Raw genomic sequence first — 144,179 nt, forward strand, 5'->3', positions numbered from 1 at the left:
ATCCACTAAACATCTAGGAATATACATTCGGAGCTTTTTCTGTCAGAAGGACTACATAAAGCTAACAGAAGTCAGCCTGTGATTCATTGGAAGACTCATCAGGAAATGTAGTTCACCTACTAAGGAGACAGCTTGCAAAACCCTCGTTCGACCATTACTTGAGTACTGCTCGTCAGTCAGCGATCCGTACCGAAGAGGATCGATAGAGAAAAGAAGAGGAGCGCGTTTCTTTACAGGTTCTTTTAGTAAGCACGAATGCGTCACGGAGGTGTTCAGTCAACTCCAGAGACAGATGCTACAACAGAGGTATCAAATGTCACACAGAGATTTGCTGTTAACATTTCGACATCATACACACATACATCTGTTGCTTCCTCTACAGTATTCCCATATAAAAACCTAAATACGCACGTTTTCGCTGTGACATATCTCTGTACTAATTGATTCTATTACAGCGGCGCTCTTCGAGTCACATTTAGATCCATCCAGTTTCAACTCCGATGTACTCCAAACTCTCAAATGCTCCTTAGCGCTCTCATCTCGCTCCGATGTCTTGAACCTCATAGACGTAAATGAGATAAGCGCATACTCACGCTGTTGTAATAATTTATTGTTTTAAATAATACATTCTCTACCGCCATACCGGAGACACACTACTGGCCATTAAAATTGCTGCACGAAGAAGAAATGCAGAAGATAAGCGGGTATTCATTGGACAAATATATTATACTAGAACTGGCATGTGATTACATTTTCACGCAATTTGGGTGCGTAGATGCTGAGAAATTAGTACCCAGAACAATCACCTCTGGCCGTAATAACGGCCTTGATACGCCTGGGCATTGAGTCACACAGACCTTGGATGGCGTGTACAGGTACAGCTGCCCAGGCAGCTTCAACACGATACCACAGTTCATCAAGAGTAGTGACTGGCGTATTATGACGAGCCATTTTCTCGGCCACCATTGACCAGACGTTTTCAATTGGTGAGAGACCTGGAAAATGTGCTGGCCAGGGCAGTAGTCAAACATTTTCTGTATCCAGAAAGGCCCGTACAGACCCTGCAACATGCGGTCGTGCATTATCCTGCTGAAATGTAGTGTTTCGCAGGGATCGAATGAAGGGTAGAGCCAAGGGTCGTAACACATCTGAAATGTAACGTCCACTGTTCAAAGTGCCGTCAGCGCGAGCAAGACGTGGCCGAGACAGGAAACCAATGACACCATATACCATCGCGCCGGGTGATAGCCAGTATGACTTCCAATGTGCGTTCACGCGATGTCGCCAAATATGGATGTGACCATCATGATGCTGTAAACAGAACCTGGATTCATCCGAAAAAATGACGTTTTGCCATTCGTGCACCCAGGTTTGTCGTTGAGTACACCATCTCAGGCGCTCCTGTCTGTGATGCAGCGTCAAGGGTAACCGCAGCCATGGTCTCCGACCTGATAGTCCATGCTGCTGCAAACGTCGTTGAACTGTTCGTGCAGATGGTTGTTGTCTTGCAAACGTCCGCCTCTGTTGATTCAGGGATCGAGACGTGGCTGCACGGTTCATTATAGCCATGCGGATAAGATGCCTGTCATCTCGACTGCTAGTGATACGAGGCAATTGGTATCCAACACGGCGTTCCGTATTACCCTCCTGAACCCACCGATTCCATATTCTGCTAACAGTTATTGGATCTAGACCAACGCGATAAGCAATGTCGCGATACGATAAACCGCAATCGCGATAGGCTACAATCCGACCTTTATCAAAGTCGTAAACGTGATAGTGTGCATTTCTCCTCCTTACACGAGGCATCACAAGAACGTTTCACCAGGCAACGCCGGCCAATTGCTGTTTGTGTATGAGAAATCGGTTGCAAACTTTCCTCGTGTCAGCATGTTGTAGGTGTCACCACCGGCGCCAACCTTGTGTGAATGCTCTGAAAAGCTAATCATTTTCATATCACAGCATCTTCTTCCTGTCGGTTAAATTTCGCGTCTGTAGCACGTCACCTTCGTGGTATAGCAATTTTAATGGCCATTAGTGTATTTAAATATTAAGGCATTTCATATCCACATCGATCATTTTTGCCAACACTAATTCAAACAATTTTTCTTTTCTTCAAAGCAGTCATTATGAAGTATTTCCCTTAATTGTTTCGTATTTTATCAGATAAGCGGATGATCGAGAATCTTGCCGCTGTATCGTTATCTTATTATTGAATTCAAGTCCGCTTCTTTTGGTGACATTGTCTTTGGGTTTAATTGTGATTTTGACTTTTTGCTAAAACAACTTCTTTTATCATCCACACCACCCGTTATTTCATGTAACCAAGACCAGTACTGGGATCCAGGAGTGTTACATTAATACCAGGGGGTTGCACATGAGTAAGGGAATAATATTCTCTGCAACATTTTAATTTTATTAGAAAATTTAAAGCCTGTCAGCATTTATAAAAAGATTTCTTTGTGAATAGCCATTTCCCATAGAATTTCATGCCATTTCATTTAAGCAGATCAATTAAAATTAACGTGACTTCATCTGTTTCGGTTGATTACATTTTTAGGGACGTTATCCACCTCTTATGTACTTTTACATCTCATGAAACACAATCAAGGGACAATTAATGCTGTTCGAGTTCACACAAAGTTTTACCAATAATTGTGCTTCGTCCGGATGGCTTTGGATAGGAACAGGAAGTAGTGAGGGGTAGGGGGTATACAAAGTACCCTTGAAAGATGGCTGTCTAAGACCACTTTCATTTTTATTGAACGTGTTGTCGGGTAAACATGTTAAAGTGCTGCTCGGATGGATTTATTTCTGCATTTCTGTAGCCCACTGGGAAGAGGACATTTCTTCTTTCTTTTTTTAACTTCAGATTCCACTCCTTATCAAAGAATAATCTGTGGAAGTACTAATGCGTGGGTGTATGAAGTTCAGATCTGCCGGTGAGGCAAACACAGACTTTCTTATGTTTTCTGGTAGTACAGTACCAATCATGCTACGTGAAGAGGCTTGGCAAAGGGCTTATTTTCGAAGCAGCCGTTGTAGTTTCTTTCTTTCCCTTAAGCAAAGATTAGTCTTCATCACGGATACCACAGTTGGCTGGCTTATTTGATCGGTTGGCGAAGTTGCTTTATCGGCGAAAGAGAGCTTCCCTCACTTTTCCAGCTAACCGAGCCATTGGTTATCCAACCCTACACTCTTAAAACAACGAGTCAGGGCAGTGGCCACAGGGTGGCGCCTCGGGTAAGGACAGTCTTGGACGGTACGCCGATGTTGTAAGCACGGATATTCTTCAGAACATGCTGTGGTACATTTTCTGTTTCGCTTCGTGAGGACAGACACTTGTCATTACTTAGTAAACTATTTCCTTAATTGAGTTAAATGTTCGAGGATGTTATAGGTTTCGAATTGCGGAGTTTGTTCGAGTAGTTCTTGCGAGTGATGTCTGTACTTGAGTGCTCCCATTGTTCGTACCAGTATGGACAACGTGTAATCAGCACTGGTGCTTCTTTAAGCGAGAATCACTTCGAGTTTATATTAAAAGCCGTGCTTTTTTTAAATCTAATTTCTTGTCGATATTAATATAAATTAATTTCTTGGCACTAGCAGGTTGGGAATTTCGAGTAATGTGCCTCGTACAGAACCTAGTTAAAGTTTGCGTCAGCTCGGTCAGAGTACTCATAATTAGAGCCTTTAGAGGCTAGCTCGTATTTCTGAAGTGAATTTAATCCTGTTCCTGTATTACTGGAGTAGGGACTTTAGCGTAGTTCGACCGCCACAAGTGCACAGAGTGATGATACAGCGTATAAATTACCTGTTAATGAGTAGGTCTAATATTTCCGTGCATTCTGCTCTTTTTCTTTCTTTGGCTGTTTTTTTTTTCTTTATTCAATTATCATAAATCTCGCCCCCCCCTCCCGCCACCCCACGGAATGGCATCCACGCACGCGCCACAGCTGCCCTACCCTAGTCGTGTCACTGCAGTGTTACGATCCTTTTCACTTCCGAAGAGCTGTTGACTCATTTAAGCACAGTGGATTATGTCAAAGAGCTACGCAACGACTACAGCACAGCAATCAAGACAAAATACCTCGAATAAAATAGAATACTTTAGCATTAAAGTCAGTTTATACTGTAATTTAATAGTCTCGAGTTTTAACCGAAAGGGATTATCCCAGCAATAGATACTAGTACCTAGGAAGACGGGTAATATTTTCTACACTACCATATTAGCTCTAGCAAACTGTAAGTTGTACTTTGAACTCGTCGGCACCACTGCCCGCTGCCAATTCAAATGTATTATCCCTTATTAAATATGGCTTTAACCATAAACTTTCAGGTCACATTGTAATCACGTGATAAATTTTCTGTGGCTCGCGAGTATTAGCAACGAAATAGCGGAGTATGTGAAGTGGCCAAAAATATTGCCGTTGGTCCTATTCGCAAGTGTGTAGCCATTGGGAGAAGTTATGCATTTCTCTCGAGCGTTGTTCCGGTTTATTAGAGTCATAGCTCACTAAGCACTTCATGGGTGAAATTCATATCTTACTAGGAAGTTCTAAGAGAAATAGAACATTGAATCTTTCATTTTACCCTTTATATTTAACTATCAGCGAGCAGATTCCGGCCCTCTGTTTAGATCTGTCATCTCATGGATCCTTTCGACAAATATGCAGAGAACATTCAATGTGTGAAAATGACTATATGGTAGTTATCAGGATAAATGTCTAAAGAAAGGTCTAAGCGTACTGATGGATCAGTGTCAACACTATGTAAGAACCATCTGGGGTGATGTGATTGCAGCTAATGGTAGTTAATAGGAAATTTCAACACTGAAAATAATAGTCATGATCCTATTCGTGTTTGTAATCAAATTTTGAAAAGATTTTTTTAGTGGGTTAATTGTACTCAGCCACCAACATTACCTACTGTTGGGTGCTAGATGAGGTGAAAGGAGGCACCAGTTTTATAAACAGCACCACCGGGGTCAATGATGTAATGTACGTGAGAAGCAGGTTGATTAACTAACTGTTCCTGTCATGGACATCATATCTACATCTAGCTTTTAAAAGATTATTAGTCGTTGCAGTCCCAGTGCCTCCTGAATGGATGGGTATCGAATTCCTACTTGGCCATCTCAAATGATGGTTGAAGTGTTCGTCCACATCACCTTTTTGCGACCTTTTTGCGGAAGGGTGGGAGGCTATGGTCGTTCAACTCCCCCCCTCCCTCCCCCCTCCCCCCGAAGTCGTAGCTAGATTTTCCATTAGCACAGGTACCTGCCCTGTCTTGGGCGTAGGATTGGCACATTGAATCCCTGTGTCATTTGAATTCTCACACTTACTGGTCTCTTCGTATCTGTGTTCCAAACACTGCTAACACTAAGAGGCGGTGGTGCCGTCTATCTTACGACAAGTAGCCGACCATTAACAACACGTGCTTGCTAATGGCCAAATTTCTCGTGTCTTATGTTCTTAGATACACGTGTAGTGGCGTAGGGTTGTTCTTATTCCAGAATTTACTTACGTACTTTAGTGAGTTCCGTAGAACCATAGTCTGCTTTGAAGCGACGTATACTATGGTTCAACCACAGATGCTGTTTAAAATTCAGGTTACATTATACGTATAACAAGGTGCATAAATTGTTCTGTCGCATGATCTGGGAGAGGACTAGTTCTGTCAAATCTGACGGAAGGTACTAAAAAGCAAGTTCTTGTTTGAAATGTCTGTGATATATATCCTCTCTTTGGATATATATATTGCTACCAAGTCTATCATAGAATTCCTAATGTACAAGTAGGGGCCTGTATACAGTTTGTGCTTTTTCGTTTAGTTACATAGTACATTCTCTCTGAAGTATAGAACAGTTGGAAAGCTCACATGATTGTAATTGGTTTAGTATCCTCGCACAATACTACACAGTTCATCAATATTCACTAATCTGAAGTTTCTGAAATACGACTGCATTGCACGCTACGCGATATTCTCTAGCTCGTCAGAAGAAAGTCGCAGTTTTCTGTACGAATCCTAAAACTTACGGAAACGTGACTTACAATGGATGTCCTCAGCTACGGAAGCGTTAAGCGTTTGAGGAAAAACAAATTGCCTCACTTTTACAAAAGAACTAGAACAGCGAAAGGACATTACGACTCCTCGAAACAAGCGCGTACGGAACTCTCCTGAATCCTGAACACACGATCGTTCTCTCGGATTAGCTGGAATCTTTTTTTCGCCAACCGGCTTAATAGTTTTTGCGAACAGCACGGTAGTTTCATACGATCATTAACGATTAATACTTAACGAATTGCAACGTTTATACGGCACATACACTGTCCAATCACATTAATGTGACCACCCGTCAAAAGCCTCACCACAGCGAGACATACAGGTAGAGAGTCAATGAGACTTTTTCTTTTACTTGCTGCCATTCGTTTAGTTACCCACCGTCTAATTGCTTATGGCGGGTCTATAAGAGTCTCTTGACCGCTGTGACGGGGTTAGGGGTCCGAGGTGGCTGTGTAATTCCAGACCGGTTCCCGTCTCCACCCACACCGTTGCCCGTGTTCCGCCACGTGGAGGCGGGCTCTTTACACTTTAATTTTTTTTATTTTTTTAGTTTGCAGTGTTTTAAAGTGATGATTAAGAAGATAGGAAAAGATAGAGTGTAGAGGTACCCGCCACCAGGTTGTGGGTGGAAGCCAGGGTCTTGGAATGAACTTCAAGTCGCTGACCGCCACCCACGATTCCATTTTCTATGCCCACTTTTCCAGGAACTGGCAATTCATGCCTATTTTAAATTACTCCCATCGTCCAATGATCGGGTGGTCAGCTCCTGTCAGCTAAGCAAGTGACACAGCCTTTCCAGTGGTTTTCCCCGATCTACCAGATTCGGTTCTACACAGAGGAACCACAATTAAGATCCTTGTGTCCAGGCTTGTCGCTGCTTCCCAAGAGCCACAGGTCCCTTAAGGAACTACCTGACATTAAGCTCCTTCCCAATTATTGACCAGGTGAGATTACATCATACTCAGGGCATGGACGTACAACTAATATTTATGTAGGTGTATACAATTTGGTGGTTAGTGCTCATCATTGTGTTTAGTTTTAGCACCTTTATTAGACTGTTCTGGTCTTGTTGGCTGTGCTGTGTTGCAGGATGCTACTTTGGATCATCAGCGTGAGACGCCTCAAGTTCTGCTTCGTTGTGAGAGTCGATTACGGTGTCCTCGTGGCTGGTGTTTTCACATCCCGTGGGCACTCTGCTGTCTTTGTATAGCGGCTTGCATTCTGATATGTATTTTACGTAGATATTCTGTGTGCAAGATCTTAGAAGTTTTGTCAGTGTGTTTTGTTCTGTCCACTGGTCAGGATTGCGTAGCTTAGCGTACAGTGTGTTATTTGTGTTCATTTGGATTACGTGTAGTGTTGTAAGTAGGCTGTTTAGGTTCTTATATTGGTAACGCCGCCGCCACGTAGCGCTCTCTGTATGAAAATCACTGGCTCTGCCGTGTGCAATCTGTGGCTAGTTTGCATTGTTGTCTGCCGTTGTAGTGTTGGGCTGCTGGACGTGAACAGCGCGTAGTGTTGCGCTTTGATGACCCACAGTACCATTATTTCTACAAGGACTGCAGTGGGTCTGCACCTCTGGTGACCCACCAATACCGTAATCTCTACCAAGACTACAGTGGGTCTGCTCTGTGATGACCTACCTACCAATATTCTTCAAAACGTCGAATGACTCTGCTGTGGGTTTGCTCTGTTGTAGCCCATTACCTGTCAGCATGTCAAGAGTCAGCATTGTCTTTCTGTTGGAAGGACAACACTACTTCTTCAAGGCTGCATGGAAATCCACTACTTCTGTGTGCAATTTCTTTTACTAATGAGACTTTGTGAAAAAAAAACTGTAATTACTACTATGATGAATGATCAGGACTATCTTTATGGACTGTGAGAAAATTTTAGCTTTTGACCAACATTGTATCAATAAGTGTGTGCATTTGATTTCTTTGTTATTGTATTTACGATTATGAAAAATTTTAACAAATATGCATTGCCCAGTGCCCAAAACAATTTGTAAAATTTTTTGTGGGGAGCATGGGGGCTATGTAAATAGGCTGTTTAGCTTCTTATATTGGTAACGCCGCCGCCACGTAGCGCTCTCTGTATGAAAATCACTTGCTCTGCTGTGTGCAATCTGTGGCTAGTTTGCATTGTTGTCTGCCATTGTAGTGTTGGGCAGCTGGACGTGAACAGCGCGTAGCGTTGCGCAGTTGGAGGTGAGCCGCCAGCAGTGGTGGATGTGGGAAATGAGATGGCGGATTTTTGAGTTCAGAATGGACGTCATGAACTGCTATATATATTATGACTATTAAGGTAAATACATTGTTTGTTCTCTATTAAAATCTTTCATTTGCTAACTATCCCTATCAGTAGTTACTGCCTTCCGTAGTTTGAATCTTTTATTTAGCTGGCAGTTGTGGCCCTCGCTGTATTGCAGTAGCTTGAGTAACGAAGATTTTTGTGAGGTAAGTGATTTGTGAAAGGTACAGGTTAATGTTAGTCAGGGCCATTCCTTTGTAGGGATATCTGAAAGTCAGATTGCGTTGCGCTAAAAAAATATTGTGTGTCAGTTTAAGCACAGTCTTAAATAATTGTTGAAAGGGGACGTTTCAGTGCGTGTCTTATATTTGTGCACTGCCTGCAGAAAAGGCAGTGTGTTGAGGAGAACCTTCTTCCCCGCATGTGCACCTAGTTGTCTGTTGTAGATTCACGCGACGCAGATGCGTGGGATAAGGGCCACGACCTGTGAGAAAATGTACCATACCGCGGATGGTGTCGATATGTTTTAGTTTTAGTATTTCCCTGATATCATGGAAGAAATTGTAAACTCTTCGGCCCTTATCATTATTGTCCCACTCGCCCTGCCAGGTATCCACTCGCCATGCTCTGAGTTGGCGTATTGTTTCATGTGGTACACCAGTGATCTGCAGAACCTGGTCTGGTCTCGCCATCCTAAGCTAGTATATAGCCGCACGGTATCTGATAGTTCTGTCTATCCGGAAGACCCCCATCACAACGCACAGTGCATCAACCGACCTTGTGCCGAACGCCCCCGACGCCCCCGACAGTCGAAGCAGAACGCTTCTTAGTTCTGTTGGTGGAAAGACTTACTCTTTGGGTCCACGTATTAGCGGCGAAGCACAGTACTGACTCGAGCAGAGCGCAATGGGATGTTCATTTAACTGACAAGAGCAGTCTGAATTGTTCCGAATTTAATCTTTTCAGTTTATGAAGTATCTTTTATGGCCGGCCGCGGTGGTCTAGCGGTTCTGGCGCTGCAGTGCGGAACCGCGGGACTGCTACGGTCGCAGGTTCGAATCCTGCCTCGGGCATGGGTGTGTGTGATGTCCTTAGGTTAGTTAGGTTTAAGTAGTTCTAAGTTCTAGGGGACTGATGACCTAAGATGTTGAGTTCCATAGTGCTCAGAGCCATTTGAACCATTTTTTATCTTTTATGCTTTGTCTGTGAATTCATGAAAGTTCAAGCATTCGTCGATGTGTACTGCAATGTAGCGCGTTACTAATGATCTTTTGATGTTTGATGAGGTTCTGAAAGGTGCTGACGGGGGTGTTGGAGCGTTGCTGACTCAATTGCTGTGGCCAGCTGTTGTTTTTTTTTCTTCTTTTTACTCAATTGAGGATCCAAGGGGCGAACAGCTCAGTCGAGGTGCTCCAAAAGAATCTGGATTTCCTCGACTAGGTTTATAACCGGTGAGTTTGCTGGACAGAGAAGTACGGTTAATCTGGTCCTGGTGCTCTCCGAATTACGCACGTGCACTACGATCTGAGTCGTCCTGCTGGTAGATGCCATCGAGCTGAGGAAAAACAAACTGCATGTATGGATGGACATGGGCCTCAAGGATAGATGCGTACTTGTGCCGATCCATTGTGCCTGCCAGAATGACGAGATCACCCAGTAAATGCTACGGAAATATTCTCCCTCCTCTGCCGGAACCCTTCCGACGATTGTTGCAGGATATTCGCTTTCAGACGTATCACGCCGTTCGCACCGATGCTCCGATGGAGCATAAAACGCGATTCGTCTGAAAAGGTCACCTACTGGCGTGCTAACTCCAGCCTTCGCCACCGATGAACTGCAGTCAGTACGGGTGCCTGCTGCGGATGCCCGTACACGTCAACATTCTCCGTGTGGTCGTTGAGGAGACGCTGTTGGTAGGCACTCGGTCCATCTGGACGGTCAGTTGCTCGGCAGTCGCCCATTTATTCGCTCGTAGACATCTCTGCAGCCGTCGTTCACCTCTGTTACCTGTGGCCCGAGGTGTACCACAGTTGCCTCGGTGCCGGTTTTGGATAGCGTAATTTGGACACACACAGTGTACCTACAAGGGAACCTCCCCATCACACCCCCCTCAGATTTAGTTATAAGTTGGCACAGTGGATAGGCCTTGAAAAAATGAACACAGATCAGTCGAGAAAACAGGAAGAAGTTTTGTGCAACTACGAAAAAATAAGCAAAATATACAAACTGAGTAGTCCATGTGCAAGATAGGCAATATCAAGGCTAGCGTGGTTAGCGTGAGCAGCTGCGGATCGAGAGGTCCCTGGTTCAAGTTTTCCTTCCAGTGAAAACTTTAATTTTTTTTACAGTTTTGTGTGACATACTCTTATGTTTTCAACACTTTTTTGGGAGTGATTATCACATCCACAAGAAAACCGAAATCGGGTAAGCTAGAATAATCTTTTTACCCATTCGCCAAGTGTACAAGTTACGTGGCTCAGTAACATATTCCTGTCATGTGGCGCACATGCCGTCACCAGTGTATAGAATATATCAGACGCGTTTTGCTGTGGAGGAATCGGTTGACCTATGACCTTGCGATCAAATGTTTTCGCTTCCCATTGGAGAGGCACGTCCTTTCGTCTACTAATCGCACGGTTTTCCGATGCGGTCGCAAAACACAGACACTAAACTTATTAAGTGAACAGAGACGTCAATGAACGAACGGACAGATCATAACTTTGCGAAAATAAAGAAATTAAACGTTTCACTGGAGGGAAGACTTGAACCAAGGACCTCTCGCTCCGCTAACCACGGGACCACGGCGCTCCTGAGCCCAGGTTTTACTTGATGTTGCCTATCTTGCGCATGGACTACTTAGTTTGTATATTTTGCTTATTTTTTCATAGTTCCACACAACTTCTTCCTGTTTTTTCGATTGATCTGTGTTCAGTTTGTCAAGGCGTATCCAGTGTGCCAACTTGTATCTAAATCTGAGGGGGTTGCGATGGGGAGGTTCCCTTGTTAGTACCTTAACCACGGCGGCAAGGTTCGCAGGAGAGCTTCTGTAAAGTTCGGATGGTAGGAGACGAGGTACTGGCAGAATTAAAGCTGTGAGGACGGGGCGTGAGTCGTGCTTGGATAACTCAGACGGTAGAGCACTTGCCCGCGAAAGGCAAAGGTCCCGAGATCGAGTCTCGGTTCGGCACACAGTTTTAATCTGCCAGGAAGTTTCATATCAGCGCACACTCCGCTGCAGAGTGAAAATCTCATTCTGGAAAAAATTGAAATGTTCTGTTTGCTCAGTAAGAGCATCTATATATTCGATGCTGTCCCGGTCGTTATTATGGTCCCATCACTGATTACACCTCCTCCGTTCAGATAGTTAATGCTATGTTGTGTGGAATTGGGTGAAGGCTCGGCACTCAATATGTAACAAATTTTCAGAAGAATTAATAAAATAAAATGATTTCACCACATCCGCACCGGCTTCCCATTGCAGTCTTTATTGCATTACGCAGCAAACATTTTTTACATCGACCTAGCATTACTACTTTTGAAAAAAAAATGGTTCAAATGGCTCTATGCACTATGGGACTTAACATCTGTGCTCATCAGTCCCCTAGAACTTAGAACCACTTAAACCTAACTAATCTAAGGACATCACACACATCCATGCCCGAGGCAGGATTCGAACCTGCGACCGTGGCGGTGCGCGGTTCCAGACAGAAGCGCCTAGAACCGCTCGGCCAACTACTTTTGAGATGAAAATAAAATAGTTCGTATACGACGAATATCCTGACCATCATACGTAGTTCACCTAAATGTTTTGTGACAAACTCCGATCGTTTCTTTTAACCTTCACGCGCTCGCGCGGGCGGTGAAGTGACAACCTACTTGCAATTTCGCGCCATAATTGCTCCTCAATGGTAACGAGGTGGCGGGAGGGACATATATTCTCTAGTTGCACCTTTTTCCGACAGATGCTGCTCAAAGTTCGTCTCTGCCTCTCAGGACAAGTTCAAATAAGTCCGAACACGTTCGGCGGTCAGTTTACCGCCTTGCAAGCGCTTACGGCACTTACAAACACGGTCAGTTACCGCCTTGCGAGCGCTTACGAGACTTTGTTCTGCTCGTCTACTTCGGAATGTAAGTATTTCTTTTTGTAATTCCCCTATAATTCCTCAATTTTATAGACTCTTCCAATTCTCTAGTGAATGTGCATGTGCTCCAGAATTTCAACATCAAGGAGAACACAAAGGTGGCCTGCATGTATATTTTTCCACTTACTTGACTTGGCAGGAATAAGTTCGTTACGCATTTTTCAATTCAACACAGGTAATATGAAAGATAAAACGAGAAGACAATTCTTACATGCGTTGTCTTTGGAATTGATAAGCGAAAACCTGAAAGAAAGAGCTAAATTGAAGCATTTACCAAAAGATTTGCTAGTATTTTTGGAAAATTACAGAGAGAGTGACGTAGTTTATCCAGCTGTATCAACCCCTTCAAGGAGGGGAATATGTTATTTGTGTGGCTCGAAAAAGAATATAAAAACAAAGCGAGAATGCGGTGAATGTGGAAGAAACATCTGTCTACGACATTCAACCCCGACAGTTAGTGCAATAATTGTTGTCAGCCTCAAAATGAAATGCATAGAGACTGATCAGCATTTTTCATCTGACAAAAATGTTAGTGACGTTTTCAATCAAAATTTCTTTTTTCGAAGCAAAATTAGCTTTTCTTGTGACGAGTTAAGACAGTGAATAATTCTAGTCTTAAGTATTACATTATATAGTCCCAAAACATTGCAATTAAAAAAATGTTCTTATATTTCATTTGGGTTTTTGGCGTCCTTTTCGTATTCCATTGTGTATTTTATTGTTAAATAAATAATTCTGATTACAAGTGTGTTTGAAATATTGTGTATGATATCCTATGTCGATATTTTATGGAAATATGACCTTTAAAAACGGAAAACCTCAAGAGAATGATGAAAACTCTCGGGCGGTCGGCCGACCGCCAGCGCCAGCGCTCGCGTGATTATTTCTAGCGCGAGCGGATCAAGGTTAACCACATCTTTGATCAACTGTTTATGTACTCCGTCACTGTTGATCCCGATGTCGACGAGACGTCCAACTTAAAGCTGGCTTCCTTTTTTTCTGTGTTGTATTAATGGGAGAGCCGTGCCATGAAGGCTTTGTTTTCGCTGCGGTTATCGTCTCTGGCTCACCACAGCACAGCGATCGCGGAACACGGGGGGTGGGGAGGCGTACGTGACCCGGCGGTGGTGGCCGGCCGAATGGGCCCCACGTGCGGCGCGCGTTCAAGGCCGGGATGCGACGCGACGGCAAACAGCAGCCGCCGCCGCTGCCGCCGCGGCCGCCCCTACAGCGCGTCTTCATTAGAAGCGGCACACACTCGGCGCCCGCCGGCTCGGCACACCACTTGCACTGCATACGAGAGCGCCGGCCACGTGTGTGACGCGCCCAAGGTCGGGCAAACACCGGGCCGTGTGTTTGCGCCGGGCAAACGGCGCGGGCCGCGCAGCGCAGCGCGGAGGCCCGCCCCTCCTGCGGGCCCTTAATTGATGCCAGCTCCTGCTTAAAACACCGCCAACAGCCCACTTTGCTCATCTGAGCAGCCATCGCACGACGCTGAGGATACGGCGGGCTCTCCTTACTACAACACAAGGAACAGGAGAACTTACACGACACGTATAGATTCACTAACACTGTCCGTACCTTGGTACGTTAGATAAGCATTGCTCACCCGTGACAGTTAGCCATTCTATTACCATTCTTTTTTTGTTTCACTTGGTACCACTGGCGTCATAAAGACACCAAGCAATCTACACGGGATATACTGGCAGTATTTTATGGGACTAACATAAAAATCGTACATTACAGCTGCTAGCAGGGACCCAAAATTTCATCAAAATGAAATATTTGTTGGTGCAGGTAAATCAACTAAAGAGTTGTTGTACATTACAGCTGTTCAACATAACAGTCGGCATTCTATTTTCATTAACGTTACACTCAAGAAACAAACAATCAGTTCAAATTGTGGTCATACTGACACCAGTGGTATTCAGCAAAAAAGCTATGAATTAAATTTAATGTGTTTGAGCCGTGGTAAAATTAGCTGTTTTGAAGAGCGCGCCGCAGCGCGTAGTGTGAAGCAGTCGCCCTCCGTTTCTGGCGGTGGCGCCGCTGTGGCAGTCGCAGCTTTGGTGTCTCCCTCTGGTGGAAAAGGGGAAAGGTATCCTGCTCGCGTGCATTTAAGGGGCGCTATGAGCTCGCTAGGTTCAAATGGTTCAAATGGCTCCGAGCACTATGGGACTTAATATCTGAGTCTGGTCCCTTTAATCCCGCAAACCACACTTAATATCTGAGGTCATCAGTCCCCTAGAACTTAGAACTACTTAAACCTAACTAACCTAAGGATATCACATCCATCCATGCCCGAGGCAGGATTCGAACCTGCGACCGTGGCGGTCACACGGTTTCAGACTGAAGCGCCTAGAACCGCTCGGTCACACCGGCCGGCAGTTCACTAGGGGGCGAGTCTGGGCAGTTGGTCAGTTGGAGTGAGGCTAGCTCAGTCTCGCGTCACCAGTTGCTGGTATGTCTCTCGTCCGCATTGGTGAGTCAGTTACTGTCTGTCTGTCCGGAGAGCTAGTATGTGTTAGGCCGCCAGTCTGCTCGAGTTTGTTCAGGCGATGGTCATTGGCGGTTGGACCGATCGGTTGATCGGTCCGGCACCGAGACACAAGATGACTTGTCAGTCTGGAGCGTCGGCGCATGTGAGGTCACCACGTGAGTCCAGTGGGCCGCGTCGTATAGCGAGCGGTAGTGGCTTCGTGGCCGACACGAGAGCAACAGGAATCAACCCACGACATCGGTCTGGCCGGGGCGAGCTGCGACGCCGTGAGATGGGAGATCGGAGAGCCTTCCTGCGTCCGTTGAAGCAGCTGGCAGCGGACGGTTCGGGAGAGCGTTTTGGGTGTGCTGCGCCAGGTCTTCGCCAGACATCGCAGTTTATTAGAAGTTAAGTGATTGGTGATATGTTGTTTCATTTACTTGTTAAATTCTACTTGTTTTCGTGGTTGGTCTCTCGTTCCCAGATTGCTCGGCTGTTTCCCGTCCGCATTTGTTAGGCAGTTAGTGTCTGTCTGTCGGTCTGCCGTCGTTAATAGCTGCCTATCTCATGTTTGTCGGATTCGGTGTTAACGAATTATTACTTAAAGTGTAAAGGCCGACTTCCTGAAATATGTTTTTATCTTGCCTATCATCTTGAGAGGCGGTATATGTGTAATGTAGAGCACGTTTGTACATTTTATGCAAGCTGCATTTCAGAGTTTTTTATTTAAAAGGTCATTTTAGCATATGAAGTTGCCACCCTTTCACCGTAAGAGTTTTCTTTTAAAAACAAGTTGCACTATCGGCGGCAAGTAATTTTTTTTTAATGTGAGTGGTATGTACCATTTACATCCCTCCTACGGGGTGCATAGTTTATGTGTTTGTGTGAGTTCTTAAAATTTTTTAGTTTAAAGAAATCTAGTGTGTTGCAGATTTGTACCAGTGTAGCCTTTCAGAGGTTGTTGTGAGCGGTCGTGACTACGGCCGTGTTAAAAGGGAGCGGCAAGCTTCTCAGCCCGAAAGCTCATACTGTCAAAAAAAATTGTTATTTCTGCCTCTGAATAAATTGTAACTTGATATTTAGAGGGTGCTTTCTGATAATAATTTTTAAATCTGTTTTTTTTTAAGAAAGGGGTTTTAGGAATAAAATTTCCATTTGTTGAAAGAAATTTGTTTTCATCAGTTACCCACTGGCAACTACTTCCACGCTCACATAGTGTGATAAAATGTGTTAATGTTCTTCATGAATCGCTAGTAAATAAAGTAAATTCTTTAAGAAAAGATTTTGAAAGTAAATCCACGGTTCAGTGTAGTAAACATAAAAACGAAAACAGCATCACTGGAAAAAAAATGGCAGGGCGAGGAAGTCATGTATTTCAAAAGTACGAGGGACGATCAAAAAATAATCCAACACATTATTTTTCTGATGGCAGATTGGTTTTATTCAGGATTCCAATACTCCATATTATCCCCCTCCATTTTGACTACAAAACCTTATTTTTCAACATGATCTCTATTCAATGCGACGGATTCAATGCGACGGACATACTTTATCTTAATGGGAGGGCCTGTTTGCTCGTATGGTACCACTTTTTTTGTCGATGACAAAACCAACGTTTTGCTGCATCAATAATCGCCCCTCCATCCATGTACTGCTTCCTCCGAAGTGCATTCCTCGGAAGGTGCGAGATGAGGGCTGTAAGGTATCCAAAACCGCGCCAGTGAAGCTCTGTGAGCTCCTCACCGGTGCGCAGACTTGTCTGAGGCCTCGCCTTGTCGTGGAGAAGTCCGTTCGCGTTTTTGTGGCGACGAACACAATTGCTCAATTTCCTGAGAGTAGCAGCGGGAGGGAGAACATCAGAATAACCACTGCAGCGTCCCGGCATACCGTCACTATGACTTTACTGGCTGAGGGTGCGGCTTTGAACTTTTTCTTGGGAAGACAGTGTAAGTAGGCTGTTTAGATTTTTACATTGGTAATGCCACGTAGCGCTCTGTATGAAAATCACTGGCTGTGCTGTGTGCAGTCTGTGGCTAGTTTGCATTGTTGTCTGCCATTGTAGTGTTGGGCAGCGGCAGCTGGATGTGAACAGCGCGTAGCATTGCGCAGTTGGAGGTGAGCCGCCAGCAGTGGTGGATGTGGGGAGAGAGATGGCGGAGTTTTGAAATTTGTCATGAACTGCTATATATATTATGACTATTAAGGTAAATACATTGTTTGTTCTCTATTAATATCTTTCATTTGCTAACTATCCCTATCAGTAGTTAGTGCCTTGCGTAGTTTGAATCTTTTATTTAGCTGGCAGTAGTGGCGCTCGCTGTATTGCAGTAGGTCGAGTAATGAAGATTTTTGTGAGGTAAGTGATTTCTGAAAGGTATAGTTTAATGTTACTCAGGGCCATTCTTTTGCAGAGATCTTTGATAGTCAGACTGCGTTGCGCTAAAAACATTGTGTGTCAGTTTAAGCACAGTCTTGTATAAATTGTTCTAAGGGGACGTTTCAACAGGTCGTGTGATGCCACTTCATGGATTGTACAGAAAAACGGGAACATTTCCAGAATCCAATAAAACTAGAAGTGATGGAGGAAAGAAATTGAATTCATAGTAACTGAAACGTTACAACTGTTCCATTTACGAAACAGTGATGGCATTTGCCATTTTTCAAAAATTACGTCCTCTAGATGGCGTCCTCCTGTACGAATAACATTGATGATATCTCCTGTTGTGATTCCACGATTCCACATTGACCGCTGCAACACCTCAGCTGGGATACTGTGAATTGCATCCAGAATTCTCTGTTTTAACTCATCCGGGGTCTTGGTCGATTTGTGTAGACTTTGCTCTTGAGGTAGCCCCACGAGAGAAAACATGAACGGATAAATCTGGCGATGTACGGGGTCAGGGAATGTTACCGAATCGTGAGATCATACGGTTGCCAAACAATTCTTGCACGTATGCTCAAAACGTTCAAATGTGTGTGAATTTTTAAGGAATCAAACTGCTGAGGTTATCGGAAGCTCATGAACGTTATTTCCATTTCTGTTTGGGCAGTAACGGTAGTTCTGTTTATTCACATAACCTGTGAGATGAAAATATGCCTCATCTGACATCCACAACTCTTTTAGAAATTCATCGTCATTGTTTATTTCTGTTATCATTTCTTGACGGAACCCTAATCGTAGCCGGTAGGCCTAATCGTTGTCCTTCAATTGCAGCACCATCTGTAGTTTGTACGGATGAAATTTTAAATCAAGATGAAGAATTCTGCGAACACTCTCCCGGGGCATTCCAACCACTGCTGCTGGAACGCCGTGGGCTCCGTAAGACAGACCCGCGTACAACATCAATGTTCGCTGGAGAAGGCACACTTCTTGGTCGTCCTGTTGGTTTCTTCTTGAGGTCAGATCCGGTTTCTTCAAAGTTATTAATCCAACATTTTATCTATATATGACGGTAGTATCTGTTCCCGAAAGAACTGTTACCGTGGATGACCATGCAGCTTTGCTAGAAATGAAATGATAATTAAATGACACCGTAGCTGCTAGCTGCTTGCAGCTAGGGTGTCCATTTAATTATCATTTCATTTCCAACATTTTATCGCATGTTTCGACGGAACTGCATCATGACGTCCTAAATCATAAAAATCTCTAAATTCCCTATGCGCCGCTACCAAACTATCATTGTTTTTATAAAACATTTTTATGACTAACGCACGCTGTTGTCCCTTCCACTGACAAATGATTATTGAAAAGGCGGACTGCTTACTCGCTATCACGAACTCGCAGTACGACCTGCCCATTTCAAACATTCCCATTACTTTGTGTCACAAGCAGTTACGCACAGATGATCCTTCGTTGCTCTTTATGCTCTTCTGTTAGGCGAGGAACACAAGGAGCACACACATTTGAGTAGCCCAGCAGGTGGATGAGTGTGCCAGCAATACAAACAAAGCCGTCCAGTTGAGCAGCGAGCCACCGATCACTGTGAATAAAAGTGTTCGCACGTTCCAGCATTGCAGGAGTCACAGCTGGGTGCGGCTAGCTGCCACACGGAAGATCTGATAGGCTACAGTGACCATGTTCCTATGATGACACTCGCTTCGCTCAAAGGCTCACCGTGCTTTTGTTCACTGACATGTCTCCGTAGACATTCTGCAGTTTCCTATGAATGCTATGCTCTGGTTTTCCTCCAAAAGGAACTGAATGATAGCTCTCTAATTGGAAAGCATCTTCGTTACAGACGCCATTTTGGAGGCTACTTATAGGCATGCACCAAACTATAGGGTCTATGGTTCAAATGGCTCTGAGCACTATGGGACTTAACATCTATGGTCATCAGTCCCCTAGAACTTAGAACTACTTAAACCTAACTAACCTAAGGACAGCACACAACACCCAGCAATCACGAGGCAGAGAAAATCCCTGACCCCGCCGGGAATCGAACCCGGGAACCCGGGCGTGGGAAGCGAGAACGCTACCGCACGACCACGAGATGCGGGCTATAGAGTCTGAAGCGGCAATATTCCACGATGTCCTACGACAAATTCCGCAGTTTTTTCACGCTAAAAATGTGTTGCATTACTTACTGAACGCCCGTCGTAATAATTTTGAAATCAAGGCGCATGATATATATATTGTGTTTATGAGGTCATATTGACCGCAGTAGTACTAAAAGGGTTAAATCAGGAAGATAAACAAAATCTGAAGCTATCATCATCCCGAATGTTGGTTTGAGCACCACAGTTCTCCAGGATACCAACAATCCCAAAATTTTCGGCTCAGCCAACCAGTAATCGAAAGGCCGTTATAGTAACACTAAATATTAACAGCAATATAGAGAAAGATAGCAAGTAATTTTTGCTTAGAAAAAACGACAAGGGACAGATTTAAGATTATCTGAGCGATCAACATGAAAATATAAATGCTGAGCATCAATGGCGAAAGTTCAACATGACTGTAGGCTACATTTTAGATAGGTATGCTAAACAAAGTTGTGAAGAACGGAAAAGACGCGCCGTGGCTCGATAGCTGTGTCAGAAAGGAGCTGCGATATTAAGGAGAATTTCACGGTAAATTAAATGTAACCAAACCCCCACAGAAAAATAAACAAATTCAAATTAGTGTACAGGGTGTCACGGGTGAAGTTCTGGTCTCACGTCAAACCTAGAATACTAAACCCTCGAAAAATATACGATTGTGGTTGCTATCAATTCGCGATTCCCACCAATTTGGTATTGTCAGTACAGGATGTAAAATAGGACATTTTGTACTTATCTTGTGTTATATGCCATTGGAGACCTTATAATAGTAATTAACTAGTGCATAACTGCAAATTATGACGTCCTAAGACTACACACTCTGTCAATCTCCTCCTGCCCATCTCTTTGTCTGTCTCCTCCCCCCCCCCCGAATTACCTCTCTAAATCTGCTCCTCCTACCTCCATCCATCTGCTCCTTTGCCCTCTATCTCCTCCTCCCTCTCTTTCTGTCCATCCCCTCCTCCTCCTCCTCCTCCTCCTCGTCCTCCTATTCATATCCTCCTCCTCTCTCCGTTCATTTCATCCTCTTGCCTTTCTATGTATATTTCTTCCTCCACTTCTGGTCATCTCCTCCTTTCTTTTGCTCTCGTTCTCTCTCTCTATTTTTTCCTCACCCTATGTCTGATCATCTCCTCCTCCTTCTCCTCCTCCTCCTCCTCCTCCTCCTGTCTGCCTATCTCCATCTTCCCCCTCACTGTCTAATCATCTCCTCCTCCACCCTTCTCCATGTTATTATGGTAATCCCTCTACCAAGTTGGTGGTTCTTACCCCTACACTATTTCTTTCCAGATTGTAACTAATATGTGTACCAAATTTGATTGAAATCATTCCAGGGCTTAAATATGTGCTTTTGCCAGTGCCTTTGCCTGCATATGCATATGTCATATATGTTTAATACTTTTCACAGGTATTTGTACACATGTGCCACTTGTATGTCTAATGAGTTTCGCCCTGCAGTTTCATTTTCACGCAGCTCAATGTTTATGACGTTGTAATTGGAAAACGGCGAAATTGACGGTTTCGTTGACTTGGACATCATCGACAACTGAGACGCAAATTATATAGATTGATATATAGATCGAATTAATTTGATTTGAAAATCATACATTCCTTTATTATTAGCCAGGGTTATCCAGTAGTGACAGACAGGCAGCAGATCAAAGCAGGTCAAACGCCGCCATTAACTTAACGTAGGTTGTAACAGGAGACGCCAAGGCCTAGTAGAACAGCGTTCGCCGAAGGCTGTTGCGTGCACTGGACAGGACGAGGAGATGCCCGTCACGAGACGACACAATACGGACACCAGGTGACTCTGCGGCAGTACAAATGGCCACAGAGGAGTCCTTCAAATTCTGCATGGCATGACCACAGTTCCCACGTTATGAAAGTGTTTTTCTGTGGCGAGGGGTTGTTAAGTACAGTAAAATTCCTGGAAGGTGGGCGACAATGAGCCTTGGGCGGAGAATGCAGAGAAGACGGTGCCACTCTAGCTGTATACATATTAGGGGGTTTTGGGAAACAGCCTGCTGTAACTCAACAATGCACTCCGTTGAGGCACAGATAGGACAGAGCCAAAACACATTTCTTTCTTTAGCTGTAGGCTTCTGGGCATGAAGATGGGGGAATTGCAATGGTCAGCCAGGTCCGATGTAGGTTTGGAAAACTGTCGAGAGGCTAGGATTGGACCCAAAGAGAGGGCGAATGTTATAAAAGAGGACAAGAGGAGCTAAGGCTGTACTGCTAGTGAGAGACTCACTTGAAATTCTGCTCCCTGAATTCAGTGTGAGAAGTAGTCATTTCGCTTTGCAGCTCCATCTGGAACACGATACAAAGTTTGCATTAGGCAACTTTTAGGGATTCACAGGCATTGTCTGACACAGTGCTGTCTAAAACAGCAGCACTGGCAGACAACACAACGACGCTGTTAGAAAAATGGTAAATTCAGCGTTCGGATTCGGCGTATATAGTTGACAATGTACAAAGTAAACTTTATAGAGTTAATGAGCAGGAGGAACACACCCTTCTGGTATGCATAATTTTATGAACCCAAATTTTGGCAGTCACTATCACCAGGTCGCGTAAATGGATCAGTGTGCTAATAATATAGTAACCTACCTATCGGTTCCTTGATTTAAATCTCTGGTAGCCGTACTTACCTTGTAAGATTACACTGGACCTGCTATTTGATCTGAAAGGCTACAGGTGACTATAAGTTTATTCCCTGATATCAATCACTTTAACTAGTAAACCTTCCACTTGTCTATCTGGCCATGAGTCTGCTAAATCGAGCCTGCCCTTTTATGGTGGTCGTTGCTGGCAGCCTGCATTGGAAGTTAGCTCTTTTATCAGAATCTTAAATAATATTTGAAAGCTGAGATAATCTAATTAAATTGTGAACCTGTAATTATTGTAGTCAACTGATGAGAGATGTTAATGTTATATAAAAATTATGGTAAAAGTTTAAGTAAAAATTTAATAGAACAAACAACGCAATTGAACCGAGATGACAAGTAAATCATGAACTGTTGGCAACACAAGTAGATATCGCTAGTAATTAGCTCACCACTAGGTGGCGTTTGGTTGTAAAAACTAAAGTTTATACGCTTAATCTGTTTACTCTGTCTCAAAAGAAGTACAACACTATCTGGGATCACCTAACGCTGAACATATTTTGGTGGATTTGCTCTTCACAGAAGTTATACTACGTAAGAGCAGCTGAGAACAAGAGGCAAGGCTGTAACTCTGTTTGCCCTAACAAGCCGGAGCAAAAATACTATACCTCTTTCTCAATGTTTAGCACTATCTCAGGTGATGATCGTGGTGCAAGCATCTGCCGAGTAGCCAAGTGCGGCGCCTGTAACTCATTATGGTGGGCACGAAATATGCAAAGTTTTTGGCTGGGACCTGTTAGATGGATTGCAATTACTCTCTCACGGAACCCCGAAATCTCACAGATTCCAGCGTGTGACATTCCTATTCACCCATCATATCGTGGACCAATTTGACTCAACCATACAGCAGCGGGCAAATGAAGATCCAAAATCAAGGTGGCAGACCGGATACGAATAAGATTGCCCTCAGCATAGGCAGTTGTTCGAGATGACTGAGGTCTAAACTGTCAGTACAGCTAAGACTTTACCACAGGCTCTGCAGTCAAGACCAACGACAGTGCTAAGTCATGCTCAGAACGAGTGTCCCAAGTGAAAAGCATTCATAAGAAGAGTCAAGAGCAGAATCGTCTCCAGACCGGTGTCTGAATCAGAAGACCACGTTCTCCATTCCTTCCTTTCCATCAGATCTCGCTAAACTCGAAAACCCCCACAAGGATTTCTTGCCAATCACAGGACTCCATGAGCTCCATGTTTTCCCTCTAACTCGTCTGCTCTACCCTTCAGCCAATCTTAACCAATGTTAATAATATTCTTTTTCCTGCTGGAAGGGCAGCCAATCCCTGACTCGTAAATTCCAGCGCAGGGAGGAGAAAATGTCATGCTTCTGAATAGATTTTCCCATGGTCACTTTAGGCAGCATGTTTTGAGTTTCCATGTAGGTCCAAGATGAACAACATATTTATCGCAGTCCCAGGTTCGATTTACGACCGGGTTGGGGATTTTCTCTGCCTGAGGACTGGTACTTGTGTTGTCCTCATCATTTCATCATCATCATTATTTGTGACAGTGGCTAGATTGGCCGGTGCAAAACCTTGGACTGTGCAAAAATTGGGACTATGTACGGACGCTGATGACCGCACAGTTTAACGCCCCTCAAACCAAACATCATTATCGTCACATTTATCACAGAGATCATTATCTGGATGGGCCTAACGTTGCATGTCCGACCATGAGTCTCGGCGCCCTACATAGACCATTTCAGATCCACCATAAATGTTGCGTTCCATTCTAAAATTCTTCGAAAGGCCTGAGGCTTCTCAAAAAACTCAGCAGGCAGAGGGACAGCACCACTCGACAGCTCCCTCTATAGTGTCCGATCCCAGGTGAAAATGGAAACTCGCGAATTTTTATTGCCGCCATCCCTTTACACAATGGGCGCTTAGAACACTGTCTAAACTCCTTGGCAAGGCGACCTACTTATCTTTTGCGTCCTTGCTGTGATCAGTGTCACCTAACAGGTATTTGCAAACCGGTGCGAAAAATTCTTGGGATCAATGTTCTGTTTCCGGTAAAAGCTTCGAGATGCACCTCTACGCAATAGCTGCACATGGTTGGCAAGCCCCAAACGTTCACTGCACGATTTACTGTTAAATAACTACACTGAATGCTTGTTCTCAACTCCAGACAATACTATTCGTAGGATTGCCACCATAAAGATCTCACATGCATTAACGATATACATGCTCCTATAGATGCCGGTTCACGTTGATAACTTCCTGTCATCTCACAGAAATGATGTCTCGGGAGTAATAACAACATTGAAAAGTAGCCTAGGATACGAAAATAAGTGAGAGAGTGATCAACCTCTCTCATTGCTGCTCACCTTCGGTTGATTTTCGCACGTGTAGTACCTCACTTCAAAATTTTATAGTGTGACATGGAAAGTAGGAAATCATCAGATAGTACTAAGATCTCACAGTGGTAACATAAGTGTTGGGGAGCGACTTTGCCAACCAAAACTGCACATGAAAAAATTCATCCTAGCTTGACCTCAATCAGCACAGGGGTCACTCACTCACTCAAAGCTTCATGCCTGCAAGACGAACATACAAATATTGCAGAGTTTAGTGTGATTCACGTGGACCCTAGAGTCGTTGTTACAGCACAGCACTCAGATAAACAACTAATAAGCGGTAAAAACGTCTTACAGCATTAATTTACTCACTCTTACAATTGCTGAGGCCAGAGTCGACTAATGTCCCTAACCATTTTACAATTCTATGTATTTCGAATAGTTCTCTGCATCAGTGACTTTTCCCTGCCCAGTCATTCACCAGGTTTCAGTCACCCGTAATACATAAACCGAAAATAACTATAATTTAAAGAACACACTCGTTCTCAAAATCTAAACAAGCAAGTAACAAGTGTCATTTATTGTGCTTATTTTCTAGGGCAGTATTACACTGTTTCTACTACCTGCAAGACATTTCAAAAATGGTTCAAATGGCTCTGAGCACTATGGGACGCAACATCTTAGGTCATAAGTCCCCTAGAACTTAGAACTACTTAAACCTAACTAACCTAAGGACATCACACACACCCATGCCCGAGGCAGGATTCGAACCTGCGACCGTAGCAGTCCCGCGGTTCCGGACTGCAGCGCCAGAACCGCACGGCCACCGCGGCCTGCAAGACATTTCCATATCACACTTTACAAATAGAATTTACATAAATGCTTGACAAGTTATCTTCACTAGAGTAGTTGTATCAGACATTAAATCAGGTCAGTAAGAAAATACACAGAATTACATGAGAATCAGTGTCACATCCTTATCCTCTCCCCACAATGGCCCCTGGGCAGACAGTTTACATTTATAAAATCACACAGATAGCACATGGCACTAAACACACATGCAAATGGTCTCTGGACTGGCTGGAGCATCAAGGTGCAGCGAGGTTGCGCCAGAGTGAGTGTTTCCCTTCACTCTACGCTTGATGTAGGAGCAGCAGCAGGTGGCTCTGCTCCCCTATCTTGTCCACGGCAGCATAGGCAAGTTAACTGGGCTGTTAGCATCATCTCGACCTGGTAGCAGCTGGCAGTCTCTCACACTGTCAGGTGTGACGCACATGACATGTGATGAGAGTGAGAGTGAGACAGTGACTTTCCCCTGCCCAGTCTTTCACCAGGTTTCAGTTATCCGTAATACATAAACCGAAAATAACTATAATTTAAAGAACACACTCGTTCTCAAAATCTAAACAAGCAAGTAACAAGTGTCATCTATTGTGCTTATTTTCTAGGGCAGTATAACACTGTTTCTACTACCTGCAAGACATTTCCATATCACACTTTTCAAATAGAATTTACATAAATGCTTGACAAGTTATCTTCACTAGAGTAGTTGTATCAGACATTAAATCCTGTTCTTACTACTTCCTGCGGCCTCAGTGCTTAAGTGGTCTGAAACCATATTCTCATTCGTCTGCGTAGCTGCTCTGTCTCTAGACAACTACTCCTGCATTCGCATATCTGAAACTTATGTCATTAGTTTGTACTTAAGTGCTACTTCACATGTTACAAAAATTCCTCCAATTTCCTCTTGTTGGATCGCCACTGTAATGAAACACAAAAAGGTAAATTAATTCTTCTGCGTAGGCTGATCTACAGCCTCACCAATGGTCGCTTTCTTACTACTGCCCTCACTTTCCTGAACCTGAGGTACACCACTCCACTGCAAATCGTACTGTACGTGCTTATGCCTCATAATACGTTTTGTCTATGGTGCTCTCATGGCGCCAGCAAAATACAGACTTCGAGAAAGGCTTCATCGCATGACTGGCTAAGGCCCAGAATCCCAGCAGTCTGAGGGTCTCCTCGTACCTAATGATGTGGCCAGCAGATACCATTCATAACACCCCAAAATCGAGGCGAAGATGCGCTGTGATATGGCCGCAATCTCGTCATCCCTTAACACGGGAAATAACTGGCGCAGTGCGTAAGACACCATGAAAAATTACAGTATTACTCTCACAGGTCATAGCGATATTATGGAATAAACTATTACGAGAATTATGCAGCTAAATTAGATGTTCACAATGCGATTGTTTCTTGACTAACATTCTTGTTCTCCTTGGAGCGTGATAATGGACAACGACAGTTCGGTCCAAGCCATAGTGCCCATTTGTCAAAACGCTAAATGTCGGCTGGACCCTGCGCTTAGTTCATTCAACGTGCAGGGCTTGTCATGCCACAAAAAGGTGTCAGTTTGTACGAGGAGCGCTCACTCACGATGAATTTTTATTCACTCCTGACTTTGATTTCCAAGCAGGCAGCGAACGTGTTGACACGGTAATGTAACAACCATGCAACTCATTTGACTGCCTTCTTCAAGGAGCCGTATCATAAGCTAATAAATTACAATTACAAACTTCAGTTGCAGAAAATCAATAAATGGATAATCAAGACTATACTATACGGTATCACCTAGAATTTGGTAATCCTTTGTAGTTTTATGTACAAATTAATTCTAACTTAAATGAAATACTATAGGCACCTACTCTACAAAACGTTTCACATGACACGTATGATGACTACCAAGAGATTTCCTTGCTTTCGTGGTTTCGGGTTCCAGTGTATTCATGTGAGCGATCCTGCGGATTTGGACAGAACCACTACAGATAGAGCAGAATATGTGGCACAACGAATACCTTTTTGCCAATGCGGACTTCTCTTATCCGTGCCTTTTTATCCCAGATGTCCTTTCGTTTCACTTCCGTGTCATGTAGTCTACTGAGTGCCAGGTCAACAATTTGCTTGTGTTGCACTCGGGTTCTCGGGGGGACGTCTACGGCTTCACGGATTACATCTCTGGGTTTCCTGATCTTGTGAACAGAGACTGGAGTTTTCTTAGTGACTCCATGTTGCAACTCGTTCATCACGCCCTGGAAGTCGCGTAGGAAAACATCCCAGGTGACGTATCGTTTTGCCCAGTACATACGGCTTTTCATTATTCTGTCTGCCAGGTACCATAGGGATGACGTGTGGATGCCTATATTTTTTGAATCCTGTGTTTTCTTAACATAGCTTTCCATCTCCTTAACCGGAACTGGGGTCCATTGTCAGAGACAATGCTATCTACATGACCACCCGGATCAGGAAATCTTTCCAGAAGGCTCTGCACACTGTCTGTGCTGTTATCTTTTTCAGGATGTTAAGGTGACATTCTGATAGCTCTTCTACTATCAGACGTAACTGTATCCCCTACCTGTGAGCACAAGAGGGCCCATTAAACAGGTTGCAGCAAGATGTTTTAATTTAGATGGAATTACGAGACACAGTGGTGCCTGCATTGTCACCCTATCATGCTTTGATTTATGACAGGCTTTACACACCGCCAATCCCTTTCCGAATTCGTATGTCAATATCTTTAAGTGGGGCAGTGTGCCTAATTTCAGGTAGGAAATCCTGGCTCCGAAACGTGCGTAGGTGAGTGTGCCAGATGACTTTGTTCACAGGTTCATCTGGAATACAAACACACCCTCCTTGCGAAAGACAAGATTCCCTTTCGCAATAGGTAGAACTGCCTTAGTTTCCGTCCTGTCCTTTCTTTAGAGCAAGTAGAGCTGGGTCCTTCTCTTGTCCCCTGCTGATGTCCTTTAGGCTCGTGGCGACACAATTCTCAAACGCCACCTTTTTAATATGATATAGGCTGTAGTGCTCTTCCTCTAGTGGGTGTAAGCCACTTCTTTCCACTCCCACTACTGACCGTGGCAGCGCATCCGATATTATGTTCGTCTCCCCTGGTATGTGTTTAATTGTAAAATGGTACTCCTGTAGCACGAGTGCCCATCTCATGAGTCTCTTATTGCGAATCTTCGCTGTCAATAAGAATTCCAAGGGTTTGTGATCCGTGAAGACTTTTGTTTTCCTTCCATACAAGAAAATTCAAAATTTTTCGAAGTGAAACACGACCACCAAAGCTTCCAAATCGATTACCGAATAGTTTCTCTGGCATTTACTGATGTCACGGCTTCCAAAAACGATGGTCTCGGGCACCATTTCCCCCCCCCCCCCCTTGCTGATACCTTCGGAAGATCACTACACCCGGACCAGAGTACGACCTGTCTGCCGCCATGCAAAATTCCTCCTCCAGGTTGCGGTGCGACAAAATCGTTGCATTAACCAGCGCGGTTTCGAAGATCTGGAAATCAGCTTCCACCGCATCGTGCCAGTCCAACAGTGCCTTATTCCCAGCGAGCTGGCATAATCGAGATGTAGCTAGTTTCTTCACATGAATGACTCTCCTGTGGCCGGCCAGGGTGGCCGAGCGGTTCTAGGCGCTACAGTCTGGTACCGCGCGGCCGCTACGGTCGCAGGTTCGAATCCTGCCTCGGGCATGGATGTGTGTGATGTCCTTAGGTTAGTCAGGTTTAAGTAGTTCTAAGTTCTAGGGGACTGATGACCTCAGATGTTAAGTCCCATAGTGCTCGGAGCCATTTGAACCATTTTGAACTCTCCTGTAGAAATTTGAGACACCAAGAAAGCGATGGGGTTGCTTCTTAGTTGTTGCAAATTTTGCTGTTGGCTCGATCTTGTCTGAGTCTGGTGAGATTCCTTCCGTGGTAACGATAAGGCCGAAAATTTTACTCGTGAGATCCCAACGCATGACTTCGTGATGTTGGCAATTACCCCACATTCCTTGAAGGTCTTATATTTCCCATAAGATCATATTGTGTCCTCTCCAAGTGGTTATTCTTTGTTTTACAAAAGCCTTTAAGATACTATCAAATCCCTTAATGAAGGCTGCTGAGGAGACATTTAGCTCGAATTGTTTTAATTGGTAACATCTACCTAAGACGAGGAATGCAGTTATTTTCTGCAGTCTGGGTGAAGATTAATTTGCCAGAAACTGGAGCGCTAGTCGAGGGACGAAAATTCTTTTACGCCATGTAAGTTTTGTAGACCTTGGTTCAAAAACCGGTTTTTCTTAACTAGCGACTCAAGGACCTTCACTGGACTACAGAATCCTGACGCTTCTAGTTCTTTCTCCAGCATAATCTCCTGTTTGATTCTTTCTTGCGTGTCCTGCGAAGAATATGCGTTAAGGAACACGTCGTTGAGCCCTCTGTATGAGCGACAACACTCAGTAACACTGTGCGATCGACCACTCTAAAAATCCACAGATAAATTCCAGCTTGTATTTCAGTGGCGACGATTCTGGCAGCACTTTATCATAGTGAGCTGCCCAAGTTTTCGGATGTAATGCATTGTTATTCTCTTCGTACACTTGGAAATTTTGTATGGATAAGAAATGTTTGTGGTCGAATGGTTCAGCATTTCTTGCAATCTAGTTTTCCCTCGTTTCTGCAGTAAATGTCTCCATAACTCGGTGTCCAGACAATCCTTGTGCACAGTCAAGGCCTCCTCCCGCGTCGTCAGATGCACAGAGTAATGTTCCCGTCCGCCGAAGGCGTACACAATTGTATTCTGTTTCGGTTTCTTCCATCACCGAGGGCGGGCACTCTGTCGTGCACCCCTTGGTGGCTGGTGTGTCCTCCAGCGGCATTCGCCTTTATGCTTGTGGTGCAGCCTCATGTTAAGTGTATCGATATATCGTAATCACGCTCTTCCCTATTTCTTTGATTATGAGGGAGTGCTGTCGCAGCAGATCGTGAGTGTAATTGCGCAACCATGGTGTTCTTGTTGGACGTCTTTTGCTAGCTCGTTTTGGTGTGAGGTGAACCGACTCTGTTCTTCTTTAAGCTTTCATATTTCTGCCTATTTGTTCTCGATCTACTCGCTGTACTTCACATTCTCACTAAATTTTTTTTGCTGTTCCTGTACGATTCTTCTTTCCCGTTTTTGGAGCGTGGCAAGAACCTTTTTGGTTTTGTGCATTTCTGTTTTGGCCTGTTTTACTTGTTATTTAGTTAACAAAACGTCATTTCGTGCACCTTGGACTACTAACCTCGCTGCCCTACTATCGCGTTTTGCCTCGTTCGCGACCTCTCACGTCTGTGTCGATATTTCACTGACGCTTTCTACCTCTTCTTTAACACCCGTGACTTTCTTCTTGACGTATCTGCCTACAAACCGTTCATCTACCACCCGTATCTTCTTCGCCTCCTTAGTGACTAATTCCTTCATTTACTTCATTTCCCTTGAGATTAATTCCTTCATCTCCTTCATGGTTATCATGTCTGCCTCATGCCTCTTTCTCTATGATTTTTGCATCTTCTTCACTTCATGTCTCTTCCGTTCCGCTTCCTTCATGAATCGCATAAGGTTCTCAAATTGAGAGCCTCCGCTAATATCTCCAGGACTAGACGAAAGCGATTCCATCGCTCTGTGAAGTTTTGTTAGTGAATCTGCTGCGCCGCTCTCGCTAACGGCACGTCTTGCCATGCCTGCGTATTCTACACGGCGCTCAGCAGTGGTTTCATCACCGCTCTCGTTGTCTGACTGAACTACCTTGTCATAATCAGAAAATTCTGCGTTCGTGAAATCCCCAAGGTCAGATGCTACAATCGAATGAGGACTTTCCGCAACTTTCTCTCCATCTATGCTACCGGCCTGATATTGATCCATTTGCGAAGAGCTTCGAATATTCTCACTGTTTTGGAGAAAACATGCCTTCGGTGTAGTAGGAATGCATTCTGGTTCCTACTCACGTGAGGTTTCAATTGCTCTCATCGCAAAGTCACACAATTCTACCCTGAAATTTGTTCTAGCGAGCCACTAATTCTAAATCTCTGACTGTGCATGTCAAATAAAACCAATCCTAATCTGTGATAGCGCACCTGAGCCTCAAATAATCTGCCATCCAACATGTTCAAATAATGCCATTCTCCATTAGGAACAATCAATAAGTGACACAAAAATCACAGCAACTAATGAACAAAAATACAAAAAAAACACATACAAATATTTACAAATCATCAATGTATTTAGCGCCAACAATTCTTTGTGTTACGCAAATCTAATTTACCTCACTGCACCAACTGAAGTTCAACATGGTAAAACAGAAATGTTGTAGTGGAAGTCGCATCTTACAGTCACAGAACTTAGGATCCTGGGAGGGTCGCCAAACTGCAAGATTAAAATGGCCTTGTGGTTTGATTTGAAAGGCTACTGGCGACTATAAGTTTACACTGTGACAGCAATCATTTTAACTAGTAAAATTTCCACTTGTCTACCTGGCTGTAAATCTGATAAATTAATTCTGCCCTTTTATAGTGGTCATTGTTGTATTGGAGGTTATCACTTTTATCAGAACCTCAAATAAAACTTGAATGTTGAGATAATTGAATGAAATCGTGACCTGCCTATTGAAATCAGTTATTGATCAGGGATTAATATATCAACATGCAGATAATAATTTTTTAAAATTATGGCAAAACTTTATTGATCATACACTAGGATAAACAAGAAAAGTTAAGTGAGTTGATAAATAAATCATGAACTTCTGGCAAAACAAATATACTAATAATTAGCTCACCACTGGTGGCGTTTGTTTAGCAAAGACTAAGGTTTATATGGGTAATCTGTTTGCTATGGTTCAAAACAAAGACAACACAATACAAATTATGTAACTCCAAATAGACTTTGATGGGTTTATTCTACACAGAAGTTATACTACATTGCTGCAGCTAAGAACAAGTCCCAAGACTGATACTGTGTTCCCTCACATTCCGGAATAGCAGTACTATATCCTTTTCTCGATGTGTAGCGCTGTCTCTGTTGACGGTCATGGTGCAAGCATCTGCAGAGTACCGCTGTGCGGCGCCTGTAATTCGTTATCGGGGGCACAAAATATGCAAAGTCATGTGCGATCTGTTAGACGGATCGCAATTACTCTCTGATGGAGCCCTGAAGACATGGAAGATTCCAGCGTGTATTATTCCCATTCACCAGTCACACCGTGGACCAATCTGACTCACTCTTGCAGCAATTCCCACAAGGAGAACAAACGTCAAGCCAGCAGGCCTGACAAATAAGATTTCCATCGGCCCAGCGAGTTGTCCGAAATGATTGAGGTCTAAGCCATCAGTGCAGCTAAGCCTTCACCACAAGCCTGCTGCCAAGACCAATGCTAGTGCAAAGTCATGCTCAGGAGATTGTCCCAAGTGCAACGAACTCACAAAAAGAGTCTCCAGACCGGAGTCTGAAGCAGAAGACCACGCTCCCCCTTTCCTCCCTTTCCATCAGACCTCGGTAAACTCCAAAAAAGCACTCTCGCGACTACCCCCACAAGAGTTTCATATTAGTCAAAAGATCTACAAGCTTCATGTCTCCCACCTAACTCATCCGCTCTACCCTTCAGCCAATCCTAACCAAAGTTAGTAGTATTCCATTCCCTGCCTGGGAAGCAGCGAGTCCCTGACAAAAAATTTGGCAGGCAGAGGGATGAAACCACCTGACGGCTCCCTCGATAGCGTACAGTCCGAGACGAATATGGAAACCCGCGAATTTTTATGGCCGCCATCCCCTTACACAGTGGGTGTTTACAACAACGTCGAAACGCCTTGCCCTAGCGACATATTTCTCTACTGCATACTGTCTGCGATATGTTTTTGAATAAAGCTAGTAGGAAACAAGTAATAAATTAAAACGCCATGCAGAATGTGGCAGTTGTTCGCGCATCCCAGTGTTTACGACTTCATATATATCCTGATCCATGTTGCGTACAATGTTATATTTTTATAGGTGCATTCAGCAAGATATGTGGATACTGTCTGCGAAATCTGTGGCGAATAGAGTTAGTAGCAACAAAGTAATAAATTTAAACATCTTGTGTGGTACTGCTTTTCGACCCCTACCCTCGCCCCTTTGACAGGCGGGTGGTTCTTGGCAGACAGTAAGTGACAATTGTACCGAGTTTGTTTGAAATTGGTCCAGTACTTTTAGGAGGAGGTGTCGACCACACATACATATTATAGATATGTACATAAGTCCTTTTTATAATTTGTACGGATATAACTTTAGGGGATTTAAGAAGATGTTTACTATTCCTGGTTTTCTAACTAAAAATGAGTGCTAAATTAAAATTCATAAAGAAGGCATGAAGCTTAATCATTTGTTGCAGTATTGTTGTAGACACAAAAAAGGATAATAAAAATAAAAAGGTAAAACCAAAAAAATTAGTAACATTTAAACATGCCTTTATAGTATGTGCTTAGCCACTCATGGCCCCTGAATAAAATGTGAAGGAATGTTCTTCTTAATAGGGGCCACCTGTAGTTGAATGTGGACCCGGAACGATGCTGCACGTTAACAGAGATAGCCTGAGGTGAAAGAAGTGAAAGGGACAGACACAAGTCCTGAGACTGACCAGGGATCGGCGCCCGACCTTTTGATTCTTACATGGAGAGGTGCCCAATGGTGCGATCGACTTTTTGAAACTACAGTTAAAACAATTTAAAAATACAGCCCATGGTCACTAATTTTTAACGAATTAACCGGGTTTCGACACTGCTAGAAGTGTCTTGCTCAGAATTTAAACTAAAGAATTGTCTATAACATGGTCACAGAACTATGACTAAAAACGTATGATACAAATTATAAGTACGAAATTATCGTGAAAGACTGGCAGTACTTATATGTCATTTATAAAATAATAAAATGCCAAAATGGCGTTAGTCACAAAGATATTTGCGAGCCACTAAGGGCTGCTCATTACTTGCGTGGTGAGGTTGTAAACGGAACTTGAGAGGTGGCATGAGCCCCCTCTCATATTTCTATCTTACGATTTTCCTCTCTAATTGCATGCAGTGAAAAGTCGGTATTCCTTCACACGTGGACTTCCCACGCAGCGTCTCTCGTCATCCGGGTGGTCCGGTGACAGGCGGGCTCTGTTGATCTGGAAAGCGTTAAGCCGACGGGTGTGAGGAAGTCGAGTGAATGCTTTGCAGACGCCGACATTGTCAAAAGACACGTCCGGAGGGGTCTGAAGTAGCGGCTGGGCTAGAGGTTCCGTTACTTTGCAGAAACTTAGCGAAAACACTTTCTGGCGGACTACCAGCGAGGCGTGGGAATGACTTGTGTACCCAGGCAGCTGTGGCGGGAAAATTCCCGCGCTTTCTGCAAAATAGTAACTGTGATTGGCTTGCTCAGGGCATAGCTCCGTGACGTAGCAAAATCAGCGCAGAAATTGGCGCTAAGAATCTCCATTGGTGGAATGGTAGTGCTCCGGCAATAGAGGGGAATTTTCCGCCGGTTTTCGAGTTGCTGATTGGAACGTTTAACCACGGCCACTGTCGTGGGGGCGGGAATGTTGTGTGTTCGGCCTGTACGGGTGCTCTAGGTAGTCGGCTCTCGCCTTTCGGTCGAGGACGTCGAAGCAACCAGCCAACGGCTCCGTTACGCCAGATCGTGTCCTGGCAGTCAAGAAGACAGTTTGGTAATGTATGTCCGCAGCACCGGCAGATAGGGATTTTCCTAGGTGATAATCAGAGCTCAGCAAAGCGCGCCTGTTCGTCTTTTTTCTAACTTTGTTCTGTCTTGGGTAGCAGCAATTAATGTTGGGTTGGCTATGTGTTTTCTCTAAGATTTGAGTTGCAAGGAATTGGCTGCACATACCACTTCGTATAATCCTCACAATCTAGTTTAGGGACAACTTCACATTCACAGCGTTTGTTTGAGACTCCAATTTGAGCCAATTTGATGTATTGTAAATGTTTCATGTGTTTTTGTTTATTATTTTGTGTTTAGTCTTAATAAATCATATTGTTATTTTGGACAGAACTTTCATTCTGTTAATCGGTAGAGCAACCCCACCATTCCTCACTATGTTAATGAAACCTTCGTTTATTTAACTTATTTATCAAATTAAATTATTGCAGGTGCCAAACTGTCTTCTACTCCACTGGCAGGGTTGATTAGAGTCAGTTCGCGTATTTTTTTTATCCTTGTGCAACAGCAAAAGTTGGAGTTAGAAATGGAGGGGGCTTAGAGCATCATGTACATATGTAGATTCTAGAAGAATTGAGTGTTAAATACACTGCTAGCCCCAGCACCTCGCAAACTAACTATATGGTGGTGTAGTTCTAGGTGCTTCAGTTAGGAACCGCGGTATTGCTACGGTCGCAGGTACGAATCCTGCCGCGGGCATGGATGTGTGTGATGTCCTTAGGTAAGTTAGGTTTAAGTAGTTCTAAGTCTAGGGGACTGATGACCCCAGATGTTAAGTCCCATAGTGCTCAGAGCCATTTGAACCATTAAATATCCCAAGCATCACACACTTCAGCCATTCGCCCTGGTGCGCTCTCGTTTGCGATTAATTGAAGAAAAAAATTCTGAACTTTATGTGATACGCAGTATCTTTGAAGAAGGGGAAGTATATAGAGGGGTTGTCTGGTGTAATGGATAGGAGAACAGATTTGCATACATGAGGCTTTGGATCAAATCTAATCAGGTAGAGTAAGTCTTTAAAAAAAAAAAAATAGCATTTTTATCGAAATGACTTCGATTATCACTTTTGTTCAATTAATTGATTTAAATATAATTTTTAATGCGCCAAACCGTCTTCAGCCCCAAAAAAAGCGCATCATTTGTTTATCACCTCAACTTATTATCTATTTTTATGTTCTGGAAGAGTGAACAGATTAAGTTGTCTATATAGTTTTCTTGTCTTTTTGTGTTAAAATGTTGTAGATATGTGACACATGACGGTCGATGATGGCGATGATATTTGGTTTGTGGGGCGCTCAACTACAAAGTCATCAGCGCCCGTACAAAGTCCCAATTTTTACACACTCCAATTTTTTATACAGTCCAATCTAGCAATTCTCACGAATGATGATGATGAAATGATGAGTGCAACACAAACACCCAGTCTCCTTGATGGTCAAGAAAAGCTGTGTCCTGTCAAGTCAGCGAGTTCGCCGACTGGTGAATCGCGGTGTGCGGCGAATATAACAACTACGATGCAGTGGGCAGCGCACTACGAACGTTTGCGGCGATTGTTAAGAGGAAATACTTATTGTCAAAGAGAGAATTAACGTGATATGTCTGTCCGCAGAGAATCACCTACGGGTGCTGCTACTATTAAAACGTAGTTCAAGGTTGGCGATCCTGTGGTCCAGGATGTACTGCTATTGAAGTACGAAGTTGATGATCCTGTGGCCCAAGACGTGCTGATAATGAAACGAAGTGCTTTTCAAGTGGATCAAAAGCTGTTAGAAGCTTGCCTTCTCCTGAGGCCAGTATAGAATTGTCGATTGGTGGATTAGGGGTTCAAGTATCTCCTGAAACAAGTTCTGTCTTGGAAAAGTATATGTCGAGAGAAGGTTTGTGGTTTTCAGTTTGTGCGCATACGACCAGACGTATTCCACGGACGGTGATGTCGATTGACGGTGCAGCACCTACTGACTGCGGTGGCGACAGCGGCTTCGGCTATAACTTCACCTCCGGGTGCAGCTTCCTGCACAACACGCGGCTGCAGTGGTAGGCTTCACCTGTGGCAGCAGCAGCGGCAACAGAGGCGTCAGCCTCGCCTCCTTCCAGACAGCGGTATCGGCAGTAGGTGTGTGTTGTGCTGATTACGATAAAGACGAGGGACGACCAGGGTAACCATAAGTACTTAAGAACAATTTGCCGAGAGGTTCCAGGTGCTACAGTCTGGAACCGCGAGACCGCTGCGGTCGCAGGTTCGAATCCTGCCTCGGGCATGGATGTGTGGAGAAGCCCTTAGGTTAGTTAGGTTTAAGTAGTTCTACGTTCTAGGGGACTGATGACCTCGGAAGTTAAGTCCCATAGTGCTCAGAGCCATTTGAACCATTTTAAGAATAATTTGGTAGACATTTCACTGACTAGATTCAACAAGTGTTCTGTGTGAAATGAAGAAGATATTTTTGGTTTTTAACTTGTGGATTATTAGTCAGTTAGACTGTTGAAAGCACGAGGTGACTTTTTAACGTTAGAGAATAGTATTAATATTGCTGTTTTGTACATTTAAATGAACAGTTAATAATTGTTTAAAATTGCTAGTGATGAAAATGATAAGTGGGCGTAGTTGTTCGCCAGATTAGACGCTGACAAGGAGGAGGCTGATCAGAAGAGTGAGACAAGAATGAAGAAATTTATTGATAAGATGTAAGCCAATATAAATAAGCTTATTGATAAGACAGAAACTAGTGTGAATGAGGCCAATGATAATCTAAGCACATTAGCCAAATTTAATCATGATTTAAAGAAGTAGTTTAGGAATAGTCAGAAAGAGTTAAAAGTGAAATTGATATTTTAAATAATAAAGATGAAACAGTTAATAAGAGAGTATTAACAGTGGAAGGAGTGCTATTGTCCTTCTTAAGGAGTTAGACAAAATTCAGATCCCAAGAAGTGTCGAAAAGTTTGCTTAGACAAGACGTTAACGATCAGATCGAAAGCAATAAGGAAGCTCCTGGCGATATACTGTGGGTAAGATAATAAGTGATAAGATGTTGAATAAAGTGGAATATCTTCCTAAGGATTTTGAGAAGATGGAAATAACGGAGTAAATAAATAAACATTGGGCGTACAAGCAGCTAAGCGAGCTAAACGCTTTCAGGTTAAGTGGAAAGGTTCAGCATGGAAAGTTGGAGCTCTAGTTCTAGCCAGAGATAATTTAAAAAGTAAGAAAAGTAACAGACCTTTTAAGAAATTCTTTTATGTACATAATGGACCATATGTGGAACGTGAGGTTCCACGCCCTTCTACTGTAATTCTTAGAGATGTCGATAAGAAAAAAGTTTTAGGGAAATACCATGTTAGTGACTTAAAGAGGTACACTGATGGTAACTTAAAATTTAAAGATGAAAAAGATGATAGAGGAGAATCAAATAACCTTAGAGGATGATTTTTCTTTTGCAAGAAAGAATGACGTAACAAACAGTGTTAAGAAAATTCACCACAGTATACTAGAGGGACGCATAATAACTAACTACCTAGTCGATAATAGACTAGAGAATAGTAGAATAAGGGCGGCATTATCTTCAAGTGAGCTCTATGAAAAACATAATCGACGAATTCTAAAGGAAAAGCTAAGAATGAATAGAAGGTTTAGGAGCATTTTAAGTATAATGAGGAGGCAGAGTATGTTCACAATGAATTGAGCTAAGAGACACACACCAAAAATATTGAAATAGAAGGAAGAAGGCCTCGAGCTTATCAGAAGGAGATGTCTGAGAATGGGTTGATACATGATAGGATTGTATCGATGCCACCGGGCACCCAGTAATGAATTTTGTGCCCATATGTAGATATTCAAGTTAATTGTTCAAGATTAGATTATTATGTTATACTGTTTAAGTAAAGTTTGTTTCTGAATCCTAGCAGTTAGAATTGGTAGTTGTCGGTGGACATGTCGATTGAATATTGGTGATAGTTATATACTGAAGAGCACTGATTTTTCAGGCAAGAGAATGGCACTTTCAGTAAGTTTGCGTAGATGGTTGAACCATCAAATATTTTTAATCCAATAATCTAAAGATGAGTAATATCATTGTTGAAGTACTGGTTTAGTACTACGAAGCTAAGGATGGATTGCATTTGGAGCAATGTTTATAAATAAGTTTGCCTAATTGTGAATAACTCAAAAATACATGACATCCCATGAGAGACACATAACAGAATTTCTTTAACTACCGATTCAAATAATGTTAATGTTAAATATAAAGTTAATGTGTCCTGTCAAGTCCGCCAGTTTGCCGACTGCTGAATCGCGGCTTGCGGCAGAGATAACAATTACGATACAGCTGGCCACTAGGAACGTTTGACGGCGACTGCTAAGAAGAAAAACATATTGTTAAAGAGAGAATTAGCGTGATACGTTCGATCACAGAGAATGGTTCTTGGCTTGTCATTTTATAATTTCAGTAGCAGTATCCGAGTATTGTTCGAGCAGTGAGCCTCAAGAGAGTTTATCTCAAGAGTGCGATGAGATCGGCTGACACGATACGTGAATTAGTCTGCAATGGGGATAAAACTCTAGTGTGTTAAAAGCAGTTATAAGCTATTTAGAAATATATTTTGAGAAGATTATCGGCTAACGTATGAAATGAATCTATCTCCGATTTTGGGGATAAAGGACAAGTCGAGTAATGACTTTTTCAGTTTAGACGTGTTTTTGTTTTTATTTTATGCAATTAAATCATTTACAAGTACAAGTCAGGTATAGGAAAAGCTCCGACTTATTGAAGTGTGGATTAGTTTCTCCTGGTTGTGATTAATGGTGTGTTGTGCTATTTAATAGCCATGCGATGGTAGGACAACCGCGTTTCAATATTTTTGTGAGATTTTCCGTCGGATGGTGTATGTGAAGAAACGTGTTCACGCGAAGTCGTTTAGTTATATTGTGATTGAAGATTAGAGAGCGCACTAAGGGATAGTAGCGTTGCATTCTGTTATTTTGGTTACATAGGTATGCGCAAGCATTGAGGGATAGTGACTTAGCGATATTCGGTTAGGATTTATTCTGTGACTTGGGCATGAGCGTCGCAATATAGTAAATTCCGGAAATCTCGCTGGATACACTGAATGTGTAGTCTGCATTTAAGAGAATGGCCGTCCTACGTAATAGTTATTTATTGAGAAACAATCGGAAGTTTATTGAGAATGTGGTAGGTTTTCCCTTGTTCCTATACGACAAATCAAGAACCATTTGTTAGAGAACACCCTAATTCTCTCAAAAAGAGATCGTCGAGTACTGTGTTCCGACTTTAGCGGAAATCAACGTCTGAAGTGGTTGAGCTTTGTCAGATTAATTGAATTTCATACAGCTGAAACATGGCGGTGACACTCAGGTTTTCTGTTTTATTTTTTTAATTACATTTCCGCTTAGTGGGACTTTGAATAGAGAACCAGCACTCATAAAATAAAACGCTGACTTGTTCCTGTAAATGATTTAATTGCAGGAAATAAAGAAAACAATTTTAAACTGGAAAGGTCGTTCCGCAGCTTGTCCTTTATCCCCAACCTATTACAAGAAAAAATAATCAAAGGCTTATTTGAAAGCAGACTAATATCTGAAATATGCATTTTCGTAACAAAGTGAATCCGAAGGCCAATAAAGTAAAAGAATGGAATATTGGTAAAAACAAAGTTCAAAAAATTTAAGGACAAGAAATAGTATTTTTCAGTGTACGACTTGCAACGAAAAGAAAGATAATTAATCTTTAGCCAGAAAGAGCAAATTTGCGTACTAATGAAAAGTGATTAATTATAATTGAAAAGTTGTATTGAAAAGGTTGATATTAACGAAATAATTTATTATCATATAATTTCAATAGAGTCAAGGATAATATTGTAGCAAGGCGCTACTTATAAAGATTATCGGTGATTGGATACGAGAGATAACCAATACAAAATTATATCTTTGCTTTGTCAACGTATTCTCCGCTTTACGTAAAAATTCATAACGTTCAGACTGATTGAGTGTGTATACAACACTTCGTCGAAGCTTTAAAGACTTTAAAAGAGGAGCAACTAGAAGAAGCAACGGATATATACGACGTATAGATATGCTGTATACGAAAGCTATCGTTTCTCGTACCTACTTTGTTGAGAAAGTGTTTAGTTGCGTTGTCAGAGAAAACAGGGTAAGTTAAACTGTAGGCAAAGTAAATACATCATTCCTATTCCCTATTTCTGGTGACTGATACTAACTTTGGTGGTAGTTTATCTTTCGAACCTAGTGAACCACGATAGATGCGTTGTTGTAATTAATATACAGACAGCTAACACTGACCCCATTACACCACGAAAAGTGTTTTTGTGTCCATCCATTCGTAGATAGTGATGTTGTGGCAAGCTTAGTGTGATTTACAGAGTAAGAAGCTAAATATCACATCTTACGTGACGTTGTTGCGTTAGTACAAACGATTATTTCAAGTCACGCAGATTACATCGTTGAGTAAAGGGAATGTCTTGTCAGGACAGCTTATTCTAGTCTTACGAGAGTGAGCTACATTGTCTGACGTTGCTTTTTACCTACGTGTTGCAATGCTGTTAAAGCCTGTTCATACTGTACATCTCCTACGAGTTAGTGGTATCCTAATGGTGGCGCAGTACAAATTATTTAATTCCATTCCTTTGTCTCATAATTTTAATGATAATACCTACTAAATTTGCTCTCAGTTTTTTTCTGTCGTTCTTTCTCCTCAGCAAATATTTTTATATGTGGTTTTAATTATTTTTTTATCTTAATTTCGATTTAATTTTTTGTTTTATCACCTTGTGTTTTCATCCACATTATTGCGTTTATTACATCTATTTGCCATTTTGCTTGAATTTCGTTTTACTTATAAACTGGTCTTTCCTTTAACGTGGCATCTGTGTTATTTTGTCTCTAGTGCAAAAAGTATTTACATTAAGTTTTAAACGTTTGTTTGATGATTACCGTGGAAAAGAAATGCACATCTGAAAACGAAAGTAAATTTTTCGCCCAAATATAAATAGCTTTTTTTTACCGACAGATAGGAATTTTCGAATAATTATAACAGATAAATACTGGGTGATTTTTTCACCGTCTACAAAGTCTAGAGGTTGATCGATGATAGGATATGGAACAAAAAAGGTCTAATGAACATATGTCCCGAAATGCATGGTTTCCATGCTAAAGACCATTTATTCAATCATACTTTGCTACAGAGGCTGCGACTAATACGCTCTGTACCATGCAGTAACAGTTACAGTATGCGTGGCTTCCTCCTAGAGGGTGGTACTGTTCCTCATACGTCATGTCATAGCGCCCTCTCCTCTCATAGCAATTGGTAATGTTGGTTCCGATGTACTTGTCTTGTTGACTCACCTTGTAGTGAATGTGACACAACGTTTTACACAATGTATGCTAATCGAGAGCTTGCCTGTATGGTGTTTACCAAGCAAATGGTAGTGGGCGACGGGCAGCATGGTTGTATCAGGAGACTTGTCCCCGCCGACAACAAAGGCATTCAATGTTTCCAACAGAGTTTCGCCGTTTGTCTGAGACAGAGTCGTTTCAAGAAGCAGGAAATCATGAAGGACGTATCGGATATGTTCGGATACTTGGAGGAAAATGCGATCACCGTGTTAGTACCAAGCAGTTGGCGCGCCAGTACTAAGAACGCCACACGAGCGTATGGAACATTCTCCATGTCAGTTGTTACTATACTTACCAGCCCGTGCAGCGCTTACTAGAGACAGACTTTCCACAATGGGAGCAGTTTTGTCACTGCTTTCTTCACCAGGCAAAGACGATTCCGCTACTTGTGTTATCCATCCTATTCACAGATGAGGCCACCTTTATGCGGAGTGGTATCTTCAACTTTCGTAACAGTCATCTGGGGGATAGTACGCAGAAACCCTATAGTATCATGACAGCGGACCATCAGCATCGGTGCAGCCTGAATTTGTGGGCCTGGACATTTGGCGGGCGTATTTTGGAACAACTCTTCCTTCCACGTCGGAAGGCCGGAACTATTGGCGTTTCTTGTTGGTGACTTTGTCCGCCCTGCTGGAAGAAGTGCCACTCACGATTTGAAGGGTTATGTGGCTACTACATGATGGTGCCCCAGCTGACTTCGCCGTTAACGTCCGGACGGATCTCAATTGTGTCTTCCCTGGTCGTTGGATCGGACGAGGGGACGAGGGGATCCAGTTGCAAGGCCTGCTCATTCACTGCATCTCAACGCATACGATTTCTGGTTAGGTGGCCTTCTCAAAAGTACCATGAATGCAGAGCCCATTCCAGATGTAGAGTCGCTGGAGCAGTGTATTCATGCTGCCTTTGACGCTGTTCGTATGCAGCGTGGCCGATGTGAACGTGTGAGATAAAACATGCTATGGCACGTACACGCAGGCGTTAAGGTGTATGGAAACCATTCTCAGCACATATTGTAACTGTGGCTGCATGGCAGAGAGCGTATTAGACCACAGTCTCTGTAACAATATATGACTCAATAAATGTCCTCTAGCATAGAAACCATGCGTATCCGGACATAAGTTCATCAGACCTTCTTGGTTCCGTATCCTCTCATCCATCAGTCCCTAGTCTGTATACGGAAGGAAAAATAACCCAGTATATTTAAATTCATATTTACAAAAATTAGAACTGGAAAAAGAATGATCTAAGGAAAAACTGAAACTAACGAAAAAGCTCATACGGTGATTAAAATGATGTGACGTGTAAACCAGTTAACTGAATAAAAATAGCGATCGATGTAATTTGGATAAAGACTTACAAATAAAATTATTGCATCAGATGAGACTCGAACCCAAAACCTACTCCTTACAAATCTATTATGCTATCCATTTTTTCTTTTTCTTTGTTGATCTCATTTTGTTCTTTATTGTTCGTTCTATTTGTTCGGGGCAGACGTCCCATAACGCTTGTTCAAGTTCATCGTTGTGCCATTAACTCAGTTTTTTATGACAGAGGGCAGCTAACGCTCTGACCGACACGCTGAGCTACCGTGCCGGCATCCATTAAAGCACACAACCACAATATAACGGAACATTTTTTGTGCTGTTGAGTATCACAAATTTCCGAATTTACTCACAAATGAGCGCCCACCACCAGTGAAAGGCTGCAGTGTGTGATACCTTTGATCTTAACTTACATCACAGTGTAGAACGTTTCAAAAAGTCGATCGCACCACTGGGGACCTCTCCTTGTTAGTATGATAATCAAGCAATGAGTTACCGACCACGTCGCAATTATTTTTCTTCGTCATTTTTATTGAAGTTGTTGAGTTTCTTCGTTACTGCCGAAGAAACTGTAGAATTTCCGTGAACGTGTAGCTATAGTCAAGGATTTACCAACGTTCTGCATGCGTAGTAGCGGGTAGCGTCGCCAACGGGTTCAGATCAATGCCCATCGCCAGTCTCTGTTATGGTGTACACCGTAAACCTGTAATGAATACCAGTCTACAATATTCCGATTTCAAATTATGACTGCAGCAACAGGCTGGGAAAGAATGGGCAGATAATAAGTCTCCCATCAAGGTCAACGTTACACTGCTATCCAACCAGCACTGCAAGCTGTCTCTGGTTTCGAAAATTTCAAGCTAGCAGGAAGCTGGTAACTATCTTGGTATGAATGAGTGCCAATCACGGTTCAACATCTTCCCACTTAACGTCGGATATACATTCTTTCTGTGCCTGCCGAAGTAAACATTAAATAGAAACCACTTGCTGTTTTCCTGTAGTTTCTTCAAAGCACGCAAAACCTTGTGCTGCTGAAGTTCCCCTGTTTTATATATATATATATATATATATATATATATATCTGATGGGAAGATCCTCAGATATACAAACCCATTTTGTTGTCCTCTACAGTCCTGTAACGTGTGTATATGAAATTTGGTGATCTATTTGTGGTTGCATAAAGACTCTAGTCTCTAGATGTGTGCTTACGGAACTCTGTTCTTTTCGTTTTCTACATTGTATCCAGTTAACAAGTCAAATTTCCTTATCTACACGTACTATACCTATGTAGACATTGATCAACAATTTCAAATCTTTGTTAAAAAATTTTATACTGTGATTTCTCCGTATATACGTTTTATATTTGTACCAATCTCTTGGCAGTATGGTTCAATAACCCAAACTCAAGAAAAGCGTCTTCAAGAAGCGTATGCGCGTGAGGGTTTCAGGTAACATAAACGTTGGGACACTTGTGAATTGACTGTTGCCTGGCCTGAAACTATTTCAATGCATTATCTTCTTTTGTTCCTTAAACTGTTTAGTATGGCGCAAGGATAAATCTGTGGCTTCCCTTAAAGTACTCTTGTAGCAAAGAAATTGGCTGAAAGAAATCGTACAAAGATATTGCCGTATGTTGCACTCTTCCACGTTATCTGTGAAATGAAGTGAGATAACGTGAAGCCCCTTTTTTACATTGTCATCCCGTTAAAAGTGTTCCTTCAGCCACGTAGAGAGGAACTTTTGGGATATGAATAGAAGACATGGATACACAATTTACTTAGCTACATTGCAATGACATGAATATTATAAAACAGTACTTCACAGCACTGTTATTAGTCATGATGTAACTTAAAATATAAATTTTTTCTGAAAATACTCGTGATGGAGTAGAATACATTGTCCAACAAAGTTTTTAAGTCATTAAATTGCGTATTACCTGAAAGACATATGATGTGCCCTGGCAGTGTGTTGAATAAAAGTCTGTCTATGTATTTGGCTACTTTTTATGATAATGTTAAGTCCTTAGATTCTTTGCAGATATTTTTCTTGTTGTGATATTATTGGATTTCAGACATTTTGCATATGAGAGTAAAAAAAAACGAAATCTGTTTATAACGTTCGCCTACACCAAGACGCGCGGCCAGCGTTTAAAAGGTACTTTTAAATACTATGACTCGCTGGGCGCAGATATTTAAAATCATTGCCGCAGCGCTTGATAGCAAGAAGCTGCGAAACAGAAGAAAGAACAATTTATCATTTGTTAGGAAAATTCTAGAGTCTTTATAGTTGGTTGTACTTCTGGTCGCCGATATGTTAACATGTACTTCATTACCTTTGATGTTTGGTTGCCGACTTGTTAAGACGTTTTGTGTAGCACCGCTACAAGTTTAGTGTGAAAAACCACGTTATCATCAAGAAAACAAAAACGCTTTTGTAAACTTTGTGACGATAAAAAAATACTTACGCGCACGCCAGGACATTTAATTTTTACAAAATGTCACACATACAAAAGCAGCGATTGTTGGACTGCTCCATGTATGAGAAAAACATAAAAATGTAAGTTTTGTATTCATTGTAAATTTGGTAATGTTTATAGTTTAACGCCTTTCTTCTTTGAGAATATACTTTTCCTCCACTATACAGAAAATTTATGCTTATTCTTTTCTTTAAATTAACCACAAATAATGTTTATGTTTAAATGAACTTTGTTACAGGTTCGCTCTTTATCGCGGTGTGTCGATTGTATTTGGGAGACCATTAACGTGTTCAATTTACGATCTGACAACTTTTTTTACAAAATTTCACTGTTTTGCATTCATTTCCAATTTTTTTATTATTCAAATAGGTCCCTTAGGTAATTTTATTGAAGAGTCTGATTGCGTGAAAGCAATCCGGGTTAAGAGGTCATTTGAGAAACTATTTTCACGCAATCAATCCGTACGTCTCCTAAACACAATCGAGAACCGACGCATCATCGATCATTCATTAATTTTTCTCTTTTTCCAAGTCGTACCAAGAAACGGCCAAGGAGAACTGCCGTGAGTACGCAATCTAGTGTTAAAAGGTTGCATTCTTTATCTTGTCGGCAAACATTGCCATGAATTATCAACATCAATGTTATATTTGGTTAAATGTGAAAAGCCAAAAAAAACCTTTTAACGCTAGATGTGGCGCCCGAACAGGGACTTGACTAAAAAACTAATTTGTTCTTTTTATTTTCATGCTACCATCTGGAGAAAATTGGAAGCCTAAAACAGTGATAAAAAAAGGACGTATATGCAGAAAATCGCAGTAAGAATCCACAACAGCAATAAATAGCAGCGCGCAAGACAACTAATGTGAGTACGATTTTTCATTACGTTTGAAGCTTTGCGTACCGAGCATTCAGTCGGCTCGTGACATTCACTCTCTACGCTTTTTTCCTTTTCCTCAAGCAATTTAATTTCCAAATTTCTGTTTCCTTTTGCTATTAGATCCGCCTCTATCACATCATTTCGCTTACAATAGTTAGAAATAGTTAGCAAGAATTCCATTGTTGTGCATTTTAGTAAATCACAATGGCCGCCAGTTTCAGTGCTCTATAAGTGTTTTTCATTTATTTTATCTCTCTCGTTGCCATATTGGCATTTTCGTGTGTCAGAGTTTCAATTGTTTATAACGCGCAAGCAATATCTGAGAAATCAGGACGCGAAATCCTTGGCGCACCTGACAAGTGAAAATCATAATTTAAAAAAAAAAAATTATCTTTTCTAGCTCGTGCAGTGTAACTACTTTAAATTTACGATGGCTGATGAGCAACCAAGGCAACTTAGACCGCGCGCGGGTGTAAACAAACCTGAATCTCGTAGTGAGGGAACAACACAGGACGAAGCGACACGTGAGCTGTCGGTGCCACAGACCGCGTCGCAGTCACGTGAATGCTCGCTGTCAGATATACTAAAATTGTTTGCTGATATGAAAACCAGTTTTGAAGCAAACATGGGTAATCTTGACACTCGAATGGCACAGTTAACAAACCAAAGTGACAATCTTGGAACGCAAATCAGTCAGTTAACAAACCAAAGTGATAATCTTGGAACGCAAATCAGTCAGTTAACAAACCAAAGTGATAATCTTGGAACGCAAATCAGTCAGTTAACAAACCAAAGTGACAATCTTGGAACGCAAATCAGCCAGTTAACAAACCAAAGTGACAATCTTGGAACGCAAATCAGTCAGTTAGCAAATCAAAGTGACAGCAGGTTCAACAGTTTAGAATCAAGGGTAGAGGACACTCAAGTGCGAATGAACAATATAAATTCTGTTATTACCGACATCCAAGCACAAATCAAAAAATCGAATGACACCATGGAGGAAAAAATTAAAGCCATTACCACTGCTTACGCAAGCGAGCTAAACGCAAGCGTACACGCAAAAATTGATAGTGTTCTTTCGATGGTGGAATCCGCCGAGACCAATATTGGTAGCAAGTTCATAGATATGCAGGCCCAAATAGATGTGTGTAAATCAACTGCGAGTGACTCTTTGAAACATTACAGTGATGTTTCAAAGAGAGTAAGCCAATTGACAGAAAGTGTCAACCACGTTGGCGAGCGAGTCGAAGACCTTGCTCAGCAAATATCCGATGTCAATATTGACAAAAAGATCGCAGATGTCAACACCGGTATAAGCAATACACTTAATAGGGAATTTGAAGAGTGGATGCAATCCAAAGAACAGTACATTGTCAGCAAGGTACACGCTGAACTAAAGGGTACGGTTAAATCTGCTACAGCAGAAATCTTAACCGCTCCCGGTACTTCTGGTGACACTTTAACCAGTGAATTAGGTGAAATCAGACGAGCATTTAGCCACGATCTTCCGGAATGGAAACGTCAGCTAAGCAATGATATAGATCAACTGAGACGACAAGTTACGGAATTGCAAGGTGACAATCAAAGTGAGTATTCGCTACCGCCAGAACACGATAATCGTCAATATCCCGAGTGTCAGGTACAATTCTCACCAACAGTAAATAATACGCGTGGCGAAACTTCTACGTCACGTAGTCATGCCGATCAACTAACACTCGTTGAACTAATGCGAGACGAGAGTGTGCTAAAACACAGAGCTTTTCAGCCTTTTATACCCGAAAAACGAAATATACATCCCATAGTATTTCTAAAATCATTCACAGGTGCTTTTCCGGAATCATGGAACGACAGGCAGCGGATACAGTTCATCTTAGGCTATGTACACGGTGAAGGATCAATTTGGGGTACAGAAATAATAGACAAATGTCACACCTATGCAGATTTTGAAAAGCATTTTTTGAATAAATTCTGGAGTTCAGGTATACAACAAAGACTCCGAAAAGAGGTTTACAACGCCGAACCTTTCAACACCAAAGGAGGAGGTTTGAGACGTTATTTTGAAAAATATCTACGTAAAATTCAGTATTGGGACACGCCCATTTCAACCAAAGATGTAATCATGATCTTAAAATCAAAACTTCCTGTTTCAATAAGAGAAAAACTAGTTAATGTGAGTGAAGGAGACCTAGAAGCCTTTCTTTCTGTTCTTGACAATTTGGATATGATCTATGAGGATGTGCGTGCGAGCGCGCGGAATAATTATCATAATGGACCGCCCGCTCCGCAGCAGCACATAACAAATTGCGTCAATGGAATGTCGTACCAACATAACACGGGACAACCAAACGCTCAGCCTTACGGCAATCATAACAGTTTTAACCGCCGTAATGGAAAACAATATAACAAATATCCGCACCAGAATAGATACAATCCGATTTATCAAAACACACAGCAACAATACGGTAATTCACCGATAAATCATAACGGTAATTACCAGTACCAGAACAACAAGACGAATAATGGAAATCGTCACAAGGGAAAGAAATGGAACAATTATAACACTACACAACAGTACAGTCAGCCGAGTCACTTCACTCCCTCTCAGCAAATAAATTTTTCACAGCCGAAAAATGCGACATTTTCTCACCAACCGAACCAACAGTTCAGGAACAATAGTCAGGACAATTCGTCGGATGCTTTTCCTGACACCGCCGGTTATAATAGCCAAGGAAATCCGACTATATTTTACACACAGGCGAACCAAGCACCAAACGCGATGTCAAATAACACGCAATCAACAGATGCACAAGTCGTATGGGATACGAAGGCAAATTTTCGACCTGGTATGTTAAAAAATACTAGTCAAGTAAAAATAACTGACATTTCAGCTCCACCCCAGTCGGAAAACCATTAGCAGCTTCTTTAGGCCTCCACGGGGAAGCTGCGGAACCAATAAGCTCTCACATACATCTTTAACAACTCATGCCAACCTAAGAAAAAAAGGCGCATGACAAACACATTAGCAAAGTCTTATCGTATCGTATAAATGAACGAGTGCTATTAAAGACCCACTTCAAACCATCTTTGATTCATCATAAGAATCGCAAGTGGCAGCACTTGTATGAAGGACCATATATTATCTTAAGAAAGCCGCACATTGGTTGCTATCTATTAGCTGACTCTGTATCTGGACGAATAAAAGGATTGTTTCATCACGCAGACTTGAAGAAATACCGAGTCAACCATTGAAAATATCTGTTAAGTTAAGCTGCTAAAATAAAATATACACACACTCGAAGTTGTTATACTATGTGTGAAGTACCAACGTATGTAAGAGTAATGCACAGGACGAACACCCTGTCGACCTGCCACAACAAGATAAGTAATTTATATGAGCACCTTAAGTAAAACACATTTATTGTAGGAGAGCAAGATTTGCCTTAGATGTAAGTTATTTTTAAGTTAATTGAGCCATGAACGGCCACAGCCGAAAGCGCTGACATATATTATAGTAGGGACGTGCTAAGTGCCACCTGCTACCACTAGTTTTAAGTATAGCAAAGCTCTCTCCTCTTGAATGAAATAAATTAAAATGATCATTCAGACCAGAATGATTGCTCGTAGGTAAAAAAAAAAATAAAAAAATAAAAAAAAAATTATCAAGGTCGCTTACTCTAATGAGGTAAATGTTATGTTATGCATAAGGAGTGTGTGACAACAAATTTTATGAGACCACCTATGAAACGCAGCAGGCAAAAAGCAGCAGCTTAGCATATAAGAATCAAGTAAGTCAATAACGATCCAGGTAGCAGGAAAGAAGTGCGCAACTCAATTATTTTATTATAATACGGAGATAACCGTATACGCTCATAACAATTTTACGGCACAGTGCAGCTGAAATACTTACAAAGATAATTTATAAATAAACTAATTTAGTACTAGAAATATCTATTTCAGGTCCTCGAGATACGACGATTTTTTTTTAGAAAACCAATTTTACGATACATGGAACAGAAGATAGTTAACAGACACAGTTCACTGCTAATGCATGGTTTAAGTAATTTTAGATATGCATAGAAAATTGTTTAGAGAGCTGGATCAGACGACACTGAAACTACTGTATCGATTTAATTATACTATTTGTCATGAAAAACTAAGGTGATAATAATTTATGTTAAGCTCATCATATCATACGTCGTTAACACTGTGTCTTCAAATCTCTTCACTCCATAAAAGTCTTTTGTGTTTTCCTCTAACCAGTATCCTTACCATCCTACCTTATCCAGTAGAGAAGTGAATTTTACGAGCTGGTTGCATGATTGATACATACAGGCTATACGAATGGATAGTCGTGACACATTGGTTGTCGACGGGCTATGCTTATTCTTCGCAAATTGCGAGTTCAATTAAGATTTGTTATGTGCAATTGCACGACAGGGAACACCAAGCTTCCCAATTACCCTAATGGTAGTTTGAACACGAACTGTTCATCACGTAAACGAAGCCACATTGACTATGTCTTCAAACTAACGACGTAATAGAGAGAAAATAAAAGAGCTGAACTTGCGAAAAGAGTAACTATTGTAAAAAGAAAAGAATAACAAGATTTCGAACAAAGTGTAAACCTAAAGTGCCTTGGAAGCACAAACTACGAACAAGAGACACGCTTTTCGTCAGGCCTTGTAGTCACAGAGACTAAATATTTCTTTGTAAATAATTTTTAGACATGATATGTATACTAAATGTTAACTGTACTTTGTAGTAATAATGCAGTCAGTAATAAATGGACACGTATGTGCTGCTGCGTGTGAACCGACTATAGACAAGTAATTAATGGACACGTATAAAAGTGGTGCGTGTGAACCTTAACATGACGACCAAATAAATGTGAACACGAATTAATAATAAAGTGTGAACTGAAAAGGTGATAACTCCAAGGGCACGTGTGAAATACCGCGTGTGAAGTAATGTTATAAGTAATTGTACCACGAAACCACGGTGTAGAAAGCCGAAGATTGAAAATGAATAAGTGTTGTACTTATCACAAACGGTACTGTACGCCTTTCCACGGATACATTCTTCGAAACAGCTGCGGGAGTCGCCGCATCTGCCTGCTTCCGTAATCCAGTCGATGAAGAACTGTGTAAAAACTCACACCACGGCTAGTAGACACCAAACGCTCTGCTTCTCGCAGAATACTGCTGCTAGCGTTGTGGAACTGTCAAGTTATTATCACGTGATTGTGACCAACGGACGTAACACTGTGTACGCTGAGCGCTCAACAATCAGTTTTTCTTTGCACAACGAGCGCGGATGCCAAATGTGTTTGAAATTCATTCAAAATAATATATGATAAAGCAATGAATTAAGCACTCATGTACCTTGTGAAATTATAAAGACACTAATCGGAAGAGTCTTAAGCTCGATTTTGACAATTGCTACCGAATTTACTGACCAGGCCGAATAATGACGAAAACGTGTCGAACCAAATAAAACCAGAAAAATAGATAAATATGAGAACTGAGCATTCCTAAGAGAATGAGACCTTATGTACATAAACAATTGTTATCCTTACCTAATCCAATTTTCTTTTAGACTAAGTTATTAGTAAGTAAGCACATTCTAATACAGATTTTCTTTCTGTATTTTTCATGTACGAAAACATAAGTGGAAGCACGGACAAGTGTCAAGTGAAATAGAGACCGCCACCATACGGCTCAACATGTTGCAGAACCAGTCTTCCAGTTCCTGACCCACGACGTATTTCCAACGCAACATCACACCCCGACAACTACTCCAACTTCCACAGTGAAAGTGATGCCCTACTTTTCCTCCACTGTGAAAGTGTAATCAATTTCCCCACTCAAGTGCAGTGCTATCATTTATACCCGAAGTTCTACCACTCCCAGTGCAACTCATACCTACCCACGTGTAGTGAAACATTTTTTTTTTTTTTGCAGGTCATAAAAGCCACAAATAAGTAAAGTGCTACGTATTTACTGCAAGAAATCTTCGACGAAACAACGACAAAAATATTCCTGTAGTATGTCACTGTAAAACAAGAATGTCAATTTTTTGTAACATATTTTTTCCACGAGTGCACACAGCACCCAGACTTCCTGCGAAGCCAAGTAATTTATTTCTTTGTTTTTTTTATATTTATTATGCCATGTATAATGTATCTATGTATGTGTCTCTTTATCTTAATTTCATTATCTTTTACCGAGAAATGAACATTTGTTATCCTTGTACAATACATTAGAAAGAGCACAGTTCAATTGTCATGTAGTTACCCAATGGACAAATTACTATCAATTTCAGTCGTACGAATATACTTACCTGATACTCTGTATGTTAACCACTTTGCTTGATGTAATGTGTAAAATCTATTGTAAAGAATTTTTGCAAGTAATACTAACTTGTTTCACGAAAGCAATAATATCACGACTACGCGTGAGTCTCGATGTTCCTGACGGAGTCATCGCTCCTCACGCGGGAAGCAATGTGATATTATTGGATTTCAGACATTTTGCATATGAGAAAAGGACAGCCACCAAGCCGTAGTTTGCAGTGATACTAAGCATGACAACACGAGAGTAAAAAAAAAACGAAATCTGTTTATAACGTTCGCCTACACCAAGACGCGCGGCCAGCGTTTAAAAGGTACTTTTAAATACTATGACTCGCTGGGCGCAGATATTTAAAATCATTGCCGCAGCGCTTGATAGCAAGAAGCTGCGAAACAGAAGAAAGAACAATTTATCATTTGTTAGGAAAATTCTAGAGTCTTTATAGTTGGTTGTACTTCTGGTCGCCGATATGTTAACATGTACTTCATTACCTTTGATGTTTGGTTGCCGACTTGTTAAGACGTTTTGTGTAGCACCGCTACAAGTTTAGTGTGAAAAACCACGTTATCATCAAGAAAACAAAAACGCTTTTGTAAACTTTGTGACGATAAAAAAATACTTACGCGCACGCCAGGACATTTAATTTTTACAAAATGTCACACATACAAAAGCAGCGATTGTTGGACTGCTCCATGTATGAGAAAAACATAAAAATGTAAGTTTTGTATTCATTGTAAATTTGGTAATGTTTATAGTTTAACGCCTTTCTTCTTTGAGAATATACTTTTCCTCCACTATACAGAAAATCTATGCTTATTCTTTTCTTTAAATTAACCACAAATAATGTTTATGTTTAAATGAACTTTGTTACAGGTTCGCTCTTTATCGCGGTGTGTCGATTGTATTTGGGAGACCATTAACGTGTTCAATTTACGATCTGACAACTTTTTTTACAAAATTTCACTGTTTTGCATTCATTTCCAATTTTTTTTATTATTCAAATAGGTCCCTTAGGTAATTTTATTGAAGAGTCTGATTGCGTGAAAGCAATCCGGGTTAAGAGGTCATTTGAGAAACTATTTTCACGCAATCAATCCGTACGTCTCCTAAACACAATCGAGAACCGACGCATCATCGATCATTCATTAATTTTTCTCTTTTTCCAAGTCGTACCAAGAAACGGCCAAGGAGAACTGCCGTGAGTACGCAATCTAGTGTTAAAAGGTTGCATTCTTTATCTTGTCGGCAAACATTGCCATGAATTATCAACATCAATGTTATATTTGGTTAAATGTGAAAAGCCAAAAAACCTTTTAACGCTAGATTGTCCTAATTTATGTTAAAGATTTAGACCACTTTTTGTGTAAATATGAGCATTGCTAATAACAAAGCAAATTAGTAAATATATGTATTGCAAGACAGTCAAAACACAAAGCTTTTGGAAGGGATCTCTGCATGATGTCTTACAACTAATTCTAGGTATAATTCTTACATTACAGTTCCGTACACTGAAACTGAAACACCAGATTGTTCCTAAAAACGAATCCATTATATGATCTGTTGAATAAATTAGTTTCTTCATTTTTAAGTAGTATATAGCAATAATCAAACTTACTGTAAATGTGTCTTTACTAAAGTGTTTTAAAGGGTCTAGGTCATACTTTTTTCGGTCGAAGTTGTGATCTGTATATAGTCGTAAAAAATTAAGACTAATTGTATTTCGTTGTTTCAGAGAACTGTTTTTAAAAACTGTGGAGTCATGGGGATTGATGAAAGTATGTATCGTGGCTTGTTAATCATGTAATATAATCTCCTTCCTCTCAATCACCTTGTAATGTTTCCATATATTTAAGTAATTCTCTTTTCAGTAATAATGTTGGTAATATCTTTCATTACTATGCTTATATCATTTGCCAAACGGACAAAATTTGCATAGTTTGGTAGTGCTAGCGTAACAAACAGTATTTAAGTTTTTCAGAAACAGTAGAGGACCAAAAATAGAAGCCTGTGGTACACCGCCTGATTGCTTCATATTCTGATCGACTACTACTATGTTATTGACATGCAACTGATAAACGTTGCTGTCAGATAGGTATGACAGAAATCATGAACCTACTGTGTCCACTATTCCATTTTTAACTTTTGCCTGTGGATTAACATGGTCCACTTAGCTGAAATCTTCCAGAGCAATCTGCTGAGGACAGTGTTCTCCTGAAGTAATGGGTCAGCGACTTTCCTACGCGTAATGTCCAGGTCAACAAGGCTACTCGGTAAATTCGTAGGTAAAAGCATTACCCAAGACACAAAATACACCAAAAAGATATAATGTCTTTTTTACTAATTTTGTGCACGATATGTCAAGATAAATATAATCTGTTAATGAGATGGTCTTTTTTGAGGTCTCAACTGTTCGCTACTGATGTTTTCTGTACTAAGTCTCCCATCATGTGTTGAAAGAAGAGGAAGAGACATTTGTATTTAACCTCCCGTCGACAACAAGGGCATTACAAACGGAATACAAGCTCGTATTAGGGTAGGATGGGGAAGGATATCGGCAGTGCCCTTTCGTAGGAACCACGCCGTTATTTGCCTGAAGCGATTTAGGGAAATCACGGATAACTTCAATCAGGATGGCCGGACGCGGTTTTGAACCGTCGTCCTCCCGAATGCGAGTCCATTGTGCTAACCACTGCGCCACCATGCTCGGTCATGTGTTGGATAAAGTGCTACTTGAGCAAACAGTTTGCGTCAAAATCGAACAAAAAGATGATTTCTACTAAAAGCAGGAATGTGATTAGTGCACATTTTCATACTTTTATTTTCCAAAATGTTGTCTTACCTTATGAAATTTATTGTGAAACTTTCAAAATCTTTCATGACATACGAAGATTAAAAAGAACACAATAATACACCCTTGCTTCAGTAACTTACATCAGTGGTGCTTTTCATTGTTGGATAATATGCTGATGATTCGCTGGCGATGGGGACTGACAGTGCTAGCGAGCTGGCATTTCCCAGGCGGCAAATATATCAGCATCTGGAACTGGTATCTTCTGTGTCTGAAAAAAATAATCATTTACACTAACCAAAATCTTCAGCAGCTTTCTATGTGAACTCAAAGTGGCTCACATCACGCATTACAGAAAAATACTCAGACTAAAAGAACGTCTCGTCTGTTATATATATATACTTACAGCTAACATTCCAAAGATGTTCGGGCTCACATGCGATTCCTCTTCGTCGAAATTTCTTGACTAGGGGTTTCTAGGGGTTGAAAACCACGTGTCGCATTACACGCCCTAAATTAGACATTTGTGACCCTTTGGTTAAATTGTCCGGCTGATGGCAAGCTTGAGAGATTTTATGAAACACACAAAGTTAATATGACAAATAATAGCAGCAATAGTAATATCTGGAACTAAATTAACAGCACATAAATGATGTAGGCCACACAGTTGCGATTTGGTTAGAATAAAGTTTATTTAGAAAGCAAACTATTAGCGAAAGTGCTCGTATTTAGAGTTACTGTTACACTCGACCGCATACCCATTTGACACAGTTCAATCATTCGCAATCTCAAGGCGAAATGTAAGTCCAATACTCGACTCCACCTCGTTACCTAAGCGAGGCGCACAACTGCTCACCGCTCAGACTAAGTCCCGCGACACCACACAACGCGAAATTTTCGAAGCCGCTTCACTTCCTAGCTACCTAAAGATCGACTGTCCGCTTTCGCGTGTGCAACAGCACAGTCCCTCTGCCCGTCCCCGGCCGCGTCTCACGCTCAATTGACTAGTGCAATTCCCTTCGCCGACGCCGTCCATCTGATTGGCTGCAGCTTATTCTACATAATTTTACATTTTAACGTATGTAAATAAAGCTTGACCACTTTCACGCTCTAAATAAAGTAACAATAATATCCATTACATAATAAACGTTAAATTCTTTTACATAAAACCAATACAGTTTCTTTCTTAACTGTGAATGTCACGAACAGTAGCCTTGCACCAATGTCCTTACTGATAAATAAATAAAGAACAAAAGTAATTATTATGCACTAAACTTTACAACAAATGTGCTATTACCTAATGATTCAATAAGGCGCCATCCTGTCATCGTTCAATGTGTTTTGTGTGGAGGAAATTATGATCTGATGCTTAACTGAAAATACTGATAATTTAAATTTACTCTTACTATTAAACAAAGTTACAGCGTTGATATTTACAACATTTGTCATTTTAATGATGCGATTTTATACGAAATGTCGATCGTTAAAATCGACCAAAGCGTTCATATTTTAGCATTCAGGTCTTTGTTACAAAACTTGTTAATTTCACTTTAACAGTAAATCCTAAACAGTTATAGATATGATCAACATTCAAGTTTTATTGGGATCACCATGAAAATTTAAGAAAGATGGTAGATTAAAATTGTGAGGCCTCGTTCCCTGAATTACTACATTATTAAATCGTTTTCATAAATGTTTCCCTTTATCGCAGATCTTAGGTCCGCCATATTAACACTTTTACGCCTCCCTGAGCACAAACAGCTCCTACGGGGTTTCCCTATGATGTAGGTTCTCGTCTGTCTCACTCGCAGTCTACAACGCTTAGGCCTGATCAGTCTGGCCTCATTCAGCACACTAGACGCCTGCGAATTTTCCCATCTCGTGGCGAATCTGCGCTCTTTGTGGCACACGGTCCTGGACGAATGGATTTGTTTCACACTTCCTGGAAGGCTGTCTCTTTTGGCCATGTACTTAAATTAGAGCCAAATGCTCGTTAACTCACACACTTCCACTTGATGACATGTTGGCGTGCCATATTTGTTATGAAATAGCACCCAAATTTACAAAACACAAATTCATAATACAGTAACATAAATATCCTAAGCGCCAGAACAATAGTGTAATTGAAACTTCCTGGCAGATTAAAACTGTGTGCCCGACCGAGACTCGAACTCGGGACCTTTGCCTTTCGCGGGCAAGTGCTGTAACCTTTTTTTTTTTTAATTTGAACTAGACTTGCATTCGAACCCGGATCCTCTGCTTCGTAGGCAGATGCTCTGACCACTTTTTTTTTTTAGCAATAACAAACATAAACTGCTGCTAGCATTTTTTTATATAAGACGACCTTTATAAACAAAATATTTCTGTGAAACGTAAATAAGTGGATTTTTTTTTTGCAGTCTGGTGTAACAATAACAAACATAAACTGCTTCTGGCATTTTTTTAAATATATAAGACGACGACTTTTATAAAATAAAATATTTCTGGGAAACGTGAATAAGTGGACTTTTTTTTTACATAATAGTGAAAAAAAATATCCTGCTACTGTCAGTACAAAACAATAACGGTCTACGTTCCTCTTTTGGGCGCGTACCTCGATAATCCCGTTATACCTCGCGTTGGTGTCGGGTACGTCTTCACGCGTGGTTGTGGATCCTCTCCACTGTCCTGGTCCTTTCTTGTTCTGATACTTATAGGCAATAATTACATTCTCCTAACCGGGACGCCCCAACTGGGTGGGGGATCAAGCAAGGCACTCCCTAAAAAATTTGCGTAGTATGTTCGATATCTCGGATGTCTCATAAGCTGTGAGTGATGTTCCTGTAGTAAGGCCCAAAAGTCAAGCACATTCTTACTGCCGTCTCGGAAAAGATAACGCACAGTCAAACCTCGAATCCAAGTCACTGCGTTTGTCTTCGTTCGGGGATAATATGTCCTATCTGGGAGAAGTAGTGTGCGTGGTTCTATTATTTGCGGCCCCACCCGAAGGAGGAAGGCGATCATTTTTTTGACGAAACACCATACGTCCGCCGAAGGACCGCATATCAGGCGATGTTCCTGTGTCTATAACATTGCACTGCGGACACAGTGGCTCGTCCGCCATATGAATTGTATGCAACCTGGAACGAGTAACGTATTTCCCATTTACCACCTGATACCACAGTGCGCGCGTTCCCGTGGTCTGGTGTCGTGTCCACATCTTTATCATTGTGGTTACATAAATAGCCACTGCTCGGTCGCGTACGTGGACTTGTCCAAGACCTCCACGACTACGAGGAAGGGTGAGGGTCTCGTATCCGACCTTAAAAAGCAGACCTGTGTTCACAAAATATCCGAGTGCCGCCAGGATTCGGCTGGCCAACACCACCGGCATAGGAAGAACTTGTGCCAGGTGGGGAATGCGAGAAGCTAGATACGTGTTGGCAAAGGTGACCCGTTGTATCATATCCAGTGCCCTTAACCTGTGACTTCGGACACTCGCACGAATTGTTTGCAGAAGATGTCTGTAACTCAGTGCCGCCGTGCGTCGAACCTCTGTAGTGAAGATAATTCCTAGGCATTTCATCTTGTTGATTGGCTGTAATGGTGCTACACTTCCTGTCGGGAGTCCTCTCCCGATGTTCATCGCTCCCGACTTTGCCATGTTCAGGCGACTTCCCGTGACCATACAATACAAATTAATCCAATGCAAGGCCACTCTTGCCTCGTCGCCTGACCGTGCTAAAAACACTAGGTCATCCGCGTATGTTCTGAATATAAACGTGTTTGCCTTATGGTCATTCCTTGGAGTCGATTCCGGAGCCCGCAGAGCAGCGGCTCGACAGCGATGGCATAATATATCGTCAACAGCGGGCACCCTTGTCTGACCGATCGTGAGATGGTAATGGGCCCCACCAAGCGTCCATTGATGAGCACTTTGGATGCGGCTCCGTGGAGTAGTCTCATGACGACGGTGGCAAAACTTTCCGGAAACTTCATGTGCGTCATCATGTCCGTGAGATAAGCATGGCTCAGCCTGTCAAATGCGCGATCGAAGTCTGTCGATACCAATGCACCCCGGAGACGACATGTTGATGCCAGTGCGATAACATCGCGGTAGTCGCTGAGTGCCGTTTGTATATTGCTATCTCCTCCTAGCTGGGTTTGGTCGAGTGATATCACTTGGCGTATTACGCGTTTAAAGCGTGCTGCAAGTATCCTCGTGTAGATCGTGTAGTCGCAATTAAGAAGGGTCAGTGGCCGGTAGGCCTGTATCCCTGTGCCGCCGGATGGTTTGTGGATGGGGATGATCATTCCTTCCACGAAGGAGGGTGGAAAAGGTACGTTGGGAAACATCAATTCGCAGTACATGGCAGTCCATCGTAAAGTCATGAGATCTTTAAATGTACGATAAAATTCTAACGGAAACCCGTCCGGCCCCGGCGATTTGTGCGACGCTCCCTTACCAATCGCTTCCATTACGTCGTCAACTGTGACTTCACCTGTTAACTCCAGGTTGTCCGTCTCGTCGAGACACGCGGAGAGCGTTCGTCGGACCTCATGAAAGGCTGCGTGATCGTGTTCCGCTTCTTCATAGAGATGACCGTAGTGTTTCACAAAAGCATTGGCAATGTCTTTTTGCGTTGTCATACGGCGACCATCTGGCAGTACGACCATCTGTATTAAGGTTCTGCGGCTACGTTGTGTTTCTCTGATAACGTGATACATCGACGGTGATTCTCCACGGACTCGTTCGAAGGCCCTTGCATGGATTGCGACACCCTCTAGACGGCGGCGCGTTATGGAAATTATTTGGGCCTGTGCTCGTTTTATACCGGCACGACGCTCATGTGAAGGTGCTTGTACAGAAAGTTCGCGGAGCATCGTGAAATAAAATTCCATCGTGTGTCGCCTCCACATCATCTGCTCTCTTCCGTATGCAATTAACGCTCGGCGCAATGCAGGCTTAACGCATTCCAGCCACCACTGCAACGTCGTCGGATATGTCGGGAGGCGTCGTTCACACACGTTCCAAGTGTCTTCGATTAAGCGTCTGCAATCAGGTTCCCTGAGGTGTGCTGTATTTAGTTTCCAAACACTGCGACTCCTCCATACTTGTTGACGACTCAGGGAGACCGTGCATATATATGCTATGTGATCTGAAAAGGCGACAGGCCACAATTCCGCATCGAGGATCGCAGGTTCGAGACGACGTGTTACGTAAATGCGATCGAGACGACTTGCAGAGTGACTCGTGACGTAGGTGTATCCACGTCTGTCGCCATGTATCGTCTCCGATGTATCAATGAGATTCATGTCCTGTATGAGTTGCTGCAGATCCGAGCACGCAGTTGAAGTCGCCTCCAAATAAGACATGTTCATACCGACCTAAGAATAGTGTCGTAATCTCCTCTGCGTAAAATCGGGATCGATCGCGCCGTCTGTCGGACCCCGATGGTGCGTAGATGTTAACGACCCGTACTCCCAGCACTGTGAGCGCCAGTCCTCGCGCTGACGGCAGGTACACCATGTTCTCGGCTACTATGCCGCTCCGTAGAAGTATCGCTGTTCCGCTGCCGCCTTCGGTAGTAGGTGTAATGTATGTATCGTACTCATAGAGGTGGGGGAAGCTCTCAACACATACTTCCTGCAGAAGAACGATGTCGACGTCTGACGCATGCAACATTTCTCGTAATAATTGCAATTTGACAGGCGTTCTGATCGTATTAATATTAATAGAGGCTGTTCGATATGCCTCCGCTGTTCCTCAGTGCGTAAAGCGCACATGAACACTTATGTTAATTTGTGTGCCGCTGCTCGGCGACATGCTGTCTGTGCGGCAGTCTGCATCTTCTGCGTGGTTAAAATCCGGTGGACGCAGCACTAGCCATTGCGGGTGCGTCGTCGGTCTGTGGGTCAGTATCGGATTCGTCGGCCCATTTCCTGTGCTGGAGGTCCAGCTCCCGTCGTGTTTCTCCGGCCTGACTGACCGAAGGCGGTGGCGTTGCTGCGGTGGGTGGAGGGACTCCTTCCGTCGGCTTTCCGTCCGGTGTGTCTATATTCAACCCCTGTCTATCATGATTCGCGTCGTACTGCTGTGTGGGAGGTAGAATCTCCCGTTGCGCATCCGGATGCACTGCATCGACGTTACATTGAAGTCCGTCTGACGTGGACTTCAGTAAGCAGGTATCCGACGGCGCTAGCCGTCGTTTCTTGTGGCGCTTCGGCGATCGTTGTTTGCGCGTGTGCGCCTCCGTATCCGAGTGCGGAAGTGACTCTCGGTGCTCAGGGACGAAAGCAGCTGTCGGCACAACCGCAGGATCAATTTCCATACCTCCTACCGATTCTTTCTGCTCGGTTAAGGGCGTCGTCGGCGCCGGAGCGGCAGAAGTGTGCGTCGTTTCGTCACTGGAGGCGGTCTCTGCTGCAGTCGGTTGCCGTAAACTGTCAGGATTCTGTAGCTGGTCATTCTTCGGCATGGGATCTGTTCGAAATATGTCTGCATACGTTAGTGTCAGCGGCGTGACTGTGGACTGAGGCACGGGTTCGCCGGTTGGAACTTGCGCTATCCTCCGCTGCATACATTCGGAACGGACGTGGCCCTCTTTCCCGCAGCCTGAGCATGTTTTGGGTTGTCCATCGTAGATGACTATAGCTCTACATCTGCCGATGAACAAGTACGAGGGTACATGTTGTGTCAGTTCTATTCTGATTTGACGCACTCCGTTGAGAACGGGGTAAGTCGTGAAGTTGGACCATTTTTCCTCAACGTGGCTAAGTACTCTTCCATATGGGCGTAAGGCGTCAATGACCAAGTCAGACGGAACCTCGAAGGGAAGTTAGAAAATACGTATGTTTCGTAAGCCCAGTCCTGCGTGATCAATAGTTACTTCTCCAACATGTCCATCAGAGTGACGAAATTTGAGTCCATGTTTAGTATCTCGGATGATTCTGTCACATACTGCATCGTTAATCAGCTTGACGTAAACGACACTGCTCACTATGGACAGGTGTATTCCGATAAGTTCGTTGTAGTCAAGTTTAACTTCGTCTCGTAGGAACCTTTCGATTTCGTAGGCTTTCGGTCTCGCATATTCATTCGAAAAACTAATCTTGAGAGTCGACTTTCGGTATGTATGTGCCATTCTATATCGAGTCGTCCAAACGCGCGAGTGCGCCGAAGAGGTAAACAACAGCGCGAGCGCGAACTTCTCCGGCAAGGACGTAAACAGACGTCCGTGCCGCCGAAGGCAGACTCTCTCAGCTACCGAAGCGCGACTCACGCCCGGTCCTCACAGTTTTACTTCTGCCAGTATCTCGTCTCCTATCTTCCAAACTTTACAGAAGCTCTCCTGCGAACCATGCAGAATTAGCACTCCTGAAAGAAAGGATATTGCGAAGTTCGAGTCTCGGTCGGGCACACAGTTTTAATCTGCCAGCAAGTTTCATATCAGCGCACACTTCGCTGCAGAGTGAAAATCTCATTCTGGAAACATCCCCCAGGCTGTGGCTAAGCCATGTCTCCGCAATATCCTTTCTTTCAGGAGTGCTAGTTCTGCATGGTTCGCAGGAGAGCTTCTGTAAAGTTTGGAAGGAAGGAGACGAGATATTGGCAGAAGTAAAGCTGTGAGGACCGGACGTGAGTCGTGCTTTGGTAGCTCAGATGGTACAGCACTTGCCCGCGAAAGGCAAAGGTCCCGAGTTCGAGTCTCGGTCGGGCGCACAGTTTTAATCTGCCAGGAAGTTTCATATCAGCGCACACTTCGCTGCAGAGTAAAAATCTCATTCTGGAATAGTGTAATTATTTGTAGTGGTGTTGATGTAGCATGCTTTAAGTTAAAAGAAACTTATATCTAACATAAATTATGAATAGCGATATATATATTAAATGGAAAATAAAACTATACATTTATCAAAATCGACTGTCCATTGAAATGCCGCACGAGCGGTCTAAGGCGCTGCAGTCATGGACTGTGCGGCTAGTCCCGGCGGAGGTTCGAGTCCTCCCGCGGGCATGGGTGTGTGTGTTTGTCCTTAGGATAATTTAGGATAAGTAGTGTGTAAGCTTAGGGACTGATGACCTTAGCAGTTAAGTCCCATAAGATTTCACACACTTTTGAACATTTTTGAAATGCCGCAGAAATATTAGCGCCACTGCGTTCACTTTCACAGAACTTTTTCGTCACAACGAAGTCTCCAGCGGCGCTCCACAGATTCGGAGCCGAGTAGCCCGCGGTAATTCTGTCGGCTCTGCGTTCCATCGACATCGTTTTGCGATAACAAATCTGTTGAATTTCGAAGCGGTTGTAGATACCAGAAAATGAACACTTTGCAAAACCACCCGTGATCTGCACTGAAGACTTCCCCCACTGGAATCGATACAAACTGATCCAAACTACACAGTAAAGAATTGATTTACAGCGTTTGCAAGATGCTCGTAACTTCTTCAATGATTCTGACACGTTATTCAATTCCCACTACAGACATGCATGTCATGACAGCTTCCCAATTGACTTCATCGACAAATTAATATTTTCTTTTAATTTAAATAACTCTCTTAGACTCAAAACTAACAACATATATGAACAAATCTCACTCCTTGTTTAATTCCGTGCAGTGAAGTTGCGTATACAAATCGTTACTCCATACAACAATAAATTATTCCACCAAAATATTCTCAAATAAATAGAGTAACATACATCAGTCTTCCTAGGCAAGCATTATTAAATTTCATTTTCCAGATTTCTCTGACCTTCATGCACCTAAATTTGCGTGACCATAACTGATAACTTGGCCCTGGACGACAGGATTCGTTTCACAATTTCTGGAAGTCTCTGCCCTATACTTAAATGAGAGCGAAATGCCAAGTATCTCACAACTTGGAGTGGCTCAAATCGTGTGTGCTCAGACTAAAAGGTCGTCTCATCTGTTTTTTTTTTTTTCCCCCGCTTACATCCGATGACTGCTGTGGTTCTTCATCTGGCCACTAGAATTACTTGTTGGCAAATTCTGTCGCTCCTGCGTGACGCCCTGCTTCTCTATATTTAAAGAAATACATGCCTGCTTAAAATCTTTATTTCTAAAATCACTCTATGCTTGAGTAATTTTCAGTTTAGCAATCTCTGCAACTCTGCAAACTCCATATCTTGCTTAGTCATAAATTACATGGTGTCTCTTCGTCTCCTTCACTGTAAAATATTTCCAATTCATTATTGTACAGTCATTATCCCGAACTACACATGAAACAATCTAAGACCATTCTCTGAGAACTACGGAAACGATTTCGCGTTTCTATCTCCAAACCGAGCGCTGGGCCCCACAGGCAAAGGCAGACAATGGTCCCCAATCTGACGACTTAGATGCACAGTAAATACATGTAATACAGAGAACAATATTAAAGTGTGGTGGCAGTGTGATTTAGCGTTCATCTACACATTCTCAGTTCTGAAGAAAGTCCGTTGGACAGATGAAGTTGCGAAGTTGAGTAATAATCTGTACTTTTGACAAGTGTTTGCCAAGACATAATTCTACAAAAAAATTGTAAAATACTCATTATATCCGTATAAATAAAAGGCCGTGCCGAAAAGTAATGCCTCCGAATTTTTTATTCAGTTCTCGATTTCGGTTTAGATACTACATGTCAAGCATATTATTCTGTCTTCTTTTGCGCTTCACTGAAAAAATTTCCAGTCTGCCGCTAGAGGGCTCCGAATTGCGGAGTGTAACATGCCGGTGTGCAACGTAACTGCGTCGGTGCGTGAGAAACAGCGCACTGTAATCGAGTTTCGAATTCGGAATGTTCGTCCACACATGCAGCACCCTCTCCATTAGCATGAAAATGCCAGATCACACATGAGCGCTGGAACAATAGGACGCTTGGACTCACTGTCACCGATCGTCCTCCGCACAGCTCCTATTTGGCCTCATCCAATTTTCATATGTTTCCAGAATTTGAAGGAACACCTTGGAGTACTTCACTTTGATGGTAATGAATTGCTGCAATTAGAGGTGTGATTGTGGATTCGTCAAGGAAGTCAAACATTCTGCAGCGACAGCATCAATAAACTGGCCTCTAGTTGGGTGAAATGTGTTCACTCCAGGATGACTATATTGAGAAATAAATATGTAGAAATGAAGACTTAAGGTATAGAACGTTAGTGAAGTTTGATTTATTTAAAAACTTTAAGGAGTTTTCACGTAATAAATTCGGCATTACTTTTCAGCATGCACTCGTACGAGGCAGGCAGCGCCTTCTTTCCATCAGGCTGAAAACAAGATTTTCGCTCACAAAGGCACCTTCTAATTTAAAGAAAAAATAAGTAAATTCACAGCATTTTATTCACATAAAAAGTTGTTTGATAAATATTCATATCAACCAGTTCGTTCAACAAGGGATCCTATAACGAGAGTCGCTCAGAAAATATTACCCTATACCTTTTTTTTCGCAGCTGACAACAATATCGCGAATGAGAAACATTAGGTATGAACTCTTTAAAGTTCGCTGAGTGATTGCACAAAATTTCCTTTTCCTCTGACGGGTAGCACAGCTGCAACAATGTTTCAAAATTCTATTGCATTCATGTCCGGATACCTCGTAAACCAGTTCGCACAGTTACTTTCATAAGTGAGCAATTTATTCGCCAAAGTAGCTTGAGTCTAATGGGAACCATTGTCCATGAAGAGGAAGTGTGTACAAAAATACTTAACTAAACAATATGGCCGGTCGGTGTGGCCGAGCGGTTCTAGGCGCTACAGTCTAATGACCCCAGCAGTTAAGTCCCATAGTGCTCAGAGTCATTTGAACCATTTTAAACAATATGTACAGATGTCTGCAATATCTCAGTTCTGTTAGCTGTAATATTCCTCAGACCACGAACAAAGATATAAGGCTTTGCACACTTTTTCAAAGTGGTGTCTCCCAATTTAAGGACCCTCCCAAGAACAAATTAGTCTCTCTCCTGGGAGCGTTATAGTTTCGGACAGATGGCACCACTACTTACTAAATACTAATTTATTTTCGTCAGTTATTTGACAGGAGTATAGAATATTACATAATCAATCTTACAACACGATGCATGGCATCTCAGTTTCTTTCACAGGGAACATGTGCATTACAACAGTTTTATAAAACATTAAAAATTATTCAGTAGTATGTGCTGTAACATAGTGTTTCAAAAAAGGCAAAACAGGCGTTTGGTGCTGTGCATGGTGATTTTCTTGAACTATTTAAAGCGAATTCCGAAATGGTTCCTTCGAAATGGCAAGGGTCATTTCCAGCTGCCATCTGGGTCGTCATGCGGGACCTGTGGCACTGATGATGTGCGCGGGCCCTATTCAGCAGTAAACATGACTACTCTTCCTTGCTTACTGGCGTAACAAAGTTGCTGGCTTGCCTCCTTGAGTGGCAGCAGCAGCGCTTATCGATACTAGTACTGACGTACTATCTTTGGTGTGAATGCTAGTATTTCTGGGTGGTGGTGGTGGTGGTGGTGGTGGTGTGTGTAGTGGTCAGTCGGTTGGGACGGAGCAGCAAGGAAGTCTCCACGGAGTAGGGGCAGCTCGGGACCGCTGGCGGTGTGCACGCGCTGTCGGATCCTGAGGCGCTAGCTGCGAGAGCGACAAAGTTCGTTGCCCACAGAACCTGGATGCTGAAGTTGAGTGATCAGTTAAGCTGTTATGAAACCTCAACTATTGTGAAAATTCTTCGTTCATTTGCGGGTTGTTGCTCCCTGGGCTGTTCGGGCTAGCAACAACGTATGATGTGTTGGAGTCGGCGAAATCTTGCAGCCATCTTCCTACATTGTGATTAATTATTAAATTGACTGTTACTTGCCAGTGAAGTGCACCAGCGGTATTTTCTGCCCTGTGGCCGTTAACGCCCCAGATACCTGCCCTGGTCGTTAGCTCAGTTTTCCGGCAGTGTGCCGTTCCTCGTCGTGTTGATGTTGTCTGGCATGGTGTGTAGTTCGACAGCCCTTTAAGTTGTTTGGTTCATATTTTGCTTAGAGTGGTCATTGTTCCATTGGCTGTTTTTAGACGCCAATTTCTGAAGACATAGTGCTGTTCGCATCCTCGTCCTCGGCCGATATTTTCCATCGTTGCGGCTAAATGGTTCAAATGGCTCTGAGCACTATGGGACTTAACTTCTGAGGTCATCAGTCCTCTAGAACTTAGAACTGCTTAAACCTAGTTAACCTAAGGACATCACACACACCCATGCCCGAGGCAGGATTCGAACCTGCGACCGTAGCGGTCGCGCGGTTCCAGACTGTAGCGCCTAGAACCGCTCGGCCACCCCGGCCGGCTCCATCGTTGTGCCGTTGGTCGGACGGAAGGGAATTGGTTAAATTGTTGGTCGGTCCTTGGGCCATCCCTAGTTTGGGTTGCCATCCAATTATTTAACTTCTACTCTTGGCTGCCTGTCTCACCTCACCTTACGTTTGAGTTACCTTCTCAGGCCGACCCTTGGAACACGTCTGAACACCACTTATTCTGATTGTTTCAAATTGTGATTTTCATTTTAGTTTGAAGTATTGTGCGAGGCCTTCGGCTGTGTTTTAGTTCAGTTCTTTTTAAATTTTACATATAGGCTTTCAGCTGTGTTAAATTAAGATTTTGAAGATTGAGTACATTTAAAAAAAAAAACAATTTTTTCATTAAAATTTGTTCTATCTGAAATTGTTTGTAATCCAGTCCCTAAGCCGTTAGTCGTTCGATGTGTTATGTGTGGCCTTCAGCCGAAGATTTACGTGAAACCCTTTTAATATTCTTGTATTCTTTAAAGGAAGTTTTTTATAAGAAGGAAGAGTTTTATTTAAATTGTTTGCCTGACTTGTTGTTCATGCCTTCAGCCATTGTTTCGGATTTGTTTTTGCAATAAGTTAGCATTTCTTTAATTAGGCTTTCGGCCGTTCTATTGTAAGTTTAAAAAGAAATTTCTTGGCTAGAAAAATTGTTTATTAATGTATTTTAATTATAGTTGTCCTTCAGACGTCTAGTGTGGATCTCCAGGCGCTAGTGTTTTCAGTTGCATGTTTTTGTTTTAATTTTTAATTGCTTTTGATTTCTAAGCCAGGCCTTCAGCCGTTCTTGTTTTTTGGTGTTGTTTTGGGCCTTCAGCCCAGAAAGCATCTCAAGTTTTCTTTAACAAGGCCTTCAGCCGTATTGTGTAATTGTGATCTTTTAAGCCAACTGTAAATAAGTGGTTCTCACGAAAATAAAGTTGTGTGTTTGATTGTGCAACTCACAGTAACTGTTTATGGCCCCATCCACAATCATAACCTTATCCTGTGTGCTCTCTGAGTACCTACCAACCAGGTTTCAACTTCAATATAATATGAAACAATAAAGCAGGTAGATAAGTGTTTTGAAAAAGAAAGGAGAGGAGATTGGTACGAAATGTATCTTCTGTTGCAATTATAAGCATTGTCTGAAGAAGGTATGATCGGAAAGGGAGTGAGGCAAGTCTGCTGTCTTTCCCTATTTCTCTTTAATAAGTACCTAGAGGAAAATATTTAAAAATGACCAGTTTGAAAAAGTGGAGTTTATGTTGAGAAAAGAGGATAGCACGTATTTGCTTTACGTATGAAACGGTGTTACTAGCATGAAGTGAAATTAGCGGAAACAAATTGTTAAGAAATGTGATGTCATTAAAGAATACATATTAAGATAAATAAGAGAAAAATCAAGAGCTTGGTGGTTGGCAAAAGAAGCGAAACAGTCAATATTATAATAGGAAAAACTACAATCACGCAAGTGGCAGCTTTCAAGTACCTAGAAACATGATAATAGGTCTAAAGTGCCACCGAGAGGTAAAAGTTCGAGTTACGATAGCAAAGGAAGCCTTGATTAAAAAGCGAAATTTATTATGTGGAAAGATTGATAAAGACCTCAGGAAAAGACTAACGAAGTGTTTTACCTTGATTGTAGTTGCGGAGCTGAAACATTGACATAGAGAAGGGAGCACGGAAGGAAAATTGGAAGCAGTTGAGATGAGATTGTGGAGGGGCATGAAATGGATTAGCTGGAAGCAGAGAGAGAGTAATGAAGAAGTGCTGGGAAGAACAGGTGAGAGAAGAAGAGGAAGTTACAGGGAAAAGAAAGAATTGATTTGATCACATGTTGCGACGGGACTGTTCTACGGTGAATGCATTGTAAGGATTATCGTATGGGAAAATAATTAAATAGAATATACAAGATACTGGATGACTTGAAAGGAAATGGAAGCTACCTGGAAATGAAGACAGCAGCAAGAAGAACTGTAGCCGGCCGCTGTGCCCGAGCGGTTCTTTGCGTTTCAGTTTTAACCCACGCGGCTGCTGCAGTCGGAGGTTCGAATCCTGCCTCGGACATGGATGTGTGTGATGTCCTTAGGTTAGTTAGGATTAAACAGTTCTAAGTCTAGAGGACTAATGACCTCAGATGTTAAGTCCCATAGTGCTCACAGCCATTTGAACCATTTTAAGACTTGTAAAGCATGCGTGTGAAGGCCTGCCTTCGTTCAGGAAATATTTAATAATAATAGTACATAAAGGTAACGTCTAATTTTCATTTTCTAATTTAAGCTCTGGACAGAGAGGCGGGGATATATGACACGACGCCCAGCGGAAAAATACCAGTCATTAGAACCACCTTAATATGGCAACAAGCCATCCTGCCGGAATGTCTCACCATCCAGAAGACGCCACCCTGCGCCTCCACGTTAAATACCCCTGAACATTGCAAAAGACGATGTACTTGTACACTTTCATTTTAGAACAATTATCGACTTGAATAGTACACGTTACTCAAGATATTAAAGCTGCCCATTGCAACTGGCGTTTTAGTTGCATTCACATTGAAAGTCAAGTCGATTCTGCTGGAAAACTTCAGGGAATATTTTACTTTTTATCGGCTACCAGGTGCCGATGCGGAGGGGAACAACATGTTTGGTGCACTCCCTCGTAGTGGTCAGCTGGGATAACTGAGTCCTTGACGACGAGTATGGCTCCCTCACATTCCCATACAATCCGACATAGGACCACCATCACTTGCAAATGCCTCACAAATCAAGATATTTCATAATTCGAGCAGCCAAAGAGATCCACAATTAAGCACCTGTCATACTCTGACAAGTGTTGATTACGCTGCCCTAAACAAGTATGTCACATCTCCAAGTTCTTCAACATGATCACTCAACTTCAGACGCTGTTCGTGCCCCCCTGTGTATTCTACCAGGCATGGTAACAAGATTAAACACGAGCAACACTACTGGTGGGCGTTCTACCTGCCACAGAAAATTGCAACTCTAATCATTTACAAATCTGCCGGTGGAGTGTACGTGTACGAAGGTACCTTCCTACCGACCATGTATTCTGGGTGCCTCATTTTTTTTGTCGGAGGTATAGATCGACGTCAATACAAAACTTTGCACACTCTTCTAAATACGAGATCTATTCTGAAAGTAAGGTCCGGTAGTTCGCATAATGGGAAAGACAGTGAAAATCCGATGAAGCTTTGCACACAGGCGTTGGCCAGTGTCTCTAGTATGCCTGTCGATCGCGTCGCGTCGCGTCGCTCTTTTCAGTTCTGGACACATACCTAACACGTAAAAATGCCTAAAAAATAGCGTATCCCGCCAAGTTTGGTGCCCGCTGCGAGGTTTCGCTGTTTCATGTAACTCCACATATCTTACCAGTTACGCATGTGCTACAGTTCTCTGACGTACACTACAGAGGCAAGGAGGACGCACCCGCAACCTTTTCGACGGGCAGTGTTCCATTACCCACCATAAATCCCGGACTTGGCACCTTCTGATGCTTATCTCTGTTCACATGAACCTCTGGCTATGAAGACATTTTGGCACAGACAACGAGCTGCAGAACAGCGTAGAGAGGACACGGAAAGAAGGGTCCGCTACCTTCCACGACCAGGGCACTGGAAAGATGGTACAACGCTACGACATATGTATAGGTTGAAGCGGCTGATATGTACAACAGTAGCTGTAAGATGTATCAAACTGTAGGAAATAAAACATTTTTGATTTTCCTAATTGCGACCGACCGGGCATTACTCTCCGAACAGCCCTCGTACGAGTGGCGCGTCGAACAGGGTAGTAGCCTGCCGTCCTGACTTATACAGGTTGTTACAAAAAGGTACGGCCAAACTTTCAGGAAACATTCCTCACACACAAAGAAATAAAATATGTTATGTGGACATGTGTCCGGAAACGCTTACTTTCTATGTTAGAGCTCATTTTAGTTTCGCCCACCTACGCTCAATGGAGCACGTTATCGTGATTTCATACGGGATACTCTACCTGTGCTGCTAGAACATGGGTCATTACAAGTACGACACAACATGTGGTTCATGCACGATGGAGCTCCTGCACATTTCAGTCGAAGTGTTCGCACGCTTCTCAACAACAGATTCGGTGACGGATGGATTGGAAGAAAGATTAAGAAAAGGCAAACCTACGTTTCTAGCATTTGTAGACTTAGAGAAAGCTTTTGACAATGTTAACTGGAATACTCTCTTTCAAATTCTGAAGGTGGCAGGGGTAAAATACAGGGAGCGAAAGGCTATTTACAGTTTGTACAGAAACCAGATGGCAGTTATAAGAGTCGAGGGGCATGAAAGGGAAGCAGTGGTTGGGAAGGGAGTGAGACAGGGTTGTAGCCTCTCCCCGATGTTATTCAATCTGTATATTGAGCAAGCAGTAAAGGAAACAAAAGAAAAATTCGGAGTAGGTATTAAAATTCATGGAGAAGAAGTAAAAACTTTGAGGTTCGCCGATGACATTGTAATTCTGTCAGAGACAGCAAAGGACTTGGAAGAGCAGTTGAACGGAATGGACAGTGTCTTGAAAGGAGGATATAAGATGAACATCAACAAAAGCAAAACGAGGATAATGGAATGTAGTCAAATTAAGTCGGGTGATGCTGAGGGAATTAGATTAGGAAATGAGACACTTAAAGTAGTAAAGGAGTTTTGCTATTTAGGGAGTAAAATAACCGATGATGGTCGAAGTAGAGAGGATATAAAATGTAGACTGGCAATGGCAAGGAAAGCGTTTCTCAAGAAGAGGAGTTTGTTAACATCGAGTATAGATTTAAGTGTCAGGAAGTCGTTTCTGAAAGTATTTGTATGGAGTGTAGCCATGTATGGAAGTGAAACATGGACGATAACTAGTTTGGACAAGAAGAGAATAGAAGCTTTTGAAATGTGGTGCTACAGAAGAATGCTGAAGATAAGGTGGGTAGATCACGTAACTAATGAGGAGGTATTGAATAAGATTGGGGAGAAGAGAAGTTTGTGGCACAACTTGACTAGAAGAAGGGATCGGTTGGTAGGACATGTTTTGAGGCATCAAGGGATCACAAATTTAGCATTGGAGGGCAGTGTGGAGGGTAAAAATCGTAGAGGGAGACCAAGAGATGAATACACTAAGCAGATTCAGAAGGATGTGGGTTGCAGTAGATACTGGGAGATGAAGAAGCTTGCACAGGATAGAGTAGCATGGAGAGCTGCATCAAACCAGTCTCAGGACTGAAGACCACAACAACAACAGCATGGATTGGTAGAGGCGGACCAATCCCATGGCCTCCACGCTCTCCTGACCTCAACCCTCTTGACTTTCATTTATGGGGGCATTTGAAAGCTCTTGTCTACGCAACCCTGGTACCAAATGTAGAGACTCTTCGTGCTCGTATTGTGGACGGCTGTGATACAATACGCCATTCTCCAGGGCTGCATCAGCGCATCAGGGGTTTCATGCGACGGAGTGTGGATGCATGTATCCTCGCTAACGGAGGACATTTTGAACATTTCCTATAACAAAGTGTTTGAAGTCACGCTGGTACGTTCTGTTGCTGTGTGTTTCCATTCCATGATTAATGTGTTTTTGTAACACCCTGTATATACTGGGAGTCAAATGAAAGATTGTTATTGTCACTTTGAAGAAAAATCACCTAGCATAATTACTGTGACGCCTGTACCTCATGTACAGCTTACAGCTTTCTCAATATTTAGCACTGTGGCACAAATTAAGCATGCGACGCCTTGCCAAAAACGGAAATGCAGTTTACTAACACATAAATCAATTTAGTTCGTTACTTATAAAGGCGCAAATAATACTCTTTTGATTCCAGTGCTACCTAAGAATTATTACTTCTTAATGTCTTCAGTTTATCGTCACTATATATTTATTGAGTAAAACAGCTCCGCATACACTGACGAGACGGAACTGCTAAACTGAGTATTGGTTCACCTCTGGAACGCAATGTAGCAGCAGTCCTGAATGTTATGGATTCGAAACGTCGTTGGTAGTTTCGCGGACGTATGTGACAAGGAATATCTAGGATCAGGTCAAGCAGTTCCCATAAGTTAGTGCGGTGGTTTACAGGCACGGAGGGCGCTATAGCGTGCCAGATGTGTTCCATCTGGTTCATCTCAGGAGAATATGGTGGTAACGATCCTCAAACCACTATAGCAAATGGCTCTGAGCACTATGGGACTGAACATCTGAGGTCATCAGTCCCCTAGAGCTTGGAACTACTTAAACCTAACTAACCTAAGGACATCACACACAGCCATGCGCTAGGCAGGATTCGAACCTGCGACACTTAGCAGTGTGTCCGAATACGACGCCCTGGAGTAAAATGTGATTTATGCGACCAAGTGACACATTTCCACTGATGCACGGCCAAATTTCAGTAATCTCGTGCCTAATGCGAATGTAACTGAGGATTTATGGGTCGTCTGCTGCAGAGGCCAGTTTCCAACAGTGTGGACTGAACCTTGTGCTACGAAATAAGTGCTTCTTGGTCGGATGAATCGAGCTTTTACACCAAGTCGATGACTGTATTCAGATACAATGGTATCGTATGCTTGTGTTGCACTCTGCCGCCAGATCCGTCACAGATTGATGAGTATCTTGTTTAACAGAGCACGCAAGCCTATGACCTTCTCAACATACAACAACTTGTGGACTACTTGTGGTCTCGCTGCCCTGCCACCGCTTTCCATAGATGCACAAGACAGTGTTATGGGAAAAGTCGACCACCCTAATTGTTTCTGAGATGCTCTTTCCAGGTGCCGGGTGATAGCAATCTATCATTTGTCAAAGGCAGTAATATCTATGGATTTCTCCACATGTCGTACGTATCGTCCACAGTACGATTTCCATGTCCACCCACATTAAAATGACCACCTGTCAAAAGCCTGCATAGCCCACTTTTGCTCCGCGGACCACTGCGCAATGTACAGAAAGAGTCATTGAGGTCCTGGAAGGTATCAACAGGGACATGGAGTCATGCCAAATCCAGTGCCGTGCCCAGTTACGCTAGGTTTCTCGGTTGAGGACCCATGGTGCAAACAGCTCTATCGAAGGCTGATGCATATTTACGTTGATTCACCGTGCCTTCCAGAATGGCGAGATCACCCAGGGAAAGCAATGAAGACATTTCCCAGATCATAATGCTCTGTGAGGTCATAGGCGAGTTGTGGCGCGCTGAAAATATTCTAGGTTCGGAGTTGGCGTGGCCGCGCTGCGGCCTCTCGGCTTGCCGTGGCTCGTCGGTGGCGACGTGGTGCCGAAGGTTAGCCAGGGTCCAGTGACAGCATGGCTGGGAATTCCACGGTGACGATGTGTCAATGAAGGAGAGCCAGGAGCGCCAAAGATGGTGAACTTTGTGAAACCATCATGGCAGACATTTCACAGTTCGTATAGAAATTAATAATAGCCAGAGGAATCACGATGCCTTAAAAAGAAACATGTATGTTACCATTATTTGTTTGACGATTCTAATGATGTAACCAGTTTTTCGATGTCTTTATTAGTTTAAAGTTTAGTATCTGTAAATTATACAAGTAACACCCAACAACGAATTTCCAAAATCTAAACGTTTCATCCAATTTTGTCAGTATGGGTGCATGAACCAGGTGCCTGCTACAGAGGCCCACATACAAAAGCGAGCACTGAGCTATCATTGAGGAGGCAGTGTTGGTAGCCTCTTGGTTCGTCTGGGCGGTCAGCTGCTCAACAATTGTAGTTCTGTTCGCCCGTACACGTCTCTGCAGCCGTTGTTCACCCCTGTCTTCTATAGCCAGTGGTGCTCCAGAGTAGCATCAACGCCGACTTTGGCTAACACGATTTTGGATAGCACGATTTTGCCATGCACGATATATTTTAACCACGGTGGCACGTAAACTATTTACATATTTAGCCGTTTCGGAAATACTTCCCCCTCACCTTGTCACGAAAGTCAATAATCATGTTCATTTGGACGTCAAGCAAATCACTCCATTTGAGGATTACGACAACGACTGCACTGTTTTTCGCGTCCCCCGGACACGCTTTGTTTACGCTCCACGGCTAATCCCGTGTCTGAGGAGTCATTGCACGTAGACATCGAAAATAAACGGTGGTCTCTTTAATGTGACTTGATCGTGTACTACCTTTACCGCATCACTCGCAACGTCGCTATTCAGTATGGACTACGGCGCTGGGAGGTAGCCCACGGCGTTTTGAGTCATCATTGAGTATCTCAATGACAAATTATATGAGTGATCAAAATGAAATGAAATGATCGTATGGCATTGTTAGCCGGGAGGCCCCTGCGGGGAAGAAAGGAAAAAAGGTAATTAACGTCGACTATGATGTCATTATGGAATGATGGTTGTCAGAACGGTTTACTCATGTCCTGTTCATAAAGTGCAGATGGGCTACAACATGTTACTGCAGACATGAGCCTGCGAACAAACAAAAAATTAATTAAGTAGCTTTACATTTTCGAGGTGAAAATTATAATTTAGGAGTAACCGTCCCAGGTATGACCCTCATTTTCCTACAGAATATTTATTTTCTGGCAGTTGTAACTAACGGCAGTTGAGCTTCTGTAAAAGGATTATCTTTACCTTTTAGTTTCTTTGATAACGGATATTTTTTGTCACCGATTTTGCCCCTGCAGTGGAATAAGGCGAACTCGCATTTTGGAGTAAGCAGATTAGATTCAACTTCAGCCGCACTGATTTCTGATTCTCGAGATTCATCTGAAATTTTTAATGAAGAACGTTTATGCTGCAAATCTTTATGATTGAAATAATGCTCGTTTTGTAACGAAACGATCTGAGTGTAATTTAAACCAAAAAATCCTTTTATTGTGACATAATTTCGCCCTCACTGTTCAATGAAAGCGCTGAAGTTGTCACATCAAGTTTTATCCTTGCCTCTTTTTCTTTTGATCCATTTTCCAAGATTACTAAGCCACCTACGTTGCTTTCACTACTTTAGATATATTGTCAAAAGATTATGGACACTGTCTTTCGGTCAATTAACAGTTTATGGCATGCCAACTTTCATACGTGTCACTTCATCCACTTCTGTATTTTTTATGGTTTGAAGTACATATGTAATAACTTATTAGTTAATTTATTTATCGTTCACTGATGTTCTGTCACGAGAATAAATAGTTTTATTAGAACATATTCTAAACATAAAATTTCCAAAGAAGCAAAGAAATCTTGGTTTAATCTATTCAGAACACATCCTGATTTTTTTTTTTTTTTTTACCATGGAGCCAAAGAAAGTACTTTCGAAAGACCAAACGACAACACGTCCTGTAATTCGCAGCTTACTTCTACCAAGTGTCACTTTGTTAGTGTTGTCTGTCAGTCTATTTGATATTGTGGTCCAGGAAGAACTGATTGGTCATGAACGTTATTGTGATTGCAGCCACATTTACAGCATTTAATTATAGTGCAATTAATCATCCTGCGTCCGATGGCATTTTGTGCCTTCCAAAGCCCTTCGACGCTTAAAAGATTCAGCTCCGGACCGACGCCTGTCACGACACAGCACTTTGGTTATAAATCACTCCCTTCTTTTCCGCGTTAATTTGCGTTATGAATATGAATGAAGAAACGAAAATATTGTGATGCCCTGCAGAGGAATGTGTTCCATCCTCGATATATCATTTACGCTTATGAATATCAGAAATCGAGGATTTCATTGACTAACAGCAGTCGATATTTTCATCCCGTCTTACGATCTTACGAGAAGACACATACTTCTGAAAACACCATCTTACATTCCAGTTATCTGTAATTCTGTTGGGTTTCCAGGGAAAGATGCAAAATTTATTGATAAGTGTTATTAATTGGTATCATTCTCCATATTATTTTTATCAAAGGGAAATCATTTTAGCAACGGTGTCATTGTTGATTGAGCTTTCTTGTCAGTCGTGTGAGGTAGTTCAGTAACAAAACCGAAAATGTTGTTACTGACGTACAAGTAGGTAAGGCGTAATGAAATCTCTCCTTTCTACACTAATGAGCAACTGAATTACAAACACTGCTCTACCAACAATGAGCATGCCTTTTCAAGCAGATATTTCCTGTGATACGTCAGAGTACAGTTTCCACAAGGCAGTTGAAGAATTGGGAAGTCAGACTAACAAATGGCTGGGCAAACAGAGTCCAGCAGTTACAAAGGCTGATAGGACCACGTCCAATATATGTACATCATTTCATTATCCTCTCTATTTCGACAGAGAATTCTATTTGCATATGCGTAACTGATAAAACATTTGTTCTGGAAACAATATCCATAGCTACTCCCAGATTTTTTTCTTGTTTTTTCATATTATTCATGAAGAATCAAGTTTGCCAAGGTCGATAGCAGTCATTTTTATTACTGTGAACGAATTCGACGTATCCACGCTGCCACCATCGGATCTTGTAACATTAACAGAGGTACGTGCTTGTTACAGCACCGAACACCACACAGTGATCTGGTGTCAAATTGCAATAAAAAGTGGCAGGGAACATCAGCATGTCGCAAATAAAATAACGCACAATTAAAACATAAACCATGTTGTGGTGATGTTCCAGCATACACCAATCGCTTAGAACAACAATGGCGACTTAATGATATTGACAAACTCGATTCTTCAAGAATAATATAACTTTCAGATCACCGGAACGACTGACACAATGTGAAAAAACATAAATTTATTCTTCTTTGCTATCAGTTTCAGATTTGCAACTCCATTTATACAGTCAATCTGCAAGTTTTAAATTTGTCATCATCAAAGGTAGTCTATCATGACTAATGAAGATGACAAATTCTAGCTCAACAGGTCCGTTTCGACAGTGACAGGGATTACATCAGCAGGACGAAGGTCAGGTGCCCTCAGCGTTCACGGGAGCATCCTCAGATGCTCCTAGGTACAGTTCTACAGCGAACATACAAGAGATCTGGTAACACGCCTGTGAATGGGCTCACATCTCGTACCAACGAGATCAGTGGCACCGAGCGAGGTGGCGCAATGGCGCAACGTCTCTGGGAGAGAGATGGTTCGTATCCTCGTCCTGCCATGCCGATTTATGTTTTCTCTGATTTCACTGAGTCGCTTAAGGTGAATGCTGGGATGGTTCCTTTGAAAAGACGTGGCCGATTGCCTGTCAATGCTTTCCAAATATAAGCTCGTATTCCGTCTCTAGCGACCTTGTCACTGACGGGACGTTTAACACTGACCTGTCCTCAGATTAGTGGATTACCGAGTCGTTAGGTGTGGACTGCATCGCTGTTTGCAAGTAACTGGACTGCGCTACGCGGTGCATCGTCTCTTGTATGTTACTCTTTTGTTCTCTGTCAAGCGCAAACCAGCTATCCAACACCTGTCCTTGTCATCGACACGTTGTCATCACAACCGTTGACAGTGTGTTGTGTTCAATTCCAACTGATCGTGGAGAGTGTTTGAAAAGCCTCTTGAATCGTTGGAGCGTCCTCGTGACTCCAGATATGTTGCGCACCGTACGCTGTCTGAGATAAAATGTAGTGGGATCTGGTGTCATGATCAGCCTCTGCACGTGTATTGCTGAGAATCTCTTTACAAATTCAGGTGATACCGTGGTGACATGCAACACCATTCCATTCATCAACCACTTTCTTATTAATGTAGAGCCATCTCTAATCCAGCCTATCACAAGTCTAAGTCTCTAAATAGTGTAATTTTACTGAATGTTTGAACCAACGAAGTTGTTATCCAGCATCAAGTACAAAGCCAGCAATTAAAACTGTAACACTCGAAGGAAAGTTTACTTATTGTGCTTATAGATAACATGACGAAACTGGTAGGTGATCTGGTGCTACACAGAATGCGAAATCTGGTACATAGCGCCACAGCGTTTTTAACCCGGCTGAGCAACCAGTCGAACTTAAATGGATAACAAATACAAGTACGTCATTTGATACTGCTACAATGTAATGTAATGCATCATCTTTCTTCCCCACAATGGGTTTTGTTATTTTAAACTTGTTCATGAGAGTAAAATGGTTCAGGAGAGTAAAATGTCATCGGAGAAAGGGTACATCATATTGCCAGTAACAAAATGAAACATGTAACAATAAAACTAGAAAGAAGGTATTGGTTCTTTTATTCTTTTTTGCGTCCTAAGAGATTTGTGGCAGTGATATTTTCCATGTTTGGTGCAAAGTGATATCAAAAGTGCGCGATTTGTAACCAGATATCAAAAGTGTGTTGTTTTTTATCTTTGCCGTAAGACTATAGAGTCGCCTAGTTTTTGTTACTTATCTGTTGTTTTTTTAGTTTCTTCTCCTTGTGAGTTTTTGCGAATAAATATTTTTTGTTAACTCATTATACCGGACGGCTATGCAATTATTTGTTGTAGGCAAGTCGCTTACAGATTCTATAAGAGATTGTGAGCTTAATTTCATTCTCATGGAACACTTAGCTGCAGGCCAAGAAGTCACGAGTGAAATGTAGCGAGCTTGGTCACCAGAAACCGTGTTGTTGTTAACTGTCAATACAAAAAATAATCTAATAATAATAATAATCGGGCTTCGATTAAAAACGTAGACAGCAGGGTCGACTTACAAATGTTGAAATGAGAAGGCGATAGAGCGCTTACGGCGCGCTAACGTCGCATCGCCAAACTGACTGTATGCAACTAATTTAAAAGGCCAGAAATATACAAAAAAAAATAATAAGCACCAGAATTCAGTGTTATGTACTACACTACAACATAAAGATGAAATAAAACAAATAGCTTGATTATTTCAAAACATAATTCAAGGTACAGGAATAGAGCTACGGTCATTACTGAGTCTTCCGAAGTAAACTTTAGTTGAGCTGTACTTCAATTAATGTTTTGGTCCACTATGGTTTAGCAGACTCGTGAAATAATATGTTAAAGGAAAGGCCAAAGTGGTCGCAATTGCTAAGAGGCAGCGCTTGACGAAGTAATGAAATTTTTTATTGGGTCAGTCGAGAATGAGAAGCATATGTAACATGTATATCAATCAGTTTGCGTAACTTCAGTTCAGCTAGTCCAGTTTAAAACCTACAATTATGGGTAAAAGGATGTAAGGCGAAAGGTAATTTTCTGTTATTATTTTATTGACATAAATACCTCCGAAACAGGTAGGCTTTCGGCAGTCACAATTTCAGTTAATTACAACACAGATTAACTAAGAATTCAGATCTCAATAATAGGGCAACAAAAATAGTTAGGTCTAGATTAATAACAGTTTCAGTTAACCCAAATTATGAAATAATTTAATTAAAAGCGAACAGGCAGGATTTCAGTAATAACAGGTTCAGTTAAGTAAAATTACCAAATAGAAAACAGGCAGGCCCTCTTTAATAACAGCTTCAGTTAAGTAAAATTACCAAATACCAAAAGGCAGAACTGCAATAATAACAGCTTCAGTAAAGTAAGATCACCAAATAGAGAACAGGCTGACCACCAATGATAACAGCTTCAGTTAAGTGAAACTACCAAACAGAAAACAGGCAGTAATTCATTAACAACAGCTTCAGTTAATTAAAATTACCAAATAGAAAACTCGCAGACCTTGAAAGACAGCCGCTTCGGTTAAGCCAAATTATCAAATGCCTTCAACAATAACAGTTGAGACCTCAAAATATAAAAATGAAGTCCGAGGATCGAAGCTAAAGTTTGCCCGTTCCAAATGGGCTCCAGAATTCAGCACAGCAAAACTAACTTCAACTCTCTCATCGGTGTGCCACGTCCCAGAGCCGGTTGGTCAGGCTACGCATGAGGACGGCACCAGAAGTCAGCCACGGATTCAAATGGGCCCACAAATATGCCCAGCAACCACTCGCCAGACTCCATGCCAAAGACGCTTGGACAAATGCTCGCCTTAGTCGCCGGACCTTCCCCCCATGAACCATAGACCTTGCCGTTGGTGGGGAGGCTTGCGTGCCTCAGCGATACAGATAGCCGTACCGTAGGTACAACCACAACGGAGGGGTATCTGTTGAGAGGCCAGACAAACGTTTGGTTCCTGAAGAGGGGCAGCAGCCTTTTCAGTAGTTGCAAGGGCAACAGTCTGGATGATTGACTGATCTGGCCTTGTAACAATAACCAAAACGGCCTTGCTGTGCTGGTACTGCGAACGGCTGAAAGCAAGGGGAAACTACGGCCGTAATTTTTCCCGAGGGCATGCAGCTTTACTGTATGATTACAGAGCACTGAAAGACCTGAGCCGAAACAAGGCCCCCGGAGTAGACAACATTCCATTGGAACTACTGACGGCCTTGGGAGAGCCAGTCCTGACAAAACTCTACCATCTGGTGAACAAGATGTATGAGACAGGCGAAATACCCTCAGACTTCAAGAAGAATATAATAATTCCAATCCCAAAGAAAGCAGGTGTTGACAGATGTGAAAATTACCGAACAATCAGTTTAATAAGCCACAGCTGCAAAATACTAACACGTATTCTTTACAGACGAATGGAAAAACTAGTAGAAGCCGACCTCGGGGAAGATCAGTTTGCATTCCGTAGAAATACTGGAACACGTGAGGCAATACTGACCTTACGACTTATCTTAGAAGAAAGATTAAGGAAAGGCAAACCTACGTTTCTAGCATTTGTAGACTTAGAGAAAGCTTTTGACAATGTTGACTGGAATACTCTCTTTCAAATTCTAAAGGTGGCAGGGGTAAAATACAGAGAGCGAAAGGCTATTTACAATTTGTACAGAAACCAGATGGCAGTTATAAGAGTCGAGGGGCATGAAAGGGAAGCAGTGGTTGGGAAGGGAGTAAGACAGGGTTGTAGCCTCTCCCCGATGTTATTCAATCTGTATATTGAGCAAGCAGTAAAGGAAACAAAAGAAAAATTCGGAGTAGGTATTAAAATCCATGGAGAAGAAATAAAAACTTTGAGATTCGCCGATGACATTGTAATTCTGTCAGAGACAGCAAAGGACTTGGAAGAGCAGTTGAATGAAATGGACAGTGTCTTGAAAGGAGGATATAAGATGAACATCAACAAAAGCAAAATGAGGATAATGGAATGTAGTCGAATTAAGTCGGGTGATGCTGAGAGAATTAGATTAAGATATGAGACACTTAAAGTAGTAAAGGAGTTTTGCTATTTGGGGAGCAAAATAACTGATGATGGTCGAAGTAGAGAGGATATAAAATGTAGACTGGCAATGGCAAGGAAAGCGTTTCTGAAGAAGAGAAATTTGTTAACATCGAATATAGATTTAAGTGTCAGGAAGTCATTTCTGAAAGTATTTGTATGGAGTGTAGCCATGTATGGAAGTGAAACATGGACGGTAAACAGTTTGGACAAGAAGAGAATAGAAGCTTTCGAAATGTGGTGCTACAGAAGAATGCTGAAGATTAGATGGGTAGATCACATAACTAATGAGGAAGTATTGAATAGGATTGGGGAGAAGAGAAGTTTGTGGCACAACTTGACCAGAAGAAGGGATCGGCTGGTAGGACATGTTCTGAGGCATCAAGGGATCACCAATTTAGTATTGGAGGGCAGCGTGGAGGGTAAAAATCGTAGGGGGAGACCAAGAAATGAATACACTAAGCAGATTCAGAAGGGTGTAGGTTGCAGTAGGTACTGGGAGATGAAGAAGCTTGCACAGGATAGAGTAGCATGGAGAGCTGCATCAAACCAGTCTCAGGACTGAAGACCACAACAACAACAACAGTCGCCGGACGGACCTCTCACACCGTTCTCCTCGCTCTGTTACCACTCACCAACTTGCCACAACACAACACGCTCCGTTTCCCACCAACAATCTCGAGTAGAGATCTTAGTGGTCTGAAACCAGAGGGAAATCACGCAACAGATGGAACTAGTAGCACCAGGAATTGGAAAGGCGATGCCAGCAACTCCGCCACGGCTCACAGTTGTATTCTAACAAGTCCGTTATACTAGGACAAGCACGTTTGTCGTAGATAATGACACAGAGAGGTGAGGACAATGGTAAGCTTCCAGTGAACTGTGCTGTCTTACTGACCTGGCTCTGGTGTGGTGACTTCCTACGTCGTCTCGGTGGTGGCGTCACTCGCGCGTGCGGCAGAGTGCGTGTCTAGGAGACGACAGCGGATTGGCGTGGCAGTGCGACTTTGACAGCCTGGCGTGGTCTTGACAGTCTACAACACCACATTTCTGACGGGTGTTCCGAATATCATGGACTATGACCACAGACCACAGCCTAGGTAAGCCTATTTACCAGGTGCGACAATAAAGTAACGAGACTGATGTGGAAAAAAAATGTAGCTTACCGTTTAAGTCAAGTTTAGCGTTGTCTCCTTCAAAGTAGTTCCCTTCTGATTGCATACAATTTTTTCAGCGCTTCTGCCATTGATGGTAACATTTCTGTAACTCATCCTCCAAGACCCTCGTCACAGCTTTTTGGACATCTTGTGTTGTTTGAAAATTGTGTCCCTTGACCGCCATTTTGACTCTTGGAAAGAGAAAAAAGTCGCACGGAGCGATATCTGGTGAATAAGGTGGCTGTTGTAGTACTGAAATTTGTTTTGAGGTTAAAAATTGCTGTACTGACAGAGCAGTATGGGATGACGCATTATCGTGATGCAGAATCCAATTCTCAGCAATGTTGGCACGGACATGAAGAACTGTTTTACGAAATCTTTCTAAAATTTCTTTGTAGTAATATTGATTAACTGTTTGTCCAGGAGGCACCCACTCTTTATGAACTCCCTTGGAATCAAAGAAGCACACAAGCATGCATTCCACTTTTGACTTTGACGTGCGAGCATTTTTTGGTCTGGGTGATCCCTTCGAGCACCATTGCGATTTTTTACGTTTTGTCTCTGGATTGTACTGAAAAAAACAACTTTCATCACCAGTTATGACACGGCTCAGCAATTCTGGATTGATTTCCCTTTGCCCTAACAGATCGGCTGGCATATTTTTCCGTGTTTCTCGCTGTTGTGGTGTGAGAGTTTTGGGGACCATTTTTGCACAAACCTTTCTCATACCAAGATCTTCAATTATTACTAGACGAACCGTTTCTCGATTGATGTTCAGTTCTTCTGCAATCATTTTCACGGATAATCTGCTATCAGATCGTACGAGTTCACGCACCCTGGCCAAATTGACATCAGTCCGTGAGGTTGATGGTCGTCCACTGCGCTCATTATCTTCGATATTCGTTCTGCCTTCACTAAACATTTTATGCCAATGAAAAACTTGAGCTCTTGACATAACCTCCTCTCCAAAGGCCTTCTGAAGCTTACCATAAGTTTTCGTCACGTTTTCACCCAGTTTAACGCAAAAAGAAATGGCATACCACTGCACAGTATTATGCGGTTCCATTTCCGTTACGTGAGACACAAACACGTGTTAACTTATTACAGCACAACTCAGGACTGAGCACTTGCATCGATGTGCCGCTTGGACTAGAAGCAGCTTATAGACCAAGGTCAAAGATATTTTGCCTAAAAAAGCCAACAGGGTTGCCACATCTTACAAAAAAAATCAGTCTCATTACTTTATTGTCGCACCTCGTATAGTTGAAATGCCCGTCTAAGTCCCGCTTTGTGTTTCAGACCTCCATGAGTGTAGCTAGAAATTAGTCCTAATCTTAACTTAGTCTCAGTCGTGAGTCGAATAAATGTTTTACATGCATGACTGTATTCAGTCTTCACGTAAGTTCTTAACTTACGAGGGAATGTTCCTATTCGACATGTCGAAACCTACCATGTGATTTATTTCACTGGAAGAATACACCAAAAGAAATGTACTGCCAAACATTTAGGTGCTATGGCGCACTGCAAGTATTTTTTAAAAAATACTAAATTTATCATTTTTGCCCCACGAAGAAATGCTTATATATCAGTTTGCACAGTCCTTCCTACATAGCACACGAGTTGGGGAATAAGCAGGCACAGCAGTGACAAAAGGCTATAGGGCTCTGTAGACATGCGAATTTTAAGCACTTAAACCATACCGAAAATGTTTCAAATCATGAAGATTTTGAATAACTTACAAGTTATATCGACATTGGTACACAAGTGACTAGACCATCAAGACAGTGTAAGACGATACAGTACAGACCAATTCCATCAATCACTACTTTAATTTGTTGACATGAAATATGGTACAACTATTCCAGTAGCACAGTTCTTATGATAATTTTAATAATATAAATTTTAACCACAATGAAAATGTTACTTGTTACTTCCCTGCAGTGGTCACAAAAAAAAATCGAAGTGTCTATCGGATGATGAAAACAGAAATTTTCCTTACTTCAGGCGCATGTGATAAAAGTTAAATCCATCCATTCAGCCGCTTCACTGTAACCATTATTTTCCTTACTTCAGGCGCATGTGATAAAAGTTAAATCCATCCATTCAGCCGCTTCACTGTAACCATTGATTTTATTAAGACACAACTGGCGTGGAGTGAGAAATGGTTGCGGCTCTTCTGAATATAGTGCGGTGTACCAGACGTACTTCAACAAACTCGTAAAACGGGGTAATGCAAGCTGATGAAGCACAGATGACTGACTCTTGACAATACTATCCTAGATTGTATCGTCAAATAATTTTCTAAAGAACGGTTTACTCTGTGGAAACATTTCTTTACCGACAGGCTGAATATTATTTGATCTGAGTGCAATCCGAAAAATGTTGAACAGTCGTCGTCCTAAAGACGAGCAGCGTGAAGTGGCCGCGTGGTTAGAGACGTCATGTCACGGATTGCGCGACCACTCCCGTCGGAGGTTCGAGTCCTCCCTCGGGCATGGGAGTGTGTATTGTTCTTAGAATAAGTTAGTTTAAGTAATGTGTAAGTCTAGGGACCGATGAAGTCAGCAGTTTGGTCCCTTAGGATTTCACACACACACACACACACACACCTAAAGACGAAGGGGTTGTTACGTCTTGGCCAAGAGTCCAACAAAAGCAGTGAATTAATTTCTGCAACTAGTAAGAAGACGTTTCGGCTGTAATATTGAAAATCATTCTGTCCCATTTTTCTAGGCTTTCCACGTCGATTACAAGATTTTTGGACCTAAACGGTCCTTCTTTTTAATTTGTGGTTCTAATTTGCCTTGAGGTATCCAAAGACAGATATAAAGCTACAGAAACATTACTCCACTAATACTTATCACTTGCATTTTTGTATAGGAATGTGTCATAGCATTCTGCCTTTTTTCGCTCGAAATGATAAACAGCGGTTTCCACATAAATCTTGTACGAAACCTAATTGATTTCCTTAATACAAAGCATTTTATGTACAACTAGAAGCTTGATATTAATGTCAGGTTACAAATTTCTCTATACTATTTCCTATTAATGTCATACCTTGCCCCGTTTACTTAAAATAAACCATAATTTTGCAACTTCCTTTTCCGTATAATTTCCTGAATTTCTGTAACCAGAGGGCATGTTCTCGTAGATCCTCCTCGTTACCGGTGCACTGACTATCATGAGCAGCTCTATATCTTTCGAGTAGTTTTTCTTATACACTTTTGTGAGTGTCATTTTAATTCATGTTTCGTACTTCATGTAAATCCTCCTTCCATTTGACTTAATTTGAAGGTGGAAGGGGGACAGAGGAAAGGAGTTCATGCGGAATCAGTGGCGATAAGTGAAAATGTGTGCCACGCCGAAATTCGAACCTGAGGTCTCCCGTTTAGTAGGCAGTTGCGCTAACCGCTGCACCATCCGGACACAGCGTTTATAACAAATGTACAGATTATCTCGGGACGCACTCCAGCGCCACCAACACGTAGTCCCCGTCCATGTCCTCCATGCTTGTTAATTATAAATTCCCACAGGACACGTCTGAAAGGACAGACATCACGTATTCTTAAAAAAATTGTGCTATGACCCTTTCTTTGCATGTTCAAGTACGTCTGACGGCTGCTGAAAGCGGGATACTCGAGAAAAACAGTTGCGTGTTAGCATTGCGTTACTGAGTGTTGTAAGCTGAATGAACAAAACAATGGTGCAATTTACGTTTGATGTATTGAAACATGTTATGAACAACATAGAAAAAAAACGCTGGTTGTGTAAAGTCTGTTTTTCTTCATTTCCTTTGGATTTGTATCTTTAGTTTCCGGATAACCCTGGTATAAGCGTAGGATTCCACAGAATTTCAGTACTTGCCAGCAAAGGAATTACGGTCTGTGACGCCAGGTGTCAGTAGGACGAGCCCCGTCCAGCCGGGTTTACGCCCTCCTGCTGTTACAGCTGCATCCTTCGGCAAAGTAAGTGCTGGAAGCAACGGCTCGTAATTGCCGCTGGCGCACTTCTCAGACGTGCACCGGCTGGTCACTCACCTGTGCTGGCGCCACCCGAGACCGTACACGCAAGTTGCGGCGCGGGTTGCTCTGAGCGGCACTCGGCCAGCTGCAAACCCAGCCGCGAGCACACTCACGAGCAGCAATCGTAAATGGGTAGGTGAAACAATTCACTGAATCTCGTACCTTTCGTACTCGGTCCTACCAGGGACTACGACCTTATTTTGATGGGGAGGTTGTGAGTTAACGAGCATTTTGTTCTCATTTAAATATACGGCAGAAAGAATTGAGAAACCAATCCTATGGTCAAGGACCGTGTGCCACAAAGAGCGCAGCTTCGCCACGAGATGGGGAAACTCACAGGCGTCTATTGTGCTGAATTACGCCTAAGCACTGTACTGTGCGAGTGAGACAGACGAGAACCTACGTCATAGGGAAACCCAATAGAAGCTGTTTATGGCCAGGGAGACGTAGCAGTGTTATATATGGTGGACCAAGATTGGCCATAAAGGGAAATATTTATGAAAACTATTTAACTCTGTAGTAATTCAGGTAATGAAGGCACTGTAATTTTAATCTACCATCCTTCATAAATTTTCATGATGATCCCAATAAAACGTGAATATTGATCATATCTATAATAGTTTAGGATTTACTGCTAAAGTGAAATCAACAAGTTTTGTAACAAAGACCTGAATGCTAAATTCTGAACGCTTTGGTCGATCTTAACGATCGTCATTTCATATAAAAGCGCATCATTAAAATGGCAAATAGCAACTCTGTAACTTTAGTTGTTTAAAAGATATAGTAAATTTAAATTATCAGTATTTTCAGTTAAGCATCAGATCATCATTTCCTCCTCACAAAACACATTGAACAATGTCATCATGACACCTTATTGCATCATCAGGTAATAGAATATTTGTTGTAAAGTTTAGTACATAATAGTTACTTTTCTTCTTTATTTATTTATCAGAAAGCACACTGGTGCAAGGCTACTGGCCATGGCATTCAAAGCGAAGAAGGAAATCGTATTGCTTTTATGTAAAAGAACTTAAGGTTTATTATGGAATGTATATTATTGTTACTTTATTTAGAAGGTGAAAGTGGTCAAGCTTTGATCATTTAAATATGTTAAAATGTAAAATAATGTAGAATTAGATGTAGCCAATCAGAGGGATGGCTTCAGGAAAGGGAACTGAACTAGTCAGTTGAGCGACAATGTTCGGCAAGCGTGAGACGCGGCCGGAGACCGGCAGAGGGACTGTGCTGATGCACACGCGAGAGCGGACAGTCGGTCTCTAGGTAGCTAGGAAGTGAAACGACTTAGAGAATTTCGCGTTGTGTGGTATCGCGGGACTTTGAGCGGTGAGCAGTCGCGCGCTTGGTGTAAACTCTAACTTCTTGCGTAGTTAACGATGTGGAGTATTGGACATGAAATTCGCCTTGAAATTTAGTTCCCGATATTACTATTACTGTTATTATATATTATATTAACTTTTTATGTTTCATAAAATTTAGCAAACTTGCCATCAGCGAGACAATTTAACAAAAGGGTCACAAGTGTCTAATTTAGGGCGTGTAATGCGACACGTGCGGTTCAACACCTAGACGAGTTTGAGCCAAGACATTTCCACGAAGAGGAAACGCATGCGAGTCCGAATATCTTTGGGATGTTAGCTCGCAATTGGGGGCTCGTCCGGGGTAGGAATTTGGAAAGTGTTACTTGACGGATAAGAATCTTGCAAAGTGTTGGAACAGGACTGGATTTTAGGAAGTGTTGATTGTGGAATATGAACTCTGGAAAGTTTAGAATTGGATATGAATTCTGCAAAGTGTTTCCAAAAGTATTATCTAAACTTCGTTAGGCAGAACCTCTCGCAGAAGTTAAATGTGAGAACGGTTCAGGACTGAATATTAGGTTCCTTTAATAGTTGCGGAATTACAACTGTAATTCTCACAGTTAACAACATTCTGTGATCTAGGTCCAAAGTCTGTGGCAATTTAGGCAGTATGCGTGGGGGCTCTGAGGTACGAATTTTGCAACAGTTGTATGCACCGACATTTCGCAGTGGGATTAGGAGTGATAAAAAAAGTAACGCTGAAGGAGAGGCGACACCGAGAGCACGTGGTTCCAGCCAGCAGCGGCATCTTCAACGGCGATTCATCGCGCAGCGGCGGCTGCAGTACCACAGCTGCGGCTACGAGGTCTTCAGCGTCGGCTTCAACTAAAATATCGGCAGCAATACCATTGCAGAAGGATCCAGCACGACAAAGCTAAGTACCTGTGCTGACAGCGAAATTATGTATGATACTCTGTAGTTCAATAGCCAATAATAGACGTCGCTAATATTAAGCGGTCGGCCAGTTTGTGTGGGTCCGAAAATACGAGCGAGCCGCTTTACCCGAAGTCGGAGAGGGTGAGCGTGATGGGCGGTGAATTTAACAGGGTAAATAGTCCGAAATCAGGCAAGGGTGATGAATTAGGGGGAGACATGACGTCGCAATTAATGCAAATGATAAGAGGATTGGGATCCAAAATTGGTTCTGTTAAAACCGCTATAGGTGACGTAAATTTAAGAATTGATTCGGTTAAAGCCGAAATAGCTTCAGTTGCGAAAGACGAAGTAGGTAAAATTGCTAGTGCGTTCGAGGAATTGATACATGGAAAATTAAAAACTATTCGGGATGAAACGGGCAAAATTTCTGATTAAGTCAGGATACTTGACTCCACGTTGGATCAAGCGGAGAATAATTTCAGTGATAAGGTGGAGAAGTTGCAGGCAGATCTGGGAGGCAACGTAAGAAATTGTGTGAGTAGGCAAGATGCTCTAATGGCCGAGACGACAGAGGTTATTAGCAACTTATCCGTTTGAATAGCTAAAGGGGAGAAAGAACTAGATAAAATAAAGAAACAAGTAGAATCTCGCGTTAAGATTGAAAATGGTGAAGTTCAAAAGCAAATCAATGAAATAAAAAGCGAATTGAGTTCTTTAGCTGGACATCAAACCCCTACAGTGATCAGTGTTCCGTGGATGAACTCGGGAACGGTCAAATGTTTTGGAGATGAAAGGAAATATCACCAGTACATTTTCTAGTATCACGCAGGGATGGTTTTATAAGGGGAATGTCCGACGAGGCGAAGATAAAATTTGTGAAAAGACGTTTGGAAGGTGAGCCGCAGTCGTGCGCAAATGTACACAGCGATACGTTCACCACCTACGAAATATTTGAAAGCAGTTTCCTGAATAAGTTCTGGAGTGAAGCGAAGCAAACGCGACTCCAAAATGAGTTTCTGAACGGACCAACATTTAAATACGGGAACAGGTCGATGCGAGAATTTTTTAAACGTGAACTTGCGAGGTTAATGTATGTGAAACGTCCATTGGGAGTGCTTACTGAAATTACGACGTTGAAAGGCGGTTACTTAATTAAATGCTGAAAAATTCCATACTCTCCTAAAATTTCCCATAACGTCGAAGACCATTTCATAATCTGAAAAATCTATAAACGTTGGAAAACTACCTTCTCTTTGCTTTTCTGTTATCTGATTTAGGGTCTACACATAATTCTTCTGTCAGAAAAATCTCTGTTAGGGCTATTAATCTTTTGGAAAGTCTCTTGATGTATATATACCCACAATTTTGTAGCCTTATACGTCTATAGTTATTGCAGTCAATACGTTTTTTTGTTTTATTTTATTTATTTATTTTATTTTTTAATATAGGTATGACCACTGAGCTCTGCCAATATTCTGAAACATGGCATAGATTTATAGAAGTCGAATCTTAAGATTTTCATGCCTATATTTAAGCTCCGAATTTAATTTGTCTTCTTAACGCTTTCTGTTTCTTATGGACGCTATTGCATTTCCATCCAGGGAGATTCAACGTACATTCATATCTGATTGATGTGTCACAATATTTTCATTTGTGCCTGTCCGTAGGTTTTGGAAGTAGTTTACCACTGTTCCATCGGAGATATTATTCGACTGTAGGGTATCATTCTCCTCTTTATTGAAAACTTTTATTATTTTATAACCTCTTGTTTGCTTTGCATCGACATCGTATCATAAATTGTCAGGGAACACCTACAAATTCTGCCTTTTCACTCCTCTTGTTTCTGTTTTAAGTAATGCCACTTGTCTTTTACATGCAATGTTGACCTTGTACACTTCTTGCATTGAGATATTTCAAATAAGCATGTTTGGTACGCCTTCGTTCCAGACAGGGAACCTTCTTTTGTTCGTATATGTCTTTCTCTTTCCCATAACTCTTCAACTGATTTTATTATTATATCACTGATTTCCCTCCATTCTTCATTTATGTTTTGGTTTACTTTTCATCAAGTCTCCATTGATACAAATGTCTCAGGCTGGAATCTTGCAGAAAATGTTTTCGAGGACTTCCTCTCTCGGTGTATAAATTTTGTAATCAACACTATGCTGCGACATTTTTATTTTAGTGTGGTCTAAATATACATCGTACCCTAGTTGTGCTGTAGTATCTTGTGCGGAAGGTATACTTTTGTAGTTTGTGAGGTATATTCAATGACTGGACTGCTTCCTCTTGCACGCCAAGTGAATTTATGTATATTTTTATGTCGATAAATGCCTTTTGTTATTCTGATTATTAAATGTTGCGAAATCTCTTAACTGTTCAGCATTCCCATTTTTATAATCTTCTCCGTTAATCCCAACTGTCACTTTTAAAGATGAATTTCCTAACCTTCCGTTTAAATCTCCAGAGATTATGGAGTGTTCTGGACTAGGTAGCTTATCCACCACAGACTGCAGGGACCAATAAAACACGCTTGTGTCGTCTTTTCTGCCTTCGTCGGATGCATGTATGCCTATAATGTTTATATTCTGGTTCAGTTTAAGTTTTAGAATTATAACTCTTTCACTGCTCGGAGTGTATGAAAACATGCTCTTTTTGAAACCCTTTTTACCATTAGACCAACATCAGTATTGCTCTTTTACTCATATCTACTAGACTGTACATCAAAACATAGATCCTTTTTTTCTTTCAGTTATTGCTGCTATTCAGTTTTTGCCTGCAGTAGTTCTTGATTAAGTTCTTATTGTCTGTCGTACAGGCCGCTTGCATTCCATGAGGCTATCTTCTACAATATTTTGCTCCATTCAGTCTCAGTCGTTTTCATTGCCCTAGTCGTTATATTAACATCAGTCTGGCTTTTATTTGCTTGGTTGCGAAAAGTAAAATATTTACAGGTTACCAGGTCAATGGCCTTGCCGCAGTGGTAATTTCGGTTCCCGTCACATCACAGAAGGTAAGCGCTGTCCAGCTTGGACAGCACTTCGCCAGGTCACTATCCAGGTATGCCGAGCGCTGTTGGCAAGCAGGATGCACTCAGCCATTGTGAGGCCAACTGAGGAGCTACTTGAGAAGTACTGGCTCTGGTCATGAAGACTGACAATGTCTGGGAGAGCTGTGTGTTGACCACATGCCCCTCCGTATCCGGATACAGTGACGCCTATCGCCTGAGGAGGACACGGCTGTCGGCCGGAACCATTGGAACTCAGGTCTGTTCGGACGGAGAGAGAGAGAGTTACATGTTACCGACCTTAAACCAGGGTAACTAGGTGTGGGGCTACCACCTTCAAGCGGGCTTCCTAGAAAATCTAATAAGAGTAGAAAATGAAAATCCTCCGACGAAAGGATCGCTGACATAGTCTTTAGTGTATCTGGAATTGTAAAACAGTTAAGATCCTTAGACGCCAGAAAGGCATCTGGCCCAGACGGTATCCCCGTAAGATTTTATGTTGACTATGTTACAAATACAGCACCATTTTTATCCGTCATCTGTCAGAGATCATTGCAACGGCGGAAAGTTCCACGGGACTGGAAGAAGCCCCAGGTCATAGCAACCTATAAAAAGGGTAGAAAATCGGATGCATGTAATTACCTGCCAATTTCACTGACATCGATTTGTTGTAGAATCATGGAAAATATTTTGTGTTAAGACATAATGACCTTTCTAGACTCTGAAAAGCTCATCTGCAGAAACCAGCAAGGTTTTAGGAAACAGCGGTCATGCGAGACACAGCTGGCTCTCTTTGTGCATGATATACAACAGGCTCTAGATACCGGCTCCCAGGTTGATGCCATATTTATCGACTTTCGAAAGGTGTTCGACTCAGTTCCGCACTGTCGCTTTCTACAAAAAGTGCGCGCTTACGGTCTATCCGATGAGATATGCGGTTGGACAAAAAGTTTTCTAACAGACAAGGAGCAGTATGTCGTCCTGAACGGGGTAACTTCAACAGAAACAAGAGTAACTTCAAGTGTGCCCCAGGGCAGCGTAATAGGTCTTCTGCTTTTTACGATTTACGTAAACGATCTGGTTGATGGTATTGACAGCGGCCTTAGACTGTTTGCCGATGATGCTGTAGTCTACATGAAAGTAGTATCACACGAAAGTTGTGAACAAATCAATGAGGATTTGCAGAAAATAAAGGCGTGGTGTAATTACTGGCAGTTATCTCTCAATATTAGTAAGTGTAACCTGCAGCGTATAACAAGGCGAAAATCCCCATTAATGTATGAGCACAAAATAAATGATCAGTCTTTGGAAGCGGTAACATCAGTCAAGTATCTGGGTGTGACTATTCGAAATGATCTCAAATGGAATGATCAGATTACACAAGTAACGGGTAAGGCGAACTCTAGATTGCGGTTTATCGGTAGAATCCTGAAGCGATGCTGTCCTTCAACAAAGGAAATTGCTTACAATACATTAGTTCGTCCAGTCTTAGAGTATTGTTCGTCTGTATGGGACCCTTACCAGGTGGGGCTGAGTCAGGAGATTGAGAAGGTCCAAAGAAGAGCGGCAAGATTCGTGACGGTACATTTAGCCATCGCGAGAGCGTTACAAATCTCATAGAAAGTTTGAAGTGGGACGCACTTGCAAATAAACGACGCGCTAAACAGAAGGGGCTGCTCATTAAATTCCGAAATCCAATCTTCACCGAGGATGTAGAGCCAACTTTCAAATCCCGTTATGATCATCACTCAAAGATAAGGGAAATAAGAGCTCGTACTGAGGCGTTCAGACAGTCGTTTTTCCCTCTCGCGATCCGCAGGAAATATGACTTTGGCACGAATTGTGCCCTCCGCCACACACCGCTTGGTGGCTACCGGAGTATATATGTAGACGTAGATGTAGACGTCGAACCTAATACTGTTGGGGTAGAAAAAAATCAAGATTTAAAGGAGGCTGACAGGAAAGAATGCAGGAGAGGCCTCACACAAATAGCTAAGAACTCATATGATTGCCGACAACATACACCAAAGGCGTCCCTAGCAGGGACTAGGCTTTGCTAACCAACCAGGCGTTGGTGACCTTACCAAGAGTAGGGCTCCCGCCAGCATTGCTCAGTGGATCGTTGGGAGACACAAATCATGCGAGCTAACATCCCAAAGATGTTCGGCCACACATTACTACAGGAGCTAGAAGAACCGCACACGGAGTCTTATCTCCCACACCATTTAACATACGTAAAAATGATATTGTCAAAAAATTACAAAATAAAATGGAAGATTGCTACCAATTCTGATGTGCAGTTTTTAACTCACTTCTTTTTTGCAGATGCCCAGGCTATAATCGCAGATAAAGAAGGCAACCTACAACGAGGTGTATGGTCATTATGTACAATGGATAAGCAATATAATCTAACCATAGCCACAGAGAAGACAGAGGATATGGCCTCTTGTGCAAAAGAGATCTTAAGAGCTAAAATCGTAATAAAAATAACATATTGTAATAAGTCCATATATTCAATTACCTGGACTGTGAAATATCTTACGGTTGTGATAACGATCCTGAAAAGAAACTACGAAGGTATTTGCACGTGCCAGCTATGGTTACGAGACGATCCTGAATAAAACTAGTAAAGAGATAGTAGTTTTATAATGCTATAACCATACCTTTACAACTGTATGGTTCCGAAGTATGGACTTTAACGAAGAAACATAAGCGGCATAAATGAGAATTCTAAGATCTTTGGCATGGAACAAATTAGGAGACCGCAAGAAAAACAGTGAGATAAGAGAGGAGTTCCACGTTATAATACAGAAATGAATGGCATGTCTGTCTATTGTATGAAAGCCGGATATCAAGGGAAAATATGGCTGCAGACTCCATGGCAGAAAAAACAGGAAGACCACAAAGAATGTAGACCGACCAGCTTCACATTGCTTGGGACCGGAACAGGCAAAAATGCCTAACCCGAAGATGTACATGACGAGGATGATGATGATGATGATGATGGTATCGTGCTCGGTACTGTTGCGACGCATGGAAAGTTGGCTGTATTGCTCGATCGCAGGATAAGAAGCGTTATTCACACAAATTTTCATCTCGTTTACAGTACTTTCGGCCTATAGCAGACGAAATACGTGCTGAAGCAAAGATAAAGTGTCAGTATCGATATTCCTGAGAAGCAAGAAATCCGCTGGCCAGCAGAGTACGTGCTTCTTTGTGAGATTGGGCGGAATATACAGGGTGATCTTACTCACTTTTAATAACATCTGAATCGAAGAAGACGCCGCAGCGACAATAATTTATTGAGGGACAGGTGAGTCTAGAAATGTCGATAAATACCCCAGAAGTGTATGACAAATGTTGAGTATGTGACGTCGCCATATGACGTACCGCGCCGCCTGTGCAGCGATTGGGCTTGTCGATCCTACACTCGCCGATAGAGGGCAGTGTTACACATCACTGCACAACGGTGCAAATATCGAAAACCTTTTGTAAATTTGATCTGTTGTAAACGTAGGCGTGACAAAATTACTGTCCTCGCTGTAACCAAGCAAACGCTGTTCTTACTTTGTGTTTCTTTGCTTTTTTTTGGGTGAAGGAAACGTAGGTCATTTACTGGTAACATTGAAATTCGATAGCTTATACTCATTTAATTCTGATTCAATACGATGTATTGTACTTTTGCACTAAGGAGACCACGAGGCTAGTAAATAAAATAATAAGTCTTCTCTTAACATAAACACAGAACTGTCTGGAATAGTGAAAAAAACTCTCCCTGCCAGACGCAAGACTTGAATCTTGATCCCTAAGCGCTGAAGTCGCGCACATAGGCCCGGAGCCACACTGACGTGATTGCTTGACTTGTTACGGGATGATCCGGTGCGACGGACCGAGCGGCTCAACCGCTTCACGTGCAGCAAGGTACGTCGTCTGACGAGGTCACGTGTTCAGCCTTTGTCATCCACTTCTGGGGTATTTCCTGACATTTGCGGCCGCACGCGTCTCATATTAAAATACTTGCCTCAGCGTCATCAACGTCGCTTCGGAGGTCCTTAAAAGTTATTAAGAATCGCTCTGTATAACGGTGTTAGGATGACTTCCAGTGGCGCGGAAACTCAAGTACAACTTCGGTTTGAACAGATACTGACAGAGACGGCGTTTCAGTCAGTGCGTAACGAATTCTCCATTACTCTTGCACATGTTTGGAGAAAAGCTTTTGATCATTCTTCTTATATGCTCTATCTGTTAAAATTGAAGCCATATTGACTATGTTACGAGAATGTTATGCTTTTCTGAAGTGACTGAAGGCTCATTCGTGACCCACTCAGTGATGTTATGTGCTTTTGGTAATCTTCCGTTCTTCTGGGGGATTCAGAAAGTAACTGTGTTACCACTGCGGATTTGTCGTCCCACAACTCATTAATTGACTATGGTTTTATCCCGGCCACCTGAACTATCCGCTCTTTTCCGGGACGTTCAAGTATTAGATTAGGACTGTCTCAATTCAATAATGGTCAATTTTCAGTTTCTCTGCATTTGTTGAGATCGAAAAGATACTGTAACAATCTGTTTTTCATGCATATGTTCTCAGGGAACCTTATAATAAACAGGAATTAATGTGGACCATTGTTTCTTTTCATAGTTAGATGTCCATGCTATTTATATTTTGTGAGCTGCTACACCAGTGTCTCAAGTTTGCTACAGCCACATCTAAGTTATGAGTTATCAGTGGCACACCACTGTTCTTTAAATGCATATGAGCCCTTTGGGTGTGATCAGACTATTGGCCAGTCCAACAGACGTGGATCATTTTGAAATCCACAGGGTTCAGCTGCACACTCACACTCACACTACTCCCGGTCAGACATTCCGTTTTAATCCGACAGGATATCTCGTTACATCTGGATGGCGAGACGAGGTTTTAACCCTCTCACATTTTGATATTAGGAGGCAGGTCAGATATTTTGACTGCAATGATTACTTTAAAATATGTTTGCAAAATTGCATTCTGATAGTTCCTACCACAAAATTGTATAAAATGTACTACTTGTTATAAGACACACTATTTTTACAGGAAAATATGGACCTTAGACATGTGTTGTAAAAGATTAAAGGTTGATGAAGTCTTAGCTTGTGCTTAAATCTTTATTTTAGTCTTTGTTCTGGAGGCTTCATTCTCATTATTGAATATGCTCGTAAATTTGGAAGAAATGAACTGGCACTTTTGAAATGACCAGTTAGCAACCAAGCAGCCCACATCTTTCTAAGCACTTTTGAAATGTCCAGTTAGTAGTCAAGCAGCTCATATCTTTATGAGCCTTGATTTGACCATTACTTTAATTCCGAAGTAAAAAGTAAGAAAATGTTAGAGGAGCTAAAAAATTAATTGAAATGACATCTTGTACGCAATGTTTTGATTAGAATAAGGGATAATGTCTTTATTATAAATATACTGATTCGAATATTTAAAATTGCATATTAAGTAAAATAAAATAACAGTTGAAGAATCATGAGAACAGTACCCAAAGATATTGCTACGTGCAGAAGAAGGAATATATCAACTCTTGTATTGTGAATTTCGACACGTAGTTCACCTGGCTACAGATTTAGTTCTGAAATGATCTTAGAACGGTAGCTGTACGACTTCGTTAACATATCACTAAATTCTTAAAGTAGAAACTAACAGTGATCGGGAATCATATGATGTCGCCCTTACCAACATGACACCAAGCTTTTTGAGACGTGTGGCAACAAAGCGTTCATCGTATCACTACTACATATAAGTGCCTCTCGGCACCGCAAAGAAAAAAAGAAGTGACTAAGTCTGATCTCCTTAGCTTCATGAGCGGTGTTCGTGACACCATTGGAAGTACGCGACGGCCCAGCTGTTGCGTTAACAACAGTCTTCATAATGCTTGGCGAATAATTTTGTCATGCGTCATAAAGTTGTCTATGAATGGTACTGACTCAAATGATCCCACTCAGATGGCATAACTGCCAGTGAATGGCAGCACTAATGAGAGTTTCAGTCGTTCACATTCGTCTCACTAGCCGCCGCCGCTCTCTCCTAGTGGCTGGTGGTGTTAGTCTCGTGCAGTCGTCCTCAGTCTGATTTCCTCTGGGTCCCCCTTTAACGAGGAAAAGTAGTATCAGCCGCCCACTAGTCTATTTCACTAGAAAGTAGTCATTTAGATATATTCCTTTGTCTTAACTCTCTGTTTTACCAAATTCAGTTTAGAAGGGTTTACCCAACAGAAACCAAAACTGCATCAATTACTATAACGAAAACACAGAAAAAATCGTTTATCACATTATCGTTTATTCGAGAACTGTGAAGTTTACAATTCAGCAAACAAGGATTACGAGAGCATTAAAAATTCAATGTGATGGATGAGTTTGTTTTGTGAGGAAATTTTCTCAAGACATGTTGTAAGTGTAGAAACAGCTAGTCGAACTTCGTTGCTCACATTTAACTCTGAACGTTAATTCGACTTCATAGTTGCCAAAGCTCGCGAGCCAGTTTCGCACAAGTATGTCGTTGCAAAATGAGTTAGGATCTTCATTGGTTTTTGGCCCAGCGTTGGGAATTCCTTGCTTTTATGTAGGCTATCCAAAACTCCAACAAAGAAACTTCATTAAATTTACTCCTCCGTGAAATATCACAAATGCGGTAAATAAGTTGTTCTTGTTCTTTTACATCTAGAAATGATGGTCGTGGAACATTTCTGGATAGATTTTGAATCCAACTATATTTATCAAAATCTCCGCTGAAATACATTTTGAAGTGATTGTTCAGCATTGAAAAAAATGATCAAAAATGCAGGGTTTATCTCCATTGGAAGTATCGGATTATTCGTGTCCTCTAACAGTGACACTAGAGTCGGGAACATATTTAGCATACAACTTCCCATTCCGTTTTGCCACCTAATTTCTGTATGAACACCAGTTTTTCATTCCACTTGTTTACCTTGATCTGAAAAGCTTCGAATATTTAATTTCTTAAAAATGTTAGTGAGGTCAGTTATTTTCGACAGAAAATTTCTATTGCTGAAACAGTCTGACAGAGAATGATTCTACTCACTTAAGAAACCGAATACCGATTCCTAAGTTCCAACATTGTTTTTAGTGCTTTAGCCCTTGAAAAATGTCGAGCATTACCAAAAAACAGCAGTTGTGTTGAGTACCCATCACCTCACATAACAATTTAAAAATTCATGAATATGTAGGTTTTCTCTTAGTAATATTAATATCTTTATAATGATTTGCAGAATTTCATGAACGGATAGACTAAGTTCTTCAGCGGCCAGAGTCACTCATTGTATAATGCAGTGACTCGATACTGCATCAGTACCTACAAACTTTCGCCTGCAGTCCACCACGAATTCCAGACATCGAGCGAGCTCCATCTGTGGACACTCCAATGCATTTACGCCATTATATCCCGTTTTGATTTTTAAAAAAAGTATTGATAATATCAAAAGAGTTTGAGCTGTAGATGTTTTGAGTATCGGCTCACAGAAAGCGATTCCTCTAGAATATTAAACTCATCAACGAAACGAGCATAAGAAATCAAATCAGCACCTTTATGAATTAAAGTCTATTCGTCCACTTGAAGTGCAAAATATTTCTTACTCAATTTATCCGCTAACTGCTTCTATAAATCTTCAGAAAAGCCTAAAATTCTCTATGTGCTGTGTCATCAGGGATAAGAATAGTTTTCAGCTGTTGAGCAAATGAGTCACCAATGTGACATTGCATCATTTGCTATTGATAAAACCAGAATTTTTGCAACCGTGCGTGTTTCTCGCATTTAGCAAACCTATGCGAGATCTGATAAGAGGCTAAAAGGGTCTCAGAAGGCACATTCGTGATTTTAGCAAAGTTCTACTGGATAAACGCACATTTACGTAGTGTGCTCCAGAAAAATTCTCTTGGTTTTCCGTTAACTTAGAAAGTTTTGTTTCATGGTATCAAACAAAAAATTGTTCTCATAATACTTTCTCGTTTTCACCTTTAGAGTAGCTCCCTCCTACGCCATTTGAGACACCGTTGGAGGCTTTATGTCTGTGATTAGCAGACATCGCTTCATATTGCAGCCAAGTCTTCCACGCGAAGTCCGAAAGAGTGGAAGGGGGCGTCGTGATACACGAGTCAAAGCTTGCACGGCACGCGACAGTTGAGTATACAGTCACAGTGCAAGGACAACGGACAATTCTGTCACGGCCGACGTCACCCACTTCGTCCGATCACTTCAAATAATGCACTACCGCGCCGCCCCTTGTACATCATCCCCCCATCCTCCCTCACGCCCTCCACCCCGTAAGTGTCAAGCTCCACAATTTGAGAACGACCTCTACAGCTCTAGACTCTGATGTTGTATACTGTGCACCAACGACAACAGTGGACGGTGATAATGTCGGCACAACTAGTGTGGCGTGCGGGAATGGAATATTACCAACTCCTCTCTGGCAAGTCCTGACATTTGGCCCTTCAAGAAGTCGTAACTGTTCGAATGTCTTAGTAACTTGTCCCTTCCACGGCTACTTAATTCTGTAACCTGGTATGTTATTGGTTAATGGATTTCTGTATTGTTGTAGACGCCTTTTCTCATTATTTTCCATTTACATACTATGGCAGGTATAATATACAACTGTTTAGAGTAGCTTTTCAAACATATCACTGCCATTGGTGTTTCACATTCAGTGATCACATAATAGAGATCTGCAAACAGTTTTTCATCTTTCGGCCTTGCAAAGAACGGCATTACCGCAAGTAATATCCAAGCCTCAATACATATTCTCCGACAAATGTAAATGAAAACCTCCCCCGACAAAACCAGAGCTCACAGCACACATCTGGCCAACTGATATTCCTCTGCACACAAATAATTCCTAATAGCCTGTACCTATAGCTGAAATCATCACACGCTTCATAACAACTGCTGTCCAGAGCTCTTCAGTCGTTCCTAATTCCTTTCCCAAACAGAAATACCCATTTAAATATAACCTATTCCGAGAATCAGTCACATTTTATTTTCAGCCGACTGTACTCATTAGTTCATCTAGCTCCTTCCTCTCTGAACTACTGTCAACTCCAAAATAAGCGCCATCAAATCCGCCCATTCCCAACACTGGCCTACATCCAGCTCAACCTCTAATACTCCATACCTCGTACATTCACCCACAAAGCCCCACATTTCACAGTTCGCTGCTCTCTCCTCCCACACAAAGGTGATTCCGCTGTTCCTACCGACGTCGTTTTAAAAGCCCGTACTTTCTGTTCTTCAAAACTTCTGACTTCAAAACATGCGAGATTTTCATATTCTCTCACTCGCTACGCTCAGATTATAAATATTACAGAAAAAACGAACAGGACTTTTTCGTAGGAAATTTAATGCTATAGTCTGATGCGTTGTCCATGGAGGATAGAGTTTTCGTGTTATTCAAGAGAAACGTACAAACGTGACCTTGAAACGCACGTCCTCACCAGTCGGGATTTCTGATGTGTTGTTCGCGGTGCTCCTTCCTACCACTGTACAAAAACTTCCGACTACACGAACGTTTCCCGATATTCGACCTCTTTTGGACTCTATTGATTGGTCTACAGTGCCACCAGCGTAGTCGGCTATTTCGTTGACATATTGACCCTTGCAATCACAGTAATTTCGTAGTCAGAAGGCCTGATGAATACAGCGATGTAATTGTTTGTTTGATGCTGTTTCACAACTTTTTAGGTAAAATTTACGCATAAGTCAATTTTACAATTTTTAAGTGCTCGACTATGAAGGTGGCATAGTAAGGCCAGTTAATGAAGACCAAAAAGGTCGACTGTGGGAAATAATTCAAGGTGTCGTAAATTTTTGCACAGTGGTGGGAGGGAGTACTATGAATAACCTGAGTGGTGGAGGCTGAGTATGGGAATGTGGGTGCGACTGAAGATCACTTTTGTACAATTTTCTTGAATAACTCGAGAACAACGGCTTCTAGAGAAAATGTAATGTAATAACATCATATTTCCTTTAAAAAGGCCATGTTCCTTTTTATTCTGTAAAGCTAATAATTTGCGCATAGCAACAAAGAGAATGTGAAAACCCCACGCGTGTTCTTTGAACGCCATATATTACACTGCGGGTTGCATAAAACAACATTGACAGGGGCAAATGAGTTACCCTGTCTACCTGGCCGCGCGGGGTAGCCGCGTGGTCTAGGGCGTCTTGTCACGGTCCGCGCGGCTTCCCCCGTCGGAGGTTCGACTCCTCCCTCAGGCATGGGTGTGTGTGTTGGCCATAGCTTAAGTTAGTTTAAGTTAGATTAAGTAGTGTGTAAGCTTCGGGACCGATGACCTAAGCAGTTTGGTCCCATAAGACCTTACCACAAACTTACAATTTTACCTATCTACCCTCCTCGGCTGTAGCCCCGATTCACTAAGTCACAGCTATCATAAGTCGTTTTTCTTGATTTAGTGGTGGACCCTGCACAGCAGCATCACCCCGAGGACGTGCTCCAGTGCCAGCACTGCTTCACCTGCAGTATCGTACGCAGAATGCTTGCATTGGTCTGGACTGAGTGGAAAAATATTTTATTTATTTCTGTTCGGTGAAACTGTTGCTTGAGGTAACAGTCTGTGATCCAGTTCTCATGTCTAGTGTTGTTCGTAGTTACCTAATCGTCCTCTTCCGATGATTAAGCTTGCTTTCCTCTCTATAAAGGCAGCACATCCAGGGTATAACACGCGAAAATTATTGGAAAGAAACAGTCTCCTCGTACTACTTCCTGCTTTAGACTCCCTGCGGATGTCTTCCCGTGGCATGTGCTCTGTTGTACAAGCCTGAACCGGATCGAATCCTCCACACTGATTAACGACGAGGCATGGCTAATTGACAGTCCTGGATGATGTTTTCAGGTCGTTCCCCACAACCCACTTCGTCTCAGATATACGCTACGCACACTCAGAAAACTTTCTCACACTCACACCTGGATCTGGGACTTACGCTAGAGACGCAGCAAATGGAGTACATAGATTCAGCACTGAGGGATGAATAAGAGAATGAGTCTCTTTGAACACATGATTGTCATCATCATCATCAGCATCATCAGTATTGTCTGCAAAATGGTTTCAACAACGTCTTTGAAACAACGTGACTACTCGTATGTTGTTCAACTGTCTGTTTCACATAAAACTATGACCAAGCGACCTAATCCTGTACTCTCTCTGATTGCTTTAAAACAGAAATACTATAAATGTGCCTTCATAAAAGTAATTTCCCAGACCTCGTGAACGTCATTCTTTGACCTACATTGGCTGATAGTTGCTCTCGGTAAATTTCATTTAACCTTGCTCACCCTGTTGTGGAGTATACTAATCGTCATGTTCGTTTATTTCAGTTCATAACACGCAAATAATTCTGGTTGCCATGCGCTATTTAGCACGGATGTCCTTAATGCAGAGAGCCAATAAAAAGTTCAGTCAGACTCACACGACTATGCAACGTCGTCCCGGCAATCCAAGCCCCATACACATCGAAGATATACCAAAGTTCTAATACATCCGAGGCAGAGCGCGTAGACACTTAGTGGCTGTATCGACTGACAAGCCAGTCAGCTGTTCTGATGGTCCACAGAGGCGTATTTAGTCTACGGACGCGCACAGCATCGAGAGCACCCTCCTCCGAGCAGCTCATGCCCACAGCTGCATGGATTAGCCACACCGTTTCTGATCCTCGTAACTGATTCTTAAAGTTCCATAAGGGACTTTACGATAATCAGACAAGTTTTTACTTAAAGGGTATTTTTGCCTTCCAAGGCAGATCTACCATCAGTACCAGAACAGAAAACCGTAAGACACAGAACCAAAGTGGGTGGCTCAAATGGCTCTGAGCACTATGGGACTCAACATCTTAGGTCATAAGTCCCCAAGAACTTAGAACTACTTAAACCTAACTAACCTAAGGACATCACACACACCCATGCCCGACGCAGGATTTGAACCTGCGACCGTAGCAGTCCCGCGGTTCCGGACTGTAGCGCCAGAACCGCTAGACCACCGCGGCCGGCCAAAGTGGGTGGAACAGAGCTTCTAAAGATGAAAAAGTGTCTCAGTGGGCAGGCGAAGATGTTGTTAAATAGCTTATTTCGACCAACAGAAGCTGAGTATAGAAGAGACAGTCGAAGCATCGCAAAGATAACTGTCACAATCTGCTAAAAGCAAAATATAGTCAGTAAAAAGGAAAACTCTCATAGTAATAGCCAACTTTCATCACTCCCTCCATGGTAGATTGAAAAGATACAGAATGTGCTCTGAAGGAGACCAACAGAAGCCGTTACAGATTGGTACCCAACAGCCTAACACATTTCAAAAAGATGAAGGTATTTAAAAAGATTCAATAATAAATTTGAAAGTGATTTTTAAGTGACAAAATCAGGGTAATCCCACGACAAAGACTTTTGTCTAAAAATTACACAATACTAAGCCAAAAATTCCCAAAACTGAAATTCCCTGATTGTCACATACTAATTGATTAATATGATGGCAAGACTGTCAGGTCAGTTAATTACAAAAACTGAGCCATGTACATATTTTGTTGGCAAGTTTTAAAAATTTAAGATTGATTAACTTGACAATAAAAAATAAATTAAGACATGAATTAAAATGGACTAGCATGAATTAAGGTGCTTCAAAGTAATCAAACTAACATTAAAAGAAATATTTTAGGTATCCTTCAACTACATATGCTCAACAAAATGTGAATTGAAGGCACAAAATACAAATGAAGTCATTCTTGTTCATGTGTAACATTAAGGGCAAAAGGCATAGGTTCAACATCCTACAAACAGGTTTTAAAGTAAAACATTAAAATTAATTGAGGTGTTAACAACACTAGACATGATGGTTTGTAAATTTTTACATATATAAGTGAGAACACCAAGGTTACTAGAAATAAGATTCTATTGTGTTAAAAGAAATTAGCAAGGGGAATCGATGAACTAAACTTCGAAATGTAATCATTTTGATGTATGGTAGTGTGCCGTTAACACAGAAAATTAACTGGTGGAACTAACACCAGAGCGTCTTCAAAGGAAAACATTGGTGAAGGAAAAGAAAATACCCGGAAATTTATCAAAAGTGTCAATTGGCAAAGACGTTTTAAATGAGTCTGTACCATCTCCACTGTGTGAAGTTCATTACAAGTTACCACTTGTGATTTTATCAAATTTTTCCTAACAATTTCAGGTTCACTGCTCTGAACATCAGCCGAATTATCCTTCATACAAGAGTTTTTTTTTCTTTTTTTAATTTCTCCAAACTCTTTGAATACATAAAAAACTATATCCATTCTGGAGGATTAGGATGGCAAACTGTTTGACAAGGAGGCTAGATTGTGTCGGATACCTGTTGAACATAAAGGCACAAAGACATATGTTCCTCTCATACTTTTATAACAAAAAACTATATTGTTATCTGTGTTGTTACAAACCAAAACAATGTAAAATTGGTACATGCTTCTACTTGAAATACAGTACCACTCGTCCGTGTTACTGTATTTTCAAACAAAAGATAAGTTTGCACGGTATATTCAAATCTGTACAAAAAATCTTGATTGCACTGCAATACCAAAATATTCAATTAGTTCTCCACACTATATTACTTAAGTTCACAATACAATTCCCATAAGTTATCACTAATAACATGTGCCCTCTCTTTTAAATCATGTATGAAAGTGAATTCTGTCCCATAGTATCTCACCAGAATAGCGCCACCTAATCATAGAGCTTGCACACCTGGAACACACATAAAATACCAGACTGTTATCCTCAACCAGTCTGACTTATTGTGCTTCCCACAACATCAAACCATGTAGCAAAAAGCAGTTAACGCTGAACCTCAAAAATATAGCTTCCAAAATATAACTAATGTAAGTGAGCAGTATGAAACAATACTTTTAACCATCAAAATCAATCTATAATTTATGAGTATGATTTTCATCTAACATCTCAGTAAGGTAAGACCAAGTTTCTACACTTCTCCCTTTCCATCAAACATTGGTAATTTCTGCAAAAGCACCCACATAGCCACCCCCACAAGGGTTTCGTGCCAATCACAAGACTCCACGAGTTCTATGTCTCCCCTCCAACTCGTCCGCTCTAGTCATCAGCCAACCCTAATAAAAGTTAATAATATTCTGCTCCTTTCTGTAGAAGCAGACAATCCCTGATTCGTAAATTTGTGCACGGAGAGGAGGAGATGTTGCATTCCCGACTTGTCTTTTCCAACTGTCACTTTAGGCAGCATGTTTTGAGTTTACATTTAAGCCTAAAGAGGAAAACACATTTGTCACAGAGATCATTATCTGGATGGGCCGAACGTTACAGCATGTCCGACCATGGACCTTTGCTAAACTAAGAGAACTGCTTTTGCGACCCATCACAGATCATATCAGAGCCGCCATAAATGTTGTGTTCCATCCTAAAATTCTTTTGAAGGCCTGAGGCTTCCCATAAAACACAGCAGGCAGAGAGATGACACCACCTGACGGCTCCCTCGACAGCGCCCAGTCCATTGTGAACATGGAAACTCTCAAATTTTAATGGTTGCCATCCATGTTTACAAAGGGCACGTACGATACTGGTCGGTGTTCCTTGGTTAGGCGACATACATTTCTTTTGTATCCCTACCCCTGCGAAGCCCCAAACGTGTACTGCAAGATTTACTGTTAAATGACCAAACTGCCTGCTTATTCTCAACTCCTGAAAATATTACTGGAAAGAAAGCCACAATAAGATCCTGCATGCATTAACAGTGTACATGCTCCCAGCAATGTGTGCTCATGTTGATAACTTCTTGTCATCCCACAAAAATGATGTCTTGTGTGTAATAGCAACATTAAAGAGTATCCTAGAATATGAAATAAGTGAGAGTGACATATTGTCTTTCTATGTGAGCACCACCAAGTTGTCCACATTCAGATTCACTTAGCTCCTCCATAATGCAGTCAAAACCATGCAGGACACAATTCTGGCCATGAGAGACGTTTGCATCTGGAGTTGTAAAAGTAATGTAGGCTAGAGTACACTCTCGTAAGTAAAGTTAGACTATGGTAGTTTTCCTAGTAGCTTTGGCCAGTTAAGATCGTAACCGAATCACTTACACTTTAGGTATGTTGCAGACCTGTCGGGTGTCATCTGATTTCGGTCGCATTGTTTGCATATCTGAACAGTATCTTACTAGATTCTCTAGAAACCGCAAGCGGTGAACTGTCTAGAAACTGACTGTGCATATATAAACGGTTACGGAACCTAAAAAACATTTATTTTTTACGTAGCTACTCTCCTGTCTGTTTCTCAAAAACAGACAGTATTTATAGCAAAATTGAAACTGTCATTGCTTAATTCAAGTTTTTTAATGTGAAATAGAGGGAAGTGTTGGTAAAAATAAAGAAAACAGTACAGATTTGTCATATAGTGCTAGAAAACGCAGTTTCCTCAAAAAAAGCTAGAACTTTAAAAAATACGAAACAAAACAAATCAAACATCGCTTCAATACTTCGATGAGCTTATATAATACATGTTTCTGTTACCACTTAACAGCTTCCGTGCTTATCAGTTATAACAGGAAAGTCTTGCTTTTGGTCATGATAAAGAATGCTCTATTGAGTACAAAATAACAACAGTAATTATACATATTTTTTGTTTATGTAAATTGTACTTGCATCAAAAGTAATTGTTTTGGTTAGATAACAGCGCAGAAGCTATTCCAACAGCTATTTCTTTTTACTTCTAAAATGCAATTTATATTTTTAAGAATATACTCGTAAAATAGTCAGTGGATTAAAACTGAATGACGTGCGGTTCTAATTATATATAAAACAATCAAACAAGCCGAATGCGGATTCTAACTCAGAGGATCTTTCCCTACCAGTGCTAATAATACTCCCGGAAATCCTACCGATTATTACGTCATTTATGTACTATATCAAAACTACCTAACAATAGTTTTGGTAGCGTGCAGTTCTATTAGCAACATATTGAGGATATTGCACAGATGCTGCTGGTGGTCAAATACAACAGCGGAACTCGTAGACTTGGCTAGCATCTGCATTTGTGTTCAAGGACGTATTTGTTGTGCCTTTCCATGTTTTTGTCCGGCCCCTCTATCACTTCCGTTGCACTGACACAGCAGGCTTGGCGAGAAATAGCGCTCAGTAGATACACTTTCCAGCGCGTGACACTTGTTAGTTGCGAGTAGTCACACTGTAACATCTACAGTGATAAATGGCAGAAATTGCATCTTAACGTTGCGGAGGGCTACAAGTTGTGAATTCGTAAACTGCGATTTGAAAATGCGACGAATTGCCGCTAAAAATCGCTGTTGCTGGAAAGTGGCAATCACAGAAGCCGCTGATAGGGCGGAGAGTCAAAGTTTATCCCGTCCCTGCTGGGTTGGGCAGCACGCAGAGGAGGCGGCGCTGGCGCCGTGGCGCTGCCGCCTGCCGGCCGGCCCAGTTTTTGCGGCGGCAGCCACGCTGCAATTAGCGGTCTGGATTCCGCGTCGGCAGGAATGCCCCCGCCACGCCACGCCGCGCCGCGCAGCGCACCCGCCGGCCGCTGCCCGCGTTCGCTGTCTGCTGTCCGCCCACCGTCAACAAGCGCAACACGTCAGCGCTCCTACCAGCTGCTTAAGCAAAACACACCGGCCGGAATCCTAAAGGAAATCACGCGATTATCCCAAAATAGCGCCTACCTTTTAAATGGTACGAATTTTCAAAGCGTTCTCTAGACTCAGGCATTACAAAGAAGATGACCTCGTGATGAAGCACCTGGTGAGAAAACAGCTCAAACATAACGTCAGTGTCTTAATGGAAGAAGTGTATATAAAGGACCGCAGGTAAAGGCTTGAAAAAGTAAAAGAGGGAAGAAGGGTATAACATTACATTCGAGAGAAGGCAGCCAGCTTTGATCCGTACATTTTTGTACTTGTACTGCTTGAAATGCTGAGGGGAAGGTGGGAGATGTTTTTAGGAAGGAGAGGTTTTAGGAATATATTCGTGGCAGCAGACCGTCTGTTTAATGAAGCCGGACGTAACTTCAGCAAGAGAACCATTTCGGAAAGAGTACAGCTAACTTATCGCAAGTGAGAAAGCAGTTCTTGGCCGCAGGCAGTAGGCTGCTTGTTTCAGCGCCAAAAGCAGCGAACCAATATTTGCACTCCGCAACAGATGCTGGTCGTCCGGAGTGACCGAGCGGTTCTAGACGCTACAGTCTGGAACCGCGCGACCGCTACGGTCGCAGGTTCGTATCCTGCCTCGGGCATGGATGTGTGTGATGTCCTTAGGTTAGTTTGGTTTAAGTAGTTCTAAGTTCTAGTGGACTGATGACCACAGCAGTCCCATGGTGCTCAGAGTCATTTGAAACATTTTTGGACAGATGCTGGCTGCCGCTCTTGTGATACGCAACAGTAACAGCAACAGCGGCCCATGCGACTAGCTGCCCGTAGCAACGAGGGGATATTGCAGCATTCCAGAAGAGCCAAGGGTCGGGCACTCAGCAGGCAGCCGACCAACAATTGCCTTCATCGAATTCATCAACCGAGGTAACGTCCCCTGTCTAGCATCTCGCTGTCTTTCGTACTTCCTTTCAGGACACAAGCTGTGTACAAGGTCTTACAGAAAGACGCTTTAAGAATTTCGGAGATTGTAGAGGACGCAGTTCAGAGCATTTTGCAATAACAGAACCTGTAGTCCCAAATATATCTATCTCAAATTAATAATAAAGCTGTGAAATGCTCGTGTCTATCTGAACACACCAACCTCCAAAGGCACTTGACGGTTTTTCATGAGTTTTATACAGGTAACTTTTCATCAACATCGGGTAGCGGAAAAAAAGGTATCGCATTTTACAGTTTTACCTAAAAACGGCGTATCTGTCTGTTTGAACACGAATTGTCTGGGCGTTTGTGTGTGTGTGTGTGTGTGTGTGTGTGTGTGTGTGTGTGCGTGTAATTCGAGCGTAGCTTCGGGTAACGTGCTAGTTTTATTTCATCAAAATCGGATCATGAAAAAACAACAAGACATCGTGATTTAAAGCTTTATCTAAAAGCGTCTGCTCCTCTTAGTAGTTCGTATTTTATTGATAACGGCGTAGTGCACCAAAGAACTAGTAGATGGCGACACCAAAGAACCAGTAGGAGGTGCTGTTAGTTATTTAATTCAGTGACAATAGCACTTCCTTAAGTTTACGTCAGTGTCAGATTTAAGCACCGCAGTCTTATCTTTACGAAAACAAACAGCAGATTTACTTGGCTATGTTATATGGATTTACCTATTGTGCTTTGCGCATTAAAAACTTTACGACATTGCTTTGCTTCTTTCGAAAGGTTTTATACATATTCTTAGCTAGTAAAAACAAAGTATTACGTTTTCTTTGTGGTTTGGCTGCCTACTGATTACATTTTGATTTCGTTTCGTTTATGAATAAAAATCCCATAAAATGGTCGAATGTTTCTGAATACGCCAGAACGGCTAGAATACTGACGATTATGCGGTCTCAAGAATCCAATGAAGATCGTGAGGTGAGTCTTGCTGTGGCTCGAGAACGTCAGGATTTAACTCGCTCTGGGGAAACTCTTCCGAAAGCGAGATGTGACGTAACTCTAATCGAGAGCCTAATGCTTTATCTTGCAGCTGAGAATTCACAGAGGCTTTAAATTACTTCTTTCCAACATAACACAATAGAAGCCCCCCAATGTAGAAGAAACCCCTTGGGATTCGACAAACCTCGGGCAATTTGCGCTACCTCGAACCGCATCCAAATGCGAAGTGGGAGATGTGCAGACACTCCCTACTAGTGGGGCAAATCATCATCACTATCGTGTGTCTGAGGTACGGAACCACAGACAGTTAGTTTGTATCCACGTTTCACGCACGTGCCTACGATGGTCCTTTCGAATATTCCGAACAGTGACGAGTGAGATGTGATAAAATGCATAAAAGACCGTATACATCTGATGTCATCTCTGTTACTTTACGCTGTAAAGCTGTGTTTAAATGTTGACATGTAGTAGTTTTGTAATCTTTCGTACGTATTGCTAAACGAGAAATAAATAAAAACGCCGGCCGTTGTGGCAGAGCGGTTCTACACGCTTCAGTCTGGAACCGCGCGACCGCTACGGTCGCAGGTTCGAATCCTGCCTCGGGCATGGATGTTTGTGATGTCCTTAGGCGGGCGGTTTTTTGGTCCCTGAACCTCGCTCATTACTATCAATGTACCATTTCGTTTCAAGCTTGTACAATTCCCACTAAGCTTCTGTTATGCAATGACCATAATCAACGCACAAGGTCATATGCTACCTGTTGTGGGCGTGAACCTCAGTGTCAGCTGCTTTCTACACGGCCAGCTCTGCGTCGCCCTCTCCGAAGCTCTTGATGCAAAAAAGCTGTTAGCTCACGTCCACAGTCATACTACTAAAAATTTTTAATAGAAAAAAAAGTTACGAGCAAAAAATGTTCCACGCCTCCAAAGTCTCGGGTACAGTCATAAACAAATACCTAGACAACGTCAGGTTTCTCAACTAGTGTGAAATAAAGTTTCTAGAGAAATACGAGGTGTTCGATCTCCTATTATTTGGGTTGCTACCCTTCTGTCCACTGACGTTTGTTATTGCTGCAAATCGAAAACTGTAAACACACAACTACGGTAATCTTACCTGAGCATGTGTACAGGAATAACTTCAATTAGTATCTTTCGTGTTCACCCCTTCCGTCCACTGGGCTCTGGTGTAAACATACAGCTAGTAGATGTGAGTCAGTGTACAGTTGTCTGTTTGTCGTGCCTTAGATGCTGTAGATGGCGTCACTGAGTGCAATTACACATTCAGAGGACCTGCTGCGCGCTCACCCAGCCTCGCCTATCCTTATTATTTCCTCTAAAGTCCTATGTTTTACTCAACACCAGTAGGAACAGTACACGAGCTTTCTGAGTATCTTTACAGCGTTTGATATCATCACACGGAAGTATGGAATCTCACAGAGAATCAGAAATAACATGGTTCGTCGTTGCGCAGTGTGTAACGAAGTTGATCTTCGTCATATTCAATCTCTCCTCTAAAGGTAGCGAAGCCACAGATTCCAAACTACAGTATTCTGGCTTTTCATTTAGCCTTCCAAATTCGTAAAAAGTGCATAGAGCTGTAGAAAAGTGCTTACAGCAAAATGTTCTGAATTTCAGCTTCCACAATCTCTCAACTTTTCAAATATTAATTCTGTAATAGCCAGCATATGTCTACCAGCATCCCTGCAATGTCCTACAACTGACGCAAATGATTAGTATTATGTCGTGAACACCTCGCCGGAATGTTGCCGAACTGGTGCTGCAGCATTCCCTTGTCCATCATTCGAAATTTGCTGAATACATGCAGATCAGCTGTTGTTCTTGGATACTCTTCCCCAGAAACTTTCCATTATAATCTCTTTGAATGGTCATATTTCAAGTCTTGTCCTTGCTGCTATTGTTTTCTATTTCCAGAGGTATATCATTTTCTCTGTTTGGATCTGACTCTTGGCTCGCTTATTCACCACCCAATATTCGCGCCACACACTTGCGGAAATGGAATGTGATGCATCATGAAGCGATAGTCCAATATTTATCAGATTTTGTGGAGTTGTTCAAACATAGCGGATACATATATATATTCCATTCGGCACCGGTGTCCACCGCCAACGTCAGTATTTATTCACTATGGCCTGGAACATCGACCGAATGTAATCTTGAGGAATTTCTTATCAAGCGTGAAACACATCATCTGCCAGTTCGTCAAGACTGCTGTGTAGAGTATGTTATACAGGGTGTTACAAAAAGGTACGGCCAAACTTTCAGGAAACATTCCTCACACACAAGTAAAGAAAAGATGTTATGTGGACATGTGTCCGGAAACGCTTAATTTCCATGTTAGAGCTCATTTTAGTTTCGTCAGTATGTACTGTACTTCCTCGATTCACAGCCAGTTGGCCCAATTCAAGGAAGGTAATGTTGACTTCGGTGCTTGTGTTGACATGCGACTCATTGCTCTACAGCACCAGCATCAAGCACATCAGTACGTAGCATCAACAGGTTAGTGTTAATCACGAACGTGGTTTTGTAGTCAGTGCAATGTTTACAAATGCGGGGTTGGCAGATGCCCATTTGATGTATGAATTAGCACGGCGCAATAGCCGTGGCGCGGTACGTTTGTATCGAGACATTCCAGCCTATGACTCGTGACTGGGGAAGACCTAGAACGACGAGGACACCTGCAATCGACGAGGCAATTCTTCGCGCAGTTGACGATAACCCTAATGTCAGCGTCAGAGAAGTTGGTGCTGTACAATGTAACGTTGACCACGTCACTGTGTGGAGAATGCTACGGGAGAACCAGTTGTTTCTGTACCACGTACACCGTGTGCAGGCACTATCAGCAGCTGATTGGCCTCCACAGGTACACTTTTGCGAATGGTTCATCCAACAATGTGTCAATCCTCATTTCAGTGCAAATGTTCTCTTTACGGATGAGGCTTCATTCCAACGTGATCAAATTATAAATTTTCACATTCAACATGTGTGGGCTGAAGAGAATCCGCCCGTAATTGTGCAGTCACGTCATCAACACAGATTTTCTGTGAACGTTTGGGCAGGAATTGTTGATGATGTCTCGATTGGGCCCCATATTCTTCCACCTACGCTCAATGGAGCACGTTATCGTGATTTCATACGGGATACTCTACCTGTGTTGCTAGAACATGTGCCTTTACAAGTTCGACACAACACGTGGGTCATGCACGATGGAGCTCCTGCATATTTCAGTCGAAGTGTTCGTACGCTTCTCAACAACAGATTCGGTGACCGATGGATTGGTAGAGGCGGACCAGTTCCATGGCCTCCACGCTCTCCTGACCTCAACCCTCTTGACTTTCATTTATGGGGGCATTTGAAAGCTCTTGTCTACGCAACCCCGGTACCAAACGTAGAGACTCTTCGTGCTCGTATTGTGGACGGCTGTGATACAATACGCCATTCTCCAGGGCTGCATCAGTGGATCAGGGATTCCATGCGACGGAGGGTGGATGCATGTATCCTCGCTAACGCAGGACATGTTGAACATTTCCTGTAACAAAGTGTTTGAAGTTACGCTGGTACATTCTTTTGCTGTGTGTTTCCATTCCATGATTAATGTGATTTGAAGAGAAGTAATAAAATGAGCTCTAACATGGAAAGTAAGCGTTTCCGGACACATGTCCACATAACATATTTTCTTTCTTTGCATGTGAGGAATGTTTCCTGAAAGTTTGGCCGTACCTTTTTGTAACACCCTGTATAAATATGCGTCTTCCCATTGCATCCATGACATGCTGTATGGGTGACAAATCGTATCTTAAAATACTGTTCTCGCCACTTGTATTTTATATACAAACACCAGGGAGAATCCCGACATTTCCCAGGCATTATAGTTGAGCTTCCATGCCCGTTGTTGTTGTTGTGGTCTTCAGTCCAGAGACTGGTTTGATGCAGCTCTCCATGTTACTCTATCCTGTGCAAGGTTCTTCATCCCCCAGTACCTACTGCAATTTACATCCTTCTGAATCTGTTTGGTGTATTCATCTCTTGGTCTCCACCTACGATTTTTACCCTCCACGCTGCGCTCCAATACTAAATTCGTGATCCCTTGATGACTCAGAATATGTCCTATCAACCGATCCATTCTTCTAGTCAAGTTGTGCCACAAATTTCTCTTCTCTCGAATTCTATTCAATATCTTCTCATTAGTTATGTGATCTACTCATCTAATCTTCAGCATTTTCTGTAGCACCACATTTCGAAGCTTCTATTCTCTTCTTGTCTAAACTATTTATCGTCCACGTTTCGCTTCCATACATGGCTACACTCCATACAAATACTTTCAGAAACGACTTCCTGGCACTTGAATCTATACTCGATGTTAACAAATTTCTCTTCTTCAGAAATGCTTTCCTTGCCATTGCTAGTCTACATTTTATATCCTCTCTACTTCGACCATCATCAGTTATTTTGCTCCCCAAATAGCAAAACTCATTTACTACTTTAAGTTGTAAGTAGGCTGCTTAGATTTTTATATTGGTAATGCCACGTAACGCTCTGTATGAAAATAACTGGCTGTGCTGTGTGCAGTCTGTGGCTAGTTTGCATTGTTGTCTGTCACTGTAGAGGGGCAGCTGGATGTTAACAGCGCGTAGCGTTGGGCAGTTGGAGGTGAGCTGCCAGCAGTGGTGGATGTGGGGAGAGAGATGGCGGAGTTTTGATAATTTGTAATACTGGCTATCATATATTATGACTATTAAGGTAAATACATTGTTTGTTCTCTATTAAAATCTTTCATTTGCTAACTATCCCTATCAGTAGTTAGTGCCTTCAATTGTTTGAAACTTTTATTTAGCTGGCAGTAGTGGTGCTCGCCGTATTGCAGTAGTTCGAGTAACGAAGATTTTTGTGAGGTAAGTGATTTGTGAAAGGTATAGGTTAATGTTAGTCAGGGCCATTCTTTTGTAGGGATTTTTGAAAGTCAGATTGCGTTGCGCTAAAAAAATATTGTGTGTCAGTTTAAGCACAGTCGTGTATAGTTTTTCTAAGGGGACGTTTCAAAGTGTCTCATTTCCTAATCTAATTCCTTCAGCATCACCCGATTTAATTCGACCACATTCTATTATTCTCGTTTTGCTTTTGTTGATGTCCATATTACATCCTCCTTTCAGGACCCTGTCCATTCCGTTCAACTGCTCTTCCAAGTCCTTAGCTGTCTCTGACAGAATTACGATGTCATCGGCGAACCTCAATTTTTTTATTTTTATTTCCTCTCCATGGATTTTAGTTCCTAGTTCGAATTTTTCTTTTGTTTCCTTTACTGCTTGCTCACTACACAGACTGAATAACATTGGGGATAGGCTACAAACCTGTCTCACTCCCTTCCCAACCACTGCTTCCCTTTCATGTCCCTCGAATCCTATAACTGCCCTCTGGCTTCTGTAAAAATTGTAAATAGCATTTCCCTCCTGTATTTTACCCTTGCCACCTTCAGAATTTGAAAGAGAGTACTCCAGTCAACATTGTCAAAAGCTTTCTCTAAGTTTACAAATGCTACAAACGTAGGTTTGCCTTTCCTTAGTCTATTTTCTAAGATAAGTCGTAGGGTCAGTATTCCCTTACGTGTTCCAGCATTTCTACGGAATCCAAACTGATCTTCCCCGAGGTCGGCTTCGACCAGTTGTTCCATTCATTTGTAAAGAATTCGCGTTAGTATTTTGCAGCAGTGGCTTATTAAACTGACGGTTCGGTAATTTTAGTAGTACGATGAAGTAATTACTGTTTTATTTCATTGTTGATAGATGGTAATGAAATACTGATAACCATTGCGAAATAAAACTTATGTTTATCCGGATGACCATGAAAGCAAACGTATATATCCTTAAGGGGCTCCGGAACGCCCTATACTTGCAATGTTAAAATAACGCTTATAAATTACATCTTTTCTCACAAAGTATTTGAGGTAGGAAGTTGAACTTTTTACAGATTATTTATTGGAATGTGGGCTACAACTCAACACAGGGATTTTACAAAATTTTAGTTCAGTTATTTAAGATGATTTTTTTTCAATTGTAATGAAAATTCACAACATTTTTTTGCAATTTTTTATTTATATATTCAAAAATATACAGTTTTTTGGAAAAAGGCTGTGTTAAATTATGCAGAAGGTACTGTGTAACATTTACTGAAAGTTTGGAACAAATATGTTTGGAAGATCCTTAGAAAACATGTAATTAGTATGAGAAAATAAAAGTTTTGGCAATCGAGCGACAAAAATTGGATTAACTTTTTAGTGCATTCCAGGTCCATAGGATGGATTATCTTCATCCTCTGCAAACTCCTCCTCCAGCTTCCTCTTGTTCCTCCTCCTGTTTACTCTTGCTTGTATTTCTAGACTCTTTACAGCCCTGTCTGCAGCCCGAAGGCGTTCCTTGTCTAAAGCAAGTATCGCTCGTACCATGTTAGAACCTATCTTCATTCCCATATTTCTAAATACCTTGCACCTTACAATGTTGCCATCATTGAAAGTCGCAACGGCATCATACACACCAAAGTGAAGTGTTTCTATTCCAACAAATACAGTCTTGGGGATTCTCGACCATATAACACTATTTACACTTTCATTGGGGTTTTGAGTTTTTCCGTGAATACACTTTTTCAACAGTTCAGGTGCTGCTAAGTCTCTGAAAATAGGTTAGCCACAACACATACTTTATCTCACATCACTAAAATGTACCTGATGAACACGGACGTTAATAATAACACCATTTGACAGCAGTTTAACAGCGCCACAGTGGGTCACGCCCATGTAGAACACATTTCAAAAAAAATTTAAAAATAGTTGTAGTCTTCGGAATTGAATAAATTGTATAGATTCAGAAAACGCATAAAAGTAAAAATTGAACTTTTCATGATTTTGAGCCTTTCCGGAGCCCCTTAAAGAAATCAAAGCTATATAAAGAAATTGCTCTTCTTGGATAAGAAAAAAGTACTTGATCCCTCTGTGAAAAACGTTACAGCTATTTCTTTTTGAGACACAAAAGCGGTTTTTTCCTACTAATTACCTTACAAAGAGGAAAACAATAAATGACAATCACTAGGCAAGCTTTCCTGTTCAATTGCATAAAAAAATCGTGAACGGACTAGGAAATCAAAGATGAAAAGTCATTTGTATTATGGAAAAATGAGCAATTTGAAGTGCAACGTTTGCGGGATTAAACTATTATCAGGGCTGGCATCATATGGCTGTGTCATCTGAACTGGAAAATGGAAATTGTTTTTAAATTAACTAATCATGCATACTGCAATATCAACTTACCAAAATATACTTTTTACACTACTCGTTTTTATCACATCTGTGTTCACCACCTGCACTAAACACACACACACACACACACTACAGTAGACATTACGATGTTCTCTATGACATAATAAACACATAGCTAATAACAAAAGATATATGGATCTCCTCAAAGTTAAATTTAGTTACTAAGTGTGTGGTACAAAAAAAATAATAGCAATCATTAAGCAGGAGTAGTAAGAAACTATTAAATGAAAAACTTTTGAATAGCACAACCTATATACACTAAACATTAGTAATCACTCAAACTATATCACTGTGTGGGCAAGAAGAAATGTAATACATATAATCTAGATTAGACAGATAGAAACTCCATTAGAGTGTCCTCATAAAACCTCATAATAATCAGAAATTAATGTCTGTACTTAAGGACAATAGCAGATGACGTGTGTACTGTTCCCACATGTCACAGAGAACAGTCATTAATCTTGCTCCCTGTGGTATTTTCCACATTGGGTTTGCCCTTGTGGCATAAGGTATGCTGTTGATTGCACCCTCACAATATGTTATATACTCTTTCCACTTGCTGTGTTTCCAGTTTCGCAACCAGTCATCCGATGCATTGTGCCTTGAATTCTGATGTCCCTAGCTGCCACCGTCGCTTCTGTGACCACGCTTAGATTAGATTAGATTAAATTAGATAAGTTTTTCGTTCCATAGATCCGTGCTGAGGAGAGTCTAGTGGATGTGGAACATGTCAATTTTTTTTAAAGCTGAAATAACAATACAAATAGTATGAATATATATATAATATATCATTTGTTTCTATTAAAAAATGCGTCAATGGAGTGGAAGGAGTTGGCCACTAGAAAGTCTTTCATGCTCCTTTTAAACTAATCTTTATTTGTAACTAAATTCTTTATGTTTGCTGGCAAATTATTGAAGACGAGTGTTCCTGAGTAGTGGACCCCTTTTTGAACTAATGTAAGTGCTTTTAAGTCCTAGTGTAGACCATTTTTTCCTGGTATTATATGTATGAACTGAGCAGTTTGTTGAAAAAAAGAGATATATTACACTCCTGGAAATTGAAATAAGAACACCGTGAATTCATTGTCCTAGGAAGGGGAAACTTTATTGACACATTCCTGGGGTCAGATACATCACATGATCACACTGACAGAACCACAGGCACATAGACACAGGCAACAGAGCATGCACAATGTCGGCACTAGTACAGTGTATATCCACCTTTCGCAGCAATGCAGGCTGCTATTCTCCCATGGAGTCGATCGTAGAGATGCTGGATGTAGTCCTGTGGAACGGCTTGCCATGCCATTTCCACCTGGCGCCTCAATTGGACCAGCGTTCGTGCTGGACGTGCAGACCGCGTGAGACGACGCTTCATCCAGTCCCAAACATGCTCAATGGGGGACAGATCCGGAGATCTTGCTGGCCAGGGTAGTTGACTTACACCTTCTAGAGCACGTTGGGTGGCACGGGATACATGCGGACGTGCATTGTCCTGTTGGAACAGCAAGTTCCCTTGCCGGTTTAGGAATGGTAGAACGATGGGTTCGATGACGGTTTGGATGTACCGTGCACTATTCAGTGTCCCCTCGACGATCACCAGTGGTGTACGGCCAGTGTAGGAGATCGCTCCCCACACCATGATGCCGGGTGTTGGCCCTGTGTGCCTCGGTCGTATGCAGTCCTGATTGTGGCGCTCACCTGCACGGCGCCAAACACGCATACGACCATCATTGGCACCAAGGCAGAAGCGACTCTCATCGCTGAAGACGACACGTCTCCATTCGTCCCTCCATTCACGCCTGTCGCGACACCACTGGAGGCGGGCTGCACGATGTTGGGGCGTGAGCGGAAGACGGCCTAACGGTGTGCGGGACCGTAGCCCAGCTTCATGGAGACGGTTGCGAATGGTCCTCGCCGATACCCCAGGAGCAACAGTGTCCCTAATTTGGTGGGAAGTGGCGGTGCGGTCCCCTACGGCACTGCGTAGGATCCTACGGTCTTGGCGTGCATCCGTGCGTCGCTGCGGTCCGGTCCCAGGTCGACGGGCACGTGCACCTTCCGCCGACCACTGGCGACAACATCGATGTACTGTGGAGACCTCACGCCCCACGTGTTGAGCAATTCGGCGGTACGTCCACCCGGCCTCCCGCATGCCCACTATACGCCCTCGCTCAAAGTCCGTCAACTGCACATACGGTTCACGTCCACGCTGTCGCGACATGCTACCAGTGTTAAAGACTGCGATGGAGCTCCGTATGCCACGGCAAACTGGCTGACACTGACGGCGGCGGTGCACAAATGCTGCGCAGCTAGCGCCATTCGACGGCCAACACCGCGGTTCCTGGTGTGTCCGCTGTGCCGTGCGTGTGATCATTGCTTGTACAGCCCTCTCGCAGTGTCCGGAGCAAGTATGGTGGGTCTGACACACCAGTGTCAATGTGTACTTTTTTCCATTTCAAGGAGTGTATTTAGGACAAATTTCATTAAGGAGTAAACTGAGAGGCAGTAGTTAGTATACCCAGTTCTTTGAAGAGGTTTCTACAAGACATCCATGAATGTACTCCACAAATAATACGTATTACACGCTTTTGGACTCTAAAAACTTTTGTTTGACTTGAAGAGTTACCCCAAAATATTATACCATATGACATTATGGAATGAAAGTAGGCAAAGTATGCAAGCTTTTTCATTTTTATGTCGCCTATGTCAGCTAACACTCGAATTGCAAATATAGATTTGTTAAGGTGTTTCTGCAGTTCTGTGGTGTGCTCCTCCCAACTGAATTTATTATCAGGTTGTAATCCGAGGAATTTAAGACTGTCAACCTCTTCTCTCTGCTCTTCTTCATACTTTATGCATATACTGGGCGGAAACCTCTTACAGGTTCTGAATTGCATATAGTGAGTCTTTTCGAGGTTTAATGGTTGGTTGGTTTGGGGAAGGAGACGAGACAGCGTGGTCATCGGTCTCATCGGATTAGGAAAGGACTGGGAAGGAAGTCGGCCGTGCCCTTTCAGAGGAACCATCCTGGCATTTGCCTGGAGTGATTTAGGGAAATCACGGAAAACCTAAATCAGGATGGCCGGACGCGGGAGAGGTTTAATGTCAGTGAGTTGGTTTTAAACCATTTATTAATATCCATGAAAATATCATTATCAGATCTTTCTAGAAGTACACTCGACATACTATTTATTGCAATACTTGTCTCATCGGCAAACAAAATGAACTCTGCTTCTGGCAGTGTAACTGATGAGAGACATTAAGAAAAAGCAATGGCCCTAACATGGATCCTTGTGGGACACCATATGTAATTTCTTCCCATTCTTATGATGACTGATGACTTAATTCATTAGTCCCTTGCACTGACACCCTTTGTTCCCTGTTAATGAGGTGTGACTTGAACCATTTTGCAGCACTGCCTGTGACACCATAGAATTCTAATTTATTTAAAACGATGTTGTGGTTCACTCAATCAAATGCCTTTGACAAATCACAGAAAATACCTGCTGCTTGTAATGTGTTATTTAATGAATTAAGTACATTTTCACTGTAGATGTAAACAGCCTTCTCGATATCAGAACCCTTCAGAAATCCAAACTGTGTTCTTGATAATATGTTATTTGTGGTCATATGGTTGAGAAGCTGCCTGTACATTACGTTTTCTAAATTTTTGAGAATGCTGGCAAAAGTGAAATCGGGTGTAGTTTGATGGTATCCCTTTATCCTCTTTCTTGAATAGAGGCTTAACATCTGCATTTTTTAGCCAGTCAGGAAATGTCCCAGTTATAATTGACTGGTTACACAAGTAACTTAGAATTGTACTAGACTCACAAGAACATGTCTTAATTCACTTTGTTGATATTTCATTGTAACCACTAGAATGCTTTGTTTTTAAAGATTTTATTATAGATGTTATTTCTTTTGGTAAAGTGAGTGACATATTCATGTACCTGAAGTTATTCAAGGGCATTATTTACTGATCCTGACAATCCAATCTATCAATAATGGATAGAAAGTACTTGTTAAATAGATTTGGCACACTATGCCCATCGGTTACTAATGTGTCATCTACCCTTAATGCTATTTGCTCCTGTTCCTTTCTGGTTCTACCAGTCTCCTCTTTCACTATATCCCATATTGTTTTTATTTTGTTCCCTGACATTGCTATCTTCTTCTCATAGTGCATTTGTTTAGATGGCTGAATTACTTTTTTTAATATTTTACAGTATTCCTTGTATTTAGCTAAATCATCAGCACTGGAGCTATTCTTGGTCGACATATACATTTTCCTTTTTGTCTTACAGGAAATCTTTATTCCTTGTGTAATCCATGGTTTTATTATAGACTTCTGTTCAATTTCAGTAACTTTTAGAGGAAAACAGTTTTCAAACATGGTACTGACATTGTTCATGAATGTCTTATATTTTTCATTAATGTCATGAGCACTGTAAACATTTTTCCAGTTCACATCTTTGAGCAGTTTTCTGAAACACTCAATTTTTGGTTGATTGACTACTCTCCTGTACTCGGATTTAGCAGTCTTGATAATCTGCTTAGAATTTACATCTAAAACAAGGAGCTGCATGTCATGATCCGATAGTCCATTTATTACAGGTTTTATGATATGATTTTGTTGCTTTGATTTGTCTATAAGAACGTTATCAATGGCTGTCCTTGAGGATTTAGTGATCCTAACTGGAAAGTTTACAGTGTGAGTTAGATTGAAAGACAACATTACTAACTTCAGTAAATGTTTACTGGAAGATTGCATTAGAAAATCTGTATTAAAGTCACCAGCAATCAAAATTTCTATGTTTCTTCCTGTTAAATAACCCAGAAGAGCTTCTAGATGATTTATGAATAGATTATAATTTCCTGCAGGTACTCGGTAAATAGTTACTGTTGTATAGGATCTGTTATGGAACTCTACTTCTGTTGCACATGCTTCTGGATGCTGCTCTAAACAGAATTTATTAATGTCAATGTTCTTGAATTTATGGCCGTTTTTAATAAATGTAGCAACTCCTCCTCCATCCATATGTACTCTGTAGAAGTAGGAAGCTAACTTATGTCTTGAAATGTCCAACACATCCATACCATGGACACAGAAACCACTGTAATGTCTCCTGTCATTATAATTATTACAATGTCGTCCGCTATGTCTACTGTCATGGTTTGAATGGGTATTTGTATTGGTTTCATTGTTCCCTGAATATCGGTATCTAGAAATATATCGATGACTCGAAAGAACTCCTCCTGTTCGTTATGACTCATACAACGGGTTAAATTGTCCTGACACTAATTTCATTGCCTCTACGTCATCTTTAGGGATAGCTAGCAACTTATCCTGAATTCCAGTTGGTAGCTTACTTATGGTCAGGGATACTATTGCTTCTGTCGTCACTGATTCACCTAAATACAAGTTCCTCCCATAATTATCTTGAAAGAATTCCTTTAATTTCTGGTCACACCCTGTCTCAAACCTTCTACTTTTGTATAGACTGCTGCGTACTTCATTTTGCATCCGTCGCGACCAAAATCGTTGCAAAAATTCCTTTTATATCCTGCGTTTACAGTGTTTCACTTCCTCTTCTAGTTGTTCGAAATGCTCGTCGTAAACCTCCACCCTTTTTCACTTCTTCGACATCCGATTCTACCATTTCAAAAAGTTTAATATTGCCTGCAACGTTCTGCTCAAGTGGGATGGTAACTTCATTTATCCTTTGGTGACTTAATTAAGCCCGCTTTTTTAGAGCCTCATTAGTTTCGTCGGTCTTTTCATTGAGTCCTTCCTTTATCTGCTCTACCGATCGCTTAATATCTTCCATTACTTATTTGTAATCATGCACTACAGATCGCTTAATATCTTCCCTTAATTGTTTGCACTCATGCTTAATATCTTTCCTTAATTGTTTGTTCTTTTGCAATAATAATTTCTAGTTGTCCTGCAATTAAGTTTTGAGCATGTCAGCGATGGACAGGTCAGGCCGAAGTTTACACTCATCCCGTCTAGGCGTCTCCATGATTGGTGACGACATTGCATTAGGACTTACCACATCAGTTGATAGACTACTGTCCCCTATACCGGAATCCGACACTTCACTACTCCTTGCTTCTGTTTTCGTCTCCACCTAATTACTTTCTCCTAAGGAGTCTGCTTTCACCTCCCTGTCTACAACAGTTCAAATAACCTCATTATTTGCCATATTGAACCACAGATAAGTCACTCAAGCGAGCAATAAACGAATCACAACAACACTCGTAGCACAGAACGGATGGCGATAACCACAACCAAACCACAACGCCGTACGCATTCAACGCTGTAGTTCGTGCTCAGAAGCACACATAGAATACAATATCACATAAAAGAAAAAAAAAGAAAAAATTAAATATAAGCTAACGTAATTGTATTAACTGTTGTTAAAAAATTAGACCACTAAGTAAGCAGGATCTGACAGTGACATTTACTTTACTGTACGATCGGCAAAGTAATTACGGCTCGTAATTTTGTGATCAAAAGTATTTCAACTGTTACTGTTTGTAATTACATAATCATAGAACGCAATCTGCAATTCCAGTTAATTACTCTCGTTGATTCAGTTGTGTGAGGTAACGTTGTGATGCGCGACTTACTTTGCGTTGTCTGCTGGCTCCGTAGTCTCGGCTGTTGCGTAGCGCCGACTCAGTTGACGCCGTCCGGCTGAATGCAGAGACATCCTTTTGCACATCAGATAGCGGCGCCCTGTCCGCAGAGCAACATGCATTTACCTGCCCAAGAAACGAGGTGGTGATGTTGAACGGCAAGCCCAAGGTAGCCCACAACCACTGGCACAACTCAGCGATGCTACCTTCCGCAATTCAAAGTGGAGTCCATTTTTTCTCTAGTCAGTCCCATCACGCTCCTTGCTCCTATAACTTTACAATCTGCAACAACACAAATTACGAGCTAACTGCTGCCACTGAAATAGGATAACAGGACATGGGAGTCAGAGAGTGGCTGTCACTGAGCCTAGAGAAACAAGACACAGTTAAACAGTCTGTATAGCACACAAAATGCGGTCTGTATATGCCAGTAATGAGTATACTTGACTATTAACACCATCAAACAAAGTACACTACTGGCCATTAAAATTGCTACACCACGAAGAAGTGCTACAGGAAGAAGATGCTGTGATATGCAAATGATTAGCTTTTCAAAGCATTCACACAAGGTTGTGGCGACACCTACAACGTGCTGACATGAGGAAAGTTTCCAACCGATTTCTCATACACAAACAGCAGTTGACCAGCGTTGCCTGGTGAAACGTTGTTGTGATGCCTCGTGTAAGGAGGAGAAATGCGTACCATCACGTTTCCGACTTTGATAAAGGTCGGATTGTAGCCTATCGCGTTTGCGGTCTATCGTATCGCGACGTGGCCTGCGATGGTGTATTCTTCGACGAACCTGGGTGCACGAATGGCAAAACGTCATTTTTTCGGATGAATCCAGGTTCTGTTTACAGCATCATGATGGTCGCATCCGTGTTTGGCGACATCGCGGCGAACGCACATTGTAAGCGTGTATTCGTCATCGCCATACTGGCGTATCACCCGGCGTGATGGTACGGGGTGCCATTGGTTACACGTCTCGGTCACCTCTTTTTCGCATTGATGGCACTTTGAACAGTGGACGTTACATGTCAGATGTATTACGGCCCGTGGCTCTACCCTTCATTCGATCCCTGCGAAACCCTACATTTCAGCAGGATAATACACGACCGCATGTTGCAGGTCCTGTACGGGCCTTTCTGGATACAGAAAATATTCGACTGCTGCCCTGGCCAGCACATTATCCAGATCTCTCACCAACTGAAAACGTCTGGTCAATGGTGGCCGAGCAACCGGCTCGTCACAATACGCCAGTCACTACTCTTGATGAACTGTGGTATTGTGTTGAAACTGCATGGGCAGCTGTACCTGTACACGCTATCCAAGGTCTGTTTGACTCTATGCCCAGGCGTATCAAGGCCGTTACTACGGCCAGAGGTGGTTGTTCTGGGTACTGATTTCTCAGGATCTATGCACCCAAATTGCATGAAAATGTAATCACATGTCAGTTCTAGTATAATATATTTGTCCAATGAATACCCGTTTATCATCCGCATTTCTTCTTGGTGTAGCAATTTTAATGGCCAGTAGTGTACATCTTAAATAAATGAGCAAGAAACAATCTTTTTAACGCCTGAGTATTATGGTTTAATCATCTACAAACACTTTATTATTTTAAACCAAATCCATAATCAGAATTTATTTGATAGGGGCTGTTAGTAAAACTATTTAAAAAATTATAAACAACACGATTTTCCACTGTTGAAGACAAAGGAGAAGCAGATAGCTGTAAGGAGTACACTGAAGGCCTCCATGAGGGGGAAGACTTGTCTGGTGACGTGATAGAAGAAGAAACAGGAGTCGGCAGAGAAGAGATAGGGGATCCAGTATGGGAATCAGAATTCAACAGAGCTTTGGAAGACTTAAGATCAAATAAGAGAGAAGAGAAAGACAACCCTCCATCAGAATTTCTAAAATCACTGGCGAAGTGGAGGTAAAACGACCATTCACGCTGGAGTGTAGAATGTATAAGTCTGGCGATATACCATTTCACATTCGGTGAAACATCAACACACTTTCGAAGACTGCAAGAGCCGACAAGTGTGCGAATCATCGCACGAGCAGTTTAACGGCTCATGCGTCTATGTTTCTGACAAGAATAATATACAGAAGAATGGAAAAAAACTGAAGATCTGTTATATGACGGTCACTTTGGTTTTAGGAAAGGTAAAGGCACCAGAGATGCAATTCTGACGTCATGGATATTAACGGAAGCAACAGTAAAGAAAAATCAAGACACGGTAATAGGAGTAGTTGACCTGGAATCAGCGTTCAACAATATAAAATTGTGCAAGATATTTGAAATTCTGAGAAAAACAGGGATAAAGACCCAAGATGGAATAATAATACTGGAAGACAAAGCACGAAGTGCTCGCATTAAAAAGGGTATAAGGCAGGGATTCGGTCTTTCGCCCCTTCTGCTATACACGGTGTAAATTTTAAGTTACGGAAAAGTGTGTAGAATCCTAAGTTAATTATTTTCGAGGGGTACATCTGCTGGTGCTAAAATTAGTCCACCAACCCCGCCCCCTGGAGGTGCGGCGGGAGGAAATTTTAAAATTTCAAATGGGAACCCTGTAAGGTGTCAGGCAAATCCAACACCTTCCATGAAAACCCTGACATGATAGCAAATCCGGCAGTATGTCACATAGCTCCGAATAAATCCTGACATTAAATTAACCAAAGTAATACGATCAACGAATGAGCAAATGGAATACCACAGACTAACACAAGAATGCCTAAATGCATGTCATACCTTCCCACTGTGAAACAGACTCAGTTCTGAGGGGAGAAACGAGAACAGAAGCCGAGAGCAGAACCGTGTTAAGCTAGAAGGCCCTACGATAAGAGACGGACACCCACATCGTCGGCCGACCGCCAAGACCACCCCCCAGCCCATGTTAAAAGATAGAGCCCTCCAGAAGAACAGTATAGATCTTACGATAACACTAAAAGGGCCACACCAGCTGCAAGTTTTAGCGTGAGACTATACGTGTCTCTGTTACGTTGCAAATGTTAAAAACATTGCCCCACCACGAAAAGAATAACGTTTCACATTGGATAGACAGAATTTTTGTAGGCGGAGCTTAAGGTTAACATTGAGACCCTGATTGGTCAGATGAAAACACAGCCAGATAGCTTTTCTGAAATCAACTTTGGTAAATTTTAGTAAGGAGAAGTTAGAAGGAGTTGCTTCCGAGACAGCGAGGTGTGTGGAGCTGTGCCGCCCGCCACCCCCTGACACTGCCTAAAACACCAAAAAGGTAATGAACGCACGCAATGCCGCATAACAGCGCATAAGGCTTCACTCAGAACTGCAGAAGTCTCATCTGTTACATCGCCTTTTTACGTAATACTAGTATCGATCGTCAATTAAATCTCATGGTGTTCACATTTGCTACTTGAAGTTAAAATCTGAAACACGATGATTTTTCTGTTATATAATTATTGAGAAGCCACATCAGCCACTGTAATTTACGACAAATTAAATGCGTAATTAAAGATAATTGAGGGTCACTGTAGACCAATTTTGATAGTTTTCTCTTTCATGAAACTTAATTTAAACCTAGATTATAGATATGATATGGCATAGGTCATCTTTCGATCCATTATAGAACTTGGAAACCCATTCAGGGAATATTCGTTCAAATTTTTGTCGAATGCAGTTGGTTTTTATCATCCTGTATTAAAATATTTCCTTTTATCAATAGCGCAATTTATAAACAATGTTTTGTGAGTAGAATAAAATTTCCAATGGTAAACTTAACTGCTTTTTCGACGTTATTTTACCAGCTAACTAAAAATATAAATGCCTTGAACCCTTTCCACTAAATTTAGTTAGTATTATGATTCTTTTACAGGGAGTGCAGTGGAGCTGACGCTGAAATCATTAAGTATTCGATTATATCATCGCTAGTCTCCCTGAATTCTTCTGAACTCGACATGTCATGTGTGGTCTGGCGTCTCCTTACCAGCAACAGGTCCCAGGTTCAAACTAGTCAATGCCCTAAAAAACACGCTCAGAGCGTCGTTAGCGAAATTGGTAGGCAGACACGACTTAGAACAAACAGACACCACGCAGAATATTAGAACTCCCATTTTTTATTGCAGAATGAGGTTCTACATAAAAAACTACGTACATTTTGTCTTAAACAATTCTTTTGATTACTGGTAGTTGGCGCTGTAATTCAAGAAAATCCATGTTCTCAGTTTTGCGTGGAAAATGGTAATGAATAAATAAAAAATACTTATTTACTTCATAAATTTTGATTCGCTAAAACTAAAACTCTCCCTCTCTCCTCATAGTAAGTAAAAGTAAAATTTATGAAGTAAATAAGTGTTTTTAACTTATTCGTAACCATTTTCCACGCAAAAATGAGAACATGGATTTTCTTGAATTACAGCGCCAACTACCAAGAATCAAAAGAAATGTTTAAGACAAAATGTACGTAGTTTTTTTGTGTACAATCTGATTCTGCAATAAAAAATTGGGGTTCCCATTTGAAATTTGAAATTTGCTACCCCCCACCCCCAGGGGACTGTGATGGCGGACTAATTTTAGCATCAGCAGATGTCCCCCTCGAAAATAAACGACTTTGTATTATACACATTTTTTTCGTGTGAAGCTTATTTTTCGAGTTATTCTGGTTTGTCAGCTTAAAATTTACACTCTGTATATCGAAGCAGCAGTGACGGAAATAAAGGAAAGTTTCAAGATTTGGATTAAAATTCAAGGTGAAAGGGTATCAAGGATTCCTGTTGACATTTCTATCTTCAGTGAAGGCGAGGAAGAATTACACGATTCTCTGAATGGAATGAACCGTCTAACGAGTACAGAATATGAACTGATAGTAAATGGAAGAAAGACGAAAGTAATGAGAAGTAGCAGTACTGAGAACAGAGAGAAACTTAACATCGGGATTCGAGTTCACTAAGTAAGCGAAGTTATGGAGTTCTGCTACGTAAGGAGCTAAATAACGCTCGACGGACACAGCAAAGAGGACATTAAAAACAGACGAGCACTGTCAAAAAGGGCATTCCTGGCCGGGAGAAGACTACTAGTACCGAACATAGGTCTTAATTTGACGAAGAAATTTCCGAGAATTTCGAACACAGCAGTGCATTAAGTGAAACATGGACTGAGAAACCGGAAAGGCAGAGACTCGAAGCTTCTGAGATGGGATGCTACAGAAGAATGTTGAAGATTAGGTGGACTGATATTGTAAGTTTCAACGAAGAATCGGCGAGGATAGGAATATATGGAAAATATGGACAAGAAGAAGGGACAAGATTGTAGAACATTTGTTAAGATGTCATGGAATAACTGCCGTGGTACTAGAAGGAGCTGTAGAGCGTAAAAATTGTTGAGGAAGGCAGAGATTGGAATACATCCAGCGAATAATTAAGGATGTAAGTTGCAAGTTTTACTGTGAGATGGAGAGGTTGGCACAGGAGAAGAATTCGTGGCAGACAGCAACAGACCAGTTAGAAGACCAACGATTGAAAAATCTGATTTTTTTAACCTCTGACATCGTAAGAAAGGACTAGACACATTGCCAGAAACATTCTGCCTAAAAAAAAGACATAGTTGTGCATTGCATGAGTGAGAGGTGCTGCACAGTTATATTTACTAATGGCGAACACTTTGCCTTTTAATAAGAGATCACGATTAATTAAAGAAAACATGGTTGTTAGTTCTTGTGAGAGGTGCTAACCAATTAAATTTACTAATAGCATCATGCGCTAATCAACGGACCTTTAGAAACCAGAATAACAGCCCAGCTGTGGTGCGTACTAACCCTTGCTGAACACAGATTTTAAGCTTCAAGCAAAGACTGAATGACGTAAGTAACCTTTAATTTGGTGCATCACTTTCACAGATAATCAGTACCCTGGTGTTACAGTGTCAAGGAAACCGAAACACACAGCTCACGGTTTTCAAACTGACGTCCTTATGGATGTAGCCGGCCAGGCGACGAGCAGCAGGAAGCAGACAGGGAGCCTCATCAACGCGAGCTTACTCGCATACGAAGAGGAACCAGAACGTGCGACAAGGAGCGCGTGTTCCCCTGTCACACAGTGCCAGTATAGAGAACAGCGACCACTGCTTCCACATGCCTCTCTGTAATGCCCTCAACGCCTCCATCTGAGTCCTTGTCCGTGACAGCACTCTTCCACCCGACGTGCATGCGCCAGTACTTAACTTTTAATGAGCGCCAGAGACGCCTGTTTTAGAATCAAGAACTCTGTGATCCATAGAGACGTACTCGGGCCGTGAGTATCAATACGAAATTATCAATCACCTTTTAATGTTGTGGTGCGTGTAAACACAAAGAGGATGTGTCCTATGTACACAATTTATGTGAAAACTGTACAGTCTACAGCAGTTGCCAAATAAGCTTAGCTATTACAACTAGCGGTCACATGGCTTCAATCTCACCTCTTTTTTGATGTACAGAGGCAAACAGATCTTTCAGTTCTAACAATATTATACATTTTATTGCCTCTACTGGACGACACCGGCCGCGAGGTAGTAAATGAGATAACATGCACATTGGAGATTTTTCTTATTCCATTAAGAGTATGTCCTCTCCAAAATGGTTCAAATGGCTCTGAGCACTACGAGACTTAACATCGTAGGTCCTCAGCACCCCTAGACTTAGAACTATTTAAGCCTAAGGACATCACACACATCCATGGCCGAGGCAGGATTCGAACCTGCGACAGTAGCAGTCGCTCGGTTCCGGACTGAAGCGCTTAGAAAACTCGGTCACAGCGGCCGGCTTATCTCCTGTCATCAGTTATGAATTGTATAGTAACTTCCTTCGCTTAAGTTAGTAATAACACACATTGTACATATTTACATGTGTGGCGTCTGCTCTTTCAGATTGAACTGGGATGCTCCATTCCTTTAGAACAGCTGCCTTTATCGCCTTGGCCACCTGAGCACACATCCGTCCACCTCCAAGTTCCCACATACCACACGCTACAGATGTGGTGTTCACCGTCCCTTAGCCCCTATTTCCTCGCACGCTATTCAGCTGGTTCCTGCAGGGGTTCGGACGAGGGAGTCCATCCATATGGAAGATGACATTTTGCCATTAAGCTGCATATGTCTACATTTCCACATGTTGCCATTGCATTTAACGTGGTGACCTTACGCAGCTGAGATCTGCAAATTTCTCTTCAGCTGTACTAGCTCAGAGTGGTAACCGTAGGCCAGCGTTATTTCACACAACAATATCTTCCCGCAAGGTGGCAGCAGAATGCAGAGCTACTTTAAGAGTACTGACAGATTTAGGTGTTTAATACACACATTGTTCAGTTCGTTCCACATGTGGAATGGTCTGTATGGTTGCCTTTGATATCGATATTAGCTGAACTGAGACGAATGCTTGATAAACAACACAGAATAATTTACACTTTATTTAAAACACGGAATGATCTACAATGATCAGCTACAATATTACGACCGCTGACATGCTATGGCAGGCCTACCCGTTCAGGCGATAGCTGCGCCACTTGGCGAGGACACACGCACTGTGCCTGCCGTATCAGTAATTGTGTTGTCCGCGTGTAGAATGGGGAAGGCGCGCGGTCTATCTGAGTTTGTCCCAGGGCAGATTGTGATGGCCCAAAGGCTGGGCTCAAGCATTTCGGAAACTGCACGATTTGTCGGGTATCCGAGGAGTGCTGTGGTGAGCCCCTTCAACACGTGATGAAACCAAGGTGTAACCACGTCCAGACATCATTACAGATATCGGACGTCATAGTCTGAATCCTGCCTCGGGCATGGGTGTGTGTGATGTCCTTAGGTTAGTTAGGTTTAAGTAGTTCTAAGTTCTAGGGGACTTATGACCTAAGATGTTGAGTCCCATAGTGCTCAGAGCCATTTGAACCATTTTGTCATAGTCTGAGCAGATTGGTAAAACAGGACAGGCAGCGAACTGTGGCGGAACTAACATCAGACTTTAATACTGGGCGGAGTACAAGAGTGTCTGAACACATAATGGATCCAACACTCCTAACAATGGGCCTCTGCAGCCGACGACCCATGCATGAGCCCATGTTAACACCACGACACCGGCAACTAAGACTGAAATGGACACATGACCACTGGCTCTGGGCGTCTGGGCAGTGGTAGAGCTATGCATTGTTTGATGCATTCCGATACTTCTTTATCATGTCGATGGGAGGGCGCGAGTCCGTCGACTTCAAGAGTAACTGCTGCTTGACACCTGTACTGCGGGATGGAGACAAGCTGGCGGTGGCTCTTTTATGCTCTGGAGAACATTCCATGGGTCCATTGGAGCTCATGTATGGCATCATGACGGCAAAAGAGTATCGTACACTGGTTGGAGGCCAGGTACACCCCTTCATGATGATCATGTTTCTGACGGCAGTGGCATTTTTCACCAAGATAATGAGTCATCTTACAAGGCCAGGAGTGCGATGGAGTGGTTGGAGGAACACAGTGCCCATTGATGTGCTGCCCCCCCCCCCCCCAACTCACCAGACCGGTACCTTATCGAACACGTCTGGGGTGGGATTGAACGCAGCGTCGTAGCTGATCGAGCCCCTCCCTGGGATTTACGAGACTTGTGTGTGTAGATGCGGTGCCAACTCCCTCCAGCGACCTACCGAGGCCTCATTGCTTCATGCCATAACATGTCACACTGTTATCCGTGCCAAAGGTGGACATACCGGCTGGTAGGTAGGTGGCCATAATGTTCTGGCTGTTCAGTGTATAGCAGTTACCACAGATATAACAAGCAAGCTGCCGTGTTTTGTAGGAACGTAAATGGAATTTCTTGGAAGAAAGAAAACGTAGTTCTCCTAAAACCATGTTAGACAAATTTCGAGACCCTTTACCTGAAATAGATGTCATGGAGTCTATCAACACATATCGGTCGAAATACATACTCTATCCGAAAAGAAAATCATTACTGGTAGCAGAAAAAGTTATTTTATAAACAAAGCCATTACTTACATTTCATTACGAAGACAAAACAAAGTCTCTATGCTTAACAGATTGCAGGTTATAACCCCTAGGATGCAGCCGAGATTTGGTTAAAACATCATACAGTAACTTGCTGAAAGGTCATACTGCAGAACTAGTGTGTCGTGGTCCAAGAATTACCTCTACGATCAAGGTAACTGCACGGAGAAGAAGTTGAAAATCTGTCAACATATGGCGTTTGGCACATGCTTGATTTTTTTTTCTAGTCCCTATTTAAGCGCTCGTACAGCTTAACGTATAGCTCGTCATGTTTTGAGACAAGAAGAAGGGTTTCGACAAGTCTGGGACACGCACATGGGATTTGCGACCGTTTGACCAGTATACAGGTCAGCCCAAGAGACTCGTTGGGTGTTTCGTGATACCAACATTATGCAAATTTCGGGCTGGCATCTCATCTCTGCATTGTGAATGGTATCCCGTGCGCTTCAAGTGTTTTGCTTTCAGGAAGTGTAGTGTAATACACACACACACACACACATACACACACACATACACACACACAGACAGGCAAACAATATAGAAATAGGGTCTCAATAATCAGAATAAGAACTTTAAGTTAGCCCCAAACATAAATAAATGTCATGTATTTCTTATAAAAATAGACAACTAAATCCTTTACCGAAAGATTAAGCTACATCTACATCTACATCTACATCTACATCTACATCCATACTCCGCAAGCCTCCTGACGGTGTGTGGCGGAGGGTACCCTGAGTACCTCTATCGGTTCTCCCTTCTATTACAGTCTCGCATTGTTCGTGGTAAGAAGGATTGTCGGTATACTTCTGTGTGGGCTCTAATCTCTCTGATTTTATCCTCATGGTGTCTTCGCGAGATATACGTATGAGGGAGCAATATACTGCTTGACTCTTCGGTGAAGGTATGTTCTCGAAACTTCAGCAAAAGCCCGTACCGAGCTACTGAGCGTCTCTCCTGCAGAGTCTTCCACTGGAGTTTATCTATCATCTCCGTAACGCTTCCGCGATTACTAAATGATCTTGTAACGAAGCGCGCTGCTCTCCGTTGGATCTTCTCTATCTCTTCTATCAACCCTATCTGGTACGGATCCCACACTGCTGAGCAGTATTCAAGCAGTGGGCGAACAAGCGTACTGTACCCTACTTCCTTCGTTTTCGGATTGCATTTCCTTAGGATTCTTCCAATGAATCTCAGTCTGGCATCTGCTTTACCGAAGATCAACTTTATATGATCATTCCATTTTAAATCATGCCTAATGCGTATTCCCAGATAATTCATGGAATTAACCGCTTCCAGTTGCTGACCTGCTATTTTGTAGCTAAATGATAAGGGATCTATCTTTCTGTGTATTCGCAGCTCATTACACTTTTCTACATTGAGATTCAATTGCCATTCCCTGCACCATGCGTCAATTCGCTGCTGATCCTCCTGCATTTCAGTACAATTTTCCATTGTTACAATCTCTCGATACACCACAGCATTATCTGCAAAAAGCCTCAGTGAACTTTCGATGTCATCCACCAAGTCATTTATGTCTATTGTGAATAGCAACGGTCCTATGACACTCCCCTGCGGCACACCTGAAATCACTCTTACTTCGGAAGACTTCTCTCCACTGAGAATGACATGCTGCATTCTGTTATCTAGGAACTCTTCAATCCAATCACACAATTGGTCTGATAGTCCATATGCTCTTACTTTGTTCATTAAACGACTATGGGGAACTGTAGCGAACGCCTTGCGGAAGTCAAGAAACACGGCATCTACCTGTGAACCCGTGTCTATGGCCCTCTGAGTCTCGTGGACGAATAGCGCGAGCTGGGTTTCACATGACCGTCTTTTTCGAAACCCATGCTGATTCCTACAGAGTAGATTTCTAGTCTCCAGAAAAGTCATTATATTCGAACATAATACGTGTTCCAAAATTCTACAACTGATCGACGTTAGAGATATAGGTCTATAGTTCTGCACATCTGTTCGACGCCCCTTCTTGAAAACGGGGACGACCTGTGCCCTTCTCTAATCCTTTGGAACGCTACGCTCTTCTAGAGACCTACGGTACACCGCTGCAAGAAGGGGGGCAAGTTCCTTCGCGTACTCTGTGTAAAATCGAACTGATATCGCATCAGGTCCAGCGGCATTTCCTCTTTTGGGCGATTTTAATTGTTTCTCTATCCCTCTGTCGTCTATTTCGATATCTACCATTTTGTCATCTGTGCGACAATCTAGAGAAGGAACTACAGTGCAGTCTTCCTCTGTGAAACAGCTTTGGAAAAAGACATTTAGTATTTCGGCCTTTAGTCTGTCATCCCCTGTTTCAGTACCATTTTGGTCACAGAGTGTCTGGACATTTTGTTTTGATCCACCTACCGCTTTGACGTAAGACCAAAATGTCTTAGGATTTTCTGCCAAGTCAGTACATAGAACTTTACTTTCGAATTCATTGAACGCCTCTCGCATAGCCCTCCTCAGACTACATTTCGCTTCGCGTAATTTTTGTTTGTCTGTAAGGCTTTGGCTATGTTTATGTTTGCTGTGAAGTTCCCTTTGCTTCCGCAGCAGTTTTCTAACTCGGTTGTTGTACCACGGTGGCTCTTTTCCACCTCTTACGATCTTGCTTGGCACATACTCATCTAACGCATATTGTACGATGGTTTTGAACTTTGTCCACTGATCCTCAATACTATCTGTACTTGAGACAAAACTTTTGTGTTGAGCCGTCAGGTACTCTAAAATCTGCTTTTTGTCACTTTTGCCAAACAGAAAAATCTTCCTACCTTTTTTAATATTTCTATTTACGGCAGAAATCATCGATGCCGTAACCGCTTTATGATCGCTGATTCCCTGTTCTGCGTTAACTGTTTCAAATAGTTCGGGTCTGTTTGTCACCAGAAGGTCTAATATGTTATCGCCACGAGTCGGTTCTCTGTTTAACTGCTCAAGATAGTTTTCAGATAAAGCACTTAAAAAAACTTCACTGGATTCTTTGTCCCTGCCACCCGTTATGAACGTTTGAGTCTCCCAGTCTATATCCGGCAAATTAAATTCTCCACCCAGAACCATAACATGGTGGGGAAATCTACTCGAAATATTTTCCAAATTATCCTTCAGGTGCTCAGCCACAACAGCTGCTGAGCCAGGGGGCCTGTAGAGACATCCAATTACCATGTCTGAGCCTGCTTTAACCGTGACCTTCACCCAAATCATTTCACATTTCGGATCTCCGTCAATTTCCTTCGACATTATTGCACTTCTTATCGCTATAAACATGCCTCCCCCTTCACTGTCCAGCTTGTCTCTGCGGTATGCATTCCAATCTGAGTTTAGGATTTCATTACTGTTTACGTCTGGTTTCAGCCAACTTTCTGTCCCTAGTACTATATGGGCGTTGTGACCGTTTATTAATGAGAGCAGTTCTGGGACCTTTCTATAGACGCTCCTGCAGTTTATTATTAGCACATTAATATTGTTATTCCCTGTGAACTGTAGGAACTGTGTGAATGGTTAAATATCTCGTCAGTGGCAGCGACTTACTTACTTTGTATCTGGCCACAGGAAGAAAAACATGACCAAATACAGTTGTTATTATGTGCAATTTCGTCTCAGCAATCGTTACAACGTACTATCAGACTCAATGTTCTGTATGGAAACATTACGTTGAATCCCTCCTACATAGGGAGAAATGACCATACATAAAAAAAAAATGTTTTGCATCACCTCGGTTCCGAGAGTTTCGAAACATGTACAGAAAATTGGAATAGAGATCAACATAAACGTCATTTCCGCTCTTTATATTGCTCATGAAACCCACACACTGCATGTTGTACCACCATACAGCGAGACTCGCAGAGGTAGTGGTCCAGATTGCTGTACACACCGGTACCTCCGATACCCAGTAGTACGACCTCTTGCAATGATGCACGCCTGTAATCGTCGCCGGCCGGAGTGGCCGAGCGGTTCTAGGCACTACAGTCTGGAACCGTGCGACCGCTACGGTCGCAGGTTCGAATCCTACCTTTGGCATGGATGTGTGTGATGTCCTTAGGTTAGTTAGGTTTAAGTATTTCTTAGTTCTAGGGGACTGATGACCTCAGAAGTTAAGTCCCATAGTGCTCAGAGCCATTTGAACCATTTGAACCTGTAATCGTCATGGCATACTATCCACATGTTCATAGAGGCCTGTTGGTTCAGATTATCTCACTCCTCAACGGCGATTTGGTGTAGATCCCTTAGAGTGGTTGGTGGGTCACGGTGTCCATAAACATCCCTCTTCAATCTATCCCAGGTATGATGGATAGGGTTCATGTCTGGAGAACATATTGGCCACTCTAGTCAAACGACGTCGTTGTTCTGAAGGAAATCATTCACAAAATGTGCACGATGGGGACGCGAATTGTAGTCCATGAAGACGAATGCATCTCCAATATCCTGCCGATATGGTTGCACTATCGGTCGGAGGATGGCATTCACGTATCGTGCAGCCGTTACGGCGCCTTCCACGACCACCGGCAGCGTACGTCGGCCCCACATAATGCCACCCCAAAACTTCAGGGAACTTCCATGTTGCTGCACTCGCTAGACAGTGTGACTAAGGCGTTCAGCCTGACCAGGTTGCCTCCAGACATGTCTCCGACGATTGTCTGGTTAAAGGTATGTGCAACACTCATCGGTGAAGAGAACGTGATGCCAATCCTGAGCGGTCCATTCGGTATGTTGTTGGGCCCATCTGTACCGCGCATCATGGCGTCGTGGTTGTAAATATGGACCTCACCATGGACGTCGGGAGTGAAGTTGCGCATCATGTAGCCTACTGAGCACAGTTTAAGTCGTAACACGACGTCTTGTGGCTGCACGAAAAGCATTATTCAACATTGTGGCGTTGCTGTCAGGGTTCCTCCGAGCCATAATCCGTTGGTAGCTGTCATCCACTGCAGTAGTAGCCCGTGGGCAGCCTGAGCGAGGCATGTCATCGACAGTTCCTGTCTCTCTCTATATCTCCTCCATTTCCGAACAACAGTGCTTTGGTTCACTCCGAGACACCTGGACACTTCCCTTGTTGAGAGCCCTTCCTGGCACAAATTAACAATGCGGACGCGATTGAACCGCAGTATTGACCATCTAGGCATGGTTGAACTACAGGCAGCACGAGCCGTGTACCTCCTTCCGGGTGGAATGACGAACTGATCGGCTGTCAGACCACCTCCGTCTAATAGGCGCTGCTCACGCATGGTTATAGAATAAGAGACAGCAGAGGTCATACAGAAAGATTTAGAAGTTCAAAAAAAATCTTATGGTTTGGAGTGGAGCACCCGAGATGCTGTTATCCTCTTATATGTCCAGCTTAGAGCATGAGTATCAGTCATCCTGAAACCATCCTACTTGAAATGTCTTTTAAAGATTTAAGCCAAGGAACATTTAGCTATTAGAACACAGTGTGTTATATTAGACGATGACTTTTCCACACCTCAATGTACTTAAACGACTTAGTAGATAGGATCAGCTGTACTATAAGATTGTTTGGTGATGATGCTCCTGTGTAAAGTATCATTTTTGCATAATCGCTAGGAATTTCATAAAACATAGGACAAAACGCGTATGATGACAGATTCTGACTTTAAATGTATGGTAATGGCTACACCATTAAGAAAAAAACTCGTAGGATCTAATTACAATATTAGCAGCAAACATCACCCAAGTATTTACAGGTAATAATATTATTAAATGGAGAGATCAAGTAAAATCAGTATTAGGCAAGACGACTGAAATCGTTTGGGAAACTCTAATGCGTCTCTATATGAAATTGTTTGCATGGAATTTGTTTTCAAATTTTTGAGCCATTGTCAAGAATGCTCGACAACAGATATGGGATTCAGAGAAGCACTGCTAGAATCTTAACAGGCTGATACATCACCCCAAGAAAAAAGTGTAACATAACTACTAGGGGAACTTGAAATACTCACGAAGAATGATGATATCACGAAACCATGATGGATAAAGTGAGGTAAACATCGATTGGAACAAAGACAGTGTCAGTAGGAGCTACTCCAGCCACTCAAAATGATACACAGTAACTGTACACAGTATAGTACTTGGATACAGCGAATTTCACTATAACGTTATGAAATTTTATTGTTTCTCTCTGTAACTGCACTGGTATTCTATATCGTTAAATATAAAACCCTCAGAACCAGCCATTATCAACATTTTTATGCACAGCCATGAAATCAAATGTCTAAGAAATGGTTTTTCTAGCTTAATTCTTCCAGTTTTATCCAGCAGATAAAGCGTATGCTTCCCCCCTCCACAATCAGTTATCAGATTTACTGTATGCTCCAAAATTTTTCTCTACAGTCGCAGTGGAAGTAGAACACATGTTCTGCCGCACAATCAGACATGGACACTTGTAAACATGCAAGATGATTACTAAGTTTAAAATCCAATACCGCCATCTAATATGACACAGTCATCTTTCGTCAGTAGACAACCTGGGGGGCATAGGAGTGCAGTCTACATGTTTCCAGTCCAAAATAGTCAGCTACGCCCATACTGGAAGGTTGATCATCATCATGAAGAATCATCAGAGCTCCATCCCCTCCTGAAGAGAAAACTGACTCTCACAATCAAAGGTAAGTATTAACCATTCGCCCCCACCCTCAATCTGTCCCCCACACCCCACCATTCCACTGCTCCAGTGAGGCAGCGGACAACACAGTGGCATGTGCAGCATCGTTGGTGAGTCTTTGCAGAGTGTAGTGTATCCATTTTTCGTGTGTGTGAAAAACGAATACACTATATTCTGCAATGATTTACCATTTGCCACACAAAAGGAACACCATGTAAAAGACAACACAAAAGCTAAGAAGCGTACAGAAAACACACACACACACACACACACACAAACACACACACATAGATAAAATTTTAACAGATGTTTCAAATGGCTCTGAGCACTATGGGATTCAACATCTGAGGTCATCAGTCCCCTAGAACTTAGAACTACCTAAACCTAACTAACCTAAGGACATCACACACATCCAAGCCCGAGGCAGGATTCGAACCTGCGACCGTAGCAGTCACGCGGTTCCGGACTGAAGTGCCTAGAACCGCACGGCCACCACGGCCGGCTAAAATGTAAACAAAATTCAAATTTGGCGCCTAACTCACTGAAGAACAAACGAACACTGATTGGGCTGGAACACGCAACAACCACAATTACACTGTGTTTTGGCGAAGTGCAAAATGCTTTTACGACGTTATTTGTGAAAATACGTGTTATACACTCCTGGAAATTGAAATAAGAACACCGTGAATTCATTGTCCCAGGAAGGGGAAACTTTATTGACACATTCCTGGGGTCAGATACATCACATGATCACACTGACAGAACCACAGGCACATAGACACAGGCAACAGAGCATGCACAATGTCGGCACTAGTACAGTGTATATCCACCTTTCGCAGCAATGCAGGCTGCTATTCTCCCATGGAGACGATCGTAGAGATGCTGGATGTAGTCCTGTGGAACGGCTTGCCATGCCATTTCCACCTGGCGCCTCAGTTGGACCAGCGTTCGTGCTGGACGTGCAGACCGCGTGAGACGACGCTACATCCAGTCCCAAACATGCTCAATGGGGGACAGATCCGGAGATCTTGCTGGCCAGGGTAGTTGACTTACACCTTCTAGAGCACGTTGGGTGGCACGGGATACATACGGACGTGCATTGTCCTGTTGGAACAGCAAGTTCCCTTGCCGGTCTAGGAATGGTAGAACGATGGGTTCGATGACGGTTTGGATGTACCGTGCACTATTCAGTGTCCCCTCGACGATCACCAGTGGTGTACGGCCAGTGTAGGAGATCGCTCCCCACACCATGATGCCGGGTGTTGGCCCTGTGTGCCTCGGTCGTATGCAGTCCTGATTGTGGCGCTCACCTGCACGGCGCCAAACACGCATACGACCATCATTGGCACCAAGGCAGAAGTGACTCTCATCGCTGAAGACGACACGTCTCCATTCGTCCCTCCATTCACACCTGTCGCGACACCACTGGAGGCGGGCTGCACGATGTTGGGGCGTGAGCGGAAGACGGCCTAACGGTGTGCGGGACCGTAGCCCAGCTTCATGGAGACGGTTGCGAATGGTCCTCGCCGATACCCCAGGAGCAAGTGTCCCTAATTTGCTGGGAAGTGGCGGTGCGGTCCCCTACGGCACTGCGTAGGATCCTACGGTCTTGGCGTGCATCCATGCGTCGCTGCGGTCCGGTCCCAGGTCGACGGGCACGTGCACCTTCCGCCGACCACTGGCGACAACATCGATGTACTGTGGAGACCTCACGCCCCACGTGTTGAGCAATTCGGCGGTACGTCCACCCGGCCTCCCGCATGCCCACTATACGCCCTCGCCCAAAGTCCGTCAACTGCACATACGGTTGACGTCCACGCTGTCGCCGCATGCTACCAGTGTTAAAGACTGCGATGGAGCTCCGTATGCCACGGCAAACTGGCTGACACTGACGGCGGCGGTGCACAAATGCTGCGCAGCTAGCGCCATTCGACGGCCAA

Source organism: Schistocerca cancellata, chromosome 1 (assembly GCF_023864275.1).
Source record: "Schistocerca cancellata isolate TAMUIC-IGC-003103 chromosome 1, iqSchCanc2.1, whole genome shotgun sequence".
Lineage (NCBI taxonomy): Eukaryota > Metazoa > Arthropoda > Insecta > Orthoptera > Acrididae > Schistocerca > Schistocerca cancellata.